This window comes from Castor canadensis, chromosome 8 (assembly GCF_047511655.1).
Source record: "Castor canadensis chromosome 8, mCasCan1.hap1v2, whole genome shotgun sequence".
Classification (NCBI taxonomy): domain Eukaryota; kingdom Metazoa; phylum Chordata; class Mammalia; order Rodentia; family Castoridae; genus Castor; species Castor canadensis.
Window position 1 is genome coordinate 72656066 of NC_133393.1, and position 144179 is coordinate 72800244.

A 144179-nucleotide genomic window follows, 5' to 3' on the forward strand; every position below is an offset into this window, starting at 1 on the left:
TCCTGGAAAAAACCAAAGGAGCTACAGCCACTGATTCTTGATAATGGTACTGAAAAAATATGTTAGAGAAAAGAGAGCCTCTTCCAAAAAAATTCTGTTGCAGAATTGGATATCCACGTATAGAAGGCTGACACTAGATTCCTGTCTGTCACTGTGTACAAAAATACATTCAAAATGGATCAAGTATCTTAATGTAACACCAGCAACTTTGAAATGAATAGAGGTAAAATAGAGAAAACACTTCAAAATCTAGTCACAGGCTAGACTTTCTGAATAGTACTCCAATTACTCAGGAAATAAGAGCAAGAATTGACAAATGGCCCTTCATCAAATTCAAGAGCTTACACACAGAAAAGGAAACATTTACCAGAATGAGGAGACACCTTGGAAAATGAAAGAGAATCTTTGTCAGGTATTCATCTGACAGGAGGTTAATATCCACACTATAAAAAGAACTAAAAACACTAAGCATAAATAGTGCTAAAATTCCAATCAATAAAAGGATGAATGAGCATAATTGACACTTTTCAAATGGAAAAGCATAAATGTTCAATAAGAGCATGAAAGGATGCTCAAACTCCTTAGCCATCAGGGAAATGTAAGTCAAAAAGTACAATAAGATTCCATTGCAAGAGGGATCCAAGATGGTGACTAGCCTAAGCTCCATGACCCCAAAACCTCCCTAAGACATTGGAGACATACCTAGGTAATTCGGACTTCTTCTAGCTAAAATAATAACTGCCATCAAATTAGGTGCAGGAAAAAATTCAAAGACTGACCCACAAATCAGCCTTTAATTGCACCTAACAGCTGCAACCCACTGCACAGCCAGCAAGGTGGGTCCAGCCGTGGGGAAACCTTCCTTCCCCATGGTGATTTTTTTTTCCTTTCCTTCTCTTCTCCTCCTCCATCAAGTGGAAATAATGTACCAACCAGAATCAAACCTCTGACACCCTGAACCCCTATACCAGGGAAAGCTACCCCACAACATGTTACAGTAAGAAAACTTGAGGGCTGCCACCACTGCTGCAGCAACCACAGGCTCCAAACCTGCCTGAGACTTTCAACAGACCAAATATATGAATGCCACACATCACACAGAATTCTCCCAGTCACCCCTGGGATAAACTAGCACAGCACCTGAGCAGACTGAACTCCCCCTAAAAAAGCTGAATAACAAACATCGAACTGTAATCTGGCACAACAGCAGAGAGTGTGGGAACACTGAAAGTGCACTGGAGAAAGGAGGAGGGGCAAGGAGCTAAGCTCAGCAAACTATCAGTAAACAAAGACAGGAATGGCAAGAAATGGGCAATAAGCCACTCCCCAAAGCAGGGCCTCTAATGGATCACAGGATAATCTCCTGAGCCAGTAAGCAGCACTCAAAGTTAAACTGCCCCACAAAACTGAAAAATAAACAGTGAACTGTCATCATACACTGACAGCAGGGGGTGAGGGGAGGCAATGGAACACTGAACCTACCCCAGAGAAAGGGGGCAAGGCAAAAAAATAATAAACCCCCAGGAAGGAAATCAAAGTAAACAAGCACAGTGAAAAGCCACCTCCAAAGCAGGGCAAATAGTGGACTACAGAGATGACCTCCTGAACCTGAAGGAAGCATTCAAATTTGAACTGCCACACCTTGCTGAGGGAGGAGCTGACCAAACAGCTGCAGCTGAAGGGTAACACAGCTATCAGCTGAGGAAATCAGTATCTCTGACCACCCTGCATGATCTGGCAAAGTTACCTCACCTCACAATTTCAATTTAACTGGTAGACAGAAGAAAAAAACAATACTCACAAGCCAACCACCTGGTGAGACCACATCACAGCATTTGCTTATACAATAATACCAGAACTGGATGCTGGAGTAGTAACTCCAAAACTTAAACTAAAACTGAAATTCTATTGTTCCTGAACCTTGTGTTTTTCTTTTTTACTTTTTTGTTTGTTTTTATTATTTTGTTTGTTTCTTCATTTTTCCCATTGATTTCTTTGGGTTTTTTTGTTGTTGTTGTTATGTTATTGTGGGTTTTCTATTTTTATCTCTATTCCTATTATCTTTTTTCTTTCTATACAATCAACTTTACCATCATCACCTTCTCATCCCTACTTCACTCTCCCTCCTTCTCTTGTGCTACAATCCATTCTTCTCACTCCCAACTACTCATTCTGCCCCTTCTTATCCACTTCTCTCCTCCTGTCTTCACCTACCCCTCCAAGCCTCCCCCAACCTGTCACCACACTACCCCTCCCTCCTACACACTCACCGCCTGTAGACTACTCTACCATATCAACTTTACACAACCCAAACACCCTGCAATCCATCACAGAAGCACCCTTCACTATAACAACAGAAATATACCAAAACACACACAAGGGACACAAAAGCCAGCAGCCCCCACACTGCTTCCCCCACTCACCCACCCCACTTACAACCTCCCATTTTTGCCACCCTACCCAACTCCCCAAATTTCTGTAGCTAGCCTTACAAACTTTAACCCCCTAACCTCCACTGCTTAAAGATATTACCACCAATGAGTCTTGTATAAGATATAAACTAGTTGTTAGGTGTTAAACCTGTGAATTAGTAATTACTAAATTACACCCAGATCTTGGACAGAAATAGAACATCAACCTAGCTAAAAACCCAAGACAGCCATAAAACAAAAATTAAATCAAGGGAAAGAAAACAGGTGACTAAAACCACCCACTAGCCTGTCAAGAACATAGTTGCACAGTACCAAGTGGAGGGATGAGAAGAAGAAAATAATTTAATATAAGATTCAGAGGGAAATGACAAAAATGTATACTCAGTTCCAGACTTGAACAAAGCAAAGATATACAGCACCAAGGAACCCAGAAATGCCCATGAAAGCAGCCTCAAAGAAGTAATCCTGCAAGTAATCACAGAGAATTGCATGGAAATGATACTAGACTTGGATAAGCAAAATGAACAAGATGCATTCAAGAAATTTCAAGACAGCAGAAGTAAAGAATAGGAGAAGACACAGAAACAAAAAAATGAAGTCATAGGAGCCCTAAATAAACACCAAAGTGATACAAAGAAAACTATAAATAGAGATTAATGCACTAAAGATGAAAATAGAAATATTAAAGAGGAAGTGACCCATGATATGGAAAGCACCAGAAAAAAAATCAAACAGAAACACAAAACACAATGGAATGCCATTCCAGCAGACTAGAACAAGTGGAAGACAGAATCTCAGAGCTAGAAGATAAAATAGAAATTAAAGGAAAAGCTGAAGAACTGGTAGTCAAACAACTCAAAACCTACAAAAGGAATTTCCAAGAACTCAGCAACTCCACCAAAAGAAGAAACCTGAGAATCATGGGCCTTGAAGATGGAAAGAGGTACAAGCAAAAAGGATTCGTAATATATTCAATAAAATAATAACAGAAAAATTTCCAAATCTAGAGAAAGTTATGCCCAGTCAAGTACAGGAAGTCTCCAGGACACCAAACAGACTTGACCAAAATAGAACTTCCCACAACATATTATCATTAAAACAAAAAGCACAGAGAATAGAGAAAGAATATTGATAGCTGTAAGAAAAAAACAAATAATATATAAAGGTAAACCCATCAAATTTCTCAAAGGAAATTTGAGCAGATTTCTCAATGGAAAATTTAAAAACAAGAAGGGCATGAAGTGAGGTATTCTGGTCACTGAAAGAAAATAACTTCAACCCTAGAATACTCTACCCAGCAAAACTATCATTCAAATAGATGGAGCAATAAAAGTCTTCCATGATAAGCAGAAACTAAAACAATATATGACCACCAAACCACCATTACAAAAGATTCTCCAAAGAATTCTGGACATAGAAAATGAAAGCAAACAAAACCATGAGAGGACAGGCAGTATCAAATCACAGAAGAAGAGACAAGGAATCAGAGTAACATTAGTTCAACTGCACACAATCAACCCCTTAAACAACAACAACAAATAAATGATAAAAGTCACCACATACCTATCAATATTAACACCTAGTGTCAACAGACTCAACTCCACAATCAAAAGACACCATTTGGCAAACTGGATTAAAAAGGAAGATCCAACAGTCTGTTTGCACGAGACCCATCTCATTGACAGAAACAAACACTGGCTTTTGGGTGAAAGAAGATTTACCAAGCCAATGGTCCACTAAAACAAGCAAAAGTAGCAATACTTATGTAGACTTCAAACTTACATTGATCAAATAAGATAAAGAAGGACACTCCACCTAATAAAAGGGGAAATACACCAAAAAGAAACAACAATCATCAACCTATATGCACCCAATCTCAGTGTATCCAATTTTATCAAACATACTTTAAAGGACTTAAAAGCACATACAGACTCTAATACAGTGGTAGTGGGAGACTTTAATACCACCCTATCAGCAATAGATAGGTCATCCAAACAAAAAATCAATAAAGAATTTCTAGAAAAAAATCACACCATAGATCAAATGGACCTAGCTGATGTCTACAGAATATTTCATCCAACATCCGCACAATATGCATTCTTCTCAGCAGCCCATGGAACTTCCTCCAAAATTGTTCATCTCTTATGGCACAAAGCAAGCCTCAGCAAATATAAGGAAACAGAAATGATACCCTGAATTCTATGTGATCACAATGCATTAAAACTAGAAATCAACAACAATAACAATAGCAAAAAATATGCAAACAATTGGAAGCTGAACAACATATTGTTCAATGACAAATGGGCCACTGATGAAATAAAAGAGAAAATTGAAAGATTCCTGGAAGTCAATGAAAATGAAAACATGACCTACTAGTACCTATGGGAAACAGCAAAGGCAGTCCTGAGAGGAAAGTTTATAGCCATGAGTGCATCTAGTAAAAGGACAAAAAGATCTAAAATCAATGACCTAATGCTACATCTCAAACTCCTAGAAAACCCAAAACAGGCAGAAGGAGAGAAATAAAAATAAGTGCCAAAATTTATGAAATAGAGACCAAAAAAACCATACAAAGAATCAATGAAACAAAAAGCTGGTTTTTTGAAAAAATAAACAATATTAGCAGACCCTTGGCAGATATGACTAAAATGAGAAGAGAAAAAACCCAAATCAGTAAAATCAGAAATGCAAAAGGGGAGATTACAACAAACACCATGGAAATCCAGGAAATCATCAATGACTACTTAAGAACCTATATTCCAATAAATTTGAAAATTGTGAAGACATGGATAGATTTCTAGAGACTTATTACCATCAAAAATTGAACCAAAAGAATATTAACCACCTAAATAGATCGATAACACAAAATGAAGTTGAAGCAGCAATAGTCTCCCAAAATAGAAAAGTCCAGGACCTGATGAATTTTCTGCTGAATTCTATCAGACCTTTAAAGAAGAACTAATACCAACTATCCTTAAAATTTTCCACAAAATAGGAAGGGAAAGAATACTGCCTAACTCATTTTATGAAGCCAATATTATACTCATCCCCAAACCAGACAAAGACACCTCTAAAAAGGAGAACTATAGTCTAATCTGTTTAATGAACATCAACACAATAATGCTCAATAAAATAATGTCAAATTGAATCTAAAAACATATCAGAAAGATCATTCACCATGACCAAGTCAGCTTCATCCCAGGGATGCAGGGGTGGTTCAACATACACAAATCTATAAATGTAATACAGCATGTTAATAGAAGCAAAGATAAAAACCCACTGATCATCTCAATAGATGCAGAAAAAGCCTTCAATAAGATTCAACACCACTTTATGATAAAATCTCTAAGAAAACTAGGAATAGAAGGAATGTACCTCAACCTAATAAAGGCTATATATGACAAACCTATAGCCAACATCATACCTAATGGAGAAAAACTGAAACTATTTCCCCTAAACACAGGAATGAGACAAGGGTGCCCACTATCCCCACTCCTATTCAACATAGTTCTGGAAATCCTAGCCAGAGCCATAAGGCAAGAAGAAAAAATAAAAGGAACACAAATAGATGAAGAAACTATCAAAGTATCCCTATTTGCAGAAGACTTGATCCTATACTTTAAAGCATAGGATCAAAAAACTTTACCCAAAACATCCTAGACACCATAAATAGCTTCAGCAATGTGGCAGGATACAAAGTCAACTTTAAAAAATCATTAGATTTTTATCCACCAACAATGAACAAATTGAGAAAGAATATATGGAATCAATTCCATTTACAGTAGCCTCAACAAAATCAAACACTTAGGAATAAACTTAACAAAGGATGTGAATGGCCTCCACAAGGAGAGCTATAAGCCTCTGATGAAAGAGACTGAGGAAGACTACAGAAGGTAGAAAGATTTTCCATGCTCATGGATTGGTAGAAGCAACATAGTAAAAATGGCTATACTACCAGAAGCAATCTTCATGTTCAATGCAGTTCCCATCAAAATCCCAATGACATTTATCACAGAAATTGGAAAATCTACCCTAAGTTCATTTGGAAACAATAAAGACCACAAACAGCCAAAGCAATGCTGAGCAAAAAGCAATGCTGAAGGTATCACAATTCCCAAATTCAAACTATATTACAAAACAGTACCAAGAAAAACAGCATGGTACTGGCACAAAAACAAACATAAAAGACCAGTGGAACAGAATAGAGGACCCAGATATGAATCCACACAACTATGCCCACCTCATTTTTGACAAAAGAATCAAAAATATATGATGGAGAAAAGACAGCCTCTTCAACAATTGTTGTTGGGAAAAGTGGTTATCTGCCTGCATAAAACTAAAACTAGATCTATGTTTATCACTCTGTATTAGTATCAACTCAAAATGGATTAAGGACCTTAACATCAGACCCAACTCTGAAGCTAGTATAGAAAAGGGCAGGGAATACTCTGGAAGCAATAGGTATAGGCAAGGACTTCCTCAATAGAACCCTAGCAGCTCAGCAACTAAGCAAAAGGATGAACAAATGGGACTACATAAAATTAAAAGCTTCTGCACAGCAAAAGAAATGGTCTCTAATATGAAGAGACCACCCACAAAGTGGGAGAAAATATTTGCTAGCTATATATCAGACAAAGGACTGATAACCAGAATACACAGGGAGCTCAAAACTCTAAACTCTCCCAAAATCAATGAACCAATAAAGAAATGGGAAACTGAACTAAACAAAAGTTTTTCAGAAGAAGAAATCACAATGGCCAAAAAAACAGGTGAAAAAATGCTCACCATCTCTGGCCATAAAGGAAACACAAATCAAAATCACACTAAGATTCTACCAAATCCCTGTTAGAATAACTATCATCAAAAACATTGCCAAGAACAAATGTTGGCAAGGATGCAGGGAAAAAGGAACTCTCATACACTGCTGATGGGAATGAAAGCTAGTACAATCACTCTGGAAAACAATACAGAAGCTTCTTAAAAAAATAAATATAGATCTGCCATATGATCCAGCAACAGCACTACTAGGAATATAACAGAAGGAATGTGACTCAGGTTACTCCAGAGGAACCTGCACACCCATGTTTATTGCAGCACTATTCACAATAGCCAAGTTATGGAAACAGCCAAGACCCTCACTACTGATGAATGGATTAAGAAAATGTGGTATTTATACACAATAGAACTCAGCCATGAAGAAGAATGAAATCTTGTAATTTTCAAGTAAATTTATGGAACGGGAGAACATCATCTTAAGCGAAGTTAGCCAGGTTCAGAAAGCCAAAAATCATATGTTCTCCCTCACATGCAGACTTTACACCTAAAACAAATGCATGGTATTATTGGACATGAGTCACACACTAAGGGGAGAACATGTACAGGAGGAACAGGGAAAGGTAGGAAACCCAAAACTTTAAAGTGTGTGATGTGCCCACTGTAGAGGAGCTAATATAGTAACTTTAAAACGACAGAGGTCACTATGGGCAGGTAACTAGGAAGTGGTGCTAGGAATCTCTCTGAATAGTTATCCTTATCTCAAACTTCAAAAACACTATGCTTTCTTATTATTGTTTATGTTTACAAAATTGGAGAAAGGGCAGAAAAGCTTCTGCCTAGAAGCAAAGTGGTTGGGGGAAAACAGAGAGATTGGGGTGCAGGGGAGAGAAATGGCTCAAATAATGTATACACATATGAATAAGTGAATAAATGAACCAAAAGAAAATATTTCATCTCAATCCAGTCTCAATGGCTATCATCTATCATTAAGAAAGCTAGCATCAAATGCTTCTTAAGATGTGTGGACAAATAAATCATTGTATACTGTTGATGAGAGTACAAATTTGTTCAGGCACTGTGGAAATCATTATGAATGTTTCTCAAAAATATAAACATAGAAATTTCTGGATGCATGTCTGAAGTCACACAGAATAACAATACCTGCATACCCATATTTATTGTGGCATTATTTATAGTATCCATTTTATGGAATCATAAACAGATAAATGGATAAAATATTATTGATATTATTGTCATAAAGAACAAGAAAATGGATGGACTGGAGATCATGATGTATAAAGCAGAGAAAGCCAGATTCAAAAAGACAAATATCACATATTTTCTCTCTTATATAGAGTGCAGATTTTTAAAAAGACATAAGAGTAGAAGAAGGGGATAAGTGTGTGGGGAAAGGGGCATAATGGGATAAATCTAAAGTATACTGCATACATGTATGAAAATGTTATAAAAACTGAAGAATAAGGCAACAACAAGAAAAATAAAGATAATATTTATTTAACATAATATGAAATTCTGTGCTAAGAATTTTAAAAAATAATTTGGCCAAAAAGTTATGGTGATTTAAAAAAAACTGTTGTGCTCATAATACTTAAACTTATCTTTTAAAAATGTACTTAAATGTGCAAAAGTGTTTTCCTGGAAAATTACTTTTTAATCCTTCCAAATGCAGCCTTTCCATTCATTCACAAGCAAAAAAGAAACGGAAAGCTTAAGAACAAAGACTCAAGCTTAGAGAAGAAAGGATAAACCACAATGTGGACAAAGTTGGGAAATTCAACATGTAGGCCTAGGTGCTCATAGTTTCATTCTTTGAACATAATTATATTTCTGTCTAATTAATTTTGCAAAAACAAATTTTATGAGGATATCTGTAAGGAGAATTTGATTACTGATGGTAGCAAAAGAAAATTGTCCTAAATTTATGAGTAGAAATTTGGTTTTATGAAGACAAGCATCTTGAATCAAGGTGAACTGGTTGATTACTCTATGACAGTTAAAACTATCTGAAAGGTTTTTTTCAGAGTTGTAGAATGATTTTGAAGAAATGATATCTATAGGTAACAATAGTTCCTAATGAGTACCCCCTAAAAACATTCTTATCTGCTTTGCAAATGCAGCTACATGACATGTTCACCACCTAATATTTTATTGATAGAATAGCTCTATCAGTAATAAGAAATACCTTATTTTTCACAGAAGCTAATTAAGCATTTCACAGTTCTTTATTTCTTCTTCCTTAGAAATTTTAGATAGAGTAACAGGAATTGAAGTGGTTTCATGTAGAATAATTGAGACACAGTCTAAAATCAGTAATGGTACTGATTTTAGTACTGCTGGTACTATAATGTCAAATTCTGCATTTCTTTGTTATTTTTCTTATTTTATCTTATTTTATCTATTTATTTTATATAAGTTTGGACTACCTGATAAGCCTGAACATTTACTCAAAGGAAAACAAAACCAGATTGCTGAAACTCAAAAACCTACTAGAAGGTCCTTTACATGTGTCATTTAAGAAGTCAGAAAATTGCTATTATGTATGTTTTATTTTGTCATATTATCATTCTTTCATGATTTTCCTTTGCTTACAAGTATCAATCGAGATTCTTTGTTTTATGTATGGCATAGTAACTTTTATCTGTATGACCTAACCTTCCTGGTCAAACCCTTCCATAGATGAGAATGATGAATTCTAAAGAAAACATTTTTGAAAGTATGTGAAGGCATGTGAAATCAAATAAATGCAGAAAAAAAAAGAAGTATTAAGTCTTAAAAGTGAGTTCCACATTTCTATTAAAGTATATTCTAGCCAATATAATAGGGGTTGACTAGAGTCATAAATCTGCTGTCTTGGAGACCTCAGAGGACAGAGTTTAGGCCCTTGTTGCTGAAAATTATGGACAAAAATCCTGGAAAGTCAGAAGATACGAGAAGGGGTAGCTCTCAAATCTACCTATTATTTCCTCATATTCTTGGTCATTCCTTGCCTATAGGAAGAGGACTCATAGTTCATGACAATCCCCATAATTCAAGGTTAACAATTAATAATTTAACTATCTTGAAAACAAATATCAACAGTCTTCAGAGGAAGTTAATCGAATCCACAATTTCCACAAAATATCATCTTTGTTCAGTATGTAAAGAAATTACTAAATATGTGAAGAAATGGGAGAGAAATGACCCATATTTGATCAGTAGTTTAAAACAGATTCTGGAATAAGCCAGTCTTGCAGGTACAGGAAAATGCTCTCTATTCATGGTTTAAAAACATATTCAAATATGAAAAGGAAAATATTACTAAAATTAATGATTATAGGAGGATCTTACCAGAGAAACAGAAAATATAAAAATGAACAAATGAAAATTCTAGAATTTAGTAGCACAATGTTTGAAACATAAAATTCACAGAAGTGGATAAAAAGGTTTTTACAAGTAGACAAATAAAACATCAATGCATGTGCTAAGTACTCAACAGAATTTAACAAATATCAACAACAGAGAGAAGAAAGTTAAGTGTCAAGGTAATAAAGTAGCCTATAATGTGCAATTGAAATATCAAGAGGATCAGAGAGACAAAATGAAAAAGTATTTGAGGATACAGGAGCTGAAAAATTTAAAAATATAATAAAGAACATAATTGCAAAGTGCTCAAAAATTACAAGGTAGGTTAAGGAACATAAAATAGATGTAGATATATATGTTAAACTTTCTGAAAACAAAATTATAGAGATTCACATAGTCAAGTGGCTGAATATCAAAAGTAAGGAAATCACAAAATTAGTCAGAAAATATGTATATATCAAAGAGAGAACTTTGCAAAGGACATCACACATTTCTCCAGACATAATGGAGGTCACCATATAATGACACCATTAAACTGATAATACCCAAAACAATGATGGGTTTCCAAGGTGGAGGATAGTGACAACCCCACATTTTTGTACTCCACAAGTTTGAAACAAAATCTCAGGCTCTTGGCTACAAGGAAAGGTGAACAAATCAAAAAGGCAGGAGACCGGTAAAAGATAAAACAGAGAAGGGAAAATTCAGAAATCTCGAGCTTTAGTGCTATAAAAGAAACAAAATGAAAACTTCATCCCCACTTCCATTGCTAGCTAAGAGAGTGGGCAATCTCTGAGGAACATGTCCTAAATCACTCCATCATTAGACCCTCCACCTATATATTTGTGTGTGGCAAGAGCTAGCAGGATGCTGGATGTTACTTTGTAAATGGAGTACCAGCCCATAAATTGAGAGAGAAAATCTGACTATGGATGAGATAAAACCATCCAGCACCCTGAGTTCCTAATCCAGGATCACTCACAGGAGCTGGCACACTAGCAGAATTAAATCCCACTCACTAGCTGTGCATGGACCCTCTTCACACTTGCCTCCAAATGCTGCTGCACATGGAGGCAATCTGGAATTGCCCTACCAATACCAGAACTGTATTATTGGACTGGAGCTGACACACTTCCAAAGCTATGGTACCCTGTAGAATTGCTGCTAATTAATGAGTTCTGCTTTGGCCCAACCTGCAGTCATCACCTCTGGGAGAGAGCAACTCCTCCCCAGAGGGAACCCATAGCAGAATTATGGGAAATTTTAGGAAAAGAAAGGAACTAAGAATGAAAAAATTAAGAACATATCAGAGAGAATAGTGAGGGTCACCTGCTTCCTTAATGAAACATAATTGTTGCACACTCTATTCTTGAGCAAGGACGTACTGACTTCTTAAAACTTCTTTATTTTATTTTACTTTATTTTTTATTCTTAATTTTAATCCTTTTCTATTCCCAGAAATTATTGTCTCTTTCCACAATAGTTATATTGTGTTCTTGCAGTATTATTTTTATGCTTTTGTCCTATATACTTCATGCCCCTTTCCACATCTTGCTTCTTCCTTTTTTTTTTTTAGTGCAAACTAAAGGCATAGAAAACCTATTAAAAATAATAGAAGATGATTTATCAAATATTGAGAAAGAGAGATGGCTATCTAGGTACAGGAGGCTTTTAGGACATCAACAGACAGTCAGAAAAGAACCTTCCTACATCACAATATAGTTAAAACATTAAGTGTGGAGAACAATGAAAGAATGTTGAAAATGAAAAGAGAGCAGCACAAAGTTACATATAAGGCAAACCCATAATTATAACACTGATGTTGTAACAGAAACTCTAAAAGTTGGAAGGGCATGTAACTAAGTATTCCAAGCCCTGAAAGTAAATAACTGCCAACCATGATTAGTGTGTCCAGAAAAGCTATCTTTTATAAATGAGGGAAAAATAAAAAACTTCCATGATAAACAAAACTGAATATAATCATGATCACTAAACCAAAACTGCACAAGACACTACACACAGAAGAGAAAGATAAATGCTATGGAACTATGGAACCAAATAAATCTCATTTTATGAATAAATAAGCAAAAGAGGATTAGGAAAAAATCAAACACTACTAAAATGGCAAAATGACAGGAGGTACTACATATAACTTTACAATAAGTCTGACTGCTAATGGTCTCAATTCTCTAAGCAAAAGACACAGACTGGTGTATTGATTTAAAAAAACAAGACCCAACCATTTGTTGCCTACAAGAAATGCACCTCACTGGAACAAAACCAACAACAACAATAAAATCCCATAAACGTAAGGTAAGGGTTGGAAAAATATATTCCAAGAAAATGGAGGCTCCAAGGCCAACATGAATAGCTCCAAATATCTGACAAAAAATATTTCAAATCAAAATTATTCAGAAGAGAAAAAGAGCACTTTATATTGATAAAAGGAACAAACCATTAAGAGAATTTAACAATTGGAAATAAATGTACAAAACATAAGTGCATCAAAGTTCATAAAACAAACACTATTGAACATAAGAATCACAAATAAGCCCAAATGAAATAATATTAGTGACTTCAATAATCCACTTTTACCAGCAATGGGTCATCCAGACAAAAAAAATCAACAAAGAAGCAACAAAATTAATGGCAATATTGATCAAAGGGACTCAACAAGCATCTAGGGAATATGCTACCCAATAGCCACAGAATATATATTCTTCTCAGCATCCCACAAAAGTTTCTTCAAAATACACAACATTTTAGGACATAAAGCAAGTCTTAAGCAATATGAAAGAACTGAAATAACTTCCTAGACTTTATCAGCACAGCATGGAATAAAACTGGAAATCAAAAGCAAGAGAAACTACAAGAAATATACAAACACATAGAGATTAAAGAACACACTTTTGAGTGAAAAATTAATCATCAAGGAAATAATGGAGGAAAGCAGAAAATTCCTGAAAGTCAATGAAAATGAAAACACAACACACCAAAATTTTGGGACACTGCAAAGACAGTGTGAAGAAGAACGTTTGTAGCTAGGAGTGCTTACATTAAGAAATTAGAGAACTCACAAATAACCTAATGGTGTGCCTCAAGCCCATAGGAAAGCAAAATGAAGGAATAGTAAAGATCAGAGCATAAGTAAATGAAATGGAGACTGCTAGAATTATAAAAAAAAACATTAAAACAAAGAGTTGATTCTTTGAAAAAATAAACAAGATTGATAAATTCTTGATTTTAAACAAAAAAGAAGAAAGAAATTAATAGAATTAATGAAGAAAAAAGATATCACAATAAATACAAATGAAACCGAAGCTCATACTTATAAAACTTATACTCTAATAAACTTAGAAGAACTGCATAATTTTCTGGACATATATGCCATAACAAAATTTCTATTTTATTCCATAAAATAGAAAGAAAAATAGTGCTAACAAACTTGTTCTATGATGCCAGTGTGTCCTTATTATCAACACTGGGAAAGGATACAAGAAAAATATTATACACCAATTTCCTTGATGAACATAGATGCAAAAATTTTCAACAATAAACTGAACACATTAAAAACATAATAAACTATGATCAAATTGGCTTCATTCCAGAGAGAAAAAGATGGTTCAATTTATGCAAATCAGTAAGTGTAATACAACACACAAACAGAGTAAATGACAAAAAATAGCTGATCATCTCAATAAATGCAGAAAAAACCTTTGGAAAAACTCAGCCTTCCTTCATGATCATAATTCTGAAAAGATTGTGAGTACAGGGAATGTATTTCTACATACTAGAGTATATATATTACAGATCTATAGCCAATGTCATAATAAATGTGGCAAAAATTACTTCCTCTGAAGTCAAGAAGAAAGCAAGTGTGTCCATTCACTCCACATTTATTCAATGTAGTTCTTGAATTTTTAGCCAGAGTAGCATGGTAAGAGAATACAAATAGAAAAGGAAGAAACCAAATTATCATCTTATCATTTGCATATGATAGGATTCTATATTTAAAATACCCTAAGGATTCCACCAAAAACCTCTTAAATCAGATAAACACGTTCTGCACTGTAGCAAGATACAAAATCAACCTACAAAAATCTGTAGCATTTCTAAATCCCTGTAACAATGAAGCTGAGAAAGAAATCAGGAAAACAATCCCATTCACAATAGTCTAAGAAAAAATAAATACAACACCTAGGAGTAAACTTAAGGAAGTAATTGAAATATTTCTACAATGAAAACTATTAAAAAAATGGACACTAGAACACCAATTGCCAATTTGAAAGTTAATTTGTAATGAAAAACTACTCAAATTTCTCTTAGGACAATTTTGCCAAAGGAAAAGTAATCAACAAAATAATCAGCTTTGGAATAAGAAGCAACTAGATAGAAAAGGATAGGAAAGCATAAGACCTGATTGTGTCAATGTTTCTCTAACTTTCATGTGCCTACCTGTCACCTGGGGGTTTATTAAAATCACAGTTTAATGGATTCTATTCCAAATCTACTTACAAGGCATATTTGAGTGTGGTGTTTAACCAGGGAATTTTAATAATCTACCTTGGTATATTTTCTGCTGGTGATCCTAGGCTTCACTTTTTTGCATATTGTGTCTAAACCAAATTTATGTAAAGCCATGCTTTAGAACTTTCTGGGAGTCAAGATCAGATTTTCTTTTCTAATCTTAGTTTTCACATTCTTTCACCTTTTATTCATATATGAGTGTCATGTGGGATTATAAATAGACCATGACATGTTTGGAATCCTAGAGAAAGTGAAAAGTCAAGGGAAGAGAATGGGCTGTGCCTCCTGCTTTCCTCTTTAAATGAGACAAGGTGCTACACAGGAGCCCTATCTGTAAAGCAAAGGACCCATTGGAAGCAACTGACCAGAGAATTCAGGGGAATTAGGTCATTCTCTGAGCAGGTGAATTTACTGTCTGAATTATCTAGGGAACTGACTTGATTTTCTTTTCTTGTCAATAGAGACTTGGCCTGAATTTACATTTGCTACACCTAAACATATCGTGATTAGTTGTCAGACAGATCCAAATTATCTAAAGTGTTCCTAGAACATATTTGTATTGGTCTTTCACTACCTATAATACCATAATATAATAATTTTGATAACCCTTCAGAAAATGCAAAGACTTTTTTAGAGAGTTCATACAATTTAAGCCAAAAAAAAAAAAAAACAATATAGAGGAAGAATTCAGTCCCTGTTATAGCTAAAAAGATTGAAATCTCAAAATGAGGTAACTGCATTACTTGAAAATATGAAAGACTCCCTGATACACAGTTAAGTATTTTATCTTTAATTACACTTTTCTTTCTTCTTAAGAAATTCTTAATAAATAATAGCCATCTTTTATTAACATGAATCCTGAGTCTATCACAATACTTTTAGTAAAAAGTCACAGAAAATATCCTTATTTTGGCATAAATAATGAACAGCAATAATACAGGGCAATTTTGGCCCCCATATGTATAACTACTATACTTATATAAATAGTTTTATAACAAATGCTCCTGTAACTAAAATTACCTGAAATGAGTATTGATTTGGGTGCACAAATAAGGACCTGGAATTTCCCTCTTATTTCTTTCCTAATTTACTAGTATTGATTCAATTCTCCATTTTCTTTTTATCCAACAGAAAAGAGAAAGCCTTTTGCTTTTCTTCCTACTAACAGCTGGGTTTAACAGGTTACTCCAAAGGCACTTGCACACCCATGTTTATTGCAGCACTATTCACAATAGCCAAGTTATGGAGACAGCCAAGATGCCCCAGTAGTGAGGAAAGGATTAAGAAAATGTGGTATTTATAAACAATGGAATTTTTTGCAGCCATGAAGAAGAATGAAATCTTATCATTTGCAAGTAAATGGATGGAACTGGAGAACATCATTCTGAGCAAGGTTAGCCCAGCCCAAAAGACGAAAAATTGTATGTTCTCCCTCATATGTGGACATTAGATCAAGGGTAAACACAACAACATGATTGAACTTTGATCACATGATAAAGCGAGAGGACACAATGGAGGTATGAGGATATGTAAGACACCCAAAAAACTAGATAGCATTTGTTGCCCTCAATGCAGAGAAACTAATGCAGATATTTTAAAGTGACAGGCCAATAAGAGAAGGGGACCAGGAACTAGAGAAAAGGTTAGTTCGAGAAGAATTAGTTGAGAAGGTAACACACGTGTACAGGAAAGCAATGTGAGTCAACTCCCTGTATAGCTATCCTTATCTCAACTAGCAAAAACCCTTGGTTCACCTATTATTGCTAATATTCTCTCTTCAACAAAATTAGAGATAAGGGCAAAATAGTTTCTGCCTGGTAGTGAGGGGGTGGGGGGGAGAGGGAGGGGGTGGGGTACATAGGGAGGGGGCTTGGAGAAGGGGGTAGAAATGACCCATTGTATGCACATATGAATAAAAAAAGAATACAAAGAAAAAAAAAGAGGTGCAAAAAAACTGTGTTTAAATCTTAATGGGGAAAGGATCAGGGTGGCAGATTATACATGCCTACAAGATCCTTGCATCTCCATGAATCTGAAATGGAACCTCTGGTACATGGCTACAAGAAAAGATGGGTGGTTTAGAAAGGCAAGGGAGGGTGCCAGTAGGGAGTAGACAGAGACTCAATATGATGACACAAATATGTAATCCTAAATACATGGGAGGCATGGGTAAGAAGATCACAGTCCAAGATTAATTCTGAGAAAAAATATGAAACACTATAAAAAAAATCTAATGCATAAAAAGACTAGCAGAATGGCTAAAATGTAGACTGCATTCCTAGTGAGAGGCCCTGAGTTCAAACCCAGTATCACACACACGCTCACAAAGAGAACAAGGGAAACACAAAAGAAACAAAGGATAAAAAAAAACCCTCACTTGAGATAAACCCAGAGGTGCCCTGCACCTTGATTCCTCTCTTCCCTACCTAACCTAAGAGTTCAAATTTCAGGGGGTACACACAAACCTACTCCTGGCATGAAGACACTGATCCCATATATGTGGGTGGAGGGGGGCTATCTGCTTGCCAGGCACCACTTTGGAACCAGAGCACCAATTCAGCAGATTTTGGTGAAGACTGTAAACTTCACTTGGGAAATTCCAGAGCAACCCCAGGTCCTGAATTCCCTACTCAATGTCATTTAGTAGAATGATCAAACTTTGTGGGACATGTCCAGATATGCTATATGCCTGAAGACATGGTCCCATGTGCATAGATAATGAGTGTTGAGGCTGCTCCACCCCTCACCCAGATACTGCTGTAGTCAGAGCTGTCCTGTCCCCAAAAGCCAACATATCTGTCCCCCCTCTTGTAGTTGCTGCTATGTACCTCGACCTGCACCCCCATATCTTACCTGTTTTTGTGTATCTGGAGCCACCCTGAGTCCCTAGTCATTGCCCTGGGCCCAGACACTACAACAACCCACCAGCTTACCCAGACTGCACCCAGAGGGTAATAGAGAGCAAACACATTGGGAGAGCCACAGACAGTGCTCTAAGGCCCAGATTGGAGGAAAACACCTACTGCCCCCATGGATCTCAATGGTATACATTCTTTTCATCAGCAAAGAAAAGGTACTGATTTTTGTTTTAAAATTTTTTAATTCTTATTTTTTCTCAACTGTTGGCTTTTCTGTAATAATTACATTATAATCTCTCACACTATTATTTCTTTTTTTTTAATCTATTCATATGTGCATACAATGTTTGGGTCATTTCTCCCCCCCTCCCCCTCCCCATTCCCCTTTCACTTCCAGGCAGAAACTGTTCTGCTTTTATCTCTAATTTTGTTGAAGAGAGAGTATAATAAGAAGGACAAAGCATTTTTGCTAGTTGAGATAAGGATAGCTATACAGAGAGATTCCTAGCATTGCTTCCATGTACATATGTGTTACATTCTAAGATGATTCTTCTCAAACTGACCTTTTCTCACACTATCATTTCTTATATGCTCATCCCACATACTTCTTCCTATGGAAGAAGCTTCAAGCTTTTCTTTGCTCCCCACATGACAAATTCGTTTTACTACTTAATTTTTAATATCAATCCCTTCAATAATTTTTAAACTCTTAGCTTATCCTAGAAAAGTTTTAGTACCCTTCCTCAGTTATCTTTTCAGGGGAGTAGTTCATATTTCCAATTGTTTTTTTTTCCTCTTTAATTTCATTTAAATCTCTGATTTGGTTTGAAGTTGGTAATTTCATTATTTCTATAGACAGTGTCTTCTCTGACTTTTAATGAAAGAAATATCCAACCTGACAGATATACAAATCACAATATAGAAACAAATAATCTGAAGAAACAAGGCAATATGACTCTTCAAAATTTATAACACCTCAATAAGAAATCCAAAGATACTGAAATGGCTGAAATGCCAGACAAAGAACTCAAAACTTTTCTCCTTTTATTGTTGTGTTTGGTGTGGAGTAGATTGTGGCATTTACAGAGGTTCTTGCAATGTATCAAATATATTATATTGAATTCATCCCATCCACCTCTCTTCCCTGAAATAGTTTGAACAGGTAACATTTTTGCATTTAGTGTATGTGCACACAATTTTTGAACCATATTTGCCCTCAAAACTTTATGTTTTAGAATAATCATTGACCTCGAAGTAGTTTCAAGCAAACAAATTAAGTAAGGAAATCAACTCAAGACCTGAACATCAAAGTTAACAATGGGGACAAGAAACTCAGGAAGGAAATTGAGATTTGGATTTAAAACCAGATGAAAATATTGGAAATGAAAAAAGTCAATAAATCAAATAAAAAACACACTAGAGCAGATCATCTATAGAAGAAAGAATATCAGGAAGTGAAGTTAAGATCAAAATATTATACTCAGACAGCAAAAAGATAAACAAATAAACAAACATGGTCATAACCTTAAAGAATTGTGGTACACAGAGACCAGACATAAGACTTCATGAGGTAGAAGAATGCACTGACATACAAACTAAAAACATAGAAATCCGCTCATGCCTGAAATCCTAGCTACTTGTGAGGCAGATAAGGAGGATTGCAGTTAAAAGCCAGCCCCAGGCAAATAGCTCATGAGACCCTATCTATAATGTAGACCTCAAAAAAAAAATGACATGAATGTAAAGGAAAACAGTTTAGAGAGGAATGACCAGGTACAGGTAGGCCAAAAGCAGATGGTGATGGAAAGTGAGTATCATTGAAGTACTTTATTTGTATGTATGAAAATAGAATAATGAAACCCACTAAAATTGCAAAAAAGGGGGGATAGATAAGAAGGAGTAATAGAGGGGTGAATTTGATCATAGTATATTATATGCATATATGGAACAGTCACAATGAAACCAATTTATACAATTAATATATACTGATAACATAATTATTATCATAAGAAATATGTGAAATATATTAATGTAAAAATTTAAAAAGAAATCCACTTTAAATCTTGTGACAAAGGTAGATTAAAAGTTAAAGGACAAAAAAATGATACATCAAAATATTAGGGATGGCTATATGAGTTCTTAAATATTTCAGAACAAGGAATATTATGAAGAAATATTGTGTAATGTTAAAAGTTTCAAATCATCAAAGGAACATAAAATGCTGAATATACTCACATTTTAAGCTTCAAAATATGTGAAGCCAAAACTGTAGTCAACAATGTTAATACAAGCTCCTTGTTGCTAAGTGTATAGTCCAATAGGTCTGTATTTTTCTAATCCTAACGTGAAGAATGAGAATGGATGAAGAAGGAGGCACTAGCACTGTGCATTAGCACAATGGCCAATCTTGAGTACATACCTGGACAATAAATGTTTGCATCAAAATAAATGGAAAGAATAAGAAATAATTGCTGAAAATAATGAAGTTAGCAATTATTCATATTTTGGTACCTAAAGAAAAACTTACATCCCAAACTAATTTTCTCTAGTAGTTTTCATTCAGATGCCCACTAGATTTGTACATTTTGTTAGCTACCATGTTTTCAATACTAGAATAAAAATGCCATCAATAGGATGGTAGCATTAATCAACATCATTATTAGGATGGTTTTTAACATATCCTTTAATGAAACAGAAATTCTTATGATACTTAAACAGAACAACACTAACATGGCATTCTTTTGGCTTTCATATTACTGAAAATGTTAATCACTGAGACTCCAAATAAAACGATGTGGGCAATCCTTTTCCCAAGTCCAACTTCATGCACTATGTTATACATTAGAATTGAAAAGTATTAGGTAGCTACAAATGTTAAATGAAGTGTTAAGAAAAGGCTATGATGATAGTCTATTGTCTGCCCCTTGCCCAGGGAGTCATATACAAATATTATTAGTCATACACTAATAACTTTCAAGAGAAACTAAAACATGTGAATTATTAAAGTTGAAAAAATCAGATTGATAATCTTTGGGATCATATGCCAGAGAGCTAATACCTAGTATTTGGAGAAGCTGACAATGGAGAACTCTTTTGCACTCACTAATATAAATATAAGTGTCCTTATTTCCCAACATAACTTTTTCTCAGATGATATATTTTTGTGCAAGATGCATTTCCCAATTGTACATGGGTAATTGAACTAAAGTAATGATTACATAAATGATGGATACAACACTACAGATCAAAGAGAGCTTTAAGGAAAATAAGGTCAGACATATGAACATGTAGATTAACAGATATTTTTTAAGTAAGAAAGATCTAAGGGAAATAAGACCTTGCAAGCAAAGGTGACTTGGAGAGTATCCTGATCCATGAAGAAGACAGGAAATTGCAAGCTGTTTGGACTGATGATGCCGCTTTAGTTAAATAGGTTTTATAAATGTAACAAACTAAAGACAATGTGGCCAGATACAAGAGCAGGAAAATGCTTTGTACTATAACAAAAGCAAGAGTTTTAGACATGGAAGCAAAAATAGAGAGTCCCATTAGCTTGGCATCCTACCAAGACACAGATCACAGATTAATAATAATAAAAAAATCATTTGAGTCTCCTTACTAATACAAGTTTTCAAATGAGGGTTTTATTGGTTCTTTTTAACAACTCCAGAAAAATCAATACTTCAGAATAAGACAACTTAATTGTAGACCTATGAGTATATGAAAAATATTAAATTTTACATGACTCTTCTGTGAAGAAGTTAATGGGCCTTTTCATAAGACCCTTTCCATTTGAAACCCACTTTAATTTGATTCCGTGTGGCAAAGATGGTATCTTCCCCCACATCTGGAATTCCTTATTGCATTGAGATATAACTTTGATTAACAATGCCATGTATAGTAATATTTGGTATATGTGAAATAGTTATTTACATAGTAGAGTAATAACAATGCAGTCATAACTTCTGATTTAATTTATATTTTTAGTATTCATAATAATGTTTCAATTGGCTGAAAAACTGTGATTATTGGAAAAGTCAACTTGATAGGTGAAGACATAATAATACAGGCAGGGCTGTTCTCATGTACTGAGAAATTTGATCTAAAGTTTCTTTAGAAGGTAATCTCAATGGAAGATTCTGAGGTGTAAGAGATATAAATTTCAGACTGTTGATATAGATCAAGTAGTAGAGAGTTTGCTTACAAGTGTGAGGTCCTGAGTAACCACCTTCCCCCAAAAAAGAGGAAATAGATTTCGTTAAATAATTAACTCATTAGTTTATTACTTATTATAAACTTAAGGTTATATTAAATTTTAAACATTATACAAAAGTTGTGAGAGAATTGTTAAGTGGTGCAAACATCTGAAAAAATTTACAAGGAGTACCTGCCAATTTAGTCATATTTTTATGATTTTATTAGTATATAATAGTCATACAGGGGAATACATTGTGGTATGTACATATGTGCTTATAGTATACCTTAGTAAGATCTACCACCTCTATCAATCTCCCTTTTCCAGCCTTCCCCTTAGTAAAATAATTTCAAGAGTTTTCATTCTTCTATTTTCATATATGGATACAGAACACATCTACCATATACACCCTCAGTCACTCTTTCCTTGTGTTCACCTCCTCCCACTAGTATCTACACCTAGAAAAGACTTGTTTTACCCTCCTGCCCTTCATTTTTGTAAATTGGGTGTGTATTTATAATCCAAGGGATTTTACCTTGGTTTTTCAGGTCTGTGTATATCACATTTTTATCAAATTAACTCTCTCTCCTCTGTTACTTACTCATTCTTTATCACCATGCTCCCCTTGTGGTCAACAGTTTACTGTACAGTGCATTATATTACATTCGAGTAAAGATGAGTTGTTTCAATGTTTTTTATTCTCTAACATTTTCTTTCTCTCCACCATAGATGAACTCATTAATCTAATTTTTTTCTCTCTGAGCACAAGCATATACATTTAACTTATAGGTCTAGCTTCCACATATAAGAGAAAATATACAACCTTTGATTTTTTGAGCTGGGCTTAATTTGTTCAACATGAAGTTTTCCAGTTTCACCCATTTACCTGCAAAAAACAAAATTTCATTCTTTTTTAAAAACCTGCTTTTTAAATTTAACTTAAATTTTTTTACATTACTCACATGTGTTTACATTGTTTGGGCCATCTTTATGACTGAATAAAACTCCACTGTGTATATATAACACATTTTCTTAATCCATTCATCAGTTGTGGGGTATCTGGGCTGCTTCCAAAGCTTGGTTATTGTAAATAGTGATGCAATAAACATGGATGTCCAAGTGGCTCTGTCATATTCTGGAGCACATTCTCTTAGTTATATGCCTAGGAGTGGTGTCTGTTTAGTTCATATACTCATATTCAATGGGTTGCTGATTCTTTGAGAGGTTAGCTTTTGGAGCTCCCTGTATATTCTGGTTATTAATCCCTTGTCAGATGTATAGCTGAGAAAGATTTTCTCCCATTCTGTAAGCTGTCTCTTCAGTCTGGTAACTTGTTTTGTTTGCTGTGCAGAAACGTTTTAGTTCCATATAGTCCCATATGTCAGTATTTTCTCTTAATTGCTGTACTATTAGAGTTCCATTCATAAAGTTATTACCTATGCCTATGTAGTCCAATGTGCTCCCTATTATCTCCTGGATTAATTTCACTATTTCAGATTTTATATTAAGCTCTTTGAGCCACTTTGAATTGATACATGTACAAGGTGAGAGATTAGGATCTATTTTCAGTCTTCTGTAGGTGGAAATCCAGTTTTCTCAATACTATTTGTTGAAGAGGCTTTCTTTTCTTCAGCTCATATTTTGGGCACCTTTATTGAAAATCAGATGGCTGCAGTTGTGCGGGTTTGTGTCAGGGCCTTCTAGTTTATTCCATTAGTTGTCATGTCTGTTTTTGTGCCAGTATTATACTGTTTTTTATTACTATGGTTCTGTAGTATAGCTTGAAGTCAGGTATTGTGATACCTGCATTGTTGCTCTTTTGGCTCAGGATTGCTTTGGCTATTCAAGATCTTTTGTGCTTCCATATGAACTTTAAGATTGACTTTTCTATCTCAGTGAAGAATGTCATTCAATTTTCATATAGATTGCATTGAACATACAGTTTTTGTAGTAAAGACATTTTTACAATATTGATTCTGCCAATCCATGAGCATAAGATGTCCTTCCATCTTCTGAGGTCTTCACTGATTTCTTTCCTTAGTGACTTATAGTTTTCATCATATATGTCAGTCACTTCATTAAATTTGTTCCTAGATATTTTAACTTTGTGAAGCTATTGCAAATGGTATTGTTTTCATGATTTCTTTCTCAGAGGGTTCATTTTTTGTATGTAGAAATGCTACTGATTTTTGTGTATTGATTTTGTATCCTTCTACTTCACTAAAAGTGAAGGGGTCAAAGTTATGCCTTTTCTCAGTGATTATGCCTGCAAAGTGTGTCTCCGGCATCTCTCCAAGATTTCACTATAGGAGGCTCACTTTTTGCTTCCTCCCTCTAGCCGCCATCTTGGAATTCTATCTCTTTGTTTTCTAGATTTAGCATTTTATTTATAGTGTGTCATGGGGTTGTTCTTTTATGATCATGTCTATTTGAAGTTAGAATGCCCCCTTATATGGGTGTCTATATTGTTATATAGATTTGGGAAATTTTCTTCTATGATTTCAAAGATAGATTTTCTATGACTTTGGTTTGTATTTCAGCTCCTCTCACCCTATAAATTCTTAGGTAATAGAAGGTTACAAATGACTTGAACAAATAACCCTACCTTGAGGCTACTTCAAAATTCCTCTCCTCTCCTGAACCATTGTATGACTTCAAAGTGACATATTTCACCCACCCAGTCACCTGTTCTCCCTTCCTGGTACTCACTACCAAGTGACCTTTATTTTTCCTCCTCCCTGCCTACTTAAGGACCATGCTTTACCACAACTGTGTGCCACTTACTTTCGGTTTTATCTGGGTGTATTTGGTACCTTTCTCTGGCTTTTAATAAAGGCCTGTCCAGTCTGTTGAGTTCAGTTCATTTTCTTTCTCATCTATCCTTGCTTCATTAAATAATTTGAACCTAACATTTGGTGCTAAAATCTAGAAGGAGGGCTCCAGGCTTCAAGTCCAGGACCTCCTTTCCCCCTTTCTTTTCACCCTTTACCTCTCTCTCTCTAGTGGTTTTGGGGATTCAATAAACCCTCTAGGTTCACTTGGTCTAAACAGGAGCTGGTCCTTGACCAGGAACTCAGTTGCCCTTCAGAAGGGAATGGCTCTTGCTTGGTCATTGCTATGTGAGCAGTTCAGAGACCTCTACAGGCCTCTTATTGGCATTACTGGAAAAGCCCAATCCACCCCATGTCTTTCTTTTTCTCTCAATCTCTCTCCCTCTCTCTCTCTTCTCCCTTGACCAACCTCCAGACCTGAGACCATTTGTCATTTGACTGCCACCATCCATCACTGGCCACATGTGTGCATATTTCCCTGAGGAAATATGCCTCCAGTCTCTCCCAACTGGCACCCTGAAAGAGACTCCTCTCCTTTCCCGGACCATGGGTGTCCTCTCCTGGTGACTGACTCAGGGATGCTTGATCACTCCCCAGGAGGCTTTCTTCCCAGCACTACCAGAATCAAAGACACCTTGATGAAGGTTGCTGCCCTAGCTCTCCCTTCATTGCACTCCCATAATGGGATCAGGCAAAAAACTTCACCATCTCTGCATACAAATGTGGCCTCAATATTCTTTATATAACCAAAATCACTGGTATGAATATGGGACCTTCAACTCCAATCTCTTACATGACCTCAATAACTTCCTCCAACAAAATGGCAAGTGTCCAGAGGTTCCCTACATTTAAGCTTTCATCTACTCTGATCTTGAATGTCTCTCTGTACATCTTGCTCTGTGTTTCAGCTTCTCCTTAACAAGACCCCAGAAAACTTCTTCCAAGAAACCCCCCCCCAAACTCACCTTCAAACCCCTTACTCCCTTCTGCCTCCTCCCTCTCAGATCCCAACCCAGCAAAGGAACCCCCTCTTTATCTTTCCCTGGCCCTTCCCCCAACCCCCTCTTCTTCATGCTTCACTCCCCAGCTCCTCACTCTCTCCTTCAGCCCCTTTCCCCCCTCACCTGCTCTAAAGTCCAACCCCAACCCCACCATGTGTTCACCCTCAGATATGTGGTGGGAGTGGAGGGTTCTCTAAAAAATCAGAGAAATTATGCAAGGACCAGATGAAAACCACTCCCATACTATGGCCCACCTTACTGAGGCCATTACCAAACCTCCAAAATCTAGAACAGGGGAACACAATATGTAAGTCACAGGATTATTTCATATCTACTGGATTTCATAGATAGAAATATTGCATTATGCTGAAATTCATAGAAATATTAACCCTCCATGGTGTTTTTATTGAATGTTCCAGGCTAAATTAGAGCCTCTTTAACAGCCTCCATGTGACAGGACAGGGGTTGAGGGTGGCACTTGTGAATACCTATGTGGCATTGGCCTGTCAGGTATCCATCCCCCTTCTGTAAGAGCACCCTAAACACCCCAGCAGGACCTCCTAAACTCTCCCTTCAGAGTCTTTAATAACAGGGAGGGTGAGGCCAAATGGGAGAAGGAGAAACATCTAAAGGTCAAATATCAACTGTTGTCCTCAGCTTCAAATCCCCAGGGTATCCCCAGAACATGTAAGGCTCCCAGCTCAAGTCCATCCCACTGAGCCCCTATGGCTCCCCCAAGTGCATGCTTCCGCTGTAGCAATGCAAGGCATTGGGTTAAGGCATGTTCTAACCCTAGGCCTCCCTTCAAGCCATGTCTGACCTGTGCACTATGGGAGCACTGGAAAATGGACTGCCCCCAAAACCAGACACCCCAGCCCTTGGTTCAGCTTATGGAACCAGTAACCTCCCCAAGACCCAACATCTGGGATGAAGCCTGGAATGTCTCACTCCCACAACTCTCAGGATCATGGGGACAGTGGCCACCTGATCATGTACCTTTGTGGTAGACTCCAGGGCAACTTTTTTCCTTCTCACAGAGTGGCATGGCCTATCAACTAAGGGCTCCCAAAAAATTATGGGAGTCTCAGGAAAAATTAAGCATCCTCATATAACTCTTATCTGTTCTATGCACATTTGGAGACCTCATGCTGACCCACTCATTTCTTGTCATGCCTCAGTGCCTTATATCTCTCCTAGGGAAAGACCTCCTCCATAAATTAGGAGCTTTCCTTTACATTCCCTCCCTTGCTTCTACCACCATATTTCTTTTACAAGAAGTCTCTGATGACTACCCTCTCTCTAAGCCTCTCCTTGATTCCCCAAGGGCTCTTGAACCAGACCATCCACTCATCAATCTTATTGTATGGTAGACAACCAAACCCCAGGTAGCCTGTCACCATAAACCTACACTAATCTCCCTCAAAAATCCTGCTTCCTACATTAACAGCCCCCAATATTTAAACATTCCTTGGAGAGTCCACATTTCCTATCATCCACAATCTTCTGGAAAGGTGGAACAACCAATTGGACCTTCAAAACTACCCTAAACAAACTGACCACTGAAACCCACCTAGCTTGGATTAAGCTACTACACTTAGCCCTCCTCAAAATAAGGGCCATGCCTAAGAAACCCTTCTAAATCAGCCCCTTTGACATTCTCTATAAGTGACCTCTCCTCATACCAGGGCTTTTACCCTCTCTCCCATCCACTCTGCCCCACCACTGCTTCAACCACTCTTATCTCACCTCAGAGCTGCCCTTTGGGCCCAATCACATTCTCAACTTCCCCAGCCTCTGCCCTCCACTGAGACCCCTTCTTCTATCAAAATAGGTGACTTAGTCTATCTCTCCACACCTCACTCTAGCACTTCCCTAAAACCCAAAAGGATGGGACCATACAAAATTGTCTTAGCCACACCCACAGCAACCAAATTGAAAAGATACCTAGCCTGAGTCCACATATCTAGACTTAAACTATACCCCCCTCATTCATATCACTCCACCCTTACAGGTTCTACTACCTCACTGAAGATCTCTTAGCTTCCATCCATCCTGGAACATGAAGAAACCCCTAACTAATGTCCTGTATTCCAGACTTCCTACAATTCTTAACCGACCTTAGTATGACCTTCAAAACTTCTACTCTCCTTCCCTCAACCTTTCTATCTCTCAGACCCTAGATTTGCTTGAGAACTTATGGCTCCAAGGAACTTTCCTCTACTACACCCCAGACCAAATAACCTTTTATTCCCTTTGCCTTATACTTTTATTGTTTTCTTGCTAAGTGCCTCATTCTCACCAAGCAATGTGCATCCAGCACCACCATTACTTCCTATCCTGAATTCCTCTGAATCATTTTTATTTGAAACTAACCTCACCTGGTCAACATGCTGGATTTGCAATGAGCCTTAACCACCCAGTGGCTATTTAAACCTTTAAAGAGGCCTGAACCACCTCCTTCTTTGCTTTCTCCTTTTTGACCCGTTCTCACCCCAAGACTGCAGGTTACTTCCCACCACCCTCTCCAACACCTGTGTTTTCCTCCACTAAGAAACTAGAATTCTGACATCAGAAAAGCTGGTAATCTCCACCAGCTCCCCACAGGTACAACCCCTCATGGCTGCACATCTGAACACCACCTTTACCTCTTACCACTGAGAGATCAACACAGACCAGGTAAAACTCCTCACATTCTGGAAGTGCCTGGAGTTTAAACAAGGAGTATTTTTCATTTGCAGATATCAGGCTTACATATGCCTGCCCTCTAACTAGATAGAAACCTGTACTTTGGCACACCTACTCCCCTCATTAATCATTAAGCCACTCATGCCTCAATCTTCCTCATACCTGTCACTCATTTTTTGAGACAATGAAGCACCAGATCCCTCACTACCTTTGGTAACCCGCCTGCATGGCCCCTGCCCATTATCACCACTCTCATTGTAATCTTGTTACTATTAACTTTTCTTTCTAGCTTTATTCTCCTTCTGCAAATATTTTTCATCAATCAAGTGACTGCCATATCCTAGACCACAACACATGAACATGTCAAGACCATGCTCTTCCTCCATACTTTAAGGGATCCCATGTGTTGTCTGCACCTCTCAGTAAGCAGGAATCAGCCAGAATATGATAATGCTGTCCACACTCTATATCCCTTTAGAGTCTGGAATAATGGAAGGTTACAAAAGACTTGAACAAATAACCCTGCCATGTGGATACCTCAAAATTCCTCTCCTTCCCTGAACCATTGCACTACTTGCAAAATAACATATTTCACCCCTCAGACATATGTTCTCCCTTCCTGGAACCAGCTACCTGGTTCCTTTTTTTTCCCTCCTCCCTCCTTACTTAAGGACCACACTTTACAACAACCATGCCCTACTTACTGGTGGATTTGTCCAGGCATATTTGGTGTCCTTCTCTGGCTTTTCATAAAAGCCCATGCAGTCTGTTGAGGTCAGTTCATTTTCTGTCTCATCTGTCCTTGCTTTGTTAAATAGTTTGAACTTAACAGACTGTGTCCCAGAGTTTTATGTACTATATTCATGTGTATTAATATTTTGCATATTAATTTGTTTTGTTTATGAATATTTGCCTCCAATAACTTCTCAGTCTTCTCCTCCATCTGTGATATTCTAACATTTCAATTTAATTTGTTTTCATAATTTCCATTTCTGTGCTGAATTTTTCTCCAATAGTGCTGACTGTCTTGATTTCCTAATTTCATTTATCTGTTTGAGCCCTTTTTAAGGTCTCTGATCATTTTTAATAGTAGGTATCTGAATTCTCTAATATTTCAGCCAATTCATTTTCTTTGGATTCACATGTTGAGTTATAGTAAAATATTTTCTTGGTTTTTCATGCTTAAATTTCATGCTGTGTTTTGTGCATTTTGTTTTACTTTCGTTGAGGTGTGAAGAACCTAAACAGAAGCAAGGTAAATAATTCAGCAATAAGTATCGGAATGAGTAAGGAACAATTGACACTTGCATCTCTTTCTCCATGAAGTTTCTATGAGAGCAAAATTATTTCTAGGAGGATGATCTGGAGCTTAACACTGGTTGAAGGGTAGAAGGACTGGAAATTGAGCATTATGGGAATTATAGGGATGAAGGAGGGAGTTGTAGGAGATAATAGTATGACTAGACCCTAGATACTAATGACTAAGAAATAGAGAATGGAAGAAAGAGGAGAGAAACAGTCCACCAAGAACAAATTGGCTGAGAGGAATTAAATAAAGTCCCAAAACAAAAGTAAGGTCAGATCAACAACAGCAACAACTAATAAACATAACAAACTGATTTTAAAAAACTTAAAAACCAAGCAAGAAACAACAACAACAAAAGCTTATATTATTTGCCCCTGAGGAGCACAGCTCTCTGTCCTTCTTGTCTTGGTTGTTATGAAAACAACTTCAAAAGGGTGGAATTGCATTTCCAGCTGGGGTCTCAGGGAGGGGCACCTGAGACAGTTAATTCATTTTAAGAGATTTGGCACTGGGTCCTGGTGGCTTCTGTAGATGGGGAATTGAAACTTTCTGTTGAATATCAGTGCTGTGACCTCAGAGCTAGTGGGTCACTCCTTCTGTGAGGTGGGGCAATTGATTTGAAAGGGTAAGTTCACTTGCTGCCTTTCCCACTTGGACTATTTTCAGACCTCCTCCTCTCTATGTCTGCCTTTAGTGGTGGATTTCCAAACACATAGAGACTTGAAGACTTGGAGTGTCCCAGAGTGTGACCTTTTAAATCCCAGTTTTTCTCAGATAATTATTGCTTGTTATTTACTATTAAGTGACTCCTCTAATTGTACTTCTCAGTCAGTGGGAGCTGGGTCTTTTTTGTTGTTGTTGTTAAATTGACTTCATTCAACAGGGCTTTTGTGGGTGAGGTCCAGACATCTGGATGTTTCCTGACAGGTGTGTTCTTGGTGGAGGGTTTCTACAGGACAATGTGGCTGGGAGAAATTTATGGTCTGTAGTTTTCCATATCCCTCCAGCAGCAGTGCTCAATCTCCAAACTGGCCTGCCTTCAAGGAGCTTAATATATCTGAGCTCCCTGCCAGGGAAGGTTTACTGTTTTATTTTGGTGAATTCCCACAGGCAGTTAGGCAAAGTCACCAGATTCCTATCTTAGCACCTTTTAACTTAGCTCACTGCAAGTTCAAGTCAGGTGTCTTGAGATACCAGATTCAGGGTCCACTGGCTCTCTCAATATGGCACCTTGTCACAGCCTTCTGAGGTATGAGAAATGTGGGGCTGTCTTGTTTTGCTGCTGGAGAAAATTGCTGTCTCATGATATCCCTCTCTGGTGTTAAGATTTGTTGGTGGCATAAATATTGTTCCAGAACTAGTTCTGCCATTCTGCCAATGACATTGCTTGACTTACCTTCAGTAATCTTTCCCTCCCAGTGAGGGGGGGGTGGATGGACAGGTGCTGCAAGCTGTGTTGTCAGTGTGTTTTTCAGATATCTATTTACTCTTTTATATATCTCCTGTGATTTCTTCTCTTCATCTCTTCTGTATGTAGCCTCTTATTTGTTAGCCAACCTCATTTTCACATGGCCTGATTCAGGAAGCATCTATTCTTCTGCAATCTTGCTCTCCTCTCCTAGCTGTATTTTGAAATTAATTACTAGACTTCACTGGTAATTATAAGAAATGCTTTATATAAATATTTCTATATTATCAACTTTTGTATGATTTTAACAGATGTTACTGTACTGATCTAAATGAGGGGTGATTCATTGTTGAAAGGCTTTGATCAAGGGTCATGTGAGTGCCATGTGTAAGTGGGTTCTTTCCAGATAGTCTGTGTTGATCTCATGCTTATCTGACCTTTGTTCAATGTTATGGACCCTATTAAGAATAAAAGATCTGGTGTCTACAGGTCTGTGAGATGTTTCATAGCATGATTTCAAAGCCTGATAACATCATTTAGAAATAATAGTTGGATTTATGTTATGCACCTGTTTTCAGTAAATGGTAGTGATAAAAGTTCCAGTAGTTAAAACTATTCACATTGCTTAGAGCATGCCAACAAGGCCAGATAGTCTAAAAACACTCACTAAAAATTAATTTGGTGCTTTCTGTACTGTAGTGCTTTACTTGTGGGAAGGCTGATGATGGCATGAGACAGTCAATAGTAAAGATGCCTTGTAATGTAGAGTGCTTGATACCTGCTTGAGCTTAAAATAATTGAACATGAAGCCAATGTGTACTTAACATAATTGAAAGTTTCAATAGTTTTCTCAATTATTGACAAAACAAGAATATAGAAAAGATGAGCTGAACAACATAATCCACTATCAAATTTTATAACAAATGCTCTGTTCCATAACAAGTGAATAAATAGTCTTAAAGTTTACAAGCAAAACTTATCAAACTAGATTATATTTTAAGCCATAACAAGGCTAAGAAAATTTAAGAATATTGGGTACAAAGTATATTACAAAGTATATTATAAAGTATATTACCTGAGAAAAACGGCTTTAAAGTAAAATTAAAGAAAGATATTTGCAAAATTCTCAATGTTTAGAAATTTAAAAACACACTGTGTCACTTGTGGTGGCATATGCCTATAATCCCAGCACCTGGGAAGCTGAACCAAGGCAATCATAAGGTTGAGGTCAGCCTAGATTGCACAGACAATACTTGTCTCAAAAACAAACAAACAAAAAACCACACTGTGAAAAAAAGCATCATAATCAAAAAAGAAATAAAAAGTAAAATTATAAAATATTTTAACTGAATGAAAAGGAAGGTACAAATAGCAACATTTGAGGCTAGCAGTTAAAGCACTGCTAGCAGAAAATGCTATAGCATTAAATTAAATGATAGTTTTTAGTAAAGAAGAAAATCCCGTAGCAGGACTACAGTGTGGATCTGGAATGCCTCTGAAGACCCATGTATAGAAGGTTTGGTGCTCAGTTTGGTGCTAGTGGAAGATGATGGAAGCCCTCAGCAGAGGGGGTGTGGTGGGAAGATTCAACTCTCAAAGGGAATTATGGGACACTTGTCTCACTCTGTTTGTCTTTTTGTACTAGACTATGAAGTGGATGGATTGCTTTGCTACAAACTACAACCATGATGTCCCGTCATAGGCCCAGACAATGAGGTAAACTGGTCATGGAATGAAACCTCTAAAACTGTGAACCAAAATAAATCTATTTGCTCTACAAATTGATTGTCACAGGTTTTTGTTATAGTAACTGAAAAATGAGTAACAAAACAGTGTTTCAAACATTGAAATTAAGAAACCAAGAAAAATCAAACTAAATGCAAAATAAGTAGATCAAAGGAAATAATGACATAAAAACTAATTAATAAAATGTAAAATGAAGTAGAAAACCAAAAACAAAGAAGAGAAAATCAATTAATTCAAAGCTAGTTATTTGAAATGATCAATAAATAACTGGATAGATTCACCATAAGAAAAAAATACAAGTTACTAATAACTGGAATAAAATTAGGGATATCACAGATATTAAACAGCAATAAGGACAAGTTATGGAAATTTTAATGTCAATAAATTTGACTACTCACATTAAATTCACAAATCCTTTGAAAAGTAGGTACCTTTACATCTAAATCAAGAAGAAATAGAAAGCCTAAGTAACCTTTTATCTTTAAAAGAAACTAAGTATATAATTAAAGTTTTCCCAAGAGAAAAACAACTCTGGGTCCAGATGGTAAGTTTTATCCATCAGTAAAGGAGTAAATCACATCAGTTTTACATTAATTATTTTAGGAACTAAAAAAGAACATTTCTCAATCGTATTTATAAGACCATGGCTAATCCAATTTCAAAAATTTAACAAAGACATCAAATGAAAATGAAACTAAAATCCAGTATAACTCATAAGCATAAGTTTTTAAAAAAACTTAGAATAAGAAAAATTATTTTCTCTATTTGATACCATTCTAAAAAGTGCTTTCTTATGATTTCATACTGTGGTATTTATTTGAGGAGTCATTAAAACTCTTACCTTTTCTGTGGTTTATACTTTTCAAATGTCAGAAATAACAAGTCAAGAGAAGAACATGGTAGACCAAAAATCTACAACTTTCAAATTTTCTACTTAGTCCCTTAAATAAATTTAAGTGTGCCTGAGGGCATCTCTGTAAAATTTTCTGAGCCCAGAGTAACTTCCTTTGAGAATTAATCTCATATTTATTTGAAAACAACATAAATTTCAATATTATCTCTGCATTTAGTGTTTCTATTAATGGGCTGAACTTTTAGACCACTTGTCATAAGAAAAGGAGACAGTGTCTACTGATCAAACTGCATATAAATTCTCTTTTGTAAATTTCTTTGTTTTATTTCTTTTTTTGGGTCGTACTGGTGGTTTAACTTTGGGTCTCATTCTTGTCAGGCAGGCACTCTACCACTTGAAAGATACCTTCAGCCCTCCCCCTCACTTTTATTTATTTATTTATTTATTTATTTATTTATTTATTTATTTTGCTTCTTTTAGTTTTTGGATTGGGTCTTACATTTATACTTGGGCCAGCCTGGACCATTATCCTCCTGTTGATGCCTCCAGTGTACCTAGGATGACAGACACACAGCACCATGTGAAACTTATTAAATGAGATGGACTCTCACTAATATTTTCCCTAGGGGTGGCCTCAGAATGCAATCCTCCAGATCTTTGCCTCCCAAGTAGCAGGTATTATAGGCAGGAGCCACTTCACTTGGCCTAAAAATTTCAATTATTCATACAGTTTCTTTTTGATTTAATGCATACTATTACTTGCTACATTATAAATAGATAAAATCATTCAATTTTTAATTCTTTGATAGCTTAGAAATAGGATATGTTTTCATAAACTTATTGTAATTAGCAAATATGTTAATTCATACTATTAATTACATATGAAATGCAAGTCAAACTGGTTTAAATGAAAAAAGAGAATGTATTGGCTCACCTAATTAATAAGTATATAGTTTCAGAAATTGATGATAACAAATGCTTAGATGTTGTCATCAAGACTAGATGGCTGCATCTGTCTACCCTGCTCTCTTTCATACTGGCTTTAATTACAAGCCAGTATTCTCCTTGGTTGTGGCCCCCAAAAGCTAGATGCCTGTATTATTGTGGTTCATGTTAAAAGTAGTACCACTTTCTCTTTCTGAATAATTTCCAAAAATACTTCCAAAACTATTGCTATTGATCTAGCTTGTGTAAATCTCTGAACCAGTTATTGTGTCTAGGAAGGAAAAAAAATTAATCTTGTCCAAGTGGGTAGTCATATGTTTATCCCTAGAATTGTGGTATGGTCAATATGCTCCAACAACATGAGCACCAACTCTAAGGCCTGTGATTTTCAAAATACAAACAGTATCCTTCTAGGGAAAGATTAGGATTAGATTCATAGCAAGTAAACCAGAAATCCAACAAAACGTTGGATTAATTGAACAGGACTCTTCTAATCCCTCTTCATTCACTCCCATCAGACTCAGCACCCCCACTATCTCAACAGTGAAGCTGCTTAGTTTTTTGACTGAGCTGCAGTCCTATGAATTAAATCCAATCAGAGCATCAAGTATTTTGTGCAGATGGGCACAAGTAGTATCATACAGCAGCATCCACATAATTCCAGAAAAATAGAGAGGCTGGCAAACTGATGGAATCTGGAAGTCTCTGAAAGTGGACCATCTATGTAATGCTCTCCAATTAAAATTCAACTCCAACCTAACTGAGGTCACTGGGTAATTCTTTTGATTAACATTTAAGTGATTACAAGAAGTAGAGATGCTGCTCCCAAAGCTATACTTTTTATTGCAGCATGCATTCACATATCATCAGTAACATAGCATGCTCCACAGATCAGAATAGCTCCAGTGCCAAGGAAGGAGAAAAGTATCAATCTGGAAAACAACCTAATTTCAGTTGCAAACAAATGCTCCAGGTGCAAGAGGATAATAGCAGACAGGTTCATATGGGCTTGTCCATGCATTTAAAGTATAGGAAAAGTGGCAGAGGACAAGACAACAGACTGAAGAGCCTGCTGAGCTGAGGGCCACCCATCTGCCATCATCTGCACATCCCAGGGTCAGAGAGAATGATGGGAGCCCTACTGCCATGCTTGTTTTAAGGGCTGGACACCAGGCCACCTCCATACTGTGGGAACTTAGTGGATCTTGAAAGGGTCTGGTTCCTTTATCATGTGTTCTTTTTCCTTTTGTTCCCTCATTTCCTGCCTTCTATGGCTTACTTCATAATTTTTGTGACTCCATTATGTTCTCATCATTTTCATATTAAAAATACTTCTGCACAAGCCAAGGTTATCCAGATAAAACAGGAATAATGTGGGATATTAAGAAATTTATTTTAAGAAGTTGGGTTATGAATTGTGTGGGCTCAGAAATCTGAAATCTGGACACTCAAACAGTAACTGATATTGTTATCTTAAATCTGGAATGGTGTACTAAACTGGCAGATTGTAAGTTCAGCATTACATCAATGAGGCAGAATTCCTTTTTCCTCAGGGAAACTTTTGTTTTATGGCTTTCCATTGATAGGATGAATCTTGCCACATTACAAGGGTTATCTCCATCACTGGAAGTTAATTTATTGTGAATGGTAATTATTTAACAAAGACTGGCCAAGTTCTCATAGAAGTTTTAACAGCCAATACTTCTTTTGGTTGTTTTTAAGTTTTGTTTTTGTTTTTAGTGGTGCCTCTAGGACTCACAAAGTATGTTTAAATTATCATAGAGTTTATCATTAAAGAATATATATGCCCATTTTTCCATATATTATAAGAAACTTTTAACAATATTATGACAGACTGAATCGTGCCTTCTTCTCAAATTCACACATGAGCCCTAACCTCAGTGTTATGGTGCTGGAGTTGAGGCCTTTGGGAAATCATTAGGTTCAAATGAGAGTTGGGCTCTTGTGATGAAATTAGTGCCTTATAAGAAGAGACACCAGTGAGTTTCTCACTGCCTTCCTCCACTCATTCCCTCCCTCTCTTCCTCCCCCTACCCCACCTCTCCCCCTCTTTCTCTACAATGTGATGAGGCAGAGAAGGTGGGAACAAAGCCCTCAGTATTGAACCAAATCAACTACTATATCAATTTTGTAGTCTTAGACTGTGAGAAATAAATTTCTTTATTAAGCTTCTCAGTCTGTAGTACTTTTTATGATAGTCTGAGTTGACTAATACGAGAAATTCTGTTCCTCCCTCTCATTCTTCATGCTAATATCACTGAATATTTCATTTTAAAATGTGCTCTAAATGGCTTCAAACAATTGATTATTCCTCAGAAAGTGAATTTTGTTTTGTTTTCTTTTGTCTGAATCCAGGATTGAATCCAGAACCTATTATATGCTACTCAAGTGCTCTACCACTGACCCATACCCTCAGTCCCTAAGGTGAAACTTTTCAAAATGTCATTTTTATGTTTACTTGCATAGTTTTCCACTTCTGATTCTCTTTTTTTATTTCATTGCATGTATTCATATTTCCATTGAGAATAATTTTCATTTTCTCTGAAAGAATTCTTTCATTATTTTATATATTTTGAATTTACTTTCTTCTACTCTCCCTAAGGTCTTAATTGATAAGCTTAAATAATTAATTTGAGACATTTATTCTTTTCTAATACATGTATTTAATTCTCTAAATTTCCCCTTATCTACTTTTCATCTACATCCCATAAATTTTGATGTATTTACACTCTGTTTAGCAACATTTACATGCTATTAAAAATAATTTTTACTTTTGCTTAGGACTTCATCTTTGACCCATGGATTATTTAGTTAGTACAGTTTTTTTTTTATTGTTATATTATTCATATGTGCATACAAGTCTTGGGTCATTTCTCCTCGATGCCCCCAACCCCTCCCTTACCACCAACTCCACCCCCTCCCTCTCCCCCCACCCCCTCAATACCAAGCAGAAACTATTTTGTCCTTATCTCTAATTTTATTGAAGAGAGAATATAAGCAATATATTCTTATTAAATATATTCTTAATAAAACAAGTGTTTTTGCTGGTTGAGATAAGGATAGCCAAACAGGGAGTTGATACAGTATTGAATAGCCAAATTAGATTACAGTTATCTTTTCACCACTGATACATAGTTCAGTCAGTTATGACAAAGTGTGATCTCAGATCTTTAAATTGCTAAGTTTTTTTTTCATTTTTATTAGTATATATTCATTGTACAGGGGAAATTTATTTTGACAATTCCAAATAGGCTTATATTGTAGATTGGTTAGATCACCCCCATAATTTCTCCCACTAAGCCCCCTCCTGCCCCTTTAAAGCAACTGCAAGAGGCTTCATTTTTCTATTTCATATATGTATATGAAGTCTATTCACCATAAACCCTCACCTAATCCCCTTGATTCAACCTTCCTCCTCCCACAAGTATCCCCCAACACACACACTACACCTTTTTTTACAGTCCTGTCTTTTGTTGTTTATTTCTAAGTCAATGTTCAAAGGGATTTCTTGATGCATCCCCACTGTGAGTATACCTTACTTTGGTCCTTTGAATCCCTTCAGTTACTCTTCCTTAACCCTTCCCTCCCACCCCCCTTATTCAACAGCTTTCAATACATATCATTCTATCCTTTACATTTACAGATGTTATGCAATATGATATTGTTGATGCTCTATCCTTTTTTTTCCTTTCTCTCCTTCCCTGAGTTCCATAATGTAGTTCCACTATTACAGACATGTTCTACATAAATGTTTGTATTTGATCATGTTTGTTTCAGTATTTATGTTTATCTTTTAGATCTGTATTCCACATATGAGAGAAAGTCTTTATCTTTCTGAACCTGGTTTACTTCACTTAACATGATGTCCTTCAATTGCATCCATTTACCCTCAAACCACATGGTGTCATTCTTCCTTATGGCTGAGTAAAACTCCATTGTATATACATACCACATTTTCTTAATCCATCAATTTGTTGTAGGGCATCTGGGTTGTTTTCATAGCTTGGCTATTATGAACAGTGCTGTGATTAACACCAGCATGCAAATGTTACTATTTTATTCTGTCTTATGTTCCTTTGGATATATGCCTATACCCAGGAGCAGTATCATGGAATCATATGGCAGTTCTATTTTTAATTTTCTGAGGAATCTCCACACTGCTTTCCATAATGGTTGTAATAATTTGCATTCACACCAACAGTGTATAAGGGTTCCTTTTTCCTGCATCCTCACCAATAATTGTTATTTTTTACCCTTGAATGTAGCCATTCTAACTGTGGTGAGATGAAATTTTAGTGTAGTTTTGATTTGCATTTCTTCTATAGCCAAGGAAGTTGAACATTTCTTCATGTGCTTAGTGACCATTTGAACCTCTTCCTTTGAGAATTCCCAATTCAATTCATGTGCTCATTTCTTCATTGGGATATTGATTCTTTGGGGGTTGAGGTTTTGGTCCCTTTAGATTCTGGATAATAGTCCCTTATCAGATGAATAGCAGTCAATGACAGAGCTCCAAATTCTCACAGTCTGTGTAGCAGCAGTGACTTATGTAACAGTCTACCTACAACTAGGTTTTTAGCAAAGTGCTACAGATACCACAGAATGTATCCAAACACTGTAAACTAACTGCACAGAAGTAAAAGAAAAACATTTTAAAAACTTCTCAGGAATATAAGCATCTAAATAAATTGGTTCCATATGTCTGTGTTCTAAGAGAAAGATAGAAGGAGAGCAAAAGGAAGGAGATATAAAAATATCAGTTGTAAAATATTATTGGGATAAATATACAGCTTAGTTGTAGATTGCTTCCCTAGCATGCACATGTCTATGGGATTGATTTCCAGCACATCACAAAAATAAGTAAATAGTTAAAAATAATACTATCTTCCATTATATAGGCAAGCATTTGAAATTAATTTAATTGTATCCATAGGAGCAATCTTCCATTTGAGCTAGGAAACAGTTCTAAAATGCAGTTGTATTGTATTTGTCAATATCAAACAGTGTTGGTATCTGATTCAAACCTTATAATCTTATAAAAAGTTTCATATGTGCTATATCAAATTTGATCTCTAGCTGAGTGAGAATTAATCTTATAATAAGTAATGATAATTTCCCACTATACCCTCAGAGTCCCCTGGACTAGAGAATAATTAAGCCTCCATCTGAAGAGAATATTAACACATTTTCTTACTATTTCCTATTATTTTTCTTTCTAGTATGGCCTAGCTTGGGGACCTTGGGAGGGAAAGAAGGGGACTAACAAGTACACAATATTCCCAGGGGAGTAAAGTTGGGAGAGATGTAGTTCACTCAGCAAGCAAGCACCACTTAAACACCTTCTTCATTCATGTCTGAACCTAAAATCAGAAGACAAGAAAGAGAAACTGCCCCTGTTAGAACTTATAACCTTAGGATGGAATTTTCCTTGCTATGTTGAACCTTATTTTAGCTTGATGCCAATCATTTGAAGAGAACTGAGATTTAGACATCTTTCCTCTTATGACTATGTCTCCTCAGACTGTTTTTCTCATTGTAAAAGCTTCTTTTTTCTTACCTTTCCTTTAAATAAAGTCTCTGGCCCCCATTTACAACACATAACTTTCCCCTATAGTAAGTCATCTCCTCCCATGATTTCACTGAAATTACTTTTGCGGGTATCCTCACTTCTCTCACGAATGGTGATTTTGTTTTTTGTTATTTTTAAATAAAATCCATGGTAAATTGAATATCACTGCTTGACACATTCATATAAAGTGTTTTGAGTTTCTTTGTTCCAGACATTGATTCTGGATCCGGGGCTCAACAAGGAACATGTCAGACATGCAACTTGGTTTCATGTAACTGGCACTTTAGGTGAACATTTAGTTCAGTTATTCATAATCTCCTCAATGAAACCATATTGTTTATCTTCTATCTCTTTGACCTTCCCCACTCAGTTATCTTTTAACATCTTTTAAATTTTATTCATTAATATTCCTATCAAGTGTTTTTCCTGAAACTATTTTTATTTCTTCTAATTCTCCTTGGTGTTATTTCATCACCTATGACCATGTACTTATCCCAACTGAATTTCTATATCCATCCCTGAAATTTCCATGGGCTTCAGTCTTCCATATCTCTGGTTGATTAGTTAGCTTCACATCCATGTCTTAATAAAATTCCAAATGAACATACGTAAAAAGTTTAATTCATCATACTCTTCCAACCAATAGCTTGTCCTATATTCTGGGCCTTATCTAGCATTAATCATTCTAATCGAAGGTTAAAAATTGAGAATCACTCCCAACTATTTTATTTTTCTTGATTGACTCCATCTCCAACATTCAATTAAACATGAGAAAAAGCTAACTTGTATCTTTAGCATTTTTTAAATTCTTCTCTACTCGGACTTCATCATCACTATCACAGACTAACTCAAGATTAGATATTTATTTCTAGCTTAGACCATGTCATGACATTCTTCATTCAGCTCTCATATAACATTCACATTAATTTCTCTCCTTAAAAATCTTAAATACCATTTATCAACAAAATTCAAATAAGCAAATTTTGGCATACAGTAAGTACATAGAAATTCTTTGTTGAACTGAGCTGCTCTATATAGGATTAGATTATGTTCCCCAGTTAGCTTATTTTGTATTACTAGAGCATGCCAAGATAGGGAGTAAAATATTAATATAACAAAAGGTGGCACATGATTAACAAGAAAATTAGCTCTGCCTACAAAACCTGAACATTGAGTTGTGGGGAAAATGGAGAGAAAGAGTACCATCAGTGTGATCAAAGTTCCTAAGTATGCAAATTTCTTCAGGAAGTAATACATTCATTAAGAAAACAATGCCAAATTAATGATGTATTGCTATCAGATAAGAAGTAGATATTACTTTTAAAATGAGACTGGTATTTTCTAAAGCTCATTTTAAAGATGCATACATTTTTTCAAGAAGAGTGTATTTTATCAATTAAGATAAGAAAATTTGGAATCCTTCCATACATACAATGTCTCAAATAAGAAGTATTTGCACATCAATATTCTAGAACATAAAAAGTGATTTTTAAGTGGTACAAGCATACAGCCTTCCCAGCTACTTAATATCAAAAGCCCATTCCCTATATAAGTATTAGCAATAGTACAACCACTCTGGAAAAAAATTTGGAGGCTACTTAAAAAGCTGGACATCGATCTACCATTTGATCCAGCAATACCACTCTTGGGGATATACCCAAAAGACTGTTACTCCAGAGGCACCTGCACATCCATGTTTATTGCGGCACTATTCACAATAGCCAAGTTATGGAAACAGCCAAGATGCCCCAGCACTGACGAATGGATTAAGAAAATGTGGTATCTATACACAATGGAATTTTATGCAGCCATGAAGAAGAACGAAATGTTATCATTCGCTGGTAAATGGATGGAATTGGAGAACATCATTCTGAGTGAGGTTAGCCTGGCTCGAAAGACCAAAAATCGTATGTTCTCCCTCATATGTGGACATTAGATCAAGGGCAAACACAACAAGGGGATTGGACTATGAGCACATGATAAAAGCGAGAGCACACAAGGGAGGGGTGAGGATAGGTAAGACACCTAAAAAAAACTAGCTAGCATTTGTTGCCCTTAATGCAGAGAAACTAAAGCAGATACCTTAAAGCAACTGAGGCCAATAGGAAAAGGGGACCAGGAACTAGAGAAAAGGTTAGATCAAAAAGAATTAACCTAAAAGGTAACACCCACGCACAGGAAATCAATGTGAGTCAATGCCCTGTATAGCTATCCTTATCTCAACCAGCAAAACCCCTTGTTCCTTCCTATTATTGCTTATACTCTCTCTACAACAAAATTAGAGATAAGGGCAAAATAGTTTCTGCTGGGTATTGGGGGGGGAGCGGGAGGGGGTGGAGTGGGTGGTAAGGGAGGGTGTGGGGGCAGGGGGGAGAAATGAACCAAGCCTTGTATGCACATATGAATAATAAAAGAAAAATGAAAAAAAAAAGCATAAAACTCACAAAATGATTTATAAGAAAATCTGAAGGTGTGGCTCAAATGATAAGTGTGTCTGCCTGGCAAACTCCAGGCCCTGAGTTTGAAACCTAAGTGTCAAAAACAATCTAAAGTAATAATGTGGCTTATATTTTCAATGAATCAACTCTTCCTTGTTACAAGGTGGAAATCACCCAGTGCTGTCTCCCAATGATACATCATAGCATATGCACAGTATCATACTTCTGGATTCTTAATAAGGTCAGACATTTTACAGATATCACACTACAATATTAATTAAAATATTTTAAGAGGAATCCTATAAATTTTTGTTATTTAAGCACATATATGTGTTAAACATATACACATGTGTGCATATTTTAAGTATATATGTACTAAACATATACACCTATACATATTTGTACATATTCATATATTTCAAGTGTATGAGATTTTAATGTAGGGAAACATAGCCAACCATCTCTGGACTATTTTCCCATTAGCTGAACTCTGTTCAACAATTATTTTTGATTACATAATTTCTCTGAAAGAAATAAAATAACAAGCCCATTTACATAATTCGAAAATTTTTATCATAATACTCAGTAACTTGGCACTCAAAAGGCAGTTGAATGACTACTTCTCTGCAAAGTTCAGCAAACTCAATTTCTTTAGCACTGCAATTAAGAGAGTATGTAACAAACAATAGGTCCCCCTTGCATCTGAAGATTCACTTTCACTTGACCCTGGTCTAACAATAGTAATGGGAAACCACCAATAAACATTTTATAAGTTTCAAGTTATACAGTTCTAAGAAGCAGGATGAAATGTCCCTCTGTCCTGCCTAGAATAAGAATGTATGGTGTATATCCTACCTGATAAGGAAATAAAAAAGAATCAAACCAAGAGGTTGCAAAGAGCTATGCTAAGTTATTGTAGGTAATCTCGTAACATGCCTAAATTATAAATTTAACCTCTTCATGAATATGTATTTATAGAAGAAACATTCTGTACAGGTATGATCTGCTACTATTGATGTTTTGAGCATTCACTGACGACCTGGGAATGTACTCCTCATGATAAGGGGAACCACAGTATTTTTAACTTTAAGTCTGAAAACATACTATTAGTTTAGTATTTCTTTGATAATAGTTATGCTTTACTTGGAGACTTATGCAATTTTACTAAACACAAAGGGGTAAATGACAGAGCCAAGATAAGACTCAGGTTCTCTTACTTAGTCTGTACTGATGATAACCAAAAGTGGTTGTGTTTGTTCTTGTCAGTTCTAAATACTGTGTTTTCTTAATGTTCCCTTTAGAAAAAGTCAAAGAGGCGGCCGTCATGTGAAAAAGCTGCATCTGTTTTATACTGCCAGCACCTCCCCATTGTGAGGCTCATGTGACAGACTTGGCTGAATATGTATCTGTGACTAATAGAGATCTCTTTTCTCAACTTCAATTGACTCATTGCATTTTGAACAGGCAGTGATATTGACATCCCAGTTACCGCCTCTGGGACTGCTTCTCAAGCTGAAATAAAAGTGTCTGCTGCTCTGTTCATGTTAGATGCACCTGTGCAGGAAAAAAAAAATAAACATCAAATAAGCTAAGGCCTTCACTTGCTAGTTTCTTCAGACTCACACATTTCAATTTTACTTCTCACTGCTCCCCTGATGAAGCAAAATAGAAGCACACTCTCAACCAGGCACACCATATGCTCCAGTGCTTCCAAAGCCCTTGGTCAATGTTTCCTGTCTCCTGAATGCCCTTGTCCATGTGTTCACAAGTTACTGATCCTTCAGAGGATCAGTAGGAAGGAGGTAGGATGGAGGCATTGATGAAATTAAGCTCATCAAGTGATCATGATGTAAATGAAAACTTAAGAACAATGAAAATGTCATAATAAGGCCAATTATTTTACACAACATATGCTAACAAATTTTTAAAAAATGTATTTTAAGAGAATCACTTTGCTAGTCAAGGATAATGATCAGTAGTGGCAGAGTCCATCAGTTTTGGCTATTGTCAAGTAGGTAAGAACAGAATTTCAAGTGGAGTGCTTACATAACATGCACACAAGGTCCAGGGTTCAAACTTCAGCGTTACAAAAAAGTTAGAATATTACATTAATAGCATTGTATGTATTTTGTCTTTCCAAATAAATTTATAATCAAATTATCAATATTTACAAAATATCTTGCTAGGATTAGATTGGGATTTCATTGAATCTATAAAATAAATTGGGAAGAAGTGACATATTTAATGTATTGGGTCTTCTAATCCATGGATATGCACTATTTCTCCATTCACTTATATCACCTTTAATTTCTTCCACCAGTGTTTTGGAGTTTTCCCACGTAAATTTTGTGTATATTTTCATAGATTGATACATGGTTGTTTATTTTTGATAGCATTTAAAATTCTTTATTTTATTTTAAATTCCAGTTCTTCATTAAGAATTCACAGGAAAGCTGTTTGCTTCTCTGTCTGATCTTTTACACGCTGTTCATCATACGTATTAACTGCAATGGATTTTTAAAAGATTCTTTGGTAGTTTTACATAGACAATCATTCCATCTGCAAATAAAAGCAGTTGTCTTTCCTCCTACGCATTCTGTAAAATATCTTTTGTTTTATTGTCTTTTACTCTGTCTAGGGTTTTCTGAAATAATGTGAAGAAACAGTGATGAGAGGAAACATCATGTCTACTTACATTATATGTTATAATTGGCATTTAGTTTCACTTCTGACATACTTTAAATTATAATGTGTATGGGTTTCATATATAGGTCTAACTATACTGATAAATATAACAAAATCCTTTATTATTCCACTGAGCTTTTAAATAATGATTCTACTTTGTTCCAGTAATTATATTTAAACATGTTCTAATGCCTTTAATTTTCTTTTGTTTTATAACTCTTTCATAATTATCCTGTCCATTTTAAAGGGTATGCACTGACATGAAGATATACCACAATTACGTTTTTTAAATTCCTCCAACTCCCTTTCTACTCCTTACATTTTTCATCCATTTTATTCTATAGTGTCAGGAAATACAACATTTATATACTACTCTCCCTCTCTCTCATTTCTCCACTCGTACTTTAGTCCTGATTTATAGTTACAAATATTACTTTATCACCAGCCATCTATTTACCAAGGGCTCCATAGTGTGTGTCGGTTGCTTTAAGTTATTCTGTGGTAGATTCTTAGTGACTCATGTACACCAAACTCCCTCGGTTTTCTACGGCTTGAATCGTTTTCTACAGTTTTGATACTTTAAAAATACCTTGGTTTAATATAAAAACCTTGGTTAATTTTTCTTTAGTTAAATATTTGGAAAGGATGCTGGACTATTGCTTTCTTTTGTTTATTGCTCTTGAGAAGGCTGATGCAAAGCTAATATTTTTCCCATTATAGCTAATTTGATTATTCTGTTTATAGGAACTGGAAATTTTTTTCCTTAAAGTATAGCAGTTTTATTAGAATTTCTCTCAGTCATTTGTTTTGGTTATTTCCCCAGGTGCAACTTAGACCTTCTCAGAAAGTAAGTCAAAATTATGCTTTATTTTTAGATTATTTTCTTTGTTTAATGAATTAAATATTACTTCTGCTTTTCCCTTGTAGGAACACTAATTACTTAAAGGGCATCATTTTATTGCCTATCTTCCATTTCATCCACTTTCTACTTAAAAAATTCTATTTAAAAAAATCTCAAAAGAGTTTTTGGTTGTTTCCCTGCCTTTTCTCAATATCTCTTGTTAATATTTTTACTCTAATCTGTGCTCAATTACTTCTATTTTCTCCATTTCCTGTTTAGTTTTGTCCTTTTCTTCAATTTCTTTTCTGAATTGCATTGACTGCCATTTCATTTTTCTGGGATATTGTGCTATTTTTATATTTCTGATTCAATGCATTTAATAATTATAGCTAATTCAGTTGGGAATATTTGTGACAGTGTCCCATTACCTTATTGATATGGGGGAAAACAATATCATAGGACATATTTTAATTTTACTTTATGTTTACTTGAATTTTTATACTGAATCATTTTGCATTGTTTAATTCTTAGTGTTTTGTTAACAATTTTTTTAGCTCAAAAATACTCCCTACATCTACCGTTATAGTAACCACATGATTAAACATTGACTTTTTCCTTCTTCACTCTCCAATACCTATAGGCTTAGATTTGATTTCTCTACTTACAAGTAGTTGAAACAACAGGACATTCTTTTCCCTTATAATGCCTAAAGCAGGACTAACTGTAAGCATATTTTACTTGTATTTATGGTTGATATAGTTTTGTAGAAGTTTGTGTGCCCAGATTCAGAGTCAGGTGACTATCATTTTCCTACATGCCTGAACAATTCCTCTGGGATGATTTTATGCAAGAAAGGACAATTTAGAAGTGAGGGAAGCTTCACAACAATACTAAAAGACAGAATTAAGTACAAGGAGTAATTGCTCGGATTAGTGAAATGACAGGCCATAAGAAAGTAGCACCAGAATTGAAAGTGAGGATGGATTCAAATTGCACCCAATTAGTAAGGACTAATAGTCAATCTCTTAAGTAATTTGGTTCTCTATTTAAAGACCTATTATTTACAGATGAAATATTCTACTTGTCAGGCAGAAAATAATCATGTCACAGATTAAGATAGTCTCCTGCCAGTGATTAGTAAGGATTTCTTTGGTCACAGACTAGTGAATTCTAAAGAAAGCATTATTAAAATTGATTTGTAAGATGTCAAAATCATCATCTGTGAATTCATCATGACAAATTTTCTCTTAGTATTTTATTTTAGTATGGATAGCCTTGTTTGTACTAAATCGACTTAATTGAATCATATGATTTTTCATTTATAAGTTAATTATTGTAGCACAGTAAACATTAGCTCTGTTTGGGACATGAATTCTACTAACTTTCATTTTATTTCACTTCTATCTTTTTTATTAGATTCAACTTATTTCAAAAATGGCAAAAACAAGATTTTTATGGGTCATTTCCATCTAACTGGTCAATAACACTAAAAATATCTGGAGAAAGGTTTCTATTTTTAGAACCTAAAGTCAAAATCTAAGAGAACTTTCCTGAAACATTCATACTTTTTCAAAAAACAAGGACCATTGTTATGAACATGGTTATAACAAAAGAAAAATATAAATATTTTGTGCAAAAGAGGAATATGCAACTATTTGTGAATCTGAAGTCTGTTGGTAATAATTTTTACTTCAATTTCATTGTGAAATGTTTCTTCACTCAATACTGACCTGTGAAAACTTTTTGTCTTCATAATTTCTTTGTTCTAGTGATGTAACCATGAAGACAAAAAGGTTTTCACAATTGGGTACTAGACTAAGCAGTTACAGTTTCATGATTACCTAAATGACTCCATTCTGGATAATTGATACCATATTTTTGTCAGGATTTAGTTCATGGTTAAAACATCCTTATGGGATACACAGGCTCACCTATAGCCACACTTTGGAGGCAGGGTAGGTGCCATAAATAATCTAAATCATGTCTGTAAGATGTTTATTATGACTGGCTCAGTGATTCTCATCTCATCTTCAGAAGAATGTAATAAAATAAGAAAAAACTTCTGTTTCTTCTTTCTGTCATTTCTTCAATAAAAAGCCAAAAGGAATTAGTGAACAAACTTAAATGTCTATTAAAAGGAATTAAGTAATGGGGGGAGGAGGGGATAAAGGAGAGTAGTAGAGGGGGTGAATTCAAGTGTGATATATTTGATCTATTATGAGAACTTTTGTAAATACCACAATGTACCCCTACTCAGCACAACAATAAAAAAATGTAGAATAGAAATTTATTCAATCAAAGGAGATAAAATAATTAGACAGAATTGGAAAATTTAATCTCTGAAACATCCCAGAAGCAGTGCTCAAGATGAAAGTCCTCTGGACCTAAGTGAACTTCATTATGCCTTAACTAGAGATAAGCTACTATTTGGAAATATCTTGTTATTATTTCAGAATTTTGAGAAAACATAATGTAAATGATGGGAGAACAAAGACTACATAAGAGAAACATGAATAAAAGAGATGGTTCTCTGGGCCAGACAAGACTCTGAGTTTGGATCTGATCTGTATACCTCAGTCTAACCTCCTGTCTAGGAAAGCATGATGCTGGTCACTGGCAGGCAATACTAGTTTACACGAGTGCATTTGAAAGTCACTGAGGAAGCACCAAGAACTAAGAATACTTGTCCTGTGCTACTGAAACATAGACCTTAAAACCTTGAGCAGCTTTTACCTATGAAGAAATAAAAATGACATCACCTTCCTCTTTCTACTTCCATGAAATACCAAAGAACACACCAATGAATATCCAAACTGGTTTCCCTTGAGTCAGAGGGAAAGTAGGTGCGGTACCAAGAACAGTTAATCATAGTGGACTGCACATGGACACCAGCTTTCATTAGTTTTGGCACAGGCAACTATTCACGTATTTATATGTATGTCTTAATATTGATGAGAATGGTGTAGCCTTTAATAACTAATGAAAAATTATAATAAATTTTAAAATGTAAACCATGTTCAACATTATAAGCTGAAGGCTTTGGTAGAACTTATTTTATAGATGACAAAGTGCTAAAAGTGAATGAATGCAGATCATTCTGTGAAAATGTAAATGCAAGAAAACAATGTAGTGGAAAACAAAAATGAGCAGATCATATATTTGGCAAACAAACCATATTTGTGACTAAAATAAAAACATACAAAGGCATGTTCAGTAAAACCTTGTTATAAAGGTTACCATAAGAAATTATTAGGTGCATTTGCCATCTGTTTTTTTAAAACTTAGCATGAGATCTATTTTTATGTAAGTTTTAATTTTTTTTACTATTGAATATACAATAAGTTCTTTACAGTTAATGTAGGTCAAATCCAAAGTTTAATTTAAAGCTTGACTTTGAAGGGAGAGAACATAAGAATACTGGTGAATGTCTTCAATCACCATTTCCTTGCAGGATGGGGAAAGAAAATGAGAAGAGGAGGTGGGTGGGAACAGATGCTAGTTACATAGAATTTTGCTTGGGTTATTTTAAGAAATAAATCCTCTACAATCTGAATTTATGATTAATTTTCTGTTCATGTGGTGTTATATTGTTGTAGTTGAGAAATAGAAGTTTGGCCAACAAATGTTCAGAGTAAACTCTACATAATTTTGTAATACAGCATTCATTAACTAATGTTAGGTTAATTGTCCAATTTTGCTAAGCTTTACTTTCTTTCATTTAACATGGAGGTGGTTCCTGTTATATTTCCTTATATAATGTCATAAGAACTAAAAATGTAGCTGCTGTACACTTTTGAACTTTTATTGAAACATTTTGTTTAAAGCTATAGCCACAAAGAGTGCAATGTAAAGATCAATGATATCTTGACAGCCACAAAAACAACTGAGTTAACCCATTAAGGCACATAATAATGAATTAAGAAAAGCTATGCATTTGTTTGGATTATAATGACAGTATAGAGATAGCAAATTTTCAGTCACTAATACAAAACAATAATTTAAGAAAAAGTCAGTGCAGCTCAAATATAGAAGAAGAAATCCTGACATATTTTACAAAGGTGAAGAGATAGCAGTTGGTGTTGAACAGCTAGAAAGTAGGGAAAGGGACCAATTTCAGATGTGTGTGCTAGTATTTTCAATGACATTTTTATTTTTAAGTATAGCAAATACCAAATTTCTATTTAGTTCTCATTTATCTTTATTTTTACTTTTCTGGACCTTGAACCCAGAGCCTCAAGCACGTTAAGCGAGTGTTCTACCAATGAGTACTTCATTTATCTTATTACAAAAAAGCTATTCTTTTGGAGCAGTATCAGGTTAAGAGTAATAGAGTGAAAGTTAAAGAGATTTCCTTTATGTCCCCACATATGCATAACCCTCCCCATTAACAATATTTGCTTCCAAAATATATTTGCTGAAATTGAAGAGCCTACAACACATAATCGCCCACAGTCCATAGTTTATATTATGGTATACTTATATATTCTATGGGATTGGGCAAATATGATGTGTATCTACCATTATAAAATCATATACTTTTACACCTATATAAAAACCTCTGCTTTCTGATCATTTTACTCTTTCTATAGTAATACCCTTTCCAAAAAATCATACAGCATGTCATCTTTCCTCATTGTTTTTATTTTTCACATTGTAACATGTGTTTAAGGTTCCTTTATGTCTCTATTGCTTGATATCTCATTTTATTTTAGCAGGGGGCAATATTTCAATGTGGAGATATACCATAGATTTTTGTTCATTCACCTACTGAATGGCATCCTGCTATCCTCTAGTTTTGGTCACTTTTGAATAGAGCTGCTATATCCATGTGCAGCTTTTTGTGTGCACATAAGTTTTCAACTCTTTTGGGTAAATAACAAAGAGCACAACTGGTCAATTATATGGGATGAGTAGGTTTAGTTTTGTAAGGAATTGCCAAATTGTCTGCCAAAGTGGCTGTAACATTTTGCATTCCCACCAGCAATGAATGACAATTCTTCTCGCTCCATAGCTTTGTCAGCATTTGGTGTAGTCAATGCTGGATTTTGGCCATTCTAACCGGTGTGAAGTGTTACCTCATGGTGTTTTAATTTGCATTTCCCTGACAACATGTAAGGGAGAGTGTCTTTTCATATGGTTATTTTCTATCTGTGTATCTTTTTTGGTGAGTTGACTGTTAAGGTCTCTGACCCATTTTTAAAATGGAGTTGTTTGTGATCTTACTATTGAGTTTCAAAAGTACCTCATATATTTTGGATAACTATCCTTTAGTAAATATGTCTTTTTTTTTATTTAACGATTTTATTAGCGTATGAAAGTTGTACGGTGGGGATACTTTGTAATATTTATATATGTGTTTAAATATATATCTTAGTTGGATTTACCCCCTTCATCATTCTCCCCTCTTAGAACAATTTCAGCAAGTTTCATTCTTCTATTTTCATATGTGAATACAAAGCACATCCAGTGTATTCACCCTCATTCCCCCTTTCCTTGTGCCACTCCCCTCCCACTGGTGCCCAACCCTGGAAAGATATATTTTTCCCTCCTGCCCTTCAGTTTTAAAAATTAAGTATGTATTGATAGTCCAAGGGTGTTTTGCCTTGGTACTTTAGGTTTGTTTACACCGTGCTTATATCACATTAACCCCTTACCTTCTGTTACTTACTTATTCTCTGTCACCATCCTCCCCTAATATTTGACAGTGTACTCTACAGTGCCATATATTATATTCAGATATAGATGGATTGAGCAGAACAACTGTTTTTTAAGCCACCCTCCAACGCCTCAGTAAATGTCTTTTATAAATACTATTTCCATTATGTATCTTACTTTTTCAGTCCCTTTTGTAGAATAGAAAATGTTAATTTTAATGAAGTCCATCCTATTAGTTCTTTTTTCGAAGGTCATGCCTTTAGTTTTGCATCTAAAAAGTCATTGCCAAGTTAAAAGCTATCTAGATTTTCTTCTATATTGTCTTCTAAGTGGTTGTACTTCTTAGTTGTTCTTACAACTAAGTAAGTTGTTCTTACTTTTATACCTATAATCCATTTTGTGTAACTTTTGTGAAGAGTGTAAGGTCCATGTCTAAGTCTTATTTTTCTTAGTGGGTGTCTGGTTGTTCTGGAATCATTTCTTGGAAAGACAATCTTTACTCCATTGAATTGCCTTTGCTTCTTTCTAAAAGATCAATTGACTAAATTTATGTGGTCTATTTTTAGGCCCCATTCTGTTTCATCGATAAATTTGTCAATAGTTCTGGCAATGCCAACCATCTTTATTTCTATAGTTTTATAGAAAGTCCTCTTGCTTTGTTCTCCTACTTTAATATTGACTTGGCTATTTGGTGTCTTTTCTTTACCCATATTAACTTGAAAATGAGCTTTCGTTATCCAAAAAAGAATTTGCTGGAGTTTTGTTTCAGAGTGCTTTGTATCTAAAGAACCACTTGGGAAGAACTTATAATATTGAACTTCTTATCATTGAATATGGATCTCCATTAATTTAGCTTTGTTTTTATTTCTTTTATTAGAATTTTGTATATACACATATATAAATTTTGCTAGATTTATACCTAAGTATTTAATATTTTGTTAGAAAATTTTTTAAAAATTAAAATTATATTGTAGGAAGTACAATGATAGGAGAGTCCATAATATTATTATTTTACTTTTTCAATTATGCATAGATTCAGTTTACTAACAAGATTCTTGAGAAAATGTATGCACTGGACAGGAGAAATATGAGAAAGAGGTGGGTGTTTATGAAGATCATTTGTAAATTACCAGTTAGATCACTTGAGCATTTTAGAAACATTGGACTCAGCAAATCATAATCTTTTTAGAGAAAGGCAAGATCATCTACCAGTGTCAACTCTAATTTTGCATGTTTGATAAATAGTTACATTGCATCTCCTTTGTGTTAGGGGCAATATGAGTCTCTGGGTACCATGTAAACCTATTCATTTCAACTTGATTGTGCTTTCCCATAGGTTGCACTTGCCCAGAATGCCATCAATATAACAACAAATTGTATGCTTGTTTAGGTTATGAATTTAGTCTATGGATTTAGGGGTTAAAATTATATTTTACGTCTGCAATTTACTTAATTTTGATTTTAATATTTTAATTCAATAATCTATAAGGAAATTTAATTTCTGTAGTTCTCTTGAGCCATATGCCCAAAACCTAGGGTTGTGTGCCAGTTCATAGAGTTAGTGCATAATGTAAGAGCATAAGGGAGGAGGTCTGATTGAGAATTTAGTTGCTGACAATAAGAAACCAACTTACACCCCAATAATATGAGAAAACTAAATTTAAAAATGAATATTAAACATGTTACAGTGAGCAGCTTATTTTTATTCCAAGAGCATTGATTTACAGCTGGTAACAGAGAACACAGATTACTAAACTTAGCTATTTTCACATGTAAATAAAAATGAAGTCTACAGACTAAAATAGATCGAACTAGGGAGTTTTGTGTATATTTTTGAATGCCAGAAATAAGTACAATTTCATACTTCAGGTTACATTGCCTGAGATACATTTTGGAAATTTTAGTAGCCCCTGTGGTTCAGACACTCTTTGTAGTTACATGACTTCACTTCCTTGACATTAATTTAATGTATTTAACTGTCATGTTAATTTATATGTATACTTAACATTTATAAATGTATTATGTTATATGATTATGTATATTGTATATACATTTTTCTTAAGGTGAATGAAAGCTGTGTATTCTGTAAATATAAAATATCTCAGTAGAATCAGAAGTATGAGTCCTATATTTAGCCAATATTCAATTTTCTCAAGATGACATATAAACTCTAAATTTTTGAGGAACATACACATTATATTTTATCAATTACTATTGAAAATACTTATGTTTGTAAACTCTTAAGTGTATAAACTCTATAATATGAAATAAAAACACTATTTTTCTTTGTACATTATTGTCATGTTTCTCCTGAATGCTACAAAGAAACTTCGTTTGATCTAGGATGCCAAACAACAGGATTCTTTCTACCCCATTAATGTGGCACCATATAAAAATAAATTATATAATGAAGACTCTTATATGGTCCCATTCCATTCTAAATGCACTCTGAATTAATTAATAAAGCATGACACAGTTTTGGCATATTTTATTGCAATTATTAACAATGGAAAAAAAAACATGAACTCCATCTCCACCGGAATAAGATTCAATTCTCACAAATGAATAATGGAAGGAAGTTTTGGGAAAGGAAAGAAAATGTGATAGTGAGCCTATATAGAAAGATTACTAGAACAATAATATGTAACATGTTTTAGAATGTAGTGTATTAGCTTTTAGTGACATAAAATACAGTTCAAATGCAAAGTTAAAATGTATTGCTTGATTTTCTGTGGCACAATCAGTTACTGCATTCAGCTGTTAAGTTAGTACAGGAAAGAGCAGGGAATACTCTGGAAGCAATAATTATAGACAAAGATTTCCTCAGTAGAACTCAAGCAGCTCATCAACTAAGAGAAAGGATTAACAAATAGGACTACATGAAACTGAAAAGCTTCTTCACAACAAAAGAAATGGTCTCTAAATTGAAGAGACCACTGACAGAATGGGAGAAAATCTTTGCTAGCTATACATTAGACAAGGGACTGATAACCAGAATGTACAGGGAGCTCAAAAAAATTAAACTCCCCCAAAATCAATGACCCAATTAAGAAGTGGACAACTGAACTAAACATAAGTTTTTCAAAGGAAGAAGTCCAAATGGCAAAAACCATATCAAGAAATGCTCACCATCCCTGGCCATAAAGGAAATGCAAATCAAATCTACATTAACACCTCACTCTTGTTAGAATTGCTACTGTCAAGAATACCACCAACAAAAAAATGTCATCAAGGATGAGGGGAAAAAAGAAACCTCACACAGTGCTGGTGGGAATATAAATTAGTACAACCACTATGGAAAACAATATGGAGGCTTCTTAAAAAATAAACATAGATCTGCTATGTGATCCAGCAATCTCCCTCCTAGGGATATACCCAAAGGAATATGACTCAGGTTACTAAAAAGACACTTGCATGTCCATGTTGTATTGAAGCTCTATTCACAGTAGCCAAGCTATGGAAACAGCCAAGATGCCCCACTAATAATGAATGGATTAAGAAAATGTGGTTTTTATACACAATGGAACTTCATTCAGCCACAGGGAAGAACGAAATTTTGTAATTCTCAGGAAAATGGATGGAACTGGAGAACATCATCTTAAGCAAAGTTAGTCAGGCTCAGAGGCAAAAAATTGGATGTTCTGCCACATATGCAGATTATAGACCTAAAACAAATGCAGAAATATTATTGGACATGGGTCACTCACTAAGGGGAGACTATGCACAAGAGGAATAAGGAAAGAAAAAGAAACCAAAAACTTGAATGTAGTAGATATGCTCACTATATAATAGAAGCAAATATAATAATCTTAAACTGGCAGAGGCCACTATGGGAAGAAGACTAGGAAGTACTGAAGAGATCTGGTACTGATTAACAAATTTGGATTGTAATACACATATGCATGGAAACAACACAAGGAATCTCCTTGTATAGCTATCTTCATCTCAAACTAGCAAAAACGCTATGTTTTTCTTTTTTATCTTTTATGGTTTTTCTTCAACAAAATCAGAGAACAAGAGGACAGAACAGGTTCTGCCCAGACACAAGGGGGTGGGAGAGGTGGCCCAAGTAATGTATACACATATAAGTAAATGTAAAAACAATAAAATAAAATTTTTCTAAAAAAGAACCTCAAAAAAATGTACTAAGATCAAGTAATTGAAGTGGACTGAAATGCAAAGAAAAACGGTGGGATTCTTTAGATATTAGAGTAGCTAGAAACCCTTCAAAAAGGGAGAGACTGATATTCTTCATTATTTATATGCATATGTATATATACATATATGTATATATATATATATATCCATCCACATACAAACATATATTAATCATCTCTGTCTCTCTCTATATATATGTACATATATATATATATATATATATATATATATATATATATATGTATATAAAATCAAAATGCCCCATAAGATAACCACTCTTTAATTCTTCTGCAGTGACAGGGCTTCTTATACAAAAGATATTTATGACACTGCTGAACCAAAATGAAAATATAAACTTAATAAAAGAGGGAGAAATTAGATCAATATTACCTATGAACATGGATATAAACATACTAGACAAAATATTATACAATGATTCCAACAGAGTATTAGTATATTGTGTTGTTACCATAAAATATGTCCTGCAAATGAGAAGAAAACTCAATGTTAGGTAAATAAAAATAATTAAATTGTTTCAAGGATATAAAACAGCATAAGGAATTTAAGCTATTTTTAAAAAATGGAAAGTCAAAAATAGAAGATAACTTTCTTAGCCTGATAACATGCTATCTTATAGAAAAGTAGAGGGCCCATATGCTAAATTATGTAAGTTAAATTGCATACTATCACTACTCTATTCAAAAGGAATGAGTGATCCTAACTAATTCCATAACACAATAGGGAAATAATTATTATCACTTAAGTGAGACAACCATAAGCTTTCTACCCTAAAAATTGCAAATTTTGGTGAAACCAAGAAAGCAACAAGAATGTTAGCTCTGTTGTAAAAGGATCCCATTTTGTCCCTTGTACTGAAGCAGAGATGATCATCTGAACTCCTAGGTAAATTTAGAGTTTTGATAGTAGGCACAGATTTTTTCCTATTTCATGTCTCTAGACCTAACAGGGGCAAGTGTTCTCTATGTTTCCTTATTATCACATACAGAAAAGCAAAGTAGAAATGACTACCTGGGGATTCCTATTAAATAAACCTATTACAAATCTGAGTCCTATGGAGCCCACTGTAGAAATAGGAGCAAACCACCATGCTCTGATGTGGTTGAGATGAGACTGGTTTCAAGGAGCAATGAACTCAGCAATCCTGAGTGTGACTTGAGATCTAATTACCATCTCTGTGCATATCATGTAAAGAGGTGATGAGCAAGGACCAGAATTCTCCTAATTGTCTCATAACTCTGTTTAAGCCTTGGGGACTTCACTGAGTCATTTGAGGAATGCCTACACTGACTAAGATTGCCAAAAATTGGATACAATATACTTTCCATTACTGGAAAAGGTGAGGATACACAGATGTCAAGTACAAAAACATAAAGAAGACTTTTTTTCTGCACAAGAGTTTATAACCCATTTTATGGATTTATATATCCACTTTTACATCTACTTTCATTTCTGTATCTAAATTTCCATCCAGAACACTCATCTATCTGCTATATATAAGCACACATATACACACATGAAAATATCTGAAAAGTATTTAGTAAATGAAAGCTGAGAAGAGATAAGGAAAATTTGGAGCAGGTGATATGCAGAAGACCTAGAGATTTTGTTGTATTTATAGTGCTTTCTTCATTAGAGTGATAATGAATATTTCATTTAATTTAAAAATAAATTATTTAAAATATTCAATATATCAATTTTACAATGATATAATATGCATTATTCATGCATTTGAGAGTAAGTGGTTTTAATGACTGTAAAAGAGTACACAGCCTTTTAAAATTGAATATTCCTTAGCCACTTTCAAAAGTCATAGATTTTCCAAGTATACTTTATAATCATCATGGATGTCTCTTACTGTGATTGAACTCGAACTCTATTTGTGTTAGAAGACATATTTCTGTTTCATGTATACTTCTCAGTTTACAAGGGTAAGGATACATGTATGCCTAAATCACTTATCATAGTAATTCTTTGATTATCGCATTTTATTTACAACCTTTAATATTCTATGATTTAATGTAAAATTTCACTGTTTCATATGCAATTATTCAAAACATCTAATCAAATTGATAAGTTCAGGCCTTGGCTTAATTAAAACAATGAGGGTTTAGGTAAACCTACCAGATTTGGGAGGTTTTTATTTGTTGCATTTCTTATAATTTTTTGTGTAAACTTTGCAAAACCTTTTAAAATGCTTTTCAAAACTTGGTAGGTTTTAATAACTAATTAGTAATATGAAGCCAATATATTCTATTCCCTTAATAATATTCATTTTAGGGAAGAAATAGATTTTTATTTGAATCTGCAGTCTCTCTAATCATAACTATGCATCAAAATTTAAATGAACTTTAGAAACTTCTTTAAATTATAGTGCTGAGGATGATTCAAGATGGTGACTAGGGTGCAGAACCAGAAAGCATGAGCTCCATGTCTCCAAAACCTTGCTGAGACACTAGAGCCACACTTGGCAGAAGTAAAGCACCAAGGAGAATGAAAACTTTGACACCCTGAACCGCTAGCCCATAGAAAGCTTCTCTATGCCACATTAAACTGAGAGAACAGGTGGGCTGCTGCTTCTGTTGCTACTGCTGCTGCTGGCTCCAAACCTGCCTGGGAGACACTCAGCAGACCAAACAAGTGAGCGCCAAGCATCATGTGTTATTCCCGCAGCCATGCCCAGGACAAACCAGCCTAGCCCCCTGGGCAGACTGCCCCCCCCAAAAAAAAATACAAACAAAAAAAGCCCTGAACAATAAACTTTGAACTGAAAACTAGCACACAGCTAAAGGGGTGGGTTGCTGAAAGTGCATCAGAGAAGGGGGTGGGGCAAGGAGCTAATCTCCAAGTGAGCTATAAGTAAACAAATGTCTGGAAAGGCAGGAAGGCCAAAAGCAGGCGGATGATAAGCCACTGCCTGAAGCAAGGCAGGTAGCCTACCACAAAGCTCATCTCCTGAGCCAGTGAGCAACACCCAAAGTCAAACAGCTCTGAAAAATTGAAAAACAATCACAACACACTGACAGCAGGGGGGCAGCTGATGGATCACTGACCTTGCCCCGGAGAAAGAGGTTGAGGCAAAGAAACAAGCACCCAGTAAACAAGCACAGCAAAAAGCCACTTCCAAAGCACGATAGCTGGTGGACTACAGAGATGATCTCCTGAACCTGAGGACAGCATGCAAACTTCAACTGCCACACCTCAGTGCTGGAGGAGTTGACCAAGCAGCTGCAGCTGAAAGACAGAAGAAAAAAACACTACCCACAAGCCAACCACCTGGTGAGACTACAACAGAGCTTCTGCCAGTACCAGGACTAGATGCTGGAGCAGTAACTCCAGAACTTAAACCAAAACTAAAATTCTATTGTTCCTGAACCTGGAGTTTTGTTTGTTTGCTTGTTTGTTTTCTTATTTGTTTCTTCATCTCTCCCCATTCTTTTCTTTGTTTTTTCTTTTCTTTTCAATAGTTTTATTATTGTGGGTTTTCCATTTTTACTTTAACTCCCATTATCTTTTTTCTTTTCTTCTTCTCTCTTTCTATACCATCAACTTAACCATCATCCTCTCATCCCTACTTTCAACCCCTTCACTCTCCATCCTTCTACTGTGCTAAAACCCATTGCTCCCTTATCCAACAACTTGTTCTGCCCCCTGTTACCCATTCTCTTCCCCTAGCCCTCACTTTCCCCTCCCATTCTGCCCTAACCTGTCACCAGACTACCCCACCCTCCTTCACACTCATCACTTACTGAACAACCTACTCTACCAACTTTACACAACCCAAACCCCTGCAGTCCTTAACACAAACACCATCTTCTACAACAACAGAAATATATCCAAACAAACACAAGGACCATAAAAACAGCAGCCCCCACACTGCTTCCCCCACTCACCCACCTCACTTCCCATCTATACCTTTAGTGCCACCCTATCCAACTCCCCAAACTTCTATAGCTAGCATTACAAATGTTAACCCCCCCCCCAACTTCTACTGATTATGGATATTACAACCAGGGGGTCTTCTATATAACACATAAACTATTGGTCAGGTATTAAACCTGTGAATTAGTTAATATTAAATTATACACAGACCATGGACAGATATAGCACACACCCACTTATCTAAAAACCCAACAGCCACAAAACAAAAAAGTAAACCAAGGGAAAGAAAACAGGTGACTAAAACCACCAGCTACTCTATCGAGAACATAGTTGTACAGTACCAAATGGAGTGATGGGAAGAAGAAAAAGGAATGGAAACCATTCTCCCCCCAAAATAATTTAATACAGGATACAGAGAAAAATGAAGAAAATGGATACCCAGTTCCATACTATAACAAAACAAAGATAAACAAAGCCAAGGAACCCAACCATGTCTACAAGAACACCCTCAAAAAAGAAATTCTGCAAGTAATCACTGAGGATTTCATGGACATGACACTAGACATGGTTAAACAAAATGTACAACAGGCACTCAAGAAATTTCAAGACACCAAAAATAAATAATATGAGAAGACACAGAAATGAACTAATAGGAGCCCTAAATAAACATCAAAGTGAAACAGAGAACACTATAAATAGAGAGATAAATGAATTAAACATGAAGATAGACAATATTAAAGAGTAAGTGACCCATAATATGGAAAACCTCAGAAAAAAAGAATCAAACAGAGACAGGGAAGGAACACTGCCTATCTCATTCTATGAAGCCAGTATTACACTCATCCTAAAACCAGACAAAGACACATCCAAAAAGGAGAAATATAAGCCAATCTCCTTAATGAACATCAATGCAAAAATCCTCAATAAAATAATGGCAAACTGAATCCAACAACATATCAGAAAGATCATTCACTACGACCAAGTAGGCTTCATCCCAGGGATGCAAGTGTTGTTCAACACACACAAATCTGTAAATGTAATACATTACATTAAAAGAAGCAAAGATAAAAACCACTTGATTATCTCAATAGATGCAGCAAAAGTCTTTGATAAGATCCAACACCACTTCATGATAAAAGCTCTAAGAAAGCTAGGAAGAGAAGGAATGTACCTCAACCTTACAAAGTCTATATATGACAAACCTATTGCCAACATCATACTTAATGGAGAAAAACTGAAACAACTTCCTCTAAAATCAGGAATGAGACAAGGGTGCCCACACTCCCCACTCCTATTCAGCATAGTCCTGGAATAACTAGACAGAGCAAATAGGCTAGAAGAAGAAATAAAAAGAATACAAATAAGTAAAGAAACTGTCAAAATATCCCTATTTGCAGATGACATGATCCTGTATCTTAAAGACCCAAAAAATTCTACCCCAAAACTCCCAGACACCATAAACAGCTGCAGCAGGATAAAAAATGAACTTAGAAAAATCATTGGCTTTTCTATACACTAACAACAAACAAATTAAGAAAGATATAATGGAAACAATTCCATTTACAATAGCCTAAAAAAAATCAAATACCTAGAAGTAAACTTAATAAAGGATATGAATGACCTCTACAAGGAGAACTACAAACCCCTGAAGAAAGAGATTGAGGAAGACTACAAAAGGTGGAGAGACCTCCTGTGCTCATGGATTGGTAGAATCAACATAGTAAAAATGTCTGTACTACCAAAAACAACCTATATATTTGATGTAATTCCCATCAAAATCCCAATGACTTTCATCACAGAGATTCAAAAATCTACCCTAAAGTTCATTTGGATTCATGAAAGACCGTGAATAACCAAGGCAATAATTAGCAAAAAGAGCAATGCTGGAGGTATCACAATACCTGACTTCAAACTATATTACAAAGCAATAGCAATAAAAGCAGCATGGTACTGGCATAAAAACAGATATGAAGACCAGTGGAACAGAATAGAGGACCCAGGTATGAATCCACACAGCTATGACCACCTTATTTTTGAAAAAGGTGCCAAAAACATACACTGGAGAAAAGACAGCTTCTTCAACAAATGTTGCTGGAAAAAGTGGTCATCTGCTTGCAGAATACTTAAACTTGATCATCGTTTCTCACTCTGTACTAATATCAACTCAAAATGGATTGAGAATCTTCATATAAGACCCAAAAGTCTGAAGTTGGTATGGGAAAGAGCAGGGAATACTACAGAAGCAATAGGTATAGGCAAGGACTTCTTCAATAGAACCTCAGCAGCCCAGCAACTAAGAGAAAGGATAGACAAGTGGGACTTCATAAAATTAAAAAGCTTCTGCACAACAAAAGAAATGGTCTCCTAACTGAACAGAACCCCCCCACAGAGTGGAAGAAAATGTTTGCCAGCTATACACCAGACAAAGAACTGATAACTAGAATATACAGGGAATTCCAAAAACTAACCATCCCCAAAATCAATGAACCAACAATGAAATGGGCAACTGAACTAAACCGAACTTTTTCAAAAGAAGAAATTCAAATGGCCAAAAAACACATGAAAAAATGCTCACCATCTCTGGCCATAAAGGAAATGCTAATCAAAGCCACACTAAGATTCTACTTCACACCTAATAGAATGGCTATCATCAAAAACACCACCAACAACAAAGGTTGGTGAGGATGTGGAGAAAAAGAAACCCTCATACTCTGCTGGTGGGAATGCAAGCTAGTACATCCACTTTGGAAAACAATTTTAACACTTCTTAAAAAACTAAATATAGATTTGCCATACGATCCAGCAACACCACTCCTAAGGATATAACCAAAGGACTGAGACTGAGGTTACTCCAAAGGCATCTGTACACCCATATTTATTGCAGCTCTATTCGCAATACCCAAGTCATGGAAACAGCCAATATGCCCCACTACTGACTAATGGATTAAGAAAATGTGGTACTAATACACAATGAAATTTTTCTCTGCCATAAAGAAGAATGATATCTTGTCATTAACAAGTAAATGGGTGGAACTGGAGGACATCACCTTAAGTGAAGTTAGCCACGCTCAGAAAACCAAAAATCATATGTTCTCCCTCATATGTGGACCTTAGATCTAAAACAAATGCAGTAATATTATTAGACTTCGGTCACATGCTAAGGGGAGAACACATACAGGAGGAATAGAAAGGTAGAAAACACAAAACTTGAAAGTGTTTGATGTGCCCACTGCAGAGGAGCTAATACAGTAAACTTAAAATGACAGAGGTCAATATGGGAAGGTGACGTGGAAGTAGTGAAGAGGTCTGGTAGAAATGAATCAATTTGGGTTGTAATACATTTGTGCATGGAAGCAATACTAGGAATCTCTCTGTATAGCTATCCTTATCTCAACTAGCAAAAGCACTATATATTTCTTATTGTTGCTTATGTCTACTCTTCAACAAAATTGTAGAAGAGGGCAAAACAGGTTCTGCCTGGAAGTGAGGGAGGTGGGGGGAGAGGAAAGTGGTGGGGGGCAGGGGGAGTAACACCCCAAACAATGTATGCATATATGAATAAATGAATAAAGAAAAAAAAAATAACAGTGCTAATATTTTAAATTGTTCTTTTAACTTAAGTTAACAGTTTATCCTTCATTATATCACTTTTTTTAACGGCAAAAATTTACATAAGAATCTACTTGCCATTATTGTGGATATTATTGATACTATCAAGTTATTTTACTGTTATTAATAGCATGTGCAAATTGCTTGCATAAATACATACTTTGTTCTCATGTATATATGCACATGCTGTGATCTTGCTGATTGTTTACACCAAATAAAATCTTTGTGAATATATTTTCCATCAAATGAGTCATATATTAATCAAATTCTTAAAATCTTTAATCACAGTCAGCAATTTTATTTTCATAAGTTATACAATATTTAAGCATAGGAAAACAGAAAAAATATTTTTTATTTGATGGAAAAGCTTAAATGAAAGTGTGAGATAAGTGATGATGTATAAAGAACATGCAGTTTCATTGTGTTTTGGAAAGATGTAGTATCTAGATTACAAATCAACTGTGTAGCAGTTTGTTATTATCTGGATTCATTGCCAATAAACAATAATCAGGCAACATTTAAACTTTGAAATGTATTTGAACTTGGGATCACTTTATCTGTTACATGGGGACTCAGTTGTTTTTTATCTTAAGAAATTTTGACTCATGTACACCTTTTTCTCATTACTCAGTAGAAGAATTTATAGCAATTCAGAAGGACAGAAAAGGAAAGAAAAAGTCAACATTGCCACAAACCCAGGGGAAGATTGCACCTCTCCAGCAACTTTACAGTATCTCTTGATTGTAATGGAGAAAGCATCAGTGCAGAATTTCTATTTGTCAATGCAAAAGTGAAATGAGCTCTTAAAAGCATTGTCCTTGAGAGCATTTCAAGTATTAAAAATATCTTTTCAATAAATAAAAGTAAACACTTTAAAAATTTTTTTTTAGCACAAGAAGTATAATAGAATCCCACAGAAAAATTTTAAGTATCATTTTGGCATCTTTTAGAGTCTTTATACAAATGCATTCTGTTATCAAAGTTATCAACTTAAATTCCACAGTTCTAACTTTTTCCTTTATACTCTACTGAATTCATAAAGAAAAAATGCAATAAAATATGCTAAATAACTCTTTTGCCAGGTAAGTTAATTCAAGTGCTCTCTTTTCCTATAAACATTAATATAATTCTATTTAGGATCATTTACTAAACTCCTATCATTTGTCAGCCACTGTTACAAGTAATTAACAGGTATTATTTCATTTATTTTCACTGTAATGTTATAAGACAGCTATAATTATTTCCATTACAAATAAGAAAAATCAAAATTAATAAATTAATAGCCAGGCATATTGGAGCAGTCTTATAATCCCAGTACTCAGGACAGCAAAGCAGGAAGATCATGAGGTTTAGGAAAGCCTGGGCTATGTTAGACCCTGACTCCCAAAAAGCAAACAAAAAATTATTAAATTGTCAAGTATCTCAGAGCTGTCATGCAATGCAACCAACATAGTAACCCAGAACTTTTAATTCTAGAACTTAGAATTGTTGTCATCTGTATTTTGTTTAACAGAATTCACTCAAATATTTATAACTTAGGTGTTTAAAAACACACTCAAAAATATCATTATTTTGGTTTTTCAAATTATTTCTTTTTTTTCAGGGAAGTTGTTTTTACTTTTGGAGAATATTAAAAGGAACAATAATGTCTACTCTGTCTAGTCTTGAAGTTGTTACAGGAAATAAGGGAGCTATTGCATGTTAGAGCATATTTAATGCTGTAAAGCATTATGCAATGCTATTGCATGTAATTTCCATAAATTAAGTGCTACCATGGTACTAAAGTTTATTGGTTTAAATTCTGTGTGACTTAAGATCTTAGCAAAAGTACATTCCTGCCTGTTTGGAGAGACCTGTAATATGGACAGGTCATTATACTGTACATTAGAGTCAGAAGACATTCTTAAAGTCCAGAACATCAGAGCAGATAACTGTATATGGAAACCTTAAGGGTTAATGGTGGGACATGTAGATTCTCAGGGGTTTATTTTCTCCTCAGCATGTACTTGTCATGGATTTACACACTCATATTAGGCTACTCTGCTTATGCCACCTATTTCTGACTTATTAAATACATGGCGACAAAATATAATTACCTAAAACACTCATGCTTTCAGATGCCACCCCTAGAAGTTGCTATAACTCACTTGGAGCTTCCAAGTGATATCTCAGGACAATTTTCTAATGTCAGGCATCCTTTAGAGTTGGATTTGCAAACTCATAAACCTGAGAGATTTGCAAACCACAACAGATACCGGGATTGTAGTGAATTAATGTTCACCCCATTTTTAACATCAGAGAAAAGGCCTGTTATTGCCAGGTTGCTGCAGTCCAGCTGCAGCAGGGGTTCTGACTCTGGTCTTGGGTGCTTGAGTGGCAGATAATGACACGAACTCAGGGTTGTGCCGGGCAGCACAGTTTATTTTCTGAAGAGAGTATTTAAGCAGTGCAGACAGCAAGAAGGAGTACGTGGCGGTCCCCAGGTTTCCCTTGACCTCTGTACTGATTGGCTGTCACGTTGCTACGGCTATGAGCCCAGTGTAGAGCATCATGTTCTTGGGACCTGGTCTTCAGTCCCAAGCAGAGAGAGAACAGGGGAGTTCAGCAACTATCCTTTTGGACTGTTGCAATCTCTCTTACGGGTGTTCCACAAAAGCTACAGTGACTCCTCTCCTTTCCAAGAGGCTTTGGGGGTCTTGAGGGTTTCCCACACCAGGTCTTCTGATTTTTTCTTACCATAGCAAGAATTGAATCTCTGGATAAAACCATCACAGGTTTTAAATGTTAGAAACTAACTTAAAGCAAGTCAAGATGATTGAACAAAATAATTCTACCCATGAAATTCATTCTGTAGTCCTATGTTCATAACCTCTAAATCAGACATTTATGGTACAGTCATTATATTATTCTATATAAGATACTGTCACACTATCATTGATACTTATTAACACCATATATTTCTTTCTATTGGAGGCTAATTTGACAAACACCTTCAAGGGGGTGTGGTCAGTTATTATCCATTAATATTGTCAAAGGGATCCTTTGAAATACCAGATTTTGGAATCAATACTGAACTCAGGCTGCTTAGAGGCCATATCTGTACTACAGCCTGATTGTTGTTGCAGATGTGTCTGGAATTTTACATGTTGAAAGAGCAGATGCATTTTTGGGAAAAGTTTCAGTTAAACTCAGAACCCAGAGATGCTCAAGGATACTTTCCAGGTGCTGAGTTGGAGGTGACACTTATTTTAATAAGCTTCTATAACATAGCTAGAGCCTCACTGGCAATTATATAGATCAAATGTCTGTGCACAGTGGGATCTCCTTACTAAATTTGGAATGGCACAGGACCAGCTTCTCTCTAAACTGCTGGGTGCAAGGTGACCTCACTTACAATAGGACTAATTCTGTATGCCTGTATTGAAATAACTTTGTGAGGAAGGAGGCTAAAGTAAATGAAGCACCAAAGTTCTAGTATCAAATGATAAAGGCATATTAGAGAAAGTTTCTATCCTTTATTGCAATTCCAAGATGGCCATTCTACCTTTTAGTGAGTTTTCAGGGTATATGCCACATATTAAACTTTTCATTTATGAGTCCTCATGAAGATTGAGATGAGTTCCACTGGAGTTTTGATTAACACCTCTGTGTGGGACTTCCCAGTAGGAATTGGAAGTGGAGCAAAAATGAAAACAGAAATATAGTCTCTTGAACCCATAGTCACCTCTATTAATTTTCTAATTTCCACCTTGGAAGGTCTTCACAGATTTTACCATCATGCCCTATTGAAGTTCTTTGAAGAGACCTTGATGCAATATTAATTACAAAGATGTCATGGTTGTTGAAGTTTGAAAAAATTAGATTGGCATACAAACATCTACTATGCTTAATGTTTTCCTGAAGTTAAGATGCCTTAATCAATTTTGGTAAAAGTCAGTTTTAATGTTCCAAAGATGTGAAACCATAAGTGTACACACAATTTCAAGAAGAAGCATAAACTGATATGACAAATTTTGAAATGGCATGTTTATTCAAAAACCTGATTAATTCTCAGCAAATACAGAAAATATAAAACCTGAATCTATAGTCAGAAAAGCATAATTTTTTAATTTAGAAAAATTAAACTTCTACCCAAGCAGAGCATTTATGCACAAATATTATTATATCATCAGCAATTTACATTTTACAAAAACATTATTTTCTGACTTCAATTTACATTACCAACTTTAAATTATCTACTTTCCTGTTGATGTAGACTTAAATGAAGAGCATAGTGATCTTATTAAAATCCTGGTGAATGCTTTTGCATTTCTGTGTTTAACCTGAGAACACATGGCTGTCAGATTTTAACTCCATTTTGAGGGAAAAATCTCACCAGTTACCTTAATGATAGCTACCAAATTTTGAGAGTCAGGTGTATAACTTTTTCACGAGATCAGTATTAATGTCTTTAACCTGTAAATTAAAAACTAAAAGCTTTACAAAATAAAATTTCCTTTCAAGGTGTCTTGGGAAAATACATATGGACCTTTATAAGTTCTATTTTTAGAGCATCAGCTCTGTTTATACCTCAGATCTATAATTTAACTCTTAATATAAGAATCAAGAAAGCATGAAACCTAAAATAGATTCTCTAAATTACTTCTAGGTCATACAACTATCAATATTGCACTTCCTTCTTTGTTGTAAATATATTTTCTTTTTGGACAGAGCTTTAATAGAATCTTTTATTTTCATTACCCAGCCAAAGGAAACAATTAAATACAGTTTATAGAGATATGTGTTTTATTTCACAATCGGAATTTAAATACTTAAGAATGTTAAATTATGCATCTGAAGCATGAAATGTCATGACATCCTATGAAAACATCAAAAAAGAATTTAAAGAGAATTCACATTATATTATACTATATTACCATTCTAAAAATTCTTATAATGAATCAAAATCTTGCTCTTCCCTGATTACTTGTGGTTATATCACAGATTATTGACTACTTTGTAAGTCTGTCAATCCATTTTCTGTTACTATAACAACATATCTGAGATGATCAATTTAAAAGGAAAAGATTATTGTGGCTCATAATTTTAATTGGTTGGCCTCATTTCTTTTGGATCTGTGACAAGACAATACATCATGGCAGGAGCCCATGCTGGAGTCCCTATTCACTTCATGGTGTTGGGAAGTGGGAGTGGGGGTGGAGAGAATGAAAATGAATGAGAAAACAAACCACACAATTCCCACTAGTTTCCACCACCTCCCCAGTAGAGCCATTCTTAGAATTAAACTTTTAGTACATGGGCCTTTGGTGGACATTTGAAATTAAAATCACACCAGTGGACATGTACACAGTTTGACATGGAATCATTGATTTATACTTGGGGAGAAACTGAAGGTCAAATTATTTAAGGGAAAACATAGATAAAATAGTGTTTTCTAAACTACTGAAAAAGTGAGAGTGTTAAGGAAACCTCAGAGAGGTAGGAAGCAGAAAGCGAGCCTCCTATAGTGAAATCTTGGAGAGACGCTGGAGACACACTTTGCAGGCATAATCACTGAGAAAAGGCATAACTTTGACCCCTCCACATCTCCAGCCGGTGCAGAGAATCTCCACTTCACGTTAAACAGAGAAACGAGGAGGGCCCCCGGGGCCACCAGTGGCCGGCGCCCAGATGGCTTGGGAAGACGCGGACCAGGTGAGCTTTGCAGTACCGCGGTAGCCCCACAGACAAGCCTGGGCCAGAGCAGCATAGCCCCCTGGACAGACTGACCTCCACCCGGGAAAAAAGAGAAACTGAGTAATAAGCAATAAGAACAGTTAAGACACGCTGGAAAGAGGGTGGGGTGCCCTGAGCACTGAAGATTGGGGGAAGGGAATCCTTCCTGGTACTGTAAATAAACAAGCCAGGCGGGCCGGGCGGGCCGGAGAGGCTCTGGCAGGAGCAGGGTGCACGCCCAGCAACCAGCAGCAGGGAAGCTTGTGAGAGTGGAGGAGGAAAGACCCACTTCCCACGTGAATTGTAAACAAACATGGCGGCTGGCAGGAGCAGCAGCACCACCCAGTAAGCAGGAGCAGGAAAGCTTCTGAAAGTGGCAGTGGGAGGAAAACTTCAGAGGAGAGGGGAGAAGACCCACCTCCCACATGAACTTTAGATAAACACGCAGGCCTGACAACGCGGGGGCAGTGTCACCTTTCCCAGTGCTTGGAAAGGGGAAAGCCTGTAGCAGAGGCTCCCGCACAGGAGAACTCTGAGCAAACAAAGCCTATGCGACCAGGTGAGTGCTACCTCACCCCAGAGATCTGCATAAATAACGCCACCAGCTACAGGCTGAGAGCAGCAGGCAGGCAAGCCACAGTTGCAGATACCACTCTCAGAACTGTCTCCAGATGCTTTTTTTAATTTTTCTCCCTACCTTTGATGAGAGAACAACCGAATTACACCTGCAAGCTGGAAAAACTTACTGAAACTGTATTGCATTTGAACTGGGGACACTTGGTGGGGCTTTTTTTTTTTTTTTGGTGTGTGTGTGTGTGAGTGTGTAGTTTTGTTCTACTTTATGCATCCCTTTTGATGAGACAACTACAGAACAACATCTGAGGCACCAACTCCAGCACTGGAGATTGAGACGGACACCCAAATTATTAAGACGGAAACTGCATTGCATATAAACTCGGAAGTTTTTTGGTTTTTTTTTTAATTTTTCTATTTTCCATTTTATTTTAATTCATTTTTATATATAGATATTACTTTCATTTACTTATTTTTTATTTTTTTATCTTTGATTTTCAATCTTCTCTCTGTCTCTCTAAAGTCTGTTCAGCTTACCGTTGATTAGTACACTAACACTCCCTGTTTATACCTTTGAAACTCTCTTGTCTGATACCTTGTTCTGCTTTCTCCCTCTTGTCTGTATATTTGTATTCCCCTTTTCTTTAACTTCTTGCTTTCCATCTCAGCTCACTCTTCCATCCTAAATATTACCATTGTTATTATTACAAGCTAGAAAATACTTAATTACACACAGTACAGGGACAGTAACAACACCAAGGACAATGACAGGAAGACAGAAAAAACAGGGAAACCAGTTTCCCCACAGCAAAAAATTAGTACAGGAACCAGAGGGGAATGAAGAGAACAGAAACTCAGATCCAGACTCCAACAAAATGAAGATAAACTATGCCAAAGGACCCAATGAACCGCACAAGAATAATTTAAAAGAAGACATACTACAAGTACTTAATGAGAATTTTATAGAGATGATACTGGATAGAGTCAACCAAAATGTACAGGAGACACTCAAGAAATTCCAAGACAATAAAAATAGAGAATTTGAAAAAGAAAAAGAAGAAATAAAGGAAGCCATAGAAGCACTGTATAAACACCAAAGTGAAGGAGAGAACACAATGAATAAATGGATAAATGAACTCAGGACAAAAAAAGACAACAATAAAGAAGAAAACTGCCAGGATATGGAAAACCTCAGAAAAAAGAACAAAACAGAACTGCAAAACAAAACGGAAGGCCAATCCAGCAGAATAGAACAAACAGAAGACAGAATCTCAGAACTTGAAGATGAAATGGTAATTAAAGGAAAAACTGTAGAACTATTAATTAAACAACTCAAGACCTGTGAAAAGAAAATGCAAGAACTCACTGACCCCATCAAAAGACCAAACTTGAGAATCATGGGCATCAAAGAAGGAGAAGAGGTGCAAGCGAAGGGAATGCGTAATATATTCAACAAAATAATAATGGAAATTTTCCCAAATCTAGAGAAAGATATTCCCATACACATGCAAGAGGCCTCCAGGACACCAAACAGACCAGATCAAAATAGAACTACCACATGGAATATCATCATTAAAACAACAAGTTCAGAAACTAAGGAAAGAATATTGAAGGCTGTAAGAGAGAAAAAACAAGTAAAATACAAAGGTAAACCCATCAAAATCACAGCAGAGATCTCAACAGAAACATTAAAAGCAAGAAGAGCATGGGGTGAGATCTTCCAGGCACTGAATGAAAATAACTTCAACCCCAGGATATTCTACCCAGCAAAGCTATCATTCAAAATAGATGGAGCAATAAGTCTTCCATGATAAGCAGAAACTAAAACAATATGTGACCACAAAGCCACCATTACAAAAGATTCTGCAAGGTCTCCAGCACACAGAAAGTGAAACCCAACTTAACCATGAAAAGGCAGGCAGCACCAAACCACAGGATAAGAAAAAGCAAGACAGTAGAGAGTAACATCAAGTTAGGTACATACAATCAAACCTTCAAACAACTAAGACAACTAAATGGCAGGAATCACCACATACCTATCAGTACTAATGCTTAATGTTAATGGACTTAATTCACCCATCAAAAGACACCGTTTGACAACATGGATTAAAAAAGAAGATCCAACAATTTGTTGCTTACAGGAGACTCATCTCACCGAGAGAAATAAGCATATGCTTAGGATGAAAGGCTGGAAGAAGATTTACCAAGCCAATGGCCCCCAAAAACAAGCAGGAGTAGCAATACTTATCTCTGACAAAGTAGACTTCAAACCTACATTGATCAAACGAGATAAAGAAGGACATTCTATACTAATAAAAGGGTAAATAGATCAAAAGGAAATAATAATCATCAATCTGTACACACCCAATGTCAACACACCCAATTTCATCAAACATACACTGAAAGACCTAAAAGCATATATAAACGCCAACACAGTGGTTGTGGGAGACTTTAACATCCCATTATCATCAATAGATAGGTCATCCAAACAAAAACTCAATAAAGAAATCCAAGATCTAAAATATGCAACAGATCAAGTGGACCTAGTAGATGTCTACAGAACATTTCATCCAACCTCTACACAATATACATTCTTCTCAGCAGCCCATGAAACCTTCTCCAAAATAGATCATATCCTAGGGCACAAAGCAAGCCTCAGCAAATATAAGAAAATAGAAATAATACCATGCATACTATCTGACCACAATGCAGTAAAAGTAGAACTCAACAACAAAAGTAAAGACAAAAAATATGCAAACAGCTGCAAACTAAATAACTCATTACTTAATGAAGAATGGATCATCGATGCAATAAAAGAGGAAATTAAAATGTTCCTGGAAGTCAATGAAAATGAAAACACAACCTACCGGAACCTATGGGACACAGCTAAGGCAGTCTTGAGAGGAAAGTTTATAGCCATGAGTGCATATATTAAAAAGATTGAAAGATCCCAAATCAATGACCTAATGATACATCTGAAACTCCTAGAAAAACAAGAACAAGCAAATCCCAAAACAAATAGAAGGAGAGAAATAATAAAAATAAGAGCTGAATACAACGAAATAGAAACCAAAAAAAACCATACAAAGAATAAATGAAACAAAAAGTTGGTTCTTTGAAAAAATAAACAAGATCGATAGACCCCTGGCAAACCTGACTAAAATGAGGAGAGAAAAAACCCAAATTAGTAGAATCAGGAATGCAAAAGGGGAGATAACAACAAACACCATGGAAGTCCAGGAAATCATCAGAGACTACTTTGAGAACCTATATTCAAATAAATTTGAAAATCTAAAAGAAATGGACAGATTTCTAGATACATATGATCATCCAAAACTGAACCAAGAGGAAATTAATCACCTGAATAGACCTATAACACAAAATGAACTTGAAGCAGCAATCAAGAGTCTCCCCAAAAAGAAAAGTCCAGGACCTGATGGATTCTCTGCTGAATTCTTTCAGACCTTTAAAGAAGAACTGATACCAACCCTCCTTAAACTGTTCCATGAAATAGAAAGGGAAGGAAAACTGTCAAACACATTTTATGAAGCCAGTATTACACTTATCCCAAAACCAGGCAAAGACACCTCCAAAAAGGAGAACTATAGGCCAATCTCCTTAATGAACATTGATGCAAAAATCCTCAACAAAATAATGGCAAACCGAATTCAGCAACACATCAAAAAGATTATTCACCACGACCAAGTAGGCTTCATCCAGGGATGCAGGGGTGGTTCAACATACGAAAATCAATAAACGTAATAAACCACATTAACAGAAGCAAAGACAAAACCACTTGATCATCTCAATAGATGCAGAAAAAGCCTTTGATAAGATCCAACATCATTTCATGATAAAAGCTCTAAGAAAACTAGGAATAGAAGAAAAGTTCCTCAACATTATAAAAGCTATATATGACAAACTTACAGCCAGCATTATACTTAATGGAGAAAAATTAAAACCATTCCCTCTAAAATCAGGAACCAGACAAGGATGCCCACTATCTCCACTCCTATTCAACATAGTACTGGAATTCCTAGCCAGAGCAATTAGGCAAGAAGAAGGAATAAAAGGAATACAAATAGGTAAAGAAACTGTCAAAATATCCCTATTTGCAGACGACATGATCCTATACTGTCAAGACCCAAAAAACGCTATTCAGAAGCTTCTAGACATCGTCAATAGCTATAGCAAGGTAGCAGGATATAAAATCAACATAGAAAAATCATTAGCATTTCTATACACTAACAATGAGCAAACGGAAAAAGAATGTATGAAAACAATTCCATTTACAATAGCCTCAAACAAAATCAAATACCTAGGTGTAACCTAACAAAAGATGTGAAAGACCTCTACAAGGAAAACTATACACTTCTGATGAAAGAGATTGAGGAAGACTATAGAAAGTGGAGAGATCTCCCATGCTCATGGATTGGTAGAATCAACATAGTAAAAATGTCGATACTCCCCAAAGTAATCTATATGTTTAATGCAATTCCCATCAAAATTCCAATGACATTCATTAAAGAGATTGAAAAATCTACTGTTAAATTTATATGGAAACACAAGAGGCCACGAATAGCCAAGGCGATACTCAGTCACAAGAACAATGCAGGAGGTATCACAATACCTGACTTCAAACTATATTAGAAAGCAATAACAATAAAAACAGCATGGTACTGGCACAAAAACAGACATGAACACCAGTGGAACAGAATAGAGGATCCAATATGAAGCCACACAACTATAAGCAACTTATCTTTGACAAAGGAGCTAAAAATATACGATGGAGAAATAGCAGCCTCTTCAACAAAAACTGCTGGGAAAACTGGTCAGCAGTCTGCAAAAAACTGAAACTAGATCCATGTATATCACCCTATACCAAGATTAACTCAAAATGGATCAAGGATCTTAATATCAGACCCCAAACTCTTAAGTTGATACAAGAAAGAGTAGGAAATACTCTGGAGTTAGTAGGTATAGGTAAGAACTTTCTCAATGAAACCCCAGCAGCACAGCAACTAAGAGATAGCATAGATAAATGGGACCTCATAAAACTAAAAAGCTTCTGTTCATCAAAAGAAATGGTCTCTAAACTGAAGAGAACACCCACAGAGTGGGAGAAAATATTTGCCAACTATACATCAGACAAAGGACTGATAACCAGAATATATAGGGAACTTAAAAAACTAAATTCTCCCAAAACTAATGAACCAATAAAGAAATGGGCACGTGAACTAAACAGAACTTTCTCAAAAGAAGAAATTCAAGTGGCCAGAAAACACATGAAAAAATGCTCACCATCTCTAGCAATAAAGGAAATGCAAATTAAAACCACGCTAAGATTCCACCTCACCCCTGTTAGAATACCCATCATCAGCAACACCACCAACAACAGGTGTTGGCGAGGATGCGGGGAAAAAGGAACCCTCTTGCATTGTTGGTGGGAATGTAGACTAGTACAACCACTCTGGAAAAAAATTTGGAGGCTACTTAAAAAGCTGGACATCGATCTACCATTTGATCCAGCAATACCACTTGGGGATATACCCAAAAGACTGTTACTCCAGAGGCACCTGCACATCCATGTTTATTGCGGCACTATTCACAGTAGCCAAGTTATGGAAACAGCCAAGATGCCCCACCACTGACGAATGGATTAAGAAAATGTGGTATCTATACACAATGGAATTTGATGCAGCCATGAAGAAGAACCAAATGTTATCATTCGCTGGTAAATGGATGGAATTGTAGAACACCATTCTGAGTGAGGTTAGCCTGGCTCAAAAAACCAAAAATCGTATGTTCTCCCTCATATGTGGACATTAGATCAAGGGCAAACACAACAAGGGGATTGGACTATGAGCACATGATAAAAGCGAGAGCACACAAGGGAGGGGTGAGGATAGGTAAGACACCTAAAAAACTAGCTAGCATTTGTTGCCCTTAACGCAGAGAAACTAAAGCAGATACCTTAAAGCAACTGAGGCCAATAGGAAAAGGGGAACAGGTACTAGAGGAAAGGTTAGATCAAAAAGAATTAACCTAGAAGGTAACACCTACGCACAGGAAATCAATGTGAGTCAATGCCCTGTATAGCTATCCTTATCTCAACCAGCAAAAACCCTTGTTCCTTCCTATTATTGCTTATACTCTCTCTACAACAAAATTAGAAATAAGGGCAAAATAGTTTCTGCTGGGTATTGGGGGGGAATGGGAGGGGGCAGAGTGGGTGGTAAGGGAGGGGGTGGGGGCAGGGGGGAGAAATGAACCAAGCCTTGTATGCACATATGAATAATAAAAGAAAAATGAAAAAAATAAAAAATAAAAATAAACTACTGAAAAAGTGAAAAGTTCAAAATCAAACTTTATTTTTGTGAGGAAAAAATATATTACTTTTTTTGCACTCATGTATTTATTTGCATAAAGATGTCCAAATATAATATTAAAGAAGGGAAAGGAAAAATGAGGTTTTTATTTCTTTTTCTTTGAGGTAATTGAAATACTAAAAAAGAAAATGGGACTATGCATATTATGTTCCAAGATAGGGGGATAAAGGAAACAATGTTTTAAATTTTATTTATATGTCCATTTATTTAGACAGGGTTTTCAATGGAGCCCAAGCAGGTTTGGAACTCACTATCAAGCCCAGGGTGTCCTAGAATTCTTAATCCTCCTGTTACCACCTCCTGAGTGCTGAGATAACAAGCATGAGCTACAGCACCCAGCTGGAAATTTTATAACAGAAACTGGTTAATATTTTTCAACAAATCCAATAATATTTTAGCTATGTTAAATATGTACATGTATTACTTTTCATTTGTGGAGAAAATGAAGAGGGTAAAATAAAAGAAAAAAATAAAATAGATCATGAAAAAAGACTGAGAAATACAGTTAGAAAATTTAAAGTAAACAAAGATGCTTAAAAGAAAAGGATGGAATTAGACACAAAGAGGTAAAGGTATACAGACTGAGAGAATTCCTGATTCAGATATGTATATACATTGCCATGGTTGCAGATGTGAAATTGTTGATCTATGAATTTGAGAACACTAGATAATGCAAAAGAAAGCATAACAGAAGAAAAAGTAAAGGAAAAGGAAGGGAAAGAACAGTGAGCAGAGGAAAGGGGAGAGGAGAAGTGGGTGGGGAGGGGAGGAAAGAAAAAGACACCTTCCATCAGATTCCTATAAAATGGTATTTAGCCAATCAGGCTTGCTCTTTTTGTTTAAATCTCAGAAATCTCTGAATGAGGCAGACACAAAAAGTTCAGTAGATAAAGTATTTTTTTGTGTTTCTCAGGCAGTGACCAGAGAACTTGGAAATTAAGAATGACAATCTTACATGGAGAAAATACAAGAATGAAAAAGTACAGTGTAGAGAAATGAATACCAGACAGTGAAAATGAAGAAAGCGAGAATGAAAATCTATAGAGAAACAGGAATGGGTTGTAGGAAAGTGTTTTCTCATGAAGCCCTTGCCTTCCTATCTGTAGTTATACATACTCGTCCCTGGCAAAAGATTACTCTTCCTAGCAAAGTTGTGTGTGAAAATGTTTTAAGCTCGGACAGTGTCACTCATTAGGCAAATTCCCCAAGTTATTTGTGCTTCCATTTTCTCAGGAGAAAACCCAAATAGTATCAACCAAATGAGGCTGATCTCAATCTAAATTATGTTTGTTCATCTCCATTTCTTTGAATATCAAGTCTTTTTCTTCTCTGTCCTTGAACTAATAAGTTATCTTTGCTGTTTTAATGGAGCTTATATCTTTTTATTCAAACTTATTCAAAATTATTTTCCTTTTATCTGTATTGTATGTGTACAGCACACAGTAACACTGATTGCTGTCTTTATGGTCTAGTCTTCTCTCCATAGTATAAACCTCCTTTCCCTATGTAGTCCATAAATACCTTAAAATTTACATGAGTATTGTCAGTGCCTTAATGCATGCAATAAAAGTGAGGAGTCAAAATAACTGGAAGTTAGTTCTTAAATCTGTTTCTTATCAAGAATGATTAGGGTAAAATATAAGAACCCTCCTAGTGCTAATTAAGTTCAAAAATATATTTATATGGTTCAAAATAAATTTTTAAAAAACATGGCTTTGGTTGAATTCAAATAAAGCCATTATTTAAATAACTTATTACTTCCTTTTTAACAAGTGAAGACATGGAAACAAGAACTTTGATTCTCCCTAATCTGATTTAAAAAGTGAAAAAGATATTTTCTGAGGACAGTGCTAAGGGTTTTAGTCTGAGTGTATATCAGCAGATAGAGATTTAAAGATAAAGTAATTGGTGTCTTCCATCAATGTTTAAGAATTTCTAGTTTGTATTCCTTCTCCAGTTCAACAGAAACATGAGTAATCACTCCTTTGTTTGATTTGCCTGCTACTACCCAAGAACATAAAACAAATAAGTGCATAAATGATGAGCAAAAAATCTATTCTAAGGTTGATTAGGTATGTAAAATGTATTTCTTTGTTGCTTTTGTGCAGGAGCAGGTATTTTTTTTAAGTATGAAATAAATTCCAAAAATATTCACATAATAGTTTGTGTAACTTTATTTTGTGAATATAAGATTCATGAAACTACATGCAACTATGAAACATGCACAGTTTGTGACACTATGTGGTCTAACTGAATAGAAGTGAATTATAAAGTATGATTCTTCCTTTCTGCCTTTTTATTTTCTCTCTTTCCTTGAGAGATGAGTGAGAGACAACATTACATCATGTATAGGGGTTCTACCCATGAGATTAAACATTATGTAATAGAAAGTTCTTTCTTTTAGAAAAGCACTAGAAAACACTAGAAATGAAGTTTTGACTTTCTTTCTGTGTATCCAGTCTAATTCACCAGTAAATGCTCTATCCTATTCTCTCTAAAATTATTTTGATTTTTCTTTTGCTTTTTTTATTTTTTATTTTTTTTAATTATTTTATTATTCATATGTGCATACAAGGCTTAGGTCATTTCTCCTCCCTGCCCCTACCCCCTCCCTTACCACCCACTCTGCCCCGTCCCTCTCCCCCCTACCCCCTCAATACCCAGCAGAAACTACTTTGCCCTTATTTCTACTTTTGTTGTAGAGAGAGTATAAGCCACAATAGGAAGGAACAAGGGTTTTTTGCTGGTTGAGATAAGGATAGCTATACAGGGAGTTGACTCACATTAATTTCCTGTGTGTGTGTGTTACAGTCTAGGTTAATTCTTTTTGATCTAACCTTTTCTCTAGTTCCTGGTCCCCTTTTCCTATTGGCCTCAGTTGCTTTTAAGGTATCTTCTTTAGTTTCTCTGCATTGAGGGCAACAAATGCTAGCTAATTTTTTAGATGTCTTACCTATCCTCACCCTCCCTTGTGTGCTCTTGCTTCTATCATGTGCTCATAATCCAATCCCATTGTTGTGTTTGCCCTTGATCTAATGTCCACATATGATGGAGAACATACGATTTTTGGTCTTTGGGGCCAGGCTAACCTCACTCAGAATGATGTTCTACAATTCCATCCATTTACCAGCGAATGATAACATTTCGTTCTTCTTCATGGCTGCATAAAATTCCATTGTGTATAGATACCACATTTTCTTAATCCATTCGTCAGTGGTGGTGCATCTTGGCTGTTTCCATAACTTGACTATTGTGAATAGTGCCGCAATAAACATGGATGTGCAGGTGCCTCTGAGTAACCTGTGTCACACTCTTTTGGGTATATCCCCAAGAGTATTAATGCTGGATCAAATGGGAGGTCAATGTTTAGATTTTTAAGTAGCCTCCAAATTTTTTTCCAGAGTTCTTGTACTAGTCTACATTCCCACCAACAGTGTAAGAGGGTTCCTTTTTCCCCGCATCCTCGCCAACACCTGTTGTTGGCGGTGTTGCTGATGATGGCTATTCTAACAGGGGAGAGGTGGAATCTTAGTGTGGTTTTAATTTGCATTTCCTTTATTGCTAGAGATGGTGAGCATTTTTTCATGTGTTTTCTGGCCACTTGAATTTCTTCTTTTGAGAAAGTTCTGTTTAGTTCACGTGCCCATTTCTTTATTGGTTCATTAATTTTGGGAGAATTTAGTTTTTTAAGTTCCCTATATATTCTGGTTATCAGTCCTTTGTCTGATGTATAGTTGGCAAATATTTTCTCCCACTCTGTGGGTGTTCTCTTCAGTTTAGAGACCATTTCTTTTGATGAACAGAAGCTTTTTAGTTTTATGAGGTCCCATTTATCTATGCTATCTCTTAGTTGCTGTGCTGCTGGGGTTCCATTTAGAAAGTTCTTACCTATACCTACTAACTCCAGAGTATTTCCTACTCTTTCCTGTATCAACTTAAGAGTTTGGGGTCTGATATTAAGATCCTTGATCCATTTTGAGTTAATCTTGGTATAGGGTGATATACATGGATCTAGTTTCAGTTTTTTGCAGACTGCTAACCAGTTTTCCCAGCAGTTTTTGTTGAAGAGGTTGCTATTTCTCCATCGTATATTTTTAGCTCCTTTGTCAAAGATAAGTTGCTTGTAGTTGTGTGGCTTCATATCTGGATCCTCTATTCTGTTCCACTGGTGTTCATGTCTGTTTTTGTGCCAGTACCATGCTGTTTTTATTGTTATTGCTTTGTAATATAGTTTGAAGTCAGGTATTGTGATACCTCCTGCATTGTTCTTTTGACTGAGTATCGCCTTGGCTATTCGTGGCCTCTTGTGTTTCCATATAAATTTAACAGTAGATTTTTCAATCTCTTTAATGAATGTCATTGGAATTTTGATGGGAATTGCATTAAACATGTAGATTACTTTGGGGAGTATCGACATTTTTACTATGTTGATTCTACCAATCCATGAGCATGGGAGATCTCTCCACTTTCTGTAGTCTTCCTCAATCTCTTTCTTCAGAAGTGTATAGTTTTCCTTGTAGAGGTCTTTCACATCTTTTGTTAGGTTTACACCTAGGTATTTGATTTTTTCTGAGGCTATTGTAAATGGAATTGTTTTCATACATTCTTTTTCAGTTTGCTCATTGTTAGTGTACAGAAATGCTAATGATTTTTCTATGTTGATTTTATATCCTGCTACCTTGCTATAGCCATTGATGATGTCTAGAAGCTTCTGAGTAGGTTTTTTTGGGTCTTGAAGGTATAGGATCATGTCATCTGCAAATAGGGATATTTTGACAGTTTCTTTACCTATTTGTATTCCTTTTATTCCTTCTTCTTGCCTAATTGCTCTGGCTAGGAATTCCAGTACTATGTTGAATAGGAGTGGAGATAGTGGGCATCCTTGTCTGGTTCCTGATTTTAGAGGGAATGGTTTTAATTTTTCTCCGTTAAGTATATTGCTGGCTGTAGGTTTGTCATATATAGCTTTTATAATGTTGAGGAACTTTTCTTCTATTCCTAGTTTTCTTAGAGTTTTTATCATGAAATGATGTTAGATCTTATCAAAGGCTTTTTCTGCATCTATTGAGATGATCAAGTGGTTTTTGTCTTTGCTTCTGTTAATGTGTTTTATTACATATATTTATTTCGTATGTTGAACCACCCTTGAATCCCGGGGATGAAGCCTACTTGGTTGTGTTGAATAATCTTTTTGATGTGTTGTTGAATTCGGTTTGCCATTATTTTGTTGAGGATTTTTGCATCAATGTTCATTAAGGAGATTGGCCTATAGTTCTCCTTTTTGGAGGTGTCTTTGCCTGGTTTTGGGATAAGTGTGTTTGGCAGTTTTCCCTCACTTTCTATTTTGTGGAACAATTTAAGGAGGGTTGGTATCAGTTCTTCTTTAAAGGTCTGATAGAATTCAGCAGAGAATCCATCAGGTCCTGGACTTTTCTTTTTGGGGAGACTCTTGATTGATGCTTCAATTTCATTTTGTGTTATAGATCTATTCATGTGATTAATTTCCTCTTGGTTCAGTTTTGGATGATCATATGTATCTAGAAATCTGTCCATTTCTTTAAGATTTTGAAATTTATTTGAATATAGGTTCTCAAAGTAGTCCCTGTTGATTTCTTTGACTTCCATGGTGTTTATTGTTATCTCCCCTTTTGCATTCCTAATTCTACTAATTTGGGTTTTTTCTCTCCTCATTTTAGTCAGGTTTGCCAGGGGTCTATTGATCTTGTTTATTTTTTCAAAGAACCAACTTTTTGTTTCATTAATTCTTTGTATGGTTTTTTTGGTTCTATTTCATTGATTTCAGCTCTTATTTTTATTATTTCTCTCCTTCTATTTGTTTGGCGATTTGCTTGTTCTTGTTTTTCTAGGAGTTTCAGATGTATCATTAGGTCATTGATTTGGGATCTTTCAGTCTTTTTAATATATGCACTCATGGCTATAAACTTTCCTCTCAGGACTGCCTTAGCTGTGTCCCATAGGTTCTGGTAGGTTGTGATTTCATTTTCATTGACTTCCAGGATCTTTTTAATTTCCTCTTTTATTTCACCAATGATCCATTCTTCATTAAGTAATGAGTTTAGTTTCCAGCTGTTTCCAGCTGTTTCCAGCTGTTTGCATGTTTTTTGTCTTTACTTTTGTTGTTGAGTTCTACTTTTACTGCGTTGTGATCAGATAGCATGCACAGTATAATTTCTATTTTCTTATATTTGCTGAGGCTTGCTTTGTGCCCTAGGATATGATCTATTTTGGAGAAGGTTCCATGGGCTGCTGAGAAGAAAGTATATTGTATGGAAGTTGGATGAAATGTTCAGTAGACATCAACTAGTTCCATTAGATCTATTGCATATCTTAGATCTTGGATTTCTTTATTGATTTTTTATGTGGATGACCTATCTATTGATGATAATGGGATGTTAAATTCTCCCATAACCACTGTGTTGCCGTTTATATATGCTTTTAGGTCTTTCAGTGTATGTTTGATGAAATTGGGTGTGTTGACCTTGGGTGCATACAGGTTGATGACTATTATATCCTTTTGGTCTGTTTCCCCTTTTATTAGTATAGAATGTCCTTCTTTATCTTGTTTGATCAATGTAGGTTTGAAGTCTACTTTGTCAGAGATAAGTATTGCTACTCCTGCCTGTTTTCAGGGGCCATTGGCTTGGTAAATCTTCTCCCAGCCTTTCATCCAAAGACTATGCTGATTTCTGTTGGTGAGATGGGTCTCCTGTAAGCAACAAATTGTTGGATCTTCCTTTTTAATCCATTTCATGAAGCGGTGCCTTTTGATGGGTGAATTAAGTCCCTTAACACTAAGCGTTAGTACTGATAGGTATGTGGTGATTCCTGTCATTTAGTTATCTTAGTTGTTTGAAGGTTTGATTGTGTTTACCTAAGTTGAGGTTAATCTCTACTGTCTTGCTTTTCTTTTCCTGTGGTTTGCTGCTGCCTGTCTTTTCATGGTTAACTTGGGTTTCACTTTCTGTGTGTAGAATCCCTTGAAGAATCTTTTGTAGTGGTGGCTTTGTGGTCACATATTGTTTTTTAGTTTCTGCTTATCATGGAAGACTTTTATTGCTCCATCTATTTTGAATGATAGCTTTGCTGGGTAGAGTATCCTGGGGTTGAAGTTATTTTCATTCAGTGCCCGGAAGATCTCATCCCACGCTCTTCTTGCTTTTAATGTTTCTGTTGAGAAGTCTGCTGTGATTTTGATGGGTTTGCCTTTGTATGTTACTTGTTTTTTCTCTCTTACAGCCTTCAATATTCTTTCCTTAGTTTCTGAACTTGTTGTTTTAATGATGATATGCCATGTGGTAGTTCTATTTTGATCTGGTCTGTTTGGTGTCCTGGAGGCCTCTTGCATGTGTATGGGAATATCTTTCTCTAGATTTGGGAAAATTTCCATTATTATTTTGTTGAATATATTACGCATTCCCTTCGCTTGCACCTCTTCTCCTTCTTTGATGCCCATGATTCTCAAGTTTGGTCCTTTAATGGAATCAGTGAGTTCTTGCATTTTCTTTTCACAGGTCTTGAGTTGTTTAATTAATAGTTCTTCAGTTTTTCCTTTAATTACCATTTCATCTTCAAGTTCTGAGATTCTGTCTTCTGTTTGTTCTATTCTGCTGGATTGGCCTTCCGTTTTGTTTTGCAGTTCTGTTTCATTCTTTTTTCTGAGGTTTTCCATATCCTGGGTGGTTTCTTCTTTAATGTTGTCTATTTTTGTCCTGAGTTCATTTATCTGTTTATTCATCATGTTCTCTGTTTCACTTTGGTGTTTATACAGTGCTTCTATGGTTTCCTTTATTTCTTCTTTTACTTTTTCAAATCCTCTATTTTTGTTGTCTTGGAATTTCTTGAGTATCTCCTGTACTTTTTGTTTGACCCTATCCAGTATCATCTCTATAAAATTCTCATTGAGTACCTGTAGTATGTCTTCTTTTAAATTACTCTTGTGGGCTTCATTGGGTCCTTTGGCATAGTTTATCTTCATTTTGTTCGAGTCTGGATCTGAGTATCTGTTTTCTTCATTCCTCTCTGGTTCCTGTACTTATTTTTTGCTGTGGGGAAACTGGTTTCCCTGTTTTTTCTGTCTTCCTGTCATTGTCTTTGGTGTTGTTACTGTCCCTGTACTGTGTGTAATTAAGTATTTTCCAGCTTGTAATAATAACAATGGTAATTTAGAATGGAAGGGTGAGTGGAGATGGAAAGCAAGAGGTTAAAAGGGAAAAAGAAATAAACAGACAAGAAAGAGAAAACAGAAAAAGGAATCAGACAAGAAAGTTTCAAAGGTATAAACAGGGAGCGTTAGTGCACTAATTGACAGTAAGCTGAACAGACATTAGAGAGACAGAGAGAGGACTGAAAATCAAAAATAAAAAAAAATAAAGATAAGAATAAAAATAAAAAGTAAGTAAATGAAAGAAATATCTATATATAAAAATAAATTAAAATAAAGTGAAAAATAGAAAATTAAAAAAAAACCCAAAAAACCAAAAAACCTCCAAGTTCAAATGTAATGAAGTTTCAGGCTTAATAATTTGGGTGTCCGTCTGAGTCTCCAGTCCTGGAGGTGGTGCCTCAGATGTTGTTCTGTAGTTGTCTCATCAAAGGGGATGCATAAAGTAACACAAAACTACACACACACACATAAAAAAAGAACCCCACCAAGTGTCCCAAGTTCAAATGCAGTACAGTTTCAATAAGTTTTTCAGCATGCAGGTGTAATTTGGTTGTTCTTTCATCAAAGGTAGGGAGAAAAAGAAAAAAAGAGAGTCTGGAGACAGTTCTGAGAATGGTATCTGCAGCTGTGGCTTGCCTGCCCGCCGCTGTCAGCCTGCTGTTTCTGGAGGCATTATTTATGCAGATCTCAGGGGTGAGCTTAGCACTCACCTGGCCCTGCAGGCTTTGTTTACTCAGAGTTCTCCTGTGTGTGAGCCTCTGCTACAAGCTTTTCCCTTTCCAAGCACATTGGGAAAGGTGACACTGCACCCGCGTTCTTAGGCCTGAGAATTGTTTATTTACAGTTCATGTGAGAAGTGGGTCTTTCCCCATCTCCTGTGCAGTTTTCCTCCCACCACCACTTTCACAAGCTTTTCTGCTCCTCATTACTGGGTGGCGCTGCTGCTCCTGCCAGCCGCCATGTTTGTTTACAGCTCACGTGGGAAGTGGGTCTTCCCTCCTCTCCTGTGGAGTTTTCCTCCCTCCACCACTCTCACAAGTTTTCCCACCCCTGGTTGCTGGGCATGCACCCCCACTCCCACTGTAGTCTCCCGCATGCCCGGCTTGTTTATTTACAGTTCCAGGAAGGATTCCCTTCCCCAATTGTTGGTGCTCAGTGCACCCCACCCTCTTTCCCGTGTGTCTTTATTGTTCTTATTGCTTATTAGTCAGTTTCTCTTTTTTCCCCAGGTGTGGGTCAGTCTGTCCAGGGGGCTATGCTGCTCTGGCCCAGGCTTGTCTGTGGGAGTACCACAGCACTGCGAAGCTCACCTTGTCCGCATCTTCCCAAGCCATCTGGGTGCGGGCAACTGGTGGCCCAGGGGCCCTCCTTGTTTCTCCATTTAACATGAAGTGGAGATTCTCTGTGCTGGCTGGAGGTGTGGAGGGGTCAAAGTTTTGCCTCTTCTCAGTGACTATGCCTGCAAAGTGTTTCTCCAGCATCTCTCCAAGATTTCACTATAGAAGGCTCGCTTTCTGCTTCCTCCCTCTAGCCACCATCTTGGAATCCCCCAATTATTTTGATTTTGAACAATATTCTACTTAAAAAAATTTTTAAACTTTAGCTGTATCTATCTATCTATACAGAGAGAGAGAGAGAGAGAGAGAGAGAGAAAGAGAGGAGAGAGAGGTTCACCAAGGCATATTGGATTAAGTTTTGGCTGATCTGATGGTATTTCAATTCCTATTCATCTTTGGGTCTATTAAATTTCCAACTAGTAATTAGAGTTATCTTCCTCTGGTCTCAAGTCTAGGCTAGTAGCATAGCCTTGGCAATCTGTCTCCTCCCCCATGTTCTACATGATTACTTAATTGTTGACAAGGAATTGCCATCAAGTTCTCATGCATATTAATGAAAAAGGAAAACTCTCACTGATTTTCTGAGCATTGATCCTGCTTTTCTTTACATCAGCTTTGAGTCTACATAAGCTCACTTCTTTCCACTTACGTTTAATATTTAATACTAGATTCTAATGCTACCAGGATTCCCTAGAACATTTTCTGTTCCTGTTATTAGGTGCAAAAATTTTCACCTCTGTCAATGTGAAAATATAGCCCATTCCAAATATTTTAGCTTTTTTGTCACTTCAACAACAATATCTGTTCATGAGTATTATAAAGTAAATGAGAACAGAAGTAGTATAAGATTTTGTAGTAAGAGAATACTTCCTCACAGCTTGAGTTCTTACAAAATGATGACTACAACAGTTCCAAAAATATTCTTTACATTAACAAAGTATAGTATTTGAGGGTTTTTTTGTTTTTGTTGTTAGTGGTAGAGGTGGTGGTAGCATTGATGGTGGTATGTGTGTCCTTTCAATTGGTTTGAAAAGGTTTTACTGGAAATTCTTAATGAATTCTCAAAAAATATTGCAGGAACGCTTAATAGTGACCAGGTAATCACAAACCAAATTTCTGTAAGATCTAAGAGCAAATTATGAGTATTCAGCATTAGTTTCACTTAATATTTTGAATTCATGACATTTGAAAAATCTGAAACTAGCAGGGTTTGTCATCACATATAACATTATGATAACCCCACCACCAGATGATACTATACATATAATTTCACCCGGTAGCCATTCAATTTTTTCAATGCCATCTCAACATACAGTTCACTTCAAAATGTTGGCTTTTTTTTTATATTTTCCTTTATTTGTTTTTGAAGATACCAGTTACTTGTGATACTCTTGATGTAAAGTATGTGGTCAATTAGGAGTAGTAATAATGTGAAATGGCCACCTCAGACTAAATAAGCTTATATAAAACCCAAGAAGGAATTATAAGGGTCCTAGGGAATCACAAAATTTTATCTCAAATTATTAGCATGACAAAAATTTTGTTATATTTTACTAACATAGCCTCAAGTCACTACTTAAATCAAATAAGACATCAGATTCTTAAACGTAAGACATTCAGATCAAGGGGAACTACTTTTTTACAGTTTAAAAATTGAATTATTTGTTTCTGAGTAACACAAATTAATGTGTTTTGTTATCATTAAAATTTTTTTATCAAATCATAGATTTTTTGCAATTAAACTCATCTTCCAAAAGTAAGTGATTTCTTATATTATCTCCATTTTATTTATTTTATAGATGAAAAAACTGAGGCTCAGAGAAAATCACTTAGTTTTAGATAACATATCCATAATGACCCACCAATAACTGGGAAAAGTACAACAATTTTCCCTTGAAAAACAGTTTAAAACTGTTTTAATCAGGTTTCTTAGAGAGCTGTAAATATCAAATAACTAATACTATTGATAACCTATTTTCATTCCACATTTCCAATCATTTTGAAAACTGTTTTATTAGATCTTTTATTTAAATGGTGACAATGACTAAAAATATTACATATGACTAAACTTTTGCAAAAAAACTTAGGAGAGACTTTGTTTTATTCAGAATTTATAAATGCTGATTTTAGTCGCTATTTAGGGAGCAACACAACAATGGAAAAATCAAATATTTTACTTCCTAATCATGTAATATTTTTTAAAATATTAAGCAATAAGATAAATATAAATACATTATGACTTAAATATTTATACATAAGTATTGTATCTAAAATTCTGTTCTGGATTGTATATTGTTTTGCTCTTTTTCCTTTTCTTTAAACTAAAAATGTAGCATATCATTTTCCCCTGTGGAATAACTTACATAGTCTAGGTAATGTCAAAATTATTTGAAAATATACATTGCAAAGAAAATATTGTCAAAATCACTAGATTATATTAAAGCACTTCCAACTGATTTAAATCAGATATACTACTAAGAATTCTAATTCAGTGTTGAGAGTGGCCATTGGTATTTACAGTCAAAAAAGCTCTTCAGATGGCTCTGATTTGTTGATTTAGCCTTCATTTCCACAGATAATTAATTTTATTTCCTAATTTGCTCCTTGGCTGACTTCTAAGCTAATTTTCATGTTTTTAGAGGTGGTTTATGTTTTTGTTTGTTTAACTGTTGAATTTTCTAATTGTTTGCTTTGACTGAGTAGATCATCACCCTACTAAGGCTTTGCTCATAGTTTAAGATCTATTTTGTAAACAAATACTATCCTCAGTTTTTTATAAGGAAACTCATAAATATGTTGTTTATAAGTAGGGAATGTACACTAGGAGTTTGTGAAAAATCAAGGTGACTCTGTAGTCTGGAAGTACTAGTATCTAAGACTGGGTAGTTACCATCAGATTTTCTGCATATTACCTCTAAAATCTTACTGTATCTCTGTCTCACATACATTATTCTGTACTTGTTAGTTTCTTTAAGTTGGCTTAATGTTTTGATTGCAAAAACATAAATATATCCACTACTATTAAAAGAAAAAGGCTGGCATTGCCAACAAGTAGAAGAAGCCTTTACCATCCTTGCAATAAAACAGAAATAGTGCTTTATGTCTAGCTAAATAACTCCTGCCTGATACATTAGGGCTTATGTATGAGGCATACTTTGTATTTGTTAAAAAGAAAGATGTGAGCAATAAGAAGCATCAAATGCATACTAACACAAAGTGAGTAACCCAAAGAACAGTTCATAGTGGTGGTCAGATGAACACTTTTATGTTATACAAAGTGCCCCAGAATCTGGACCAGGTTAAGCATAGTTTAACAGGTTTAACTTACCATAAGGAAAATTAAATTCACGAAACAAAGACATGTTATTTATTGCTCATGAACATGAAAATTCAGAGTACCAGTGATGAATTTAGAATTATAATCCATAGTTATAACGTTTATTGTCATAAATCCATTTTGGTTCACGTTAGAAAAAATACATAACATGGTCTTCAATATCTGATATATGACAGAGTTAGACTGTTTCTTGTTAAAATAAAAACAACAAAAAAGTAAAACACCAGAAATTCTTTGCAAATACCCTCATTATATGACTAATTGATCTTTTGACAAATAAAAATAACACCTTAAGAAATAAAAAATAAGGAATATAATCTGAAAGAATAATGGAAAACTAAAGCTGAAGGTTATTTTGCTTTAATTATAGAAAGAAAATAAGATTTTGGGCACGTAATTGAGGAATTAAACTGAGACATTTCCATGAAACTGGGGACCTCCACAGGCTACCACTCCACTGGAGACTGTAGTAGAAAAAGTATTTCCTGTGGTAGTTAAACATAACAAGAGAAGTTATGTGTTTTCATGCAGATTATAATGGAAGAAAAATGCATTCCGCTCCCAGACTTCATAACCAGAAGTATCTTCACACAGTAGTAGGTTTGAATTTAAGTATAAGTATAGGAAACCACAAGCTGATAATTCATTATGGATCCAAGGATCTGAATGTGTCAAACACAAATCATGCTTGGAAGGATGTACTTCAATACTCATTTATAGGATGGTAATAAAGAATAACCAAATATGAGCTCATAATCCAAAATTATCAAACTCACTAAGAAATAAATCCTCTTCATGAGTAATAGCCAGCAGAAACTATCAGCAGAATTTGACTCACAAGTATTTCTGATTTTACAATGATCAGATAAAGCATATGAAGTAAATGTGCTTAAAATTGGAATGGACTTGAAAGCATGAGCTACTTTTTTAAAAGTAGGCAGCTATTAAAACCAAACCAAGTAGAAATAAAAGAACACTACAATACCATCTTTATAATAGACATAAAATAACTGGAATTATTGGTCACATAAAGATCATATTTATATAAAATCAAAGTAATAACTGAGAGATTAATCTGAAGAAATTTTTAAGAGAAAACGTAGAAAATCTAGTATAGTTCTTTTACATAGCTCTAGAAGAAAATTGAATGTTAGAGAATCTTAAAAGAGCTAGTGACACAAACATTTTCAATAACTAAAGACAAGAATTCTTAGATTCAAGAATTTGGATAAGATCAAATCAGGAAAATACAATCACATTGCATGCAATCATGGTGAAATGGTAGAACTACAAAAACAAAGAGAATACCTTAAATTATTAAAGAAAAAAAGCAGATTGCTTGCAAATAAACAGCACTTCAACATTCACACAACTTCTCAACAACAGAAGGCAGATGACAGTGGAATAATCTCATTTTACTTAAAACAAGCACAAATTAGGACTGTGAACCTATCTAATTTTCATTTTACATTTGGAAAAATGAAGATATATTTGGAGTTTACTTTCTTTTTTAAAAAAATTATTCATTTATTCACATGTGCATACATTGTTTGGGTCATTTCTCCCCCCTGCTCCCTTCCCCTGCCTCCTCCCTTCAATGGAATCATATTTTAAAAAACTTCTAAAGGATGAACTTCAAAAAGAAATGAGCAAAATAGGCTTATGAAGGAAAATCTGAGGTGAAAAGAATGAGCAAATACTGTTAAACATGGGTACATCTATATTGACATTTCTACTATAAAGGCAATAATCACGTGTGGTGTTAACAATATAAAAAAATTGGATACCTAAACAAGCAACATGAAAGTTAATGGTAAAATACTTGGGCCTTGAGTTCAATCCCCAGTATTGTACAAGAAGAATTTTTGAAAAAAGAAAATAGGCCTAAATGAAATCAAATCAATTAATAGTTACATCCCTAGGTTTTACTGAGCTTGGTAAATTCATTCTACTCTAAACTGAAAAGTAATTCATATTTCCTGGATGTTTTGGCCAATTTGACATATTGTTTTCAACCAACTCAGGAGACCCTGCCAATTTTATGGACTGAATTATAATTAGAGTCTGTCAAATTAATTTTCTCTCAGATTACCAAGACTATGTTGTTGTTAGATCATTTTGGACAATGAATGGAGAAATCAAAATCAGGGTGTGGTAAAAATAGACAAATTAAAGGAAGTGTTGACCTTTGGCAGCAATGGAAGTAATATCAACTGGATGTTGTTCCTTCATAGGCTGTTATGGAAATACTTGCCATAGCAGGAGAAACAGTCATCCCAAGGATTCATAAGGCTTCTCTTTCTAAATGACTTGCTTTTTAGCTATAGTCTTTCTTCCCTTTGCTACAAAAGGAGAAGAAATTTGCTGACAGGGTACAAAAAGGGACTGGCTAAAAATAAAGTTTCTTGAAATACCTAGAAGCAAGTATTGCCCAGAATTTCAGGCTAGATAGATATAAGGGAGAATAAATTAGTTAGTAATGAAGAAAGTCTTCTTATAGAAATGTATATGACACTATCACATGCTGCTAATGAGAAAATGAGGAAGGCTAAGGAGAAGGAAGACTGCCATTGGCAAATTGCCAACCACCACTGCAGTGAAACTCTCTAGCTGACAAAAGTGTTGCAGGAATAATGAATGGGGCCAAGTCTGTGGGCAGAACTGGTTATCACTGTGCTATAGGGGTTTGGATTGTGTGTGTGTGTGTGTGTGTGTGTATTGAATTCTGTTTTGCTGACTGCCTAAGCATAAATAGCCTTGCTCTGCATTTTCTATAATGTGTAAAGAGAGCACATTTTGCATGTCACACACATGCAAAAAGAGAAGGGGTTTAATAGCCAAATATTTTCAAACTAAGTGCACTGAGTGCGTAGTAAACCAAGCTTTTATTTTAAAGCATTTATTGAATACCTTAAGGAGTTTTTTTTTTGTATTTTGGTATTTTCTGCAAATTATAAATTTACAGTAAAATTGACTAGTATATATGTTTGCATATGTACCAAAGAAATGAAGCATATGTGGTCAATGGAGAAATAGTTTCCTAATATGGAAGTATGTGAGTACTGTGTGCATGGGGTGTGAAGAAACAGAGCTTCATTTCAGAAGTTAGGCAACAGGCTCTGGTGGAAAAGTACTGAGATACTTTTGGGAATCTTTAGGCAGGAGGATCTTTTGTGCATGAAACTAGTCCAAACTGGTCCAAAAATGGGCCTGAAAGATTGTCTTTACCAATAGCCCTTGGTCTTGTGTTCTTCCTAGGCCATGTCTCCAACTATCTAGATTAAGAATTTTCCACATTTTTTTAAACAGTGGTAACATAGATAATAGCCAAGAAAAGTCAAGCATTGGCATTTTATTGTTTCAAACAGCACTTCGGTTTGAAACCAATATATCTTTAATTAATAAGTTCTAAACTATATTTTACAAAGAAAAGCAAGCAAGTCAAAGGTGAAATTGTCAATGTGATATAGATATTGGCTGTATTTATTTCATAATCAGGCCTTTCCTGGATTTAAAATTATTTTGTCTTACTAGGGCTCCATTTCATTTACAAATACACACACACACACACACACACATACACGCACACATGCATGCACACACACACTTCTGGTTCTCTCTCTCTCTCTCTGTCTATATATATATATATATATGCATAAATGTGTGTATAAACATATATATCTTTTGAAAAAGTGAACTTAATGGTCTTGTTATAACAATCTAGAAAATAATTTAAACTACACATATTTATATCTATATAGTAGGATACTTTTGGGCCTGTTAAAATGACATTGTACCAAAATATTCAGGGGTGTATGAAAATGGCACTTTGTTAAGTGGAAAGTAGTACACAGAAAAAAAGCCAAGCTACATGAAATAAAAATAGGAAAAAAATCGAAATAATACACACTGAAATATCAAGAATTCTCATGGGAAAGAAATTGTTGTTTTCATTTTATCAACATTAGTGCTCACTATTAAAGTGTTATATATTCATTAAAATCTTTTTTATAATTTCAGCAGCATGACTAACCATGTTTTGATGAGTTTCACATCAAGTGTTCTAATGTCAGTAATGCCATAGTAAATGATCTTTCTTGAAAAATTTATGTTCTTAGATAGTTCATTTAAATTAACTTTAATTTATGGACGCTTTATCTGCTAATGGTGAATAGAATTCCATATTTAAATTTTCCCAATTGTCTCACTAATACCTTTTTATTTTTCACTTTTTCAATTTGTGATATAATAAGGATAACAGATTGCATTTACTTGTTGCAGTTCTATAGTTACATGTAATTTATGGTATCCATGCTTCTCCAAATCTCTCATAATGAAGAATAAGAGATTAATATCCTGTGAATTTTTAGCAGAATGTAGTTATTTTAATTAGTTTCTGGTTAACATATTGAGCAAGAAAACTGTTCCTCCATCTCAGTATATAACATTGAAAGGCTAATTGGTCTTTCGTCAAGACTAAATTTGATCCTTTGGTCAAGGTAGTATCTGCCAGATTTCTTCATTTTTAAGGAATTTTTCCCTCCCTGAATTTCAGTAGTAGCCTGTGGAACAATACTTTCAAACTGTTAAACATTGTATTCTGCAACAATGTTTCATGTAGTAATTTACCATCACTTGGTTATTCTTACCTAAATCAATCATTACTATAGGGATGATGATGTAATTCTATAAATCCTGCATCCTCTAAATATAGATTGGCATCCTATAAAGAAAAACTTTCCCTTTCTTATTCATTTAAAAAATTAACTATATCTGCATAAATTCCTCATAAATTCATGGATTCTTTCCCAATCTCCTGTAAAATCATTCATGCTCTTACTAATTTTCATGCTCCAAGCAAGGCAAATTTGGCCAGTAAACATAATTTTAGACTGGCTCCTTGTCCTTTCCTTATACCCATCTGCTTTGGACTACAATTTTTCTTCTTTCTTGTATGGTCCCAACTTGTACAACCCTGTATCAACCCTGGCCATTTCTCTAATAAACCCTAGTCATTTTTAGTGGGGAAAAAAAATAAAATGTGGGCAAATTCTAGCCACTGGAATTCTACATTTTATCAATGGACATGGTTAAAAAATTCACAAATATGTAGATGAGCTATAGATTACAGATCATGGATTATTAGACATAGAGATTTCATTTTAATCAAAAGGCTAGGCTGACACCTTAATGCTTATTCCATACTGCAGTGATCTTTCTCTCATTTCCTATTTCACATTTTCAGTTTACTTCTTCCAAGTAAGAAAGAATACTCTTACTTCCTAATACTCAGTGTATGAGGAACTCTCATACACTGCTGGTGGGAATGTAAACTAGTAAAACCTCTTTGCAAAACAATCTGGAGGCTTCTTAAATACCTAAACATAAATCTGCCATATGATCCAGCAACACCACTCCTAGGGATATACCCAAAGTAATGCGACTCAGGTTATTACAAAGATACCTGCACACCCAAGTTTATTGCAGCAGTATTCACATTAGCCAAGTTATGGAAACAACCAAGATGCTCCATTATGAGTGAGTGTATTAAGAAAATGTGGTATTTATACACAAAAGAATTTTATTCAGCCACAAAGAAGACTGAAATTTTGTCATTCACAAGTAAATGGATGAAACTGGAGAACATCACCTTAAGTGAAGTTAGCCAGGCTCAGAAAGCCAAAAATTGCATGTTCTCCCTCATCTGTGGGACCTAAAACAAATGCAGTAATATTGTTGGACATGCGTCACACACTAAGGGAAGACTGTACACAGGAGCAATAGGGAAAGGAAAGAAGTGTAAATCTTGAATGTGGTTGATGTGCTCACTATAGAGGAGTGAATATAGTAACCTTAAACTGGCAGAGGCCACAATAGGAAGGGGACTAGGAAGTATTGAAGAGGTCTGGTAGAGAGGAACCAATGTGGGTTGTAATACATGTGTGCATGGAAACAATGCTAGGTATCTCTCTGTATAGCTATATCTCAAACTAGCAAAAACTCTATATCCTTCTTATTATCTCTTATGTCTTCTCTTCAACAAAATTGAAGAACAAGAAGGTGGAACAGGTTCTGCCCAGAAGTGTGGAGGGGGAGGGGAATAATGTATACACATGGGAGTAAATGCAAAAATGTTAAAAAATAAATTCTGCCAAAGAATCTAGTTCTCAATAGCATCATTATTTTCTTTTCTAATAGGACTTATTCGTGCTGTGTCCTACACTACACAAAATAAGTTTGGAATCACTACATTCCTACTACTACCAACATCAAACCTAGTAGGAAATATTAAAAATATCTCTGTAAATTTTTCTTGTCCTTCTGTCATTTCTGTAGAGTGTGTCTTTTCTGGAATGCCCCATCAAAGCACTATATTCAAAAGTGAGCAAATTCCATTTTCTATACACACATCTTTTATGAGTAGACAAATATTACTATATGCAAATATATATATAAATATGCATATATAATGTTAGCTGAGTTATTGATAGTTTCCATTTAAATAGAGAACTACAGCATCTAGAATTTTTCTTTAGAATTTCAATTTCCCTTTTTAAAATACCATTAATAGTATATGATATCTGTACAGGGGGCTTTGTTATGACATTTCCATGTATACATATATTGTATCCCAATTTAATTCATCCCTCCCAATTCAACTTTTGAATATGTAGATCAATCCTTCTGCATAATTATGCTATTAATATTATGATGTTATATTTCTTTGTTTCTGTTTTCATATCAGTGTTTGCTACTTTGCATTCCTTTTGATTTAATTTACTTAAAAATATTAGTTGTTTATACACCTCCAAGATAAAATCAAAATTATGACACTGCAGTTAACCCTTATGAGTGCAGTAAGTATGGGAAGACCTCTGTCAGGAGGGAGAAGCTCACTGCTCATCAGCAAGCCCATGCAGGACAGAAGTGCTGGGGATGCATCCTACAGGTGACCATGGCTAGTCATATGCAAGAGAACTCATTTGACAGAGAAGCTCTATGAATGCAGAGGGAGTCTATTACAGGAAGGCATTCCTTCAGATACACCAGAAAACTGTTCCTTTTAAGTGCAGTGAAAGTGAGAAAGCCTCCACTCAGAAGCCCTCTTGAGAGAGAAGGTAAAGTTTTGAGAGTACACTGAATCCACCTATGACATTATCACAATGATCCCCACTGATACTATGAACGCAGGTTAATAAAAAAATCAAACTATGAAAAAGTCCTCTCTGAGTTGAGATCATAGAGTTCATGCCTGAAAGAAACATGATAATGCTCTGAATGTGGGAAATCCTTCTGTGGGAGTGCTTCCTACACAACAGAAAAGGCACAGGGGGAAATTGGAATGATGAGTCGAATTTTAAATTCTTTATCACAGGAACAGATACTCTGGAGAGCTCAGATTATCAAACAGATGGAATTATAAGCAGATAGCCCTAAAAGTACAGAGACATCAAGCAATTCATATGGGAGTCAGCAGTCATATTTGGAATGAGTATGTAAAAGCTTTAAGAAGTCAGTCAAACAAATCTTTTCAAGCAAGAGAAGGAACAAAGGAATGGGGAGCAGTAAATGTTTGAAGTGTGGTGGTGTCATTAGGACAATTTGAATCATTCTTACTGAGAAACCCTTGTAAATTTAATAAGTTAGTGAAGCATTCACCACAAAAAGTGTGGTTATGGAAAGTCCCTTTCCAGATTTGAAACTATGTTTTTATAAATTAAAAAAGATCTTAATTTTAAATGGTAGAATTTTCATGGTGATGTGTAAAGATTTTTGTGTTGTTTTGATAAGTAAAGTGAATAAAACCACAAGGAACTTACTTTGAAAGTTAAGGGATATTTCTTGTGCTTTTTCCTTAGTAACACTGAATTTTTAAAATTTCAGTATTTTATTTTTAATATAACTTGTTAAACACACACATACACACATGTACACACATATATATGTATATAAGCATATATTATATAATTTGACAGTTTCTGGCATAAAATATCCCAGTATTCTCTACATTAAATATTATATATTAAAAAAAGCACAGAAGGATGCTGATGGCTCATGTCTGTAATCACAGCTATTCAGGAGGCAGAATCAGGAGCATCACAGTTTGAAGCCAGCCAGGGCTTCAAGACCCCATCTTGAAAACACCCTTCACAAAAAAAAAGGCTGGTGAAGTGGCTTAAGGGCTTGGCCCTGAGTTTGAACCCCAGAACCACACACAAAAAAAGAAAAAAGAAACACAGAAGGGTCTCACTCTTTATTTGTGAGACAGATTTCTTTAGTATATGGTTGATTCTTTCTGGCTTGCTTTAATTCCCAAAAATAAAAAATTCAAAAATTATATATAATTATACCTGTTGTGTCCCTTTACACTTAAGCAAAAGGTTGTATAGTGAGAATATTTTTCCACTTTGGTTTTTACAGTATATCCTAAAAATCATGTAACTCATAAAGTTGATCCTTACCTCTATTGCACAATTGCATAGTTCTCATTTGTATGTGATTAATACATATGGTTCAGCCCATTTTCTATTGAGAATTTTATTTGTTTTCACTAATTTCCTATTTAAATATTGCTGAAATAAAGACTTCAATTGTTGCTTTGCTTGTATTTTAAGAATATATCTCTGGAAATAGGATTAGTGGGGTGAAGGGAAATTTTTGATATTGGCAAGTCCTTTTCTTTAATGGCTTTATGTTTTTCTATTCCATTGGCAATGTATGAGAACACCTATGACCACAGCAACTCAGCAACAGAGTACATTGCCAAGCTCTCAAGTTTTGCCTATTTAATAGATGAGATACAGTATCATGGGGGCAATTTTATTTTGAATTTCTCTTATTATGAATGAGGTTGAGCATATTTTTGTAAATTTAAGGGTAATTTTTATAATTCTAGTGTGAAATCTTTGTTCATGCTATTTGCTCATTTTTCTAAGATTTTTTATTTTTTAATCATTGTTTTCAAAGTCCTTCATGTATTAGGGATGTACAAACATTATTACTCTGTCATATATAATGCAGATATTTTCTTCTTATTTTTGAAATTTTATCTTCTTGACTGTGATCCTTCTGATTTTCATGTGAAATTTTAATTTATTTTTATCTTGTAGATGTTACTGAATTTGGTTTGCCTTTGAAATTTGAGTCATAATTAATTGAAATTGAATGGATAAATAGGTTTTTGTTAGTATATATTAAATTGCACACAGTAAGGGATTTCATCATGACCCTTCCATTCATGTACTTAATGTTTTATTGTCTTACTCTAAGTGCTACTTTTTAACTTTCTCAAAGCACAAACATGGTCAGTTAAAACAAGTAAATTTCTGCCTGAACAATATTTGAAAAAATAATTCCCTTCCCCTAACAAATGATCAGCTTTTCAATATCCATCAGTCTCTATGTTGTGCAGACACGGTGGGTGGCAGTGTGGGAACCAACCACAATTCAGAGTAAAGACAATGTTGCTATACTTCCTGCCTGTATATATGCCTATATCCATATTCCATAAAAGATAATTTCCATAATGAATTTTGGAACATTTAGAAGTATTTAGAACTTTTAGAAGTATTTGGAACATTTTCAGAAGTATTTAAGTATGTTTTAGTTTTATAAATTGATTTAAATTTCTTCTTCTCATTTTGTCCATTTCTCAGTTTCTTTCATTTTACTTCTTAACTAGGGAAGACAAAATGAACAGGTGAGTTATGTCAAAAGATTGATTGTGTTTAAAATGTCAAATTACTTAGATTTTCATATTTGACCAATACCAAATAATTTTGCAGAGTGTTTAACCCAACAATTTTGTGATTTGAGATTCTGTTCCCAGAATTCTTCAAAGTCTATCCACTCTCTTCAAGAAAGTCCTTCATCCTTGAATCTGGATGCATCTGTTTCTATATGCTTAGACTTTCACTCAAAAGGGATTATTTTGTTACAGTAATGGGAAAAATAATAATACAATGTGTGGGAGCCTATGGGAGTGGATGTATGAATACAGGATAATATATTGGATGTATTGGAAAATGCAAGCTGCAAATCAATATAATTGAGGACATACTTGTGGGTATCTTAGGAGCTCATGTTACTAATTTCTATTCTATGAAATGAGAGAGAGTTGTGATTTATTAAGTATTTTCTGAATTTGAAACTTCATGATTTTGTGATTTCCAACCCTCCTCAAGCATCTTCTGTCATTAATGCTATCTGACCTGCCTCAACCACCCCCTCTTCCTGCATTCATATCTCTAATTTACTTTTTCACTAAAAGTCTTCCCTTTGAATTCTTAAAATACTGCATGAATACTTGGATAATGTATGAAAATTTCTATATTGCATAACAGTTTGTATTTTGCTAACCACACACTACCAACGCTGACATAGTACACTCAGATTGCTATAAAAAAAAGAATAGCTTCATACAACAGAATTCTTTACTGTTGTGAAATCTGAGAGGTTCAAGATTAAGACTCCCTCAGATTCAGTGTCTAGGCATGCCACTTTGACATAGATGGTGACTTCTTACTGTATCCTCACATTATGGAAGGAGCAAGACAACTCCCTGAATTGTCATATAGAAAGGCAGTAATCATATCCATACAGGCTCCACTCTCATGACCTAATCATCTCACAAACAGCTTCCCTTCTTATACTACCACAGTGGAGATAAGGATTTCAACACATAAATTTGATGGGGTAGGACACAAACATCCAGACCACAGAAATTGAATCTTGATTTTCATAGAACTTAATTTCCTAGGTCAGCCACCCAAACCTTATAATTTATGGTAGAGAAAGAGAGAGAGAGAGAGAGAGAGAGAGAGAGAGAGAGAGAGAGAGAGAGAGAGAGAGAGAGAAAGAACACTCCACATTCAAAAGAGAAAAAGGGGGTGGTGAAAGAAGCTGAAGACATAAATACGTAATACCATCTAGACTCAGAAAATGTTATGATGAAGTCTCTCAGTGCAGCCTGACCAACTAAATCTGTAGGAGTAAAGCTTTGCCATCAATCTAATATTCTTGCTTCAAAATAGTGGAGCAAGTAATCATTTTGATCTAGTAAGACATCTCCCATTAGTCGCACTTTCCTTCCATCCCCAAGAGATTCAAGGTTATTTTGGCCATTGGATCAAAGTGGTCCTTCATTTTTATATCATTCTGTACTCGGTCTTAATCTTTGAGAAAAGCTCACCAATGAGAATTTTTGAACAATTATACTAAGTTGAATGTACTTTATCACTAAAACAATTGAAAAAGGACATCTTTCTGTAATTTTATCAAAACATATAGCAATAGCACAATTTAACTGGATGGTCTCTAATGTTCTTTACATCCACAGAAACTGACTACATTGAAAGGAAATGTGTGGATCCTGTGATATATATAAATTCAATTCTGACAATTTAACCAGATGCTTCCCTTCATTATGCTCCACACGTTTTCAATACAGAAGACCCTAAAAGTAGGAAAATTTCAACTTTAGCTTCTTTTATCTTTAACTCACCATAATGTATATTTTTCAGATCAAGAATGAAATAGCTAGGATTAATCATATGCTTGCTTGATGTATCAAAAGTGACATGGTTTTCATTATAACTAGATTTGTACAAATTATGTCTGTATAAAGCTATTTCTTATTTTAACTTGGTTTTTACTGCATGCAAAATTTTGGATATGCATATACATATGTATATATAAAATATCTATATGTATTTATATTGAGCTGTGGTTCTATGGAGATTTTCAATCTAGGATTATGGTTTCCTAGCAACAAGAATAACATACAAATTTTCAAAAAACCTCCCTTTCTGCAATCATAAGCATTCAGATTATTAGCAAACCAAGAGCTTTTCAGAAACAGCTTCAAATTCTGTACAGAACATCTATCAAGTAATGGTGAAATTTTGGTACAGAATAGTAAGAATTCAAATAGACATGGAAGCAGTGGATTTCTTTATGTCTGGTCTGACCAAACTGAAAAAAGACACATGGAAGGAAACTCCCACAATTGTCAATACTAATACTTACTATTAATAATAATCACTGAAATTCTGTACATTGTGTTGTTTTGAGAGGCTTTCTTATTTGCAGAACTAGATGTTTCAAAAGAATAGTTTCATTTTAAAGTGAGGTTAAATACATGAGACTGGCAGATAAAAGATTGGTCATCGATAACTTTTCTTCCCAAAGGATAAACAGTGGTTTACTTTTAAGTTTTGGGAAAAAAGCTACTGACAACCAAAGTTTCTTTCACTTGTTCTCAGTCCTTGTATGAAACATTGTACAATAATTAGAGTACACAACTTATTTATTTTTTCAGTACCTGTAATATTTGCATTTCATTATTATGGTTATGTAGTAATTATACATGAGGTGTTTCCATGATATTTCACATGTACATATATTGCACTCTGACCAGATTAGCCCTCTTTAATCCTTTTATTTCCTCATTTCCTCCTATTGTTCAATAGCTTTTTCAACAGCTTTCCTTATGCCATCTTAACAAAGACAAAGCTTATTTCAAGATTATTCACCCTTCCACCGTTCTCTTTGCCTCTCCCTCTTCCTCTCCTCCTCCCAAACAATTATAATCATTACATATATACATATATATAAATACATGTATATATTATGTCTAGATTCCACATGTAAAAGAAAACATACCACCTTTTACCTTCTGAACCAGACTCGCTTTGTTAACATGATGTCTAGCGTTCCACCCATTTTCCTGCAAATAACATAATTTCATTCTTCTTTATGGCTGAATAATATTTCATTGTGATCTATATTGTATTATATATATTATATAATATGATTCCATAGATAGGCTATTGTGAATAGTTCTATAACAAACCTGGGTGTAGAGGTGTCTCTACTGTATCCTGATCTACATTCTTTCAGAAATATACCCAGGAGTGGTATTGCCAATTCATATGATAGTTCTATTTTTAGTTTTTTGAAGAATCTACATGTTTTCATAGTGGAAAATTTACATTCCTACCAGTAGTATATAAAAGTTTCTTTTTCTTCACATCCTCACCATCATTTGTTGACATTTGTGCTCTTGATGACGGTCTGATTGGGATTAGATGAAATCTCAATGTTTATTTGATTTTCTTTTCTTGTGTGGCAGGGATGTTGATAATTTCTTCATGTATTTATTGGCCATTGGTGCTTTTCAGTATGATGTAAACCTGTTTGCCAATTCTTGCTCTTATTTGTTGAAGTATTTGAGTCCCACTCAGGAAGCTGTTGCCTATACCTATATTTTCCAGTGTTTCCCCTGTGTTTGTAGGTCTTCCATTAAGATGTTTATGAATTTTGAATTGATTTTGGTACAGAATGAGGAACAGAGATATACTTTCAGTCTTCTACATGTGGATATCCAGTTTTCTTAACACCATTTATCAAATAGGCTGTCTTTTCTCCAACATGTTTTTAACACCTTTGTCAAAAATCAGCTGGTTGTAATTGTGTAGACTTTTTCTGCATCTTTTACTCTATTCCATTGGTCTATATATCTGTTTATGCACCAGGACCATGCTGTTTTTGTTACTATTGCTCTGTAGAATATATCACAGCCAGATATTGTGATACATCCAGCATTGCTCATTTGTTCATGATTGCTTTGAGTACATGAGGTCATTTGTGCTTCAAATTGGATTTAGGATTCTTTCCATCTCTATGAAGAATGTCATTGGAAATTTGAAAGGAATTTTATTGAATATGTGGATTACTTTGGTACTATAGAACCTTCACAATATTTATTCTGCTGACTCATGAATATGGGAGATTTTTACTTCTTACAGTATCTTGTTCAATTTCGTTCTTCAATGTTTTAGTTTTCACTGTAGAAACTTAACCTTAGTTAAGTTTATTGGTAGGTATTTTACTTTTTAGAAACTATTGATAAATGAGATTGTTTTCAAGATTTCTTTTTCTGCCTGTTCATAGAAAAATTACGGATTGATATTTGGATCCTGTTGCTTTTGTATCATGCTACTTTTCTGTGATTTTTTAAAAAAATTATTGTTATACTGGGAGAAGGTGCATTGTGACATTTACAAAACTTCTTACAGTATATCAAATATATCATACTTGAATTAATGCCCTCCATCATTCTCCTTTATCCCTCCTCACCCAGTCCTGAAGTAGTTTCAACAAGCATCATTTTTCTTTTTACACACATCTGTAAACAGCATTTGCACTATATTCACCCTTCTACACCTTTTCCCAACCTCTTCCCTCTCCCATTGATACAACCCCCCCCCCAGACAGGATCTGTTCTGCCCTCCTGTTTTCTAATTTTGTAAAAGAAATAAAATGACATTTTTGTTTTTTTAATTTTACAAGAAGCTTCCTTGTGACATTTCCATGTATGTATGCATTATAACCATAACTGGTTCATCTCCTGTATTCTTCTTTCTACCTTAGTCCCCTTCTTATGGTGATTTCAACAGGTTTAAAAATTCTGAATTCATTCTTGTATACAGTGTATTAACCATATTCACTTCCTTAACTTCCTTCTTTTACCCTCCCCCCTGTCATATGTAACCTCCCCTTAGCATGACTGGTTTTTGTAATATTACTGTATCATGGTACTTTGCTGAAAGCATTTTTGAGATCTAGAAATTTTTCATGGAGTTTTTAAATCTTTTAGGTATAATATCAGACCATCTGCAAAAAAAAAGTATAATTTGATTTCTTTTTAAAAATTTTTCTCCTTTATTTTCATTTATTTACTTATTTATTTTGGTGGGATTGGGGTTTGAATACTGGGCCTCAGCTTGCAAGACAGGTGGTATACCACTTGAGCCACTCTGACAACCCATAATATGACTTTTTCTTTCCCTATTTGAAACCCTTTTATTTCTTTCTCTTGTGTTATTGCTCTGGATAGGAAATCCAGTACTATATTGGATAAGAATGGGGAGAATAGACACTCTTGTCTCATTCTGACATCACAGGAAATAGTTTTAGTTTTTTCCATTTAGTATGATGCTGGCTATAGGATTTTCACATATCACCTTTATTGTATTGAGGAACATCCCTGCTATTCCTAGTTTCTTCTGAGCTTTTATCATGGAATGATGTTGAATTTTGCCCAGGGCTAATTCTATTGAAAGGATTATAATGTTTGAATGTGTTGTTGGATACAGTTCCCAAGTATTTTATTGAGAATTTTTTGAGTCTATGTTCATCAAGGAAATTGATCCACAAATTTCTTTTTTGTTATGTCTTTACCCAGATTTGTTATTACAGTAATACTGACTTCGTAGAATGACTTTGGTAGCAGCTTTTCCAGGTGTATTCTTTTAATAGTAGAAGGAGCATTGACATTTATTCTTCCTTAAAGGTTTGGGCCACATGGGAGGGATAGGGAAAGGGAAGAAAACCATAAACTTGTATGTGGTTGATGTGCTCACTCTATAGGAGCAAATATAGTAATGTTAAACTGGCAGAGGCCACTATGGAAAGAGGAGTATGAAGTAGAGAAGAGGTCTAGTAGAGATGAATTAATTTGGATTGAAATACATATGCATGGAAACAACACAAAGAATCTCTCTGTATAGCTATCCTTATCTCAAACTAGCAAAAATGCCATGTTTTTCTTATTATCTTCTATGTTTTTTCTTCAACAAAATCAGAGAACAGAGGGCAGAACAGGTTCTCAGGTGGCCCAAATATGAATACATATTTAAATTAATGTAAAAACAATGCAATAAAATTTAAAATAATTTGATAAATAAAATTAAATTTTAAAAAATTCATCAGTGAAACCATCCAATCATTTGTTTTTCTTTTCTGGGAGCTTCTTTATTATATTTTCAATCCCATTTCTTGTTATAGAACTGTTTAAGTTGTTTATCTCCTCTTGGCTCAATTTGGGTAGGTCATATATTTTAGAAATTCATCAATTTCTTTTAGATTGTCCAGCTTGCTGGAATATTAGTTTTCAAAATATTCTCTAAAGATTTTTCAAATCATTTTACTGATATCTATTGTGATACATCATTTTCAACTCTAATTTTATTAATTTGGGTCTTCTTCCTTCTTCTTTTGGCTTTGTGGCTAAAGGTTTGTCAATATTGTTTCTTTCCAAAGAATAAACTGTTTTATTCATCGATTTTATTATTATTTTTTCCTCCTTTTTGTTAATTTCTGTCTTTGTGTTTTATTATCTCTTTCTGTCTAATGATTTTGTAATTGACTTGTTCTTGTTTTTCTTTCTAGGCACTTGTGCTTCATCATTAGTTTCTTTATTTGAGATCCCTTGGATTTTCTAATGTATGCATCCTAGTCCTGCCTTTGCTGTGCACCATAGGTTGTGTCTTCATTTTTATTTGAATCTAGGCATTTTTTAGTTTCCTTCTTAAATTTTTCACTGACCCATTGGTTATTAAAAAGTGGGTGGTTCAATTTCAATGTTTGAATGGTTTTGTGGTTTTCTTTTCTCCTCATTTCTAATTTTATCCCATTATAGACTGTTAGGATACAGGAAATTATTTTGATCCTTTTTATTTGTTTAGACTTCCCTTATGGCCTAATTTATGATATTTTGGAGAAAGTACCATGGGCAGCTGAGAAGATTATTATAGAATAGAATGGAATAATCCAAAGAGTATCTCTAAAGTAAATTTTGTTAATGGTGTTGTTTACTTGTAAGATATTGTTGTCGATTTTTGTCTGATTGTTCTGTTTATTGATGTAAGTGAGGTGTTGAAGTCACATACTATTATTTATTCAGACCTATCTGTCCCTTTATGTTCACTAGTGTTTGTTTTCATAACTTAGGGGCACCAATGTTTAGTGCATATATATTTAGAATCATTACATCTTCTTCAGGGATTGTTCCATTTGTTAATATGTATTAACCTTCCTTATCTCTTCTAATTTTTGTTTGAATTCTGCTTTGGCTGACATGAGTACTCCTGTTTTCTTTAAACTTCCACTTGCTTCTTATATCTTTTTTCATCCTTTCAATTTTAGTCTGGAGATGCTCTTGACTGTGAGGTGTAGTTCTTCTAAAGAACAAATTGCTGGATTCTATATTTTAATCTAATCAGACAAGCTGTGTCTTTTAATTAGAAAATTAAACCCACTTATATTTAGAGTTAGATTTTAAAAATATTTACTATTTCCTGTATTTCTGTTATTTTCTTTTCCAGATTGTTTCTGTTATTGCTTTCTCCTTTCTTTTACCATTATTCATCAAAGATTGTTTTGCTGGTTTGCCAAGTTGAACATGTTTATACTTTCCTAGTCTTCATGTGTCTATCTATGTCCCTTTTGAATTTTATTCTTCTCAGATCTCATCTCTGTGTCTTTCTTTCTTTCCTGTGTCTGTCTGTCTTCCTCTTAGCTGGATAGTATTCCATTAAGTATCTTCTACAATGCAGACTTAAGCTTGAAATTGACTAGACATAAACATTAGTAATAGAAAATGATAAACTAGAACTTATTTCTTAACAGCAAACATGACAGTGTAACATTTACTAGATTTAGATACACAAATTCTAATCCAAATGTGTCAATTTATGTGATCTCTCTATGCTGCTTAACCTATTTCATTACTATTCACTGTCTATCCTTCTTTTCTTCTTTTCCTCCTCCTTTCATTTCCTCTAACAACCCTACTTTTGGAAACATGTTCTGGGTAGGTTTATATGCACATATGATAATGCTTGTATTTTTATTTGGATCTATCTTCCACATATGAAAGAAAACATGTAACCTCTGTTTCTCTGAATATAACTTACTTCACTTAACATGATGTTCTCCAGTTCCATTCATTTACCTGCAAATTATAAAGTTTCATTCTTGTTTATAGCTGAATGATATTCCATTGTTTGTAGGGGGGAGCATACATATGCCATGTTTTCTTAGTTAATTTATCAGTTGTAAGGCATTTGGGCTGTTTCTATAGTTCGGTTATTATAAACAATGTTATAATAAACATTGCTGTGTAAGTGTTTTTGTGGAATCCTGACTTACATTCCTTTGGATATATGCCTAGGAGTAGTATTGCTGGATCATACTTTTTTGAGGAGCCTCTATCCTGCTTTTCATAGTGGTTGTATTTATTTACCCATTTCTTCATTGAGTCATTGACTCTATGGAAGTTTGGTTTTTTGAGCCTCCCTATAAATTCTGATTATTAATCCCTTATAAAATACATAACTGCAAAGAATTTTTCCCATTCTGTGGGCTGCCTCATCAGTCTGGTGACCATTTCCTTTGCTATGCAGAAGCTTTTTAGCTTATATAATCCAATTTGTCAATCTTTTTTCTTAATTGCTGAGCCATTGGAGTTTTATTTAGAAAGTTATCACCTATACATTTGTTATATTGTATTTCCTACTCTTTCTTAGAGTAGTTTCAAATTTTCAGGCCTTATATTAAGGCCACTTTAAATTGATATTTGTACAGGATGATAGACAGAGATCTAGCTTCAGTTTTATACATGCACATATATGATTTGAATTCTACTTCCTTATCTGTTATATTCAACACAACCAGGCTCATACTGCTGTCTACCACCAGATGTACAGTGTTGCTCTGTGTTTTATTAAGGACAACACAAATTATTTGAATTATATCAAGAACACCATTGAGACCCAAAGTAGAATGAGATAGGATACAATTGAAGAAATTGTTATGGATTAGTAGAAGCAGAATTTTGCCAAGAAACAGAATATTTACCTCTAGAACCAGGCTCCATAACCTACTATCAGTCAGCATAGGCACTTTAAGCCTATAATTGGGAGTCTATAAAATCAAGAAATGTAGAGATGGTAGCTGATAAAATAAAAACAGGTAAAATTTATGGACTTTGGTTGTAAACTGTACACTATCTTGTGAATATGTGGTGTTCTTAGGGATGATCATTTATTTTGAATGAAAATATTGTTCTTTTCCTAACATACCTAGTGTTCCCACAGGGATGCAAATCAATATAGATAATTTAAACTATAGAGCTAAAATGGAAGAGTGACATCAGTAAACATGAAGAAACATGTGAGCAAGTTAAATAAATAGATAAAAGATGATGAGATTCCTGATTGCCATTGTCTTAGTGTCTGCTCATTTAAACTTTAGTTTGCTTATTCCATAATGACTGATAACTATTGGGTGATGACATTTAATTGCAGAAGCTCTTATTCATTTGTTGTACCAACATTCACATAATTAAGAGGTACTCTGCACTTAAATTAATTTAATTGCAGCAAGATATTTCAAAGAGTCTTAGTTCACTAATTATTTATAAATTAGATAAATTAAACTGATGGGACTTTCTAGCTTGTGGTATTGATGGAAAATTTATAAAGGAATAACCCACCTGCTGATAACAACTAAAACTATGAAAAAATTAAAAAATACAAACATTTAAAGGAACCAATGTTTAGACAATGTAAACACCAACCAGAGGAGATATAACCTTGAAGGATTATAAATACCCTAAGATCTCTATTTTTTCCTAAAGTGAAACCCCAGGCCATATAGCATGGTCTTGGCAGAATTCAAGAAAAATATTTGTTCTAGTAGTCTTTTGGATGTTATAGAGAGAAGCACGGAGACTCTGCCTATATAGCCATCTCAAATCAGTGCCTAACCTCTATAGAAGGAGACATCAATTAATACATGTTGGGGAAAACAACATGTAGAAGGCTGAAAGATTTATACTGAAATATTAGAAGATGCTCATTGTGGGGGAGATAGTATTGGAATGTGGTTCTCACCATTTTGAGAAAATGGGTAGAGATGTCAGGGTTTCCAGTGAAACAACACGAGTCACAATTCAAGAATAAACACTGCATCCAAAGACTAAATAATCTGTCTTGAGATTCAAGAATGTAAAAAAAAATTCAAACTCAAATAAATGAACCATTATAAGAAAGCCTAAAATGCAGCATTCCTCAAAGGTTAACAGATTCAAGTCTCCACAATATAGAATGTCAGCTATTATTGTTTAAAAATCTCAGAAATGTTAAGAAACAGACAATATAGCTTCCCAAAAAAATGAGCAACAAGTGACCCAAATGTTGCAATTAGCATTCAGAACATAATTGTGAAAAATATGTTCAAATAAAGAGATAATTAAAACAAATGAAAATTGGAATATTTCAGAAAAGAAATAAAACTGTAAAGAAGAAAATGGAAAAAAAGAAACTAAAGAATACAATCTCTGCAATAAAAAAATGGATGTGATTAACAGAAGATTATACAAAAGGAAAAAATGGTTTAGTAAACATGAAAATCAGTGAACAGAAATTATGCAAACTAAATTACAAATAGGAAGCAGACTGAGGAATATAAGCACAGTCTCAGTGGCCAATAGAACAAAATCAAGTAGTACATCATACAATTTTATCATCTTAGAAAATTAAGAAAGACATGAAGTTATCAGAAAATATATTTGAAGATATATTGGTTAATATTTCTCCAAATTTATCTTTAAAAGAGCAACCTACAGATGCAGGATACTCAGTGAACACCAACCTTCACAAATAAACAAGAAAATGTACCAAGGCACACCAGAGACAAACTGCTAATAACTAGAAAAAGAAATGCTGAAAGCAGCCTGAAAGAGAAAACACTGTACACAATGGAACTAAAATAAGAATTATTGTTGACTTCTCTTTAACCACAATGTAAATCAGAAGACAGTGGAATAACAAAATTCTAAAGGAAAAAAATCTACATAGGAGAAAATTTTCCAGTAAATACTGATAGGACTTATCACAGAAGACACACAACAAAAATTATTTTATTTTGAAAGGAATGATAAACATTAAAAATGGTAAGCATGTAGATAAATATAAAATAATACTTTATCTTGTAAAATACTATTTAAAGCTAAATTACTTAATCACAAATAATAAGAAATAATTAGTGGTAATTTAAACAGATGTAGAAATAAAATTTGTGGTAGAATAGCCCAAGGAATTGATATAAACAGATACAAATAGTATACAGTAATAGGCTCTTAATAAATATTAAATCATGGTATACTATTATTTATAAAGGCTGCAATTTTTAATCCATAGAGAAAATTGGAGAATGATTGTCAAGTAGGAATATTTTATTGCTCCCAATTTTAAAAGAAATGTTTTCTTCCCTATCTTGTTTTTGAAAGACTAACAAGATATATTAAATATAAAGAGGAAATTCAGAGAAGTTCTTTAGTCTGCTCATAATTGATAAAAGTCAAAGAAATGTTTTCTTCCTGTCAGTGGACATTTCTGAAGGTTTTCTGTGTCAGTCCAGAGAATATAGGTTGATGCAAAACATCTATTACTGTCTTCTTAAATCCATTATTTTGCAAAATTAAATGATTTTAGTTAATTAGCAGGCTTAAAAAGTAGATTACAGTCACAAATATATATATATATATGTAGATATATATTGTAAGTATATACGTATATATATAATGTATATATATATTATAAGTATATATATACATATATATATATTTATTAGAGTGATTTAAAGAAAAGAAGCAGTGTCACCACACAATCTCTACATTTTGTACTTTGTAGTATCTAGGTAAGATAGTCTCCTCTTAAACTTAATATTAAGACCACATACACTGACTATGGATAGAAGCTGAAGAATGATACCTTTCGGACTTTAGTTTTAGTTACTAATTCAAAACACAAAGAAGAGTTGTATCAGGTTTAAAAAAATAAAGGTAAAAAAATGTGATAGGTTTCATAGGTTTAGCTTGCATTTTTCATCTGAAACCAAGACTAGCTCTTCACTAGGTCGTACTCACTAAGGATCCCGATTCTAAGAAGAGAATTATTTACTGGGCTGCTTGACACAGGCCTATAATTCTAATACTTGGGATTGAGGAGGATATCAAGTTCAAGGCCAGCCTGGACTACATAGCAAAAACAAATAAACAAAAAAAAATCTGGATAAAGATTTAGTTCCAAGTGACTTATTTATTTATTTTTTTTTCTTTTATTATTCATATGTGCATACAAGGCTTGGTTCATTTCTCCCCCCTGCCCCCACCCCCTCCCTTACCACCCACTCCACCCCCTCCCGCTCCCCCCCCCTCAATACCCAGCAGAAACTATTTTCCCCTTATCTCTAATTTTGTTGTAGAGACAGTATAAGCATTAATAGGAAGGAACAAGGGGTTTTGCTGGTTGAGATAAGGATAGCTATACAGGGCATTGACTCACATTGATTTCCTGTGCGTGGGTGTTACCTTCTAGGTTAATTCTTTTTGATCTAACCTTTTCTCTAGTACCTGTTCCCCTTTTCCTATTGGCCTCAGTTGCTTTTAAGGTATCTGCTTTAGTTTCTCTGCATTAAGGGCAACAAATGCTAGCTAGTTTTTTAGGTGTCTTACCTATCCTCACCCCTCCCTTGTGTGCTCTCGCGTTTATCATGTGCTCATAGTCCAATCCAACAAGTGACTTATTTATAAATGAAGCTTTTTTATGAGAAACTGAGACAAACTCTTTACTGATCTGGATCTTCTTTCTCAAGTAACACTTTTTCAAATATTTGTTTAATAATACTTGAAGGAGCCAATATAGGATAATGAATAAGGTGTAGAAAGTATGTACATGGTGTATACAGAAACCCCTGTACCATAGATAACCTGTCATTAAACAATCATGCCAACATTGCCTTATTAAATATATGGTGCCATTTGTATTCTTATGAGAAGATGGACTGTGGAAATGGTTCCAAATATTTTCTCAAAGTGATATTTAATGATGAGCTAAAACCTGAAAAAGCAGGAACTTGAATCCTATAAAATTCTAACTCTAACTATAAATAGTAAGAAAATCACTAGAGGGCTCTGATAGAATGTCTCATATTGAAGATCACAGATTTTGTTGAGATTACCAAAGTTGGCTTCAAGTTGTAAACTCAATTCGGAGCCTTATAAATTATTGAATGGACTTTGGATGGGCTGATGTTACATTTTTCTCTCTGAACCATGGGAAACTTTAAATTCCTAAAGTACTGAATGTTTGATGAAGGGTGAAATTACTTTTTGAAAAGTTTCTTATGAATATTCCAATTTTTATGAGTAAATACATGTGATGATTAGTAATTTATTCTTAGTAATGTGTGGAACTAATATGTTGGAAAACTAAATGAATTTGTTCAGCTATATACTAAAACAAAGGTACAGGAGCCAATACACAATTGTCTATACTACTGCCTATACATTGAAAATGATTCATTTATCTTTCAGCGAGTCATCCCTGCCCACTCTGATTCTGGTAAAGTATAATTTTTCAGACATAGCCAATATAAGGAGGAAAGTCCCTGAATTTATAAAAACTTTAAAAAGGAAGTTTCTATTCATGAGCACAAAAATATAGGAAAGATTAATAAGTATGAAAAAGTCTAATGTGTCTCTTTTAATTTCTCTAAAGTCAAAACATATGTGAGGAAGAAGAAACAGTTTCTGATAATGGAGATAATGTGTGTTCACCATTAAATGCCTTTTTAACACACTGAAAATAGTTTTTACTTAAAAGTAAGAACTGCTGGGTATGGGGGCTCATGTCTGTAATCATAGCACCCTGGCAGCAAAAGTTAGGAGGACTGTGAGTTTGAAACCAGCTTATGCTGCATTGTGAAACCCTGTCTCAACAAACCAGCAAATAAAGCAAACCAAAACAAAATGAAAAGGTAAGAATCACCCCAAATTTCACCATGTAGATTTTTTTGTCAACATTTTCCTCAAGTTTGCCTAGCCAATTTTATACATTTACATTATATCTATAATTTTAAATAATCAGAATTGTACTCAGGAAGCTATTTTACCATTTATTTTTCTTAATATTATGTTATAAACATCTGCCCAATCACTTTCATAAGTTATTTTTTAATAAGGTAAAACAAAGCCTGTTAATGATCAGTAATCAAACAATGTCTACAAACAGTAGCCACTTACTAAAATGCTAAGTAAATATTGTCATTTACTAAAGAAAATAAATTAAAATCATGACAGTTGACAAAAAAACCATTATTTTATCATTTAAAAGTTTTATTCATGTTTTTATATCTGAGTTTACCAGGCATTATCTGGGGAAAGTATAAGGATTTAACAAAAATATAAAGAGCAAAACATGACAATAAAATTAGAAAAAATAATTTATACAGTCTTTATTGCATTTTTGTTGCATTCTTGTGCTACCTAAGAAGTTCCACAAGTTAATTTTCCTAATGGGAATTTTGTTATAATTAGAAACTGTTATAGCTTATAAAAATACATGAACTTTGTTGCTTCCTCTCAGTTTCCTCTAGGAAGTTGACTTAAAAACTTTTTTGCTAGTGTATATTAATTGCACAAAGGAGTTGCATTGTGATTTTTCCATACATGTATATAAGGCACTTTGATCAAACTCACTCCCTCTGTTATGCTTTCCTATCCCCCTCACCTTTTTAGAACAATGATTAACATATTTCATTATTTAAAACTACCCACTGGTTATTATTAATATATAAAATAATATAAATATAATAATATATAAATATGATATAAAATAATATCATATAAATATAAAACAAAATAATCATTTTACCTGTTCACAATCTTATTGTGAACTAGATATTGTTGATAAAAATTATGACTGTCTTTTCCTATATTAGTCAAAATCTTTTAAGAGCAGCTTGACGCAGGGCTGAAGATATACCTCAGTGGTAAAGTACCTACATGGCACATGGCTAGCATGGGCAAGGCCTAGAGTTTGAGTCCCAGCACTGCAAAGAGCAAACAAACACAAAACACAAGAGATAGAAATGTTGGCAAACTTAGGCAGTAATGAGTCTTTTATGGATGAAACTTTTGACTATATTTTTGTTACTAGAACCAGTGAGGTTCTACTGAGGAAGTATTCAAAAGGAAGGAGTCTTCTATCTAGCTCATGGTGCTGTTGCAAAAGAGAATTTTAGGACACATCAAGGTAGAGAACTAGACAGTTTATTACTAAGGCAGAGAAAAACACAGAGAGCTAGTATCAACTCAGAAATGAGCATGGGCACATTTCATAAGAAGTGCAGTGAGGACTGGAGGCATGCCTAGCAAGCATAAGACCCTGAATTCAAGCCCCAATACTACCAAAAACATAACTAACAAAATAAAAATAAATAAAATAAAGGACTTCTTTGAGTCTGGCATAGTAGTGCAAGTGGTAGAATGCCTGTTTAGCAAGTGTGGGGCTCTGAGTTCAACCCCCAATGCTGCCAAAAAATAATTGCTCTTATGCAAGATGTACTTATGGTGAGAAAGTGGCCTGGGATTTGGCTCAAGTTTGACTTGTTTCTCTTTGTTCTGGACACCTGGCATCTTTAATTCTTATCAATTGGGCTCATAGATATAAAGGCTGGTTTATTAAATTTGTGTCATTTTGACATAGATGCCTAGGTATCCCTTTAAACAAAGTATGAGTTCTGTAAGAAGCACCTTTTGAGACAGGTTTCCATTCTTAAGACAAATATTTTTCTTTGCAAACACTTTTCATAATCAAAAGAGTCATGTTAACAAATGCCTCCTCTCACCCACCCTAGAACAAGCTATCTTTGCTGAGTTCTCAGAGGGGGCAAGGTCAGTTGGAGAGTGATGCCTCTTTTTTTCCCGATGTGTTACAACTTAGTGAGAGAGTATAAACCTGAAAGAAAAAAAAGTAGTGCCTGTGTTTTAAGCAAGCAATTCATTAATTGCTCCTATTCATTAATGGCTCCTATTTCCTGTGTCTCACTTTCCCTGATCTATGCTGTCTCATCTTTATAAGATACTCAATTGTTCTCTAAATGGCTATTTCATATAGTTTCTTTGCTCACATAGTCAAGAATATAGTATCCACTGATTATTTATTGCAGTTATTCATTCAATTATTTGATCACATTAATAATTATATATTCTATCTGCCTTGTTGCTGCCACATGCAATTCACAACCTCTGGAATTATCCTGAATTATTATGATGAAGAATCTTTTAAAATTTTCTTCAATCAAGGTATAGTTTTCATATAAACATTAAAGAACTAATTTTAAGTGCACAGTTTAAGGAATTATAACAAATATATGTACTCATGTAAGCACCATCCCAAGTGACTTATAGAATAGTTCTACTACCCCAGAAAGTTTCATGTCCATTTCTAGTCAAACCTCATCCTCCAAAGGCAAGTGATCTGATGATTTCGTATAGTCTAGATCTGCTTTTTTTCTGGATTTAATATAAGAAGAATAATACATTATGTCATCCTTTGCATCTGGTTTCTTTCACTTAGAAAAATGCTTTTTAGAATTATTCTATTAGTGAGTTTATCAGTTTGTGTCTTTTCAGGCTGGATGGTATTTATTAATCACAATTTGTTTATCCATTCTCTTGGATAAATCTACATATTTAGATTGCTATAAATATTTATGCCCTGTGGGAAAAAACCTGTTATAAATTTTCTGATACCAATCTTTTCTCTTGGGCATACACCTAGAAGAGTAGTTTCCAGGTCAAAGATAAGGCATATGTTTAAGTTTATAAGCTAATGCTAAATTTTTCCAAAGTCATTGTAACATTTTATACATGTAAGATTTTTACCTTCAAATCCTCTCAAATACTTGGTATAGTCAGCCTTTCATTCTATTAAGAGTAAAGTGGTATCTCAGTGCAGTTTAATCCTGCAGTAATTACTGGTGGCAATCATCTTTTAATGTGCGTATTTGCCATGAATATATCTTCTTGTGTAAGTATCTATTTAAGGTTTTTGCTATTTTTAGTGAGATATTTTTTATAATATGGATTTATTTTTTATTGTCTATATTTCCAGTGAAATTTCCTATTGATTTATTTTAAAAGGATGATTTATTTCCCTAGGGTTAGTTATACTAAGTAAATTTAAGTCCTTATTTGATAAATAACAGCTGGGTAGACTTTAGCTTGGCTTCTACTGATTGCCTTTTCTCTTAAAAATGTTATTCATACTTATTAGTGTATCTAATAAGTTTTGTATTGTATTCTGCCATGAGAAATTATTTATTTTAAAGATTATATACCCTTCTCTATTCTTTTCAGAATACTGATTTTTAATGATTAATCATTAAATAATCAATGATTATCTTGACTGAGCTAAAATTCAAAGTTCTGTCTTCTCCAACCTGGCTGACAGCTAAATTCATGTGCCTTTCTTTTGTTACTGTTCATCTGCTTGCAGTATGTAATATCAGTGTGACATTCAGTGACCAGGTAGAGATCAGGTTATACCATAATTTGGAACTATGACTATTTCTCTTAACAATGATATTTGGAGGTGGGCCCTTTGGGATGTGATTGGGTTATGAGGGCAGAAGGATTTATCCATTCAAGGATTAATGGATTGATGGATCAATAGGTTACTGGAGGATTGTCTTTATTGTAAAAGCATATACTCATTGACATACTTATGCTGTCATGCTATTCAATGCCTTCCACTAAGTTATGAGGAAGCAGCAAGGTCTTCATCAGATACTGAGCAAATGTCAGCACCAATATCTTAGACCTCCCAGCTTCCAGAAACATGAGCAAAACAAACCTCTATATTCATTCCACGGCATTTGGACTATGAGTTTTATCAAATTCACAATATCATGAACCTTTACAGATTCATACAGAATCATTTCACATACTGAAAATACCTCTGCTTCATCCAGTCCAGTCATGCCTCCTCTCCACCTGCCTTTTCCCACTCCTAAAACCCTGGCAATCACTGAGTAGTTTGTGGCTTCTTTCATTTAGCAAAATGCATTTGCTTCTTTCATGCTTTTTGTGTGTCTTCTGAGTTCATTACTTCAATCAGTGACTATATTCTGTAGTCTAGATGTAGTATGGTCTTTCCATTCTCCTATTTAGGGATATCTCCTGTTTGTTTCATGGCTGTAATCCCAGCTATGCAGGAGGTGGAGATGGAAGGATCATAATTTGAGACCAGCCTGGGCAAAAAGTTAGTGAGACCCTATCTCAAAGAAAACAATCCCTGTGGGAAGCAAAGGTATGGGGATTTTCCTCCAAGGCCACTCCCAGGCAAAAGTGGGAGATCCTATCTGAAAAAATAAAGTAAACCAAAAAGGGCAGGGTGTATGACTTAAGTGGTGAAGAGCCTGCCTAGCTAGCAAGTGCAAGATCCTGAGTACAAGTCGTAGTGCCACCAAAAAGAAAAAAAAGAATATCTTACTTATTCTATGTATAAAGGTCTTAAAATTATTAATGTGCGGGTACTTATGTGGATATGGCTTTCAAACCAGTTTTGAAAAAAGACCTAGGAATATGATTAATGGCTCACATGGTAATGGCATCTTTAGTTTCATGAGGAACTGTCAAACTGTCTTCATGGTAAATGCTCCATTTTGCATTCCCAGTCAACATAAGTGAACATTCCTGTCATTGTACATCCTTGCAGTCCTCTAGTATTGTCAGAGTTATGTGACATTGTCAGGGACTTCTGACCTTCTATAGGTGTACAGTGATATCTCATGGTTGTTTTAATTTGTGCTTCTCAGGTGACATGAGATGTTGAGGATCTTTTTGAATGCTTAACTTTTTTTTGTCTCTATACCATCCTCAGTGAGATTTCTGTTTAGATCTTTTGTCATTGTTTACATTGGATTTTTTTAATTTTAAGAGTTCTTTGCATATTTTGGCTAATAACTTTTTCTCAGATGTGTCTTTTGCAAATATTTTCTAGCAGTCTGTAGTCTATCTTGTGAATTTACAAAATCTTTTTAGAGAGAAGATAATTTTAATTTTAATGAAATTTAACTCATAAATATTTCCTTTGTAGACCATGTCTTTCATGTCATATCCAAAAAAATCATTGCCTAACTCAAGGTAATCTAGGCTTTTCCCATGTTATCATTAAAAAATTTTATACATTTTTGCCTACCTTTAGGTCTATGATGCATTTTGAGTTACTTAAAGACTGCATAATGGTCTTTTTCTGTTAAGGTTTTTATAGTTTTCATTATCAAGATGATGAAGTTATTCTTTATTCCCAGTTTGTTGAGACAACTTACTATTATTGGGTGTTGGATTTGGTCAAATTCTTCCTGCTTCTACTTATATTATCATATTTTTTCTTTATCTTATTGATGTAGTAGACTACATTAGTTGATTTTGAATGTTGAAGTGACCTGACAAAACTGCAGAGAAGTACATTTAGTCCTGGTGTATAATTCATTTACACATTGTTCATTTAGATTTGTTAATATGTTTAATATTTTGGATCTATGCTGATGAGAAGTCTTTTGTTTTATTTTTTCTTAACTTTATTGGTTTGGATAATTGGTAATGCTAGTCTCACAGAATGAGATAGTGTTCTTCTTCAATTTTCTGGATAAGATTGTAGATATGTAGTATAATTTCCCTCATACACATTTGGTAGAAGCCACCACTGAATCCATGTCTCATTCTTTCTGGACATTGTGGTTTCATTTTGGATATTACTGTTGCTTCAATTTATTTTATAGGTCTTTCTAATAATCCATTTTTCTTTGAGTGAGTTTTGATAGATCCTGACCTTCAAATAACTGATCCATTTTATCTTAGTTATCAAACTTGTGGGCATAAAGTTTTTGACAACATTCTTTACTTCAATGTCCATGGAATCAGTGGTAATGGCCCTTCTTTATGCCTGATATTGATAATTTGTGTCATCTTTGATTTTTCTTAGGTAGCATGAGTGAAATCTTCTCAGTTTACTGTTCATTTTGAAGAATGAACATTTGATTTCATTGATTTTCTTCATTATATCACTCTTTTCACCTGTATTGTTTTTGCCTTAAATTTTACTGTTTCTTTTCTTCTGATTGTTTTTAATTTTCTTCGGTTTGAATATTATATAGCTAGGTGTGCATTTTATTTCTAAATCACTCTTGTAATTCTCTAAGCTTCTTAGATCTATGGATTGTTGTCTGTGATTAATTCTGGGAAATTCTCATTCCTGTCAAATGTTTCTCCTGCTTCTTTCTTTTACTTCTTTCTGGTCTTCCCATTTCCACTGTGTCTTTTGTAATTGAAGCAGTTTCTTTGTATATTTTGTTCTTTTTCATTTTGATTCTTCTTTGTTTCTTCTACTTGCAATTCAGCTTGAGAAGTTTCTATGGACATATCTTCAACCTTATTCCTACTTTCTTTGTCTAGGTCTAGACTGTGGGTAAATCCACAAAAGATATTCTTCATTTTGTTGGATTTATTTATGTATTTATAGCATTTCCTTTTCATTCTTTCTTAAAGTTTCCATTTCTCTTCATACATTTCCTTACTTCATACATTTATGAGAATTAGAGTTCTGTAGAGGAACAGAATATATACATATATATGTGCATATATATATGTGAATGGATTATTAAATTGAATTACATAATTAGTAGCTGCATAATCCAACAAAGACTATTTGTACATTGGAAAGCCAGAGAAGTAGGAAGCTGCACAGTCCAAGAAGCTGGAAGCCTCAGAACAATGGAGACTAATGATACCGTTGGAGGCTGAGGCTTGGAAGTGTCTGCTGATGATAGCAGCAGTAGATGTGCTCACTTTGTAAGAAAAGAGTTTGTACATTCTGGATGGCTTTCTACTTTTTCTACTTTCATTCCTTCAGGGCCTTCAGTCTATTGGACAGTGTTGCCCACATTCAAGCAGGTCTTTCCCCCTCAGTTGCTGTTTCACTGTCAGTTTCTCTGTTTGTACCCTTATAGACACATCTAAAGTGTGATTTACTAATCTCTCAGGCATTCCTCAATCTAATCAAGTTAACAATTGAAATTAACCATCATGAAGCCCAATACTTTTTCCTGATGGCCTGATTCTGGATAGAAAACTGGGAACATTAGAGAACTCAAAAAATGTATACTTAATAAATTCCTGTATTTCTTCCTAAATATTAGGTGTCTCAAGTGAATGTTTAGCATCAATTAAATGACAGCTAATTCACGAATGAATTTTGCTACAAATGTTTGACTCCTCAAAATTTCGTATAATTAAAGATCTCGTGTATTAGAGATCAGATGTACAGATGGTAAAATTGGCACTTTGTTGAGAAAATGTTTAAAAAATCTTTGTATTCTTGTCAGAAAAGGATATCCTTATTTGCATTCAGATAAACTATGTATGATCCAGTTACCTCTGAAGTTTTTATTATGTCAAGTCATATGCAACCAACTCTTCAAATATATCCATGCATACATATATATGCACTTGATGTGTTCTGTGTGTATATTTATAACATTCCAAAAAAGGGATACACATACACACAGACACAGTGAGATTCTACTCAAATATTTTAAGAAATATTGTTTCCTCAAAAGGCCTTCGCCAGACAATGAATCACAGGACCAGTTTGCATTCTTAAAATATTAAAAGATCACTATTTTAGAACTTGTCATCCATATAGGTTTTTTCCATGTAAGGAAAGGTTAGAAGATATACATGAAGTGAAATGTTGCATAATTTTCTGGCAAAATTAAAGTAGAATATAGCCATAATCAAAAGAGAACAGTATTAACTAAAACTTCCTAGGTTTTCACACTTAAAATATAAGCATGCCCAGTTTCTGTTCAGGTTAAAAGCAGAGAGTCTAAACCTAGACTGGCCTAGTTTTAAATTCTAATTCTAATTTTAATTCTGCTTTCATTTCTTATAACCTTGGCTAATTAATCTCTTAAAAATCTCTATTTCCTTGTCAACTAAAGATTGTTAAATTGAATTTGACCTAAAACTACCTCCATACGTTGGATTCTTATATAGGGAACTGCAACCTAACTTAGTAGGTAAACAAAGTGCAACCTAACTTAAGAGTATAGTCTTACAAAATATATTTGGGACAAAGCCAATCTTAGCAGCCAAGCTTCAGCCAATCACAGGCTGGAAACTGTCAGATAAATGTCTATATAAGGCACATACCTCATCATATGTCCAAGTAAGATAAATGCACATCTGCAACCAACCAGCTGTTTTTGTAGGTCACATCTTTTTTCTCTGTATAAATAATGTTACCTACCATTGCTGGTTCGAGCTCTTTGAACATCTCCTGGTCCTGAGTACTGGCAAATTCATAAATTGTTCTTTGCTCAAATAAATTAGGTCAGATTTAAGTTGTCTGCAGCTATTCTTTTTAACCAGAAAATACAATTGTATTTTCTTATTTGGCAAGTAGACTGTTAATAAAGTTAAAATGAAAATATATTTCCATTTTAGGTAAGGTATTCATATACTAAAATATGATAAAAAGATGTCTTGATATTATTGATATACAGGATTCAGAATATGTCCTTTATATTGGTAACTGCACTATTTATACATACTTCTCAATAGGCATTGAATGTTACAAATATGTTAAACAAAGAAAATTGTTATTTCCCTAAGTGTTTTCCTGTTGCATCGTCTCCTTAAGGTCTATGAAAAAAAAAAGAAAAAAAAAGTATTCTATCTGTTACTTAATGCTTTACTAAATACTTTGTTCTCAAATCGTCAATACTATCTGCATTTAGGAGCAAGTTACAAATGTGTTGTAGATTACTTTATTTGTTTTTCTACTTGGTTTTGTCTTTTTAGTTAATGAGGAGGTTTCTTTGAAATTGTATATTGCAAGCATTTGATTTTAATATTGAAAAACATCTATTTAGAATTTAAAGCACTTATTTAATATGGTCACTAATATTGTCTAAAAATCCTTTAAAATTTTTATTCTGCCAAATAAAATTAAATCACTATAAAAATATTATTAAATGTTTAAACAATGCTGGTGAAAATTTCTCAAAATATCAAACTGACACTGACTCATGTATTTTATTTATATTGAATGGATACTCTTTTTTTTCACTTCATCCTATAACATACTTGAATGAATACAAACTCTATTCTAAATATAATAAAAAACAAAAATCAATGTATTCATTGTTGATGCCAGAATCAAAAATCTAAATTTGACTTGAATTTTACTGTATAGGATGAAATCTGAATAAGTATAATTAAAATGAATCATTCATTCAATCTTAAAAGTTCAATTATTTTTAAAACGAGTTGCACACTAATTTTAACTTGAAATCTTTCTTTACATCATATTTTTAGTGTCATCAATAAGCCTAATTTCCTAATATAATTTTAAGCTTATGTGAGATTAGACCTATTTAATTAAACTGCATCATGTGTTCAATCTTAACACCTTGCTCTTTCAGCCATCATTAGATAAGAACTGCACTTTAAAATTTGTTGTTACCTTATGTTGCACAATATAATCTATGCCTACCAATATTAGTTTTGGAAAAATAAACTTTGTTAGAATAGGAATTATTTATATGATTTGCATTTAGAGTGATTTTAAATTGATTTATTGTATTTCCTGCTTACTATTTGTGTAGTTAGCTAAATTAAGTTAGAGGACTAATGTAATCAAAATAATTTTCTAGTACCATAGAGAGAAAAATGAAAATGAAAACCCAGAGGAAAATGTGGTATCTGTAGCAACAGACTTAGTGTAAATTAGAAGATTTTTGTCCTCCAATTGGTCAGACAGACAAACAATGCATACAATAATCACACACCAATGGAAACAACAAATGTGCATCAGCATCTGTTGTGCAAGAAGCAATACTAAATCCTAACTGCCAATCTAGTTAGGGAAAGAAAAAACTTGTTTGACTTGAATGAAGGAGTTACACTGAACAACAAAGGAATAAAAGGAAAGAAATATATTAAGACATATTGTGGAAGATTTTGAAAGGAGAAATTAGCATTTATTGGATGAGCACTATGATTCAGGTACAATATTGATTCTTTAAGAGGTGGGGATGTAGCTGAGTGGTAGAGCACTTGCCTGGCATGTATAAAGCCTTAGGTTCTCTCTCTCTCTCTCAACTATGCATATAATATGTACATATTATATGTATATGTGTATATATATATATATATATATATATGTATGTATTTATGTGTGTGTGGAGAGTCATTCACCACTACATAATACGTGTAATATATATTTATAAAACATATATTACATGTAATATATATTTATATAACATATATTACATGTAATATATATAATGACTCCTTAAACACATGTTTAATTGATTTATAAGTAAACTGAAGTTCAAATGTCTTTAGTGATATTATGTGAGAACATAGCATCTCAGGCAGACAATATACAAGTCCATCATGCTAATTTTATCACCAAAGTAATGTGTAATTTCTCAGCTGCATATTTTCTATAATTTTCTTTGCAACTATTAAGCAAAGAAAATATGACAAGAGGACTTAGGACAATACAAATATCTTGCACCTCACCAGAATTCCTTTTTATACTTAGGGCCCATTGATGTTTGCTGGATCTTTACTATGATTATATAATTTATACAAGCAACTATATATGGTTGCAAAATGATGGTCTCCCAACCTTTACATTCTTTCTGTATTTGCCATTCTTTTCATATTTGTCAGTGGGCTCTTCTACAAGGCTTTTCTTTTTAGGAACTGTGTCACAATAAAATATAGCAGATTGAGTCATGGTATGGGTAGATTTGGATGATAGCTATATGAAAGAAATGGGTGAGTTAATAAGTAAACAGATGGAGAATAAACAGAAGAGTAAGGGATTGGAAATGTAGGGAGATCCAAGAACTGTTCACACTAAAGAAGAAAAAGGAGGCACAGAAACCTAAAATGAATGAATACATGAGAATGATTGGAGCAGCTTCAATTTAGTGTTCCACAGCATCACAGCACAAGAGGGATTTACAAGGCAAGTTACATCAAGATTCAAGCAAATAAGAAGTGTCATTAGAGTTGGTGGTAAATGGAGTGCTGGAAATTTACAATAATCAATTTTCAGAAGAGGGGGATCAGATGTAAAATTTCAGAGCTTATAGTCAATAAAGAAAAGAAAAAATGTTGTAGTATTTACATATTTTTAGTGAGATAAAAGCTCAAAGTTGGTAACTCAGGCAAGTGAGGAACAATGAAGAAAAGATTCGTTAGGGTTTATCATGGGGATTTTTGCTGTTCCTATTTTTTTGTTTTTAGTTTTGGAGTTTTTCCATGGGACTGGAGTTTGAACTCAGGGCTTTATGCTTGAAAAGCAGGCACTTTATTGCTTGAGCCACACCTTTGTTTGTTTTTAAGATAGAAAAGAAATGCAATGTATTAAATTTGGAGGCGAGGTGGCTGAAGATAAGCTGCTCAAGGCTGGGTATAGAAGTGAATTTCTCATCTGTCACTTCATCATGGTATTAAAAGGAACTTGAATGTGAATTACAAATTCAGCATACTTTTTCCTGCAGTTATTTTTCAGGAAATGAGAAATTTGGTTAAGAAGAATAGATCTAATGGCTTCCATCTCTTCAATGAACCAAAGGTGAGTTTATCAATGAGTCTATAACTTAGGCAGAGGGTAGAATTACTTGCTGGGAGGGGAAGGTTCTCTAATAAATCAACAAGCAAGGAGGCTGCTATTAAGTTGGTTTCTATACTGGAAAAAATCTTCATGGTCATCTGTCATGTCCTAGGATCACTTCGTGACCCCAAGCAAGAACAGAAAAGCAAGTATGAAATTATAAAGCCAAGAACTTCAGGGAAAAATGCAGTAAAAGGAGTTGTGAAATGGATGGATACAAAGTTCAGACTGTGGGTGAAATCTCCATTTCCTGAAAATTGGCAATCAGAAAAACTTAGGAATTTGAGATATAAGGAAGTTTCTTGTTACTAATGTGTGTATGCATGTATGTGGCCTTTTACATTGTATAACTATATAGTTGTGTACAGCTGTATAGGACTGAGTGAGAACTGAGCCCTCTAGTAGCTTAACTCTAAAAAATTTCTGCATTATGGTAGGCATAACAAAGCTAGAAGGGTGTTTAATACTGGAAGTTAGAATTGATTGATACTTCCAATATTAATTGGTTTTGGAAAGACAGGCTCATCACAGATTTGTTATAAAGAATGGATCATGTTACCTCATTGGGAATAATAGACCATTAATATTATTCATGACTTAGGGAAAAACAAGTCATCAGAATCTCAGTTAAATGGAGAGACATTAATATTGTAAAACACATATACTTGAATAATGCAAATTGAAAATCATATTTCACTATTAAAAGTATTCTAGAGGCTCAGTGCAGTGACTCACCTGTAATCTCATCTATTGAAGAGGTGGAGATACTGAGGATCACAGTTCAAGGTCAGTCTCTGCAGAAAAAATGTTGTTGAGACCCCCACTCAACCAATAACTGGGTGTGGTGGAATCTGCCTGTTATTTAGCAATTCAGGAAGTGTAAATAGAAGAATCATGATCCAGTCTGACCAAGACAAAAATGTGAGACCCTACCTCAGACATAACCAAAGAAATAATGGCTGGGGACATGCTCAAGTGATAGAGTTGCCTGCCTAGCAAACATGAGACCTTGAGTTCAAACCCTGGTACCATAGACACTCACACACACACAAACAAACACACACATATACACACACACACACACGCAAAAAACACACACACATATATATACACAAACACATATACAAACACATGTACACACATACACACACATATGCACACACATACAAACACATATAAAAACACATATACACACATAAACAAACATATACACACACTTACATAAACACACATATACACATACACACACTCACACACACATACTCACACTCACACACACATACACACACACACATACACACACACATATACACATAAACACATACTCACACATACTCATATACACACATACACACATATACACACATACAGATACACACACATACACACATACACACACAAAAACATACACACAACACATATACACACTGACATATAGACACACATACACATGTACATACATACACACACATACACACATGTAGACACACACATACACACACATACATATATACATATAAACACAAACACACACACATACACACACATATTCACATACACACTCATACACACACATAAACATATGCAAACACACATGTTCACACACAAACACATATAAACATACACATACACATATCCACATACACAAATGTACACACACATACTCACACGTATACATGCACATACACCCATATACACATGAACACACACATACACACACATAAATATATACACATACACACACATATATACACACATACCCACACACATATATACATATACACACACGTACACTCACACACATACACATATACACATAAACACACACATATACACACATACACATGTACACATATACACACAAATCTACACAAACACACATACACATATATACCTATATGCACATACACACACATACACAAATACATACACACACACATAAACACACACATATGCACATGTACATTCACACATACATACACATATACACATACACACACAGATATATACACACACCCAAATGCACATACACATACACATAAACACACACAAATATACACATATACAAACACACATATGCACACTCACACACGCATACACACATCACAAACATGCACACACACACATATACACACATACACACATATATACATATATACACACCCACATAAACTCAAACACACATACGCACATCACACAAATACACACACATGCACGTGTACATGCACACATACACAAACACAGGTACACACATAAACATATGCACACACACAAAGACACACACATACAAACACATATACACACATGCACACACATACACAAACACATACACACACATACACTCACATATATACACACATACACTCACATATACACACATACATGCACATCACACATATACACATATACACATACACACACATATACGCACATATACACATAAACACACACATATATACACACATCACACACATACACATGTACACATACACACACATACACAAATATATACACACATACATACACACATACACTCACATATACACACACACATATATACACATACACACACATAAACACACACAAATATACACATACACACAAATACACATATACATACATATATACACACACAAACATACACACATACACATATACACACATATGCACACATACACTCACACACACATACATATATACACATGCCCACACACATATATACACACGAGTACACCTATACATAAACATATACACACATGTACACATACAAATATACACACTCATATACACATACATACACACACATATACACATGCACACATACAGACATACACACACATATACATATATACACACACGTACACTCACACAGGCATACACACATCACACACATACACACACATACACATATTATTTATATTATTGAGAACCTCTGAAGAATGATGTAGAATTAATCCACCTTGGAATTGTCCACCTGACAGTAAAAAAGCAAACAACCAAAAATAAAGAGCATTTTCCCTTAGAGTGGAGCCTGACTCTTACAGTTTATTTTTAATTCTTCTTTCTTTTTTTAATTATCATGTGATTTTTGTATTTGGGGTACATTGTGACATTACAAAGGTTCTTACAATATATCATAGTTGAATTCATTCCCTCCTTCCCTCCCTTCATTCCTGGAACTCTTTACAATTCGACTAAAAGAAGAACAGAGAAACTATTTAAGGTAGGGAAGACCAGAGCAACTTAATTATGCTGAAAAATGTGTGAGATGGAAAGAATCTCCATGCACTAAAATCATCATAGGAACAATTTTCCTAGCCTTCCTTGTTCTTGATAAGGCTTCCCTTAATCTCCATAGAAACATGAATACTTCTATTTCATAATGACTTGCCTCCATCTTAGGTATTTGGGCAATAGCAGAGGACATAAAGTGAGGGTAGAGTTCTATATACCTTATTTACCTCTTTGTTCTTCTGAAAAATAATTATTGAACAGCAACTATTTATTGAATTTGGCTTTCTATCAAATTTTGGAAATATAAAATTTGCTTTGTGGATTTGAGATTTTATAAGGATAATATGAGTTAAAATATGTAAGTGCACTTTTCAAATTCAAAAGTCCTTTTCCAATATAAGAAAGTATATTTGTATGCCATTTCAGCCTTCTAGTATCCAATGTTCTTCTTGGTGCACAAGAATTATCAGCAAATGGTAATAAGGGGATCTTTCAAATCACTCTCTTGTTATCATTTAGATAGATCACTCAGGGCTTTCCAGACTTCAATTAGATGCCTTTTTTACTCCCACTATGTTCTATAGTCATTGATTACATAAGAATTAATAAGCAAACTGTGGCCTGATCCTGATAGAGGTTGCTATTTTCTTCTAGAATCCAGCATTCAAGGGGCCATTTGGGGAGTTTCCTTGGCACTGAATCTGGATGTGTGACAGACTGAGAAACTCTGATCAACACCCCCAGTGCTGGACATTCCATGTTCTAAATATGTAGCTGGAAAACTTCCCAGATTGTATATCTGCCTCTCTAATTTACACCTCAAAGATAAGGGTGAGCCAGAAGAGGTGAGAAGCTTTAATGAACTACTTGGAACCTTTGCATGTACTGTGGGAAATTTCCTAGTACACCAAAACCTGGCAGTGGGAGATAGATGGTAAACAAATATCTGAACATTCAATTTCAGTGATGTCTGTTATGTTTAAATGGACACCTCACCTTCAAAGAGTGGCCAAGAATAACCTTTTACCCTCTTTTTATTATCTATCAGTTTTTCTAATATTCATTTTAGGTCCCAACTTAGAAATTCTCTAAATCTTTACACTCCCTTCACTGCCAAATTGTTGGTTCCAGGGTGATTGAAGACTACTTTTTCTTTGCACATGTTGGGTCTTTTTTCCTATACTCTGGTACTACTTAAGTAGAAACTGTGCTTTAATCAGAACCATATGTTTATCAGGAAATATAATTCCTAAAACACTGATGTCAAGGCATATAAATTTTAAGTTGGCTCTAGTGAAAGAGGAACAAAGTTTGTGGGCAGCAACTTACTTATTGCTCAGTCTAGTTATAGATGCTTCTCACAGGTCATTCTTGCAGTCAACAGTGTGAAAATAATAATCTGTTAATATGCTTTAGAGACTGAATCTGTACTGTGATTAAATTCAAAATAACCTTAATATGACATTTTCCAAATTATAGCATAGTGAGGTATGACTTTCTTGTCCATATCAGAACTTCCTCTTCATTATTTGAGGAGTTCTTAACTTGAAATCCATGAACACATTATGATTGGGGAAAATATAAATTTACTTTGGCTACCCACTAACTGAACATATCCTTCAAAACTCAATGTAGACTGGAAATCTCATTAATAGCAGAATCTGTGACTTTGTCACCAACAGAAATCATAGCTATTTTCAGAAGAGGTTACAATTTTTGCACATATGTTGAAAATATTTTAATTCTTCACATCTTCAAGTTAAGAAAATTACTCAACTTAGGATAATTATTTGAAGAACCAATAAACATTGTTATTTAATGCATTAATAAACACATACATTGTTATATGGAATATTTGTTTTTATACTGGGCAATCATAGATAACTGCAGTTCCAGTTTCAATTATATGTCTATATATTTTATCTTGTGCATTTAAAATATGTTTTGTGAAAAGTTCATCAGACTATCTAAGTGTCTGAAAAAAATAAGCTAAAACTCCTACTAGATATAGTACATACTTTCCCTGGTCTGTGAAGCCTTTACAACTTCTCCTGCATGGCTCAGCACATCAGTCTTTGTGCATTAATGTACCAGTTCTAATTGGCACTTACCATGTCCAGTCATGTGTTCTGCTCTTCCTCTAGACTGTGACCTCCTGGAGAGCAGGGATGCTCTCTTATGATAATGTCTGTGTCAAAGTGGTTCTGGAGCTGCACTGCTTCTGGTCAAGACCTCGGATGACAGATCTAACTTCTGATATATCAGCAAATCCTAAATGCATTAAATCTTAGCAGTGTGATGCTGTATAGAATGCTCCAGTTTTCTCAATTATAAAAGGTAATAGTAGCCACTTCCTATATTTATTCAAATGATTGTATAAGTAAAGCACATGGAGAATGCCTGGGAGAAAGTACTGCACAAATGTTAGCAATTATTTACATTTTTACTACTAGTGGCAGCAGCAGTAGCAGTAATATCTTCCCTAGTGACGGTGATGCAGGATACAGTAGAAACTATAAAATCTTTGCAACTCCAGAGTCTAGCCCAGCACCTGGCACATAAGAAACAATGATTGCTGAATAAAGAAATAGGGGATGAGTTTCTTTTCCTTTAGACAATTAATTAGGACAAACCCATAGTTACAAATTCAAACACATAAAACATGTACATTACTTCATGTCAACCAAATTAGGTAATTTACAAAATCTCTACTCTGTGTTCAAAATTATGCTATATGATCTTAAGCTATTTAAAACTGAAAAGAATGTATGCTTTTGCACCGTGGGGGATAAAACAAAGAATCAACATCCACCTATACATACATGAGGTAAATAATATGTTAATAGCAAAAGCCTTTGGTATGCTTCTTTGAGAGCAGTGGCTGACTGCTGACTGTTTTAGATAAGCTTGTCTTTAAGAACTGCAGTGCCAGACAGCCTTCCCAATCCTTCTCCCCAAGAGCACTATTTTCTTCCCCATTCACCGCATAGCCTCACTGCTTCCAACATGACCATTTCTTGCATCTGGAACTCTCTGTTATTCCATGTGGGATGTGGATAGTGAAGACAATAAAAGAACTCACAGACTGAGTGTTGTACAGAAAGGAAGGAAAGACAAAGGGCCTATTGAGAAAAAATCTTGAGGGAATAATATATCTGGAATTTGTGGTCAACTCTGAGGGAAAAATGTTGTTGAGACTCACCATATCATAACTAAACATTCCTATACAATATTTAGTATGAAGCTCTTTTATTCTAGACTGTTTTGTCACTATCACTGATAATCATCTCTTGGAAAAATTAGTTGATGTCTCTGGGTTTGAAAACTTCTCTGTAAAATGGAATTTAGACTACATGAGCTCCACAGTCCTTTCTATTACTAAGCTTCAAATTTATTTATATCTGTTTGTCCACTTCTTCAGCTTTGTCCTTTCCTTTTAGTATAGACACAGCCTTTATACCATAGAAGTAAATTATTATTAAACACTTGCATTAAATGACATATGCAATATTACATTCACTTAGTTGCTAAATTGTTTTGCTACCATTTTCATTCCCTAAAATAATTTCCTTTAAGTAATTTTAAACTCAGGTTAGGTAAAGAGGTAAAATGTAGTTAATATTCATAAGGAAGCTGTCATCTCAACAGTCTTGGCAAAAGTAGAAACTGCACTGTAAGCACTATTCAATAAACACATAAAGCCAAAAATCTAAGGCATATGCAGAAGCCTACATATAAATTCCTGGACTTTTATGAATTACTTACATCAATTTAATGACATTTTTTAAATATTCTATTTCCTTGATTCCATATATGTGCATGCACATTTTCTTATGTCTTAATAACTAACCTCTCAGAAGAAGAGAAAGATCTGATTTTGTCCTTATTTGTGAGTTCCCACAGCGTCAGATATGCATAAAATGGATCCAGACAGATTGTCACCTGAGTTGATTTACTAGCTTTAATAAAATCTCATGTGTTTACATTTATATGTGTACTCTCAAAAGTCAGTCCTTTTAAAGTTTTGCTTTAATTAAACTATGAAACAAAAATAAATGAAATATACCTATTAGATTTAAATGTCTCTTATTATAAAAAAGACTACATTTCTGTGTTTTGTGCAGAAATAAGCAAGAGATTTTTCAGGACTTTTATAAATAAGATATTCACAAATAAACAAAGTTGTATTCCATTTTTTCATTGATACATATCCAAAGTAATTGCTTGCCATCTATCAATCCAGTGGCAAATTTCCATCTTTCATAATTTGATTTTTAGGAGATGCAATATGACTTTCAGTAATTCAATAAAGAAAACAATGAGCCTCAAATCTAACCAGAAAAGAAATACAGAAACGTGGCTTCAAATAGACCACAAATACTGCTAATCCTAAGACTGTTAAAGATACTGTCTTCAAAAGCACCAGTTTTTAAATAAAATTCTTCACTTTGATGCTAATTATTAATTGCTCTTGCTTACTTGTATCATTTTAAGACACAAGTTACTTGAGAATATATGCAATTTCTTTTTCAAGTATGTAATCATACTTGCATGAAAAGTAAATATAAGGATTTTGTATGCAAGACTGGTAATTTTTTAATCTTCACACAATCTCTATATTTGTGTATATATTCAGTTAAAATAGACATTTTATAAATTATTAATGGATTGTGTGGACATAAACTCATCTGATTTGCTGAAAGTAAGTTTAGCAGAAAGTGCTATGATAAGATTATTATTCCTGATACAATGTTGCTAGACACCTTCTAGACTTTCATTCTTGAAGGAATCATTTACAGAAGACTTAAGGCAATGTCTCTTAAAGTGTCCCAAAGCCAGTGTATCAGCCTCACCTGAGAACTTAGAGAAATTTAAAGACTTTCAGTCCATCCCAGGTCTTCTAAATATGAATCTCTGTGGTTGGGGCAAAGCAATCTGCTCCCTAAGTCTGTCTGGAACATTCTTGAAATTCAAGAGCCAGTTATCTAAGGAAAAAGTATTAAACCTACCTTGATGTGCATTTTTTTTCCTTGATGTATAATAAAATTCAAAAGAAAAAGCATTCACTAATCATTTAATAAAGAAACTTTGGTAGAAAATAAAATAAAACCTCCCTCCAAAAGACAATCTTTAAGAATAATAGGTAGCATATAGAAATTGATAAGTTGTATTAGAAATTAAAACATGAGGAATCTATATTAAACAAGCATTATGAAGTTCCAAAGGTTCATAGAGAATGCTCCACTTTTAAATGTCAAGTACTGCGCTCATTTGTTCATAAAGAATTATGATAGAATTCTGGTTCAATTTTATTTATTTTTAGAATTTTTATATGAATAAGTAATACATTGATTATAAATTTTAAAAGGCAAATGTGTATACTAAAGAGAGGAATAAGGCACCTTCCCAAATACCTGACTTGTGTTCAGTCTTATCTCAACTAGAACATAGGTAATCTCATCTATTCCTCCCTTTCATTGGTATTTCTGAAAGAGGCAGCATTCTGAACTGGATAGAAAGAAAAATTATTCCATTTAAGTTTTAAAGTTCATGCTTAAATCATGAAGGCCCATTGGTCTTTTCTAATACTTTCCTCTGAACAAGGTACCCTAAGAAGTAAAGGGAACCAACTTCACTGTCAGATGCAGATGCTGTGTCTTATCGCAAACCTATCAATTCCGCAGACTGCACACCAAATCTTCATTTGTATGGACATACCAAATCATAATGATTTCTTAGCTCATAAAATGTTCATTCATTCAGTGAAGAAAACAAAATATTTTGACTTAAATATCCAAAGTATTGTACTAGAAAAAGCACAGAATACTTTCATTCTACTTATCAGTTGACTGTTAAAACAGAAAACATGAAAATTATGTAATATCTAAATTCATCTCACCACTGTCACTACCAAAAAAGACAAACTTGAAAGCTTATATTTGATGAAGTATTAACAATATAGGCTAAACTATGATTAATGTTATCAAATTTATAGAATGAGGGTTTTATCTATGAAAGTTACTTTCATGGAATTATAATGACATCCAGTGACTGCCACTTTAATAATATATATGAATTAAAATAATTTTTATTTCTTGAATAAAAGATAATTTTCTTGACCTGAATATTTTTTCTGTACATTTCCAGGCTCTTACATAAGCAACTTATAGTTTCAAAGATCACCCCAGGGGAAAGATGAAGTATGAACAGGACAAGGTGCATAGTGAGCAGAATATCCCCAGATTCTTTCTGTCTCAATAATGAACTCACCCTAAGGGATGGATGTGACAATATGTCTTAATTTCCTCATTTTTAGTTCTCCTCGAGGCTACTCTTCCTTGAGGTCACCTAAGAGAACCTCAGAAGGGCTTTAGCCTATGCCATTTTAATTTCATTTATGCTGGTTAATTAATTATTTACCTGTAGTTCAGTCACAATTTCAATCCAAGGTATTTTCCTTACAGTCATTTTTTGCTGCTGCAAAAAATATCTTTAGAAAGCCTTGGGACAGCCTTAACTTATCTGCCCTCAAAGAGTATGTTAATTTTTTTTCTAGTTAGAGGAATTTAAAGGGGTTACCTTAGCAACTGCTGCAATGTACATATTCTATTGAGGTTTTGTTAGTCTGACTTTTTACAACAATGCCATGTTAACAGAGCATAAGAGTATCGGTACATTTCTTTATGGTGTAGACTTTCAATGTAGGTCACATTTATGTTTCTCAGTGATTCTTCCTCTGTGACTTCAGTTTTTTTTCCATAATCATTTCCAAAATAAATCTTAACTTTTTGAAATGAAAAAGATGTGAGATAGCAAGAAGATAGGATGGTAAAAGAGATGAAGGTTATAACTTTTTGCAAATGTTAAGTGTAGAACAATAAATCAGGAAAATACCTGAAATTATGGATAAGATTCATGCTTATGAATCATACGACTCTAAAACAAAACAGCAACAAAAACAATGTTCAAATTCTTGTGTGATTTTAACCCAATTATGCCATAAGATTACTTGACAGTGATAAAAAATGAAGGAGAGAATGGTTTTTTTTTTCATTAAAATACTTAATTTATTTTTCCAGGATTTTCATACTTATTTAACTAGCACTTTTTACTCATGCTGATTGACATGAGTTTTTTCCTCTATTGTCTCAACAAATAAGTCCATTTTTTTCAGTTTAGAACTGTTTTTTTTTCCTGTTTTTATCATTATTGTTCTTACAATAGATCATAGTTAAATTTATCCCCTCCATCATTCTCCTTTATCCCCCTCTCCCCCATTCCTGGAATAGTTTCAACATAGCTCCTTTTTCTATTTTCATACATGACTACATAATATTTCCACTACAGAGAGTCTCCTACACCCTTCCTTATATCCTCCTCCCTCCCACTGGTACCCACCTCTCAACAGGACCTTCTTATTCTCTGTTTTTGAAAAGTGGTGTTTTTGTTTGTTTAAGATAGCTCTACGGGGAGTTTCCTTGTGGCATTCCATGCCTAGATGTATTATAACTCAAATCAGTTCATGCCCTCTATTTTCTCCTTTCTACCTTAGTCCCCTTCTTAAGGTGAATTCAACAGGTTTAAAAATTCTATACATTTTCATATAGAAAGTACATCACCCATATTTACCTCTTAACTTCCTTCTTTTGCCCTCCCTCTCCCATTAGTGACCTCCCCTTATTGTAACCTGTTTCACATAATATTCTGAGTCATATTTTAGCTATTTGCAAGCATTTAAGAATCAATATACAACATACTATGTGCATGTATCACGTATCATCTATAGCACACAGTAGAAACCACAATAATGCTTTAGGAAGAGAGAGTATTTTTAACATTGTATTTTTGGCTTATAAAACAGCACACCTTTTGGAAGCACAATGTTGGTAATTATATTTCAATAGTTATGATATTTGAAGAGCTAAGCCCTTATTTATCTATTATTGTTGGGAAATACAGTATTAGCAATAAATAATCTTCATAGTTAAAGTTTAAAATACAATACAATGTGTATATGTGTGACTATGTGTGTGTATACATATGTGAGTGTTTTGTTTAGTGCAAATATCACAAATATATTGCCCCTTCTTGTTTCAGTCTAAAGTCTTTGATGCTGTCTTGCTGGGGTATGGAGAGTCAGGCAAAAATAGGATCAAAAAGGGGAACTATTTCTAAGGTCCCATCCTGACTGATCCCTTTCTTTTATAAAAAGGCTATAAGGCTTTGATTTTAAAAAGGCATTATAACTATTAATTATAATTTTATACATATAATTCTGGTCAATTCTGTCTTTCTCAATCCTATATCACTAGACATCTCCAATATTAATAAACATTAAAAAGCTTGCTGGGAGTGTCTGTAATTCTTTTATTATGGATTTGTATCCATTCATACCTTTATGAGCTATTAGGTTATTAGGATGAACATTTGTTTTCTACTCCTAAGACTATACAATTTTACGGAATATTAATTATTAACTTCTGATTTTCATAGTTATGTGCTTCTTGTTTTTTCATTATCGCTTTTCTCAACCTGCCTCTAGCAGGTTTAATTCTCTAATTAATTATGCTATTCTGCAATAGACCAAGGAGTCACAATTAATCTATTTAAATTTTAAATAACTTTAATAACCAGTTTTAAATGAATTTTTGTGTAGAACACAGCACTAATTCATCCATAGGATACCAAGTTGTCTAAGATGTGGATGTGTCAGACAAAGCCTCTGCTTTTATATATTTTTATGTTTGATGTTTCCCAAGATATTGACTTTAACATTTCTCTTTGTCTCTTTCCCTGTCCCCTACCTGTCTATCTCCATTTCTGTGTGCTTCCTCAGAAGCACTTTTAATTTTCTTGTTTCAGCCATTTCTCCATGTACAATACAAATTTCCAGCACTGGTAACAAGCTCTAAAATAAAAATTTTCAGTCAACAAGAGAATTTCAATTTGAGAACTTTGTCCTCCCATAAACACTAGTTGTTCTGCTTATAGGCTCAAAAAAAATCTTAAAGTCATTTTAAATTCTATGGACAACCTAAGCCTTCTTTAATTAATTAATTAATTAATTAATTTAGTTGGTGGGTCTGGGGTTTGAACTCAAGCTTCATGCTTGCAAAGCAGGTGCTCTATGGCTAGGGCCATAAATCTAATCCTTTTTGTTCTGTTTCTTTTTGGACCCGGAGTCTCCCAAACTATTTGCTGAAGCTGGCCTCAAACTACGATCCTCCAAATCTCAGCCTACCAAGTAACTAGGATTACAGGTGTGAGCCAATGTCATGTGACTCATATCTAATGTGATTCATATCTAATGAAGCCTTCTAAAGTCACTTCCCTGTGTAATATAATGTCTTTTCTATCTATATCTCACATATATTCCTTTGTTTTTATTCCCAGCAGTATTTGGTGGAGGGTGTTTCCAGTTTTTATTTTGTGTCAGGGTATATTGATTATAAAAAATAATGGGTTTCATTGTGAAATTTTCCTACTTGCATATAACATACTTGTTAATCTGCACCCTCTCTAATACCTTCCTTTTTCACCCATAGTCCCTTTTATTTTTATGTCCTTTCTTTCTCCAAATTCCACGTGTGCGAAAATATATGACCCTTGTTTTTTGGATCTGACTCTATCTTCAATTGACATGATGATCTCCCACAAGCAATGTGATTTCCTCCTGGTTGAGTAAAATTTCCTTGTGTGGATATACCAGATTTTCTTTATCCATTCATCCATGGAGGAATACTTAGCCTGATTCCATAACTTGGCTATTGTGAATAGTGCAGAAATAAACATGGATGTGAAGGCGACTCTAGTGTATGCTTAGATTCTTTTCAATATACACCCAGATATGGTTCAACTGGATCACATGGAACTTCTATTTTTAAATTTTTTGAGGAACCTCCATATTGATTTTCATAATGGCTGTACTATTTTACATTCCTACCAATCGTGCAGAAAGATTCCCTTCTCCCCCATATTCTTCCCAGCATTTGCTTCTTGTTTTCTTGATGACAGAAATTCTCAATAGAGTGGGATGGAATTTCAATGTAGGTTGTTTTTTTTTTTTTTGATTTAGTGACTTTATAGAATTTCAATGTAGTTTTAACTTGCATTTCCTAATAGCTAAAGATGTTGAATGTTTTTGCACATCTACTGGTCATTTGTACTTCACTGGAAAAGTGTTTGTTTAGATCATTTGTCCATTTATTGGCTGAATTTTTTACTCTTTTGGTGTTTAAATTTTTGAGAACATTATATATTTTAGATATTAATACACAGTTGGATGAATAACTGATAAAGATTTTTCTCCTGTTCTGTAGGCTCTCTCTCTCATTCTGTAGTACTTGGAAAACTGGTAGAGGTGGTAAGGCAGGCCAAAGCCACTGTAGATGATGCTCAGGCTCTAGCCATCACTTCACACTGAATCACTACAGAAGATTTCACCATCTCAGAGTTTGTTCAATTTTCATTTCTTCATATCTGTTTTCCAGAAAGTTGGACTCTGGCTTCAGGGTAAAGTCCTTATGATTAAAGGATGTTCATAAGAAGACCAAGCTCATATCTCTTTTACACTATAAAATTATAGACCAACTGATGATCTATTGTTCAGAAGTAATGGGAAACTGTTGTCCATATTCCCATTTCAAATTTTTCACAGAGATTTGCATATAGAACTGACAAAAACAAGACTCCTATTTTTATACATTGCTATTTATATAATAGTGTATTGGCCCTCTTCAAACTAACCTCTACTTATTTTTCTACTCTCATCTTTCTTGCAGCCCTATCCCCTATGCACCACTGGTAATGAAAGTGAGCACTACTACCCCATATGCTCTGTACTTCATAACATTTGTGGTTTTAATTATGCTGTTTCTTGGCCTGAATACACTTGAGCTACTTTGACAAACCCCCAAATACATATTTTCTTTCTAATTCAGCATTTCCTAATTTCCCCAATTCTATTTTTGTCTGCTATTATTCACATCTTATCTTTACTCCAAGAATGACTTCTTTCCCCTTAAAAATAATTTTGTTAAATAATATAGCTTATACAAAAGTACATGAATCATTACGTGTATACAACTTAAAAAATCAGCCCCAAATTGACACTAATGCAACCATTCTGTATAGTGAGAGCTAGAATATTGCTAGCATTCTTGGATTCCTCCTTCATGTCACCTTCAAGTTATTGTTTCTTCCCTTGTTTCAAAAAGTTAAACAAGACGCTGGCATCCAGCCTCATAATTTAGATTTGCCCTTTTTGAGCCTCATATGAATGAAATCATACTGAACGTATTTCTGGCTCTGGATGTTTTTGTTCAACATTATATTTGTGACATTCATCTATATTATCTTGTACAGGAATAATCTATTGTATAATGGTATTATATAAATATGCCATAAATTTTTTATATATTCTAATATGAATAATCTTTTCATCGCTTCTAATTTTAATCATTTCACAATTGCTTTTGTAAGGCTTCTATGTGTCTTTAATCTTTTGGTAAAAACGTAATTCTACATTCTGCTGGTTATATACTGTGGAGTGAACACTGAATATGAGCACTGGAGACATACGTTCAGTTTTGGTAGATTCAGTTCAACAGTTTTCAAAGAGGTTATACTAATTTGTAGTTCAATTAGAGGTATATGAGAATTTCATTTCTCCAACTGCTCACCAAAATTTGGGATTTTCAGTCTTTTCATTTTAGCCATGGGATGGGGGTATTTTGCTATCCCGTTATGGATTTAATTTATATTTCTCCATTGGCTAATGAAGTTAATCAACTTATTATATATTTCTTGATGATTTGGATTTTGTTTAAAGTGTCTACCCAAGTATGCCTCCTCACTTTTGAGATGGTATCTCACTATGTTGCCCAAGCCAGCCTCCAACACCTGGCCTCAGATTATCCTACTACCTCAGCCTCCAGAGTAGCTGGGACTATGGATGTCTACCAACATGTCCAACTTCCCCTTTTTTTTATATTAGCCTGTCTTTTTGTTATACATTTGTAGTGCTGTTTAGAACTCAATTCTTTGATGGTCATGGATTTTTACCCTTCAGTTCTTCAAAAACTATTAGAATAAAAACTATAAAACATCAGCTTTTTTTTCCTTTTTACTCTTGTAATAATTGCTTACTTGAGTGGATTGTTATACTTTAATTGTCATTACTTTTTTAAATTCACCTAGAAGAACTTCATTAAGATATGTTTCTATGTAAAATTATAAAGGCTTTTTGCTTTGTATTTCAGTTGAAGTCTTTAGTCCATCTGGAACCCTGAAATTTAATTGTGAATATTATGTGATATGGTGGTAAATCCACTTTGTTCCAGTGTAGTTATTTTACACAGTACCATGTATTGAAAAGTTTTCCTATCTATACTTGCATGCAAGATCATACTGACCATAAATAAAGTTTTTGTATTATGTGTGAATCTGTCTCTGGAATCTCTACTCTGTTACTTTTGCACAATTTGTCTTTTCTTATGTCAATATCACATTCTCATAATTTCAACATTGCTTTAATATACTTAGTTCTATATTTCTACATAATTTTCAGAATCAACCTTTCTATTTGTGCACACATGACCAGAGAGACAGAGAAAGAGAAAGAGCAAGAAAAAGAGAGATTGCACACACATGAGAGAAAGAAAGGATTTTGCTTAGTTTGCATTAAATCTGAAGATATATTGGATTATAGATAGATAGATAGATAGATGATATAAAATTGAATCTTCCAGCATAGAACACAACATACTTTCTATAATTAGGCACATTTCAAGCATATCCCTCTCATGTTATTTCTCTCAATGCTGGTGACACCTTGTCTTCCCACACAATCACAAAAAAAGAGTCCATGCAGAGAAAAAGCACACTCCATTTGCACAAGGGATAACCATCCTTGAATCCTTGAGTACCACAATTTTGGACTAAACCAGGAGAACATGATGCCAACCCATTGATGAAAGCAACAGATAGTTCTGGAGGCCAATTAGCCTATGAACTAATGATTCTCAGAGGAGACAGGAATGACCACATCCAGAGAATGCCTGACATATGACACAGGGCCAGCAGAGCACAATGATACTCACACACTTTAAATACTAAGATGCAGATCATTTGAAAGTGAAACAATAGAAACATGACATATGATGTAAATAATAATCTGAAGGAAGTGGTGTAACTGCATTAATATCAAAGTAGAAATTAAAGCAAGGAGAATTGATAGAGATAAAGAAATCCAGTTCAGTGAGATATATAGCAATAATAAATATGTATTCACCTCACAAAATATCTTAAAAGAATATCTGGACTATGAGAGAATGGAAGTAAAATATGTGATTTGTGGAGTTAGCACGGAATTTTCTCAGAATATTTTTTAGCAATGTGCTATTTTTAGCATTTAAGTATTTTTAAAACACTGTACTTGCTACCCTTTTCTCCACTAGTCTGATTTCCATTCCCTGAAGTGAGAACCACAGGCTTAAAAGAACACTCTCACTGTGAGTCTGGGGCTATTAGCTGTAATTCATTCAATTGCTACTAGCTGGTAGTGATTATCTGCTTAAAAGTACACAAGAAAACAAAATCTCAAATGTCTTATCAAGCAGAGGCATGTAGAAAACCAACCACTTGTCCTTTAACACTACATCCAATTATATTGTTATAGAATAATTATTTTATTTAGCTGATATTTTAAGGGCTTAATAAATGTTAATCTATGAGGAACCAAAAAATGACAATTCTTCCATTCAAGTTGATTATGGACTAGTGGAACATTGATGAATCTACCATGAATGACAATATTGTGTGATAGGAACTATAAGAACAGAAGTAGAGGATTCTGTGTATTCACATAACACGCAAATCTGATCTCAGGTCAAGGAAGGCTTTCTGAAAGACAGGGTCTTTTTTTATTGTTTTATTATCCATATGTGCATATAAGGCTTGAGTCATTTCTCCCCCCTGGCGCCACCCCCTCCCTTACCACCCACTCCACCCCTCTCCCTCTCCCTCCCATCCCCTCAATACTTGGCAGAAACTATTTTACCCTTATCTCTAATTTTGTTGAAGAGAGAGTATAAGCAATAATAGGAAGGAACAAGTGTTTTTGCTGGTTGCGATAAGGATAGCAATACAGGGAGTTGACTCACATTAATTTCCTGTGCATGTGTGTTACCTTCTAGATTAATTCCTTTTTTTTTACCACTTTCTTTTTTTATTATTATTTTATTATTCATATGTGCATACAAGGATTGGGTCATTTCTCCCACCTGCCCCCACCCCCTCTCTTACCACCCACTCTGCCCCCTTCCTCTCCCCCCCACCCCTCAATATCCAGCAGAAACTATTTTGCCCTTATTTCTAATTTTGTTGTAGAGAGAGTATAAGCAATAGTAGGAAGAAACAAGGGTTTTTGCTGGTTGAGATAAGGATAACAATACAGGGAGTCGACTCACATTAATTTCCTGTGCATGTGTGTTACCTTCTAGATTAATTCCTTTTTTATTTTGACCACTTTCTTTTTTTATTATTATTTTATCATTCATATGTGCATACAAGGCTTGGGTCAATTCTCCCACCTGCCCCCACCCCCTCTCTTACCACCCAGTCTGCCCCCTTCCTCTCCCCCCCAACCCCTCAATACCCAGCAGAAACTATTTTGCCCTTATTTCTAATTTTGTTGTAGAGAGAGTATAAGCAATAATAGGAAGAAACAAGGGTTTTTGCTGGTTGAGATAAGGATAGCTATACAGGGAGTTGACTCACATTAATTTCCTGTGTGTGTGTGTTACCTTCTAGGTTAATTCCTTTTGATCTAACCTTTTCTCTAGTTCCTGTTCCCCTTTTCCTATTGGCCTCGGTTGCTTTTAAGGTATCTGCTTTAGTTTCTCTGTGTTAAGGGCAACAAAGGCTAGCTAACATTTTGGGTGTCTTACCTATCCTCACCCCTCCCTTGTGTGCTCTGGCTTTTATCATGTGCTCAAAGGCCAATCCCCTTGTTGTGTTTGCCCTTGACCTAATGTCCACATATGAGGGAGAACATATGATTTTTGGTCTTTTGGGCCAGGCTAACCTCACTCAGAATGATGTTCTCCAATTCCATCCATTTACCAGCAAATGATAACATTTCGTTCTTTTTCATGGCTGCATAAAATTCCATTGTGTATAGATACCACATTTCCTTAATCCATTTGTCGGTGGTGGGGCATCTTGGCTGTTTCCATAACTTGGCTATTGTGAATAGTGCCTCAATAAACATAGGTGTGCAGGTGCCTCTGGAGTAACCTGTATCACAGTCTTTTGGGTATATCCCCAAGAGTGGTATTGCTGGATCAAATGGTAGATCAATGTCTAGCTTTTTAAGTAGCATCCAAATTTTTTTTCCAGAGTGGTTGTACTGGTTTGTAAGAGGGTTCCTTTTTCCCCACATCCTCACCAACACCTGTTGTTGGTGGTGTTGCTAATGATGGCTATTCTAACAGGGATGAGGTGGAATCTTAGTGTGGCTTTAATTTGCATTTCCATTATTGCTAGAGATGGTGAGGGTCTTTATAACACATAACCACCACCATCTGGTGGAAGCTGTTGATTGCAGATGAATCTATCACAGAAAACTAAAAATAATGAGTTACCCAGCTAAATGTGTGGAAATAACACTACAAAAAAAGAAGTAGCATTTGCAAAACCCCAGAGTTATATCTTGCTGTGTCTATTTTATTTTGTTGTGGTACCAAAAATAATTTATTATGCCTGAATGCAGAGAACTAAAACACAGGTACTATTTAGAAGAATCATAAGACCCCCTAGGCCTAGTCTAATTTTTGTGACTTTTACCAAATATTTAAGGAATATGTGCTTACTCTTTATTGATTTGTCCCAGTAAACAGGAGAGGAAAAAGGATGCTGGAATATTCAACTAATTTTATGAAACCAGTTAAACTCTATTACAAAAATACATATAACAAAAGAATAAAAACTAATAGATTTAGGACTTCCAGATTCTGTTCTCATATGTAACTTTCAGTTTCCAATATAATTTTATGATGACTATGATACCAGGGGGTGACTGAAATTTTTCAACTGTATGTACTTTTATGGACCAACCATCCTACATACAATTTGTCTTTGATCAAAATACTGTTATGTGGTGCATGACTTATGTTACCAGATCTAACCTACTGAGGTTTTTCCAGAATCTAATG